At 36.0% G+C, this 124,525-nt stretch overlaps 22 protein-coding genes and 1 long non-coding RNA gene across 31 annotated transcripts; 16 read left to right on the top strand and 7 right to left on the bottom strand.

Annotated features, from left to right (window-relative positions):
- The first annotated feature begins 9,919 nt into the window (after positions 1 to 9,919).
- Positions 9,920 to 18,582, top strand: LOC117784345 (pro-resilin). Its single transcript, XM_034622055.1, has 4 exons — positions 9,920 to 10,019; positions 17,779 to 17,895; positions 18,024 to 18,110; positions 18,181 to 18,582. Exons 1-4 carry the CDS (start codon positions 9,990 to 9,992, stop codon positions 18,466 to 18,468), a joined length of 522 nt encoding a protein of 173 aa, XP_034477946.1. The 5' UTR covers positions 9,920 to 9,989; the 3' UTR covers positions 18,469 to 18,582.
- On the top strand, positions 12,618 to 13,386 carry LOC117784346. Its single transcript, XR_004617416.1, has 2 exons — positions 12,618 to 12,988; positions 13,046 to 13,386. It is a non-coding gene; the product is annotated as an uncharacterized LOC117784346 (long non-coding RNA).
- Positions 18,583 to 20,269: 1,687 nt separating the features above from the next.
- LOC117782837 (voltage-dependent calcium channel subunit alpha-2/delta-3) lies at positions 20,270 to 32,718 on the top strand. Its single transcript, XM_034619888.1, has 24 exons — positions 20,270 to 20,746; positions 20,810 to 20,891; positions 21,604 to 21,708; positions 21,774 to 22,050; positions 22,880 to 23,274; positions 23,485 to 23,934; positions 23,999 to 24,139; positions 24,213 to 24,296; positions 25,844 to 25,897; positions 27,344 to 27,424; positions 27,482 to 27,556; positions 27,620 to 27,727; positions 27,869 to 27,940; positions 27,996 to 28,198; positions 28,265 to 28,407; positions 28,624 to 28,680; positions 28,925 to 28,981; positions 29,459 to 29,558; positions 30,092 to 30,202; positions 30,258 to 30,376; positions 30,449 to 30,588; positions 30,661 to 30,912; positions 31,013 to 31,117; positions 31,207 to 32,718. Exons 1-24 carry the CDS (start codon positions 20,634 to 20,636, stop codon positions 31,297 to 31,299), a joined length of 3,417 nt encoding a protein of 1,138 aa, XP_034475779.1. The 5' UTR covers positions 20,270 to 20,633; the 3' UTR covers positions 31,300 to 32,718.
- A 523-nt stretch (positions 32,719 to 33,241) lies between these two features.
- Positions 33,242 to 36,264, top strand: LOC117782834 (prosaposin-like). The gene is made up of 5 exons (XM_034619883.1): positions 33,242 to 33,291; positions 33,617 to 34,873; positions 34,940 to 35,281; positions 35,364 to 35,687; positions 35,754 to 36,264. Exons 1-5 carry the CDS (start codon positions 33,246 to 33,248, stop codon positions 36,179 to 36,181), a joined length of 2,397 nt encoding a protein of 798 aa, XP_034475774.1. The 5' UTR covers positions 33,242 to 33,245; the 3' UTR covers positions 36,182 to 36,264.
- Positions 36,265 to 36,570: 306 nt separating this feature from the next.
- LOC117785693 (prosaposin-like) lies at positions 36,571 to 41,196 on the top strand. Of its 2 annotated transcripts, XM_034623876.1 has the most exons (7): positions 36,571 to 36,604; positions 36,954 to 37,011; positions 37,704 to 38,332; positions 39,278 to 39,619; positions 39,694 to 40,029; positions 40,093 to 40,416; positions 40,479 to 41,196. In XM_034623876.1, the coding sequence occupies exons 1-7, from the start codon at positions 36,586 to 36,588 to the stop codon at positions 40,907 to 40,909; spliced, it is 2,139 nt and encodes a 712-aa protein (XP_034479767.1). In that variant the 5' UTR covers positions 36,571 to 36,585; the 3' UTR covers positions 40,910 to 41,196. The 2 variants fall into 2 exon arrangements, with proteins under 2 accessions (XP_034479767.1, XP_034479768.1); XM_034623877.1 differs by lacking the exons at positions 36,571 to 36,604; positions 36,954 to 37,011; positions 37,704 to 38,332 and adding an exon at positions 38,767 to 38,932.
- Positions 41,194 to 46,798, bottom strand: LOC117785694 (pre-mRNA-splicing regulator female-lethal(2)D). 3 transcript variants are annotated; one of them, XM_034623879.1, is made up of 5 exons: positions 46,632 to 46,798; positions 43,755 to 44,062; positions 43,312 to 43,436; positions 42,597 to 42,930; positions 41,194 to 42,525 (listed from the first exon to the last, which is right to left on the bottom strand). In XM_034623879.1, exons 3-5 carry the CDS (start codon positions 43,354 to 43,356, stop codon positions 41,702 to 41,704), a joined length of 1,203 nt encoding a protein of 400 aa, XP_034479770.1. In that variant the 5' UTR covers positions 43,357 to 43,436; positions 43,755 to 44,062; positions 46,632 to 46,798; the 3' UTR covers positions 41,194 to 41,701. The 3 variants fall into 3 exon arrangements, with proteins under 3 accessions (XP_034479770.1, XP_034479771.1, XP_034479769.1); XM_034623880.1 differs by having other exon boundaries at positions 46,726 to 46,788; XM_034623878.1 differs by lacking the exon at positions 43,755 to 44,062 and having other exon boundaries at positions 45,861 to 46,798.
- Positions 46,799 to 46,939: 141 nt separating this feature from the next.
- Positions 46,940 to 47,795, top strand: LOC117784902 (NADH-quinone oxidoreductase subunit B 2-like). Its single transcript, XM_034622754.1, has 2 exons — positions 46,940 to 47,330; positions 47,385 to 47,795. The coding sequence occupies exons 1-2, from the start codon at positions 47,002 to 47,004 to the stop codon at positions 47,725 to 47,727; spliced, it is 672 nt and encodes a 223-aa protein (XP_034478645.1). The 5' UTR covers positions 46,940 to 47,001; the 3' UTR covers positions 47,728 to 47,795.
- A 326-nt stretch (positions 47,796 to 48,121) lies between these two features.
- On the top strand, positions 48,122 to 49,132 carry LOC117784145. The gene is made up of 2 exons (XM_034621800.1): positions 48,122 to 48,423; positions 48,480 to 49,132. Exons 1-2 carry the CDS (start codon positions 48,150 to 48,152, stop codon positions 48,695 to 48,697), a joined length of 492 nt encoding a protein of 163 aa, XP_034477691.1. The 5' UTR covers positions 48,122 to 48,149; the 3' UTR covers positions 48,698 to 49,132.
- Positions 49,133 to 49,372: 240 nt separating this feature from the next.
- LOC117784019 lies at positions 49,373 to 54,178 on the top strand. 4 transcript variants are annotated; one of them, XM_034621612.1, is made up of 4 exons: positions 49,373 to 49,592; positions 53,019 to 53,218; positions 53,343 to 53,510; positions 53,647 to 54,178. In XM_034621612.1, exons 2-4 carry the CDS (start codon positions 53,161 to 53,163, stop codon positions 53,883 to 53,885), a joined length of 465 nt encoding a protein of 154 aa, XP_034477503.1. In that variant the 5' UTR covers positions 49,373 to 49,592; positions 53,019 to 53,160; the 3' UTR covers positions 53,886 to 54,178. The 4 variants fall into 4 exon arrangements, with proteins under 4 accessions (XP_034477503.1, XP_034477504.1, XP_034477506.1 ...); XM_034621613.1 differs by lacking the exon at positions 49,373 to 49,592 and adding an exon at positions 49,773 to 50,141; XM_034621615.1 differs by lacking the exon at positions 49,373 to 49,592 and adding an exon at positions 51,165 to 51,244.
- Positions 54,179 to 55,896: 1,718 nt separating this feature from the next.
- LOC117784018 (ervatamin-B) lies at positions 55,897 to 57,528 on the bottom strand. The gene is made up of 2 exons (XM_034621611.1): positions 57,420 to 57,528; positions 55,897 to 57,345 (listed from the first exon to the last, which is right to left on the bottom strand). The coding sequence occupies exons 1-2, from the start codon at positions 57,507 to 57,509 to the stop codon at positions 56,428 to 56,430; spliced, it is 1,008 nt and encodes a 335-aa protein (XP_034477502.1). The 5' UTR covers positions 57,510 to 57,528; the 3' UTR covers positions 55,897 to 56,427.
- A 2,942-nt stretch (positions 57,529 to 60,470) lies between these two features.
- Positions 60,471 to 61,631, top strand: LOC117782833 (cathepsin L1). The gene is made up of 2 exons (XM_034619882.1): positions 60,471 to 60,790; positions 60,847 to 61,631. The coding sequence occupies exons 1-2, from the start codon at positions 60,471 to 60,473 to the stop codon at positions 61,574 to 61,576; spliced, it is 1,050 nt and encodes a 349-aa protein (XP_034475773.1). The 3' UTR covers positions 61,577 to 61,631.
- Positions 61,632 to 62,403: 772 nt separating this feature from the next.
- On the bottom strand, positions 62,404 to 64,502 carry LOC117784017 (scoloptoxin SSD14-like). The gene is made up of 2 exons (XM_034621610.1): positions 63,880 to 64,502; positions 62,404 to 63,371 (listed from the first exon to the last, which is right to left on the bottom strand). Exons 1-2 carry the CDS (start codon positions 64,485 to 64,487, stop codon positions 62,429 to 62,431), a joined length of 1,551 nt encoding a protein of 516 aa, XP_034477501.1. The 5' UTR covers positions 64,488 to 64,502; the 3' UTR covers positions 62,404 to 62,428.
- Positions 64,503 to 72,002: 7,500 nt separating this feature from the next.
- LOC117783987 lies at positions 72,003 to 73,334 on the top strand. 2 transcript variants are annotated; one of them, XM_034621573.1, is made up of 5 exons: positions 72,003 to 72,166; positions 72,233 to 72,256; positions 72,414 to 72,494; positions 72,554 to 72,613; positions 73,141 to 73,334. In XM_034621573.1, the coding sequence occupies exons 1-5, from the start codon at positions 72,068 to 72,070 to the stop codon at positions 73,213 to 73,215; spliced, it is 339 nt and encodes a 112-aa protein (XP_034477464.1). In that variant the 5' UTR covers positions 72,003 to 72,067; the 3' UTR covers positions 73,216 to 73,334. The 2 variants fall into 2 exon arrangements, with proteins under 2 accessions (XP_034477464.1, XP_034477465.1); XM_034621574.1 differs by lacking the exon at positions 73,141 to 73,334 and adding an exon at positions 72,738 to 72,921.
- Positions 73,335 to 73,528: 194 nt separating this feature from the next.
- Positions 73,529 to 73,950, top strand: LOC117784983. Its single transcript, XM_034622850.1, has one exon. The coding sequence runs from the start codon at positions 73,530 to 73,532 to the stop codon at positions 73,872 to 73,874; it is 345 nt and encodes a 114-aa protein (XP_034478741.1). The 5' UTR covers position 73,529; the 3' UTR covers positions 73,875 to 73,950.
- A 558-nt stretch (positions 73,951 to 74,508) lies between these two features.
- LOC117784254 (bleomycin hydrolase) lies at positions 74,509 to 76,337 on the bottom strand. The gene is made up of 2 exons (XM_034621943.1): positions 75,651 to 76,337; positions 74,509 to 75,591 (listed from the first exon to the last, which is right to left on the bottom strand). The coding sequence occupies exons 1-2, from the start codon at positions 76,224 to 76,226 to the stop codon at positions 74,686 to 74,688; spliced, it is 1,482 nt and encodes a 493-aa protein (XP_034477834.1). The 5' UTR covers positions 76,227 to 76,337; the 3' UTR covers positions 74,509 to 74,685.
- Positions 76,338 to 77,697: 1,360 nt separating this feature from the next.
- On the top strand, positions 77,698 to 78,676 carry LOC117784948 (keratin, type I cytoskeletal 9). Its single transcript, XM_034622805.1, has one exon. It carries the CDS (start codon positions 77,739 to 77,741, stop codon positions 78,471 to 78,473), a length of 735 nt encoding a protein of 244 aa, XP_034478696.1. The 5' UTR covers positions 77,698 to 77,738; the 3' UTR covers positions 78,474 to 78,676.
- A 1,792-nt stretch (positions 78,677 to 80,468) lies between these two features.
- Positions 80,469 to 80,914, top strand: LOC117784053. The gene is made up of 2 exons (XM_034621651.1): positions 80,469 to 80,639; positions 80,724 to 80,914. Exons 1-2 carry the CDS (start codon positions 80,534 to 80,536, stop codon positions 80,861 to 80,863), a joined length of 246 nt encoding a protein of 81 aa, XP_034477542.1. The 5' UTR covers positions 80,469 to 80,533; the 3' UTR covers positions 80,864 to 80,914.
- Positions 80,915 to 81,618: 704 nt separating this feature from the next.
- LOC117783605 lies at positions 81,619 to 83,222 on the top strand. The gene is made up of 2 exons (XM_034621065.1): positions 81,619 to 81,830; positions 81,894 to 83,222. The coding sequence occupies exons 1-2, from the start codon at positions 81,767 to 81,769 to the stop codon at positions 83,096 to 83,098; spliced, it is 1,269 nt and encodes a 422-aa protein (XP_034476956.1). The 5' UTR covers positions 81,619 to 81,766; the 3' UTR covers positions 83,099 to 83,222.
- A 4,995-nt stretch (positions 83,223 to 88,217) lies between these two features.
- LOC117785448 lies at positions 88,218 to 88,969 on the top strand. Its single transcript, XM_034623453.1, has 2 exons — positions 88,218 to 88,480; positions 88,579 to 88,969. Exons 1-2 carry the CDS (start codon positions 88,243 to 88,245, stop codon positions 88,956 to 88,958), a joined length of 618 nt encoding a protein of 205 aa, XP_034479344.1. The 5' UTR covers positions 88,218 to 88,242; the 3' UTR covers positions 88,959 to 88,969.
- A 2,473-nt stretch (positions 88,970 to 91,442) lies between these two features.
- Positions 91,443 to 92,155, bottom strand: LOC117785449 (gram-negative bacteria-binding protein 3). The gene has a single exon (XM_034623454.1). The coding sequence runs from the start codon at positions 92,136 to 92,138 to the stop codon at positions 91,650 to 91,652; it is 489 nt and encodes a 162-aa protein (XP_034479345.1). The 5' UTR covers positions 92,139 to 92,155; the 3' UTR covers positions 91,443 to 91,649.
- A 15,608-nt stretch (positions 92,156 to 107,763) lies between these two features.
- LOC117784613 (protein transport protein Sec61 subunit gamma) lies at positions 107,764 to 108,824 on the top strand. Its single transcript, XM_034622402.1, has 2 exons — positions 107,764 to 107,868; positions 107,953 to 108,824. The coding sequence occupies exons 1-2, from the start codon at positions 107,816 to 107,818 to the stop codon at positions 108,221 to 108,223; spliced, it is 324 nt and encodes a 107-aa protein (XP_034478293.1). The 5' UTR covers positions 107,764 to 107,815; the 3' UTR covers positions 108,224 to 108,824.
- Positions 108,825 to 117,243: 8,419 nt separating this feature from the next.
- LOC117783421 (general odorant-binding protein 57c-like) lies at positions 117,244 to 117,815 on the bottom strand. Its single transcript, XM_034620822.1, has 2 exons — positions 117,745 to 117,815; positions 117,244 to 117,682 (listed from the first exon to the last, which is right to left on the bottom strand). The coding sequence occupies exons 1-2, from the start codon at positions 117,808 to 117,810 to the stop codon at positions 117,314 to 117,316; spliced, it is 435 nt and encodes a 144-aa protein (XP_034476713.1). The 5' UTR covers positions 117,811 to 117,815; the 3' UTR covers positions 117,244 to 117,313.
- Positions 117,816 to 118,615: 800 nt separating this feature from the next.
- On the bottom strand, positions 118,616 to 120,208 carry LOC117783420 (general odorant-binding protein 57b-like). 2 transcript variants are annotated; one of them, XM_034620820.1, is made up of 3 exons: positions 120,128 to 120,208; positions 119,118 to 119,246; positions 118,616 to 119,052 (listed from the first exon to the last, which is right to left on the bottom strand). In XM_034620820.1, exons 1-3 carry the CDS (start codon positions 120,191 to 120,193, stop codon positions 118,699 to 118,701), a joined length of 549 nt encoding a protein of 182 aa, XP_034476711.1. In that variant the 5' UTR covers positions 120,194 to 120,208; the 3' UTR covers positions 118,616 to 118,698. The 2 variants fall into 2 exon arrangements, with proteins under 2 accessions (XP_034476711.1, XP_034476712.1); XM_034620821.1 differs by lacking the exons at positions 118,616 to 119,052; positions 119,118 to 119,246 and adding an exon at positions 119,308 to 120,066 and having other exon boundaries at positions 120,128 to 120,203.
- Between the last annotated feature and the right edge of the window lie 4,317 nt (positions 120,209 to 124,525).

Here is a 124,525-nt window from a genome sequence, read left to right as displayed (position 1 = left end):
GGAAGAGGCACGTACAGTTTCCCATACTTGTGTTCCTTTATTAAATTATTATCTCATATGGAAAAAACAAAGCACACTGATGCAATTAATACAAAACCAACAATGCTGTGAAGGTTCTATTTGTTGCAATAAATAAATCAATTAACAATTATTTTAAAGAGTGTAAACAAGTTTATTAGCAAACATTGAAATAGTTAATCATTCTGTATTCAATATACATATATTCGAAATGTTGCAAGCGGCACTTTTTAAATACGATGCAAACGATAGGCCAAAGGGAAGGGATCATTGCATCCGGTAGCTATTTGACAAATCGAACAACTTTCAATGGAGAGGAGACTAGGAAAACCTTCAAATGGCAGATGCGTTTCAATTGCATCCATAATTAAATTTATATGTTTCGTATTTAATTGCTCAATGCCTTCTTGGTAGTGTTATTGTGCGTTAAATGCGTGTGTCAAAAATATAAAATAAATGTATAAAAAATATGCAAGCCTTGCCACTGACCTTAAAGTTTTCCGTCTGATTTTATTTAGTTTTTAATTAATTTTTTACGAGAGTCGTTTTACACATTTGTGAAAATAAAAGCGATTATTGAAAGCATTCCTGTTAAATGATCGTGCATTAATTACTATACTAAAAAAACGGCAATCAAAAAATAGATATCATCAATAGGCTTTGTATTGATATTTGATAAGGGTGGGAAAGAAATCTAAATTCTCTAAAAAAAAAATAAATTCTGTCAATCAAGAATATAATAAATACTGTGTGCAGTAACTTACGAAAGAAAGTGAAAAATAAAACCTTCAATTCAATTTAAAGCAAATTCCTAAGCGGTTTGCCATTCGAGACGAACATCATCCATCATGAATGAAGTGAATGAAGGCTATAAAGAGGCACTTGGTTGGCAGAGTCAAGGTATCCGACACTCGACATTTACCGCTTGATTGTACATGCATGCCTCAGTTTGATTTTTAATTAATTTCTGCTTGAAAATCAGATCGGAATCGAAATCAAAATTAAACGTTTTTTATGCCGAATCATTGAGGTGGCTTAGCTGTTCCGGTACCAAGCCTTTGGCATAGCTTTCAAATTTGATATCCTCAAAATCTATACAAAATATTTAGAGAATTGTAGTCATAGTCATGGAATCGCGCAATTGGAATCCCAATCACAATCACATGTGGCTTTGTTGCTACCATTTAAAGTTCAATGTTGGCAACAATTGTAGAAACAAATTTGTGTGCCTGTATTAACAGATTTGCTCGTCGTTCGCTGTTCGCTGTTCTCTTGGCTTGTTTCTGTCGCTGCCAATTTGCTACTTTACGACTGCATTCAAAGTCAACGGCTACAACATCCGCACCTTTAAGTCGTTGCCATTGCCAATGTGGAGTCTTTGGCATTTTTTCTTCGTTTGTTTTTATTTTCCATTTTTTTTTTTTTTGCTTTTTAATTTGTTGTATTTTTTAATGTTTTGAGTTATTTATTTTTTAGGTTTTATGGTGCTTCAAGTTGCGGCACTCATTAGCCAATTTAGGTGGCATACAGTGCAACTGTAAAGCATGAAAACGCGTCGAAAGGCCAACTAAACCATCATTGTTATTTAAGAGGACCAGTACCAATTATTTTTTGGTCAAATGCAAAGCTTAACAAAATGTTTATGATTCACATAAAAATATTTAGAATTCATAAAGGTTCACTACCAAGTTTTTATTTTATGATAACTTACATTAATGTAAGAGTACTTGCTTTTCTGAAATTCAGCTGAATTTTTTTTGTCTAAATCTTACATTTCATCGTTATTCGTTATATATACATTTGACTGTATTTATATTTAATTGCATAAGTCATTTCAACAGATTTAGAACAAAAATGCGAGATAAACTCATAAATAAAGATATCTCTGCCGTTTTTTACTATCTCAGAAGAGCTAATGACTGCGCTTCTCATATGGCGGCCGAGTGATTGACATTAATTGCCAGGTCAGACTGAAACTGAAATCAACATCGAAATATTACAGAGATCGCAACAACTGCAACAATCAAGTTTGAGTGCAACGGATTGTTATGCAATGGTATTTCATAAATAATTAAGCAATTTTCGGCTTAATTAAATATTTATTAAGAGTGCAACAGAAATACTTGTGAAGGTTGATCCAAAAACAAAAGAAAAACCAACCATGAGAACCCAGTGCATTATAACTACACACGGTAGTATGGTTATTATATTTATATAAAAACAGCACATCAGACGTGGTAAATAATGTCGGTGGAAATAAAAAAATATTCAACGCCTACAAGTCTGGTACTTAAAAAAAACTCTCAGACCATGCCAATTTTTATGGGCTTTCGGCGTGGCATATGAAAATAATAAGAAGTGAGAACTTTGAAGTCTGTGAGCATTCTCGCTTGACAACAACATATCCTGCATTTTGTTCTGAACAGATCTGAGACGTGTTTGCCCATAACCATTTATACCAGGGAATAACACCGTAACCGGTATCGGAACCGTTAACCGAAACTAACCGTTTAATTTTTAGTACCGGAACTAAAACCGTAACCGAAATTAATTATCTTACAAGTACCGAAAAGCGAAACGCTCGTACCGGTATGGTTGTGATAAAGTGGCTAGGTCGAAGAGTTGACCAACTTCCAACTGTCATAACTTGATTGAAACTGATCTGATTTTGATGCGGAATGCCATTTTGATCATTGTTTGGCTTCTAAATTCATTCTGTATTTAAATTTTGTTCATTTAGAAAAATTTATTATTTTCGACCAAGATTCGATTTGGATGCTAAGGGGGGACCCTTTGAAATTTTGAAAATTCAAATTTTTAAATCTCAAGTTGTCACTTTTAATCAACTCCTTATATCGTAATTAGTATAAAACAACACTTTAAAATTAATTCTGAGACCTTTCATTTTTTTGTAAAAAATCATGTGAAATTGAACAAAAATTTGGACTTGTAAAGGGCTAAATCCGCAGTCTGACCAACTTCAAACTGTCATAACTTGATCAAAACTGCACCGATATTCAAGCGGAATGTCAATTTGATCATGGTTTGGCCTCTTTATTCATTCTGTATTCAAATTTTGTTCATTTAGAAAAATTTATTATTTTCGACCAAGATTCGATTTGGATGCTAAGGGGGGACCCTTTGAAATTTTGAAAATTCAAATTTTTAAATCTCAAGTTGTCACTTTTAATCAACTCCTTATATCGTAATTAGTATAAAACAACACTTTAAACTTGATTCTGAGACCTTTCATTTTCTTGTAAAAAATCATGTCAAAATTAAGAAGTATTTTGACTTGTAAAGTTGCTAAGTCAGAGGCTTGAACAACTTTGAACTGGCATAACTTTGGCAAAACTTTACCGATTTTCAAGCGGAATGTCAATTTGATCATGGTTTGGCCTCTATATTCATTCTGTATTCAAATTTTGTTCATTTAGAAAAATTTATTATTTTTGACCAAGATTCGATTTGGATGCTAAGGGGGGACCCTTTGAAATTTTGAAAATTCAAATTTTTAAATCTCAAGTTGTCACTTTTAATCAACTCCTTATATCGTAATTAGTATAAAACAACACTTTAAAATTAATTCTGAGACCTTCCATTTTTTTGTAAAAAATCATGTGAAATTGAACAAAAATTTGGACTTGTAAAGTGGCTAAATCCGCAGTCTGACCAACTTCAAACTGTCATAACTTGATCAAAACTGAACCGATATTCAAGCGGAATGTCAATTTGATCATGGTTTGGCCTCTTTATTCATTCTGTATTCAAATTTTGTTCATTTAGAAAAATTTATTATTTTCGACCAAGATTCGATTTGGATGCTAAGGGGGGACCCTTTGAAATTTTGAAAATTCAAATTTTTAAATCTCAAGTTGTCACTTTTAATCAACTCCTTATATCGTAATTAGTATAAAACAACACTTTAAACTTGATTCTGAGACCTTCCATTTTTTTGTAAAAAATCATGTGAAATTGAACAAAAATTTGGACTTGTAAAGTGGCTAAATCCGCAGTCTGACCAACTTCAAACTGTCATAACTTGATCAAAACTGAACCGATATTCAAGCGGAATGTCATTTTGGTCTTGATTTGGCCTCTTAATTCATTTTGCATTCAAATTTCATTAAATTCTTAGAAAAAAATATTTTTTTCTAGATTCTACTAGATATTGATTTCGATGCTAAGGGTCCCCCCTTTGAAATTTCGAAAATTCAAAATTTTAAATCTCAAGTTTTCACTTTTAATCAACTCCTTATATCGTAATTAGTATAAAACAACACTTTAAAATTAATTCTGAGACCTTTCATTTTCTTGAAAAAAATCATGTCAAAATTAAGAAGTATTTTGACTTGTAAAGTTGCTAAGTCAGAGGCTTGAGAAGTTTCGAACTGTCATAACTTGAACAAAACTGATCCGATTTTCAAGCGGAATGCTATTTTGATCATGGTTTGGTATCTAAATTTATTCTGCATTAAAATTTTGTTGAATTCGTTTAAAAAAAAATGTTATTCCTCTGGATCAAGCTATTTACTTTAATGTCACAAATATTATAAAACGACACCTTAACATCTAAAAAAGTTTAAAAATTTATTTATTTATTATTATTATTTGTTTTACCGTTGCGTTTTTTTACTGAGACCGAAACCGAAAGAAGAAAACTGAAATATAACCTTTTACCGAAATAGTTGTTTCGGAACGTACCAGAACCGCAACCGTAACTAGATTTTTTTCGGTTTGATCCTTTAATTTATGCCAAACTTGAAAAATCTAGTATAGTCTCTGTGATCGACTCTTCAGTATATCTGCCACGGATATTTACGCAAAGTTTTAATATCCCTTACTCGCATAATCGATGGGTAGAGGGTATAAAAAGTTTTGGCTGCGATAATAAAATCACATTTAAGTTTGACGATAAGTTGTGACCATTAGCCACTGAGTTTGGCGTGCTGTCATTGCAAGTTAAATGCTTTAGATTTTCTATTTCCTTTTACTTATTTTAGCCAGCTCTTTTGCCAAGTTATGGAGCTAACTGTGGCCCTGAGCACAAATGCTATCGATAAGCCGATGCGCTGGGAGTCATCGCGATGTGGGCATGGCAATTGGTTTGAAAACTTTGTTGGAGGCTTGTCATTGTCTGTTTTTGATATATGGGTGCAGATGGGCCTTTCTAAATGATCGTTTTTTAAGTTATGTCATTAGACATGAGAGTCTAGGCTAAAACAACACAAATGGAGATCTATTTTAATTAAAGAAGTAATATTACTTCACAAAATAGAACTTTTATTTATGATACGTTTAAATTCTATTTGCATAGTGATTGCCTTCTCATGAAACGCTTTAAGTTGTTATTCAGAATGGGATGACTTCATGTGCCACTGACAACAACATCAAGATCAACAGGAGCATCACAAAGTATCTATGCAACTGCTGAATAAACAACGTAAACAAGTCAACGCAGGTTACGGCTCAATCACTCAAGACCGGTACGACTATTCGCAATCGCATTTAGTAACAGCAGGAGAATGTCGTGATTCGCTTTAGGTTGCTAAATAAAAACAAACAAGGATAAATGATGTGAAAGGCAGCAGTCGCCGCCTTCATCGTGGTAAAAAACAGAGAGCAATCACAGGAACAACAGGACGAAGGGAAACTCTGAGAAAGACGCGCATCAAAGCTTCAGACTCCGGATCCTGGAGTCGGTCGTCCTCTCGGAGTCGCGTATGTGCGTTAAATTGATTAAATGTGAAATTGGAATATGCAAATGCAAATGCAGTCGACACTCTAAGGGATGCAGGGCGTGGCTGCTTACTGGGCGGTGCTAAAATGTGATTTATGTTAGGTGCAAAGTTTTTCAACAACTTTTGGGTGCAATGAACAGAAGTGCAGCGACTCAAGACGATGCCAGGGACGACAATGAAAACGGAAGCTAAAAATGAAGCAAGCTAAAAATGTGTGAAAAAATCGATTAATTTGACTGAAGAAAAGAACAGCGAACGAAAATTTCCATAAGATGTGCTAAATCAACTACTCAATTCTTGAAACATTATCGACTTTGAGCTCATCTCTTTAATGTCGTTAATGTCAGTAAAACAAACCCACAATCTACAACGACTCTCCATCTCTCTTCTTCTTCTCATCAATAAGAATCTATTCCTACCTTTAAACTGTTAAGACATTATTAGAATTTCCCAGTATTAGTGAATGCTTTTTGCTACTTGTTTCTAGCATAAGACCCAAAACAGCATTTAACCCATTTGTAAAAGGCAATCTGCCACTCCCCACGAAAATATGCAAATCACCTGGCGCATCTGGACGACGACCTCTACCGCTTTGATTTCAACCACTTCTCACACCAAACACCATAGCAGCTAACCAAAACCCAAAACCAAAGCCGCAACCACCAGCACCGACTATAGCAACAACAATGGTAGGAGTAACTATCGCTTTTGGCAATAAACGCGTCAATTACATAGCTGGCTATTCTAATTCACTCATTTTTAACCGAAATAGGTGCGCCCGCATCTATGTGGATTTTATTCGGGGCTTCTTTTCCATCCCCAGCAACAAATACAGCAACAACAACAACAACAGTCAACAGGTGATTCGCCTAAATGTTGCACGAAATGCGCAAAAACAAAGTCGCGGAAAATCGAAAATGTTGCTGTATTAAAATATGTCTACAGTATTCTACTACCAGATACCCAAAACTTACATTCAATATAAGAATACATTTAAGTAATTTGATAATTTCTATAACACTAATATCTACTTACATATTTATATCATTTTATCCTTTCAGATTAACATTTTATTTATATTTCTTTAAATTTTTCATTCAAAAATTCAATTTAAGCTTATTTAGTTTTTTGACCGTTTTTTACGTTGAATAAATAAACAAATCTAAAAAAAAAATAAGCTTTCCTTATCGCCAGAAAAAGTAAGCTAAATATAAGATAATGTACGATAAATATCTTTAATATTATGACAAATCTACTCGATTAATTGTTGATACAGGGTATAAAACATTTTTAAATGCTTCAGTGACTGGTGACCGAATGCAGAATTTTTGTCTATTCTTTTAAATGTTAATTTGTGCAACACCGCAACGATTCAATAACCAATAATAACAACAGCACCAACAACAATAAGGAACGTCAAATTTAAAATGTCATCAGCAACATATTTTTGCCAATTTTTTTAGCAATATTTTTTTCGTAGCACATCTGCTCTGTTTGGACTGTTTTAGCTATTTTGTTGGCTTCCGTTTTAGCCTTAAGTACGTCACGTTATTAATTACGGAACGTCGCGACGTTCGTATTGTACACTTAAAGTTGATGCTAAGTTTTTTGGGACTTTGCCATTGTTCCCACACCACCCATATTCGAATTTTGAATGGCGTTGACTTCGTCAACATCATGGCACTTGACAAATGATGGGATTTGAAAAACTGCAACAGCAGCGCAACGTTGTCAGCGGCGCTTCCAAAGTTTCGGGTAACAAAAGTTGCCCAAGTGCGAATGGATGTCAAGTTTGTACTTAGTTTTGTATCGAAAATGTTGATTGTTAACCGCACTTATATAAAATACCATTTGCTCTAATTACATTTTAAATAATCTTTTCGTAATCGCAGCTTCCACAAAATGCACTCCACCAACTTCAAGTGATGCTCCAAGAAATTTCGTTACTTAGGCACTTGGGTCGGCACGGGTTGGATTCGGGCATTGGCAATCGTCTTAGGACTGTTCGAGTCTGGTCGGGTTGAGTGTGTAATTTACAATTTACTTTGCCAACGGGTATTATGTTGTTATGACAGTTTGACAGTCAGCTAGTTTTCATGTACAATACCAAAAGACTCAAGTACCACGGAAATCAAAGAAGCCCAAGCTATAAATATATTATGTGCCAGCTTTCATGTTTTGTTTCTTATTATACCCTTTATGCATTGATAAAAAAAATAAATATTATACATGCATTACTTTTTTACATAATTATTTCTGATTACAGGTCTTCAGCATGATATCTGATGATACAATTGCTGATCAAGTTTATTGAAAATGGTTCATATATTTTATAACTAAGCATGGTGAAGGTATACGCTCTTCGGCTAGGCAAAGTCAGCTTTAATTAATAATTATTTTGAAATCTCGGCGAAGCACACACTCTCGCTTCATAAGTGGGCAATAAAATTATAACAGCCACAAAAATCAGTAATCAAAAATAGATTGCTTTTAATTGTTATTTAATCTTTGCTTGTCTTTGGTACATCAAATTCGTTTAGGTTTATTTTATTTGTATCTTTTGGTTTCGTTTTTTGCCCAACATTCCAAGGTTAATTGGTATTTGAAGAAGTTGCTTTTTTGAATACGTACATATGTTTTACTTACGCACCTGAACTTTTGACATAAGGAAGCGCAGGTCTTTGATTTTGAGAAGATTGCGGAACACAACTGTTTGCTACATGATGCATCAACCCTCTAGAGTCTAGACGATGCGAGAAAACTGTGTTCCAAGCAATAGATAAGTTATGATTTTTAGCATGAACCTCACGTCATAGATTGAATTTTGGCATCAACCATAGGACACATGCCAGATGCGGGGAGGAGTACGTGAAAATCTATACGTGCACACGTCCACAGATTGTGCAATTTTCACTCACCAGGTTTTGTCACGTTTCGGTTGAAACTTGTTGGGGCTCTCAATGTTCTCGGGATCTGCAGCTTTCTCAAAGGGCAGGCCGCCCAACACAACAAACAAACTATGACCAAGCGCTCATCTGACATTCACAATGACATTTTCGAGAGGGGGAGGGAAGGAAGAGATGCGGTTGCAGTTGCAAGAGGGCGCTCGAGGGCCAGAATTGAAAGGCAGGCATCATAAAATTTAAATATCAAATTTTGTGCATTTAATGAAGTCATTGCGGGCGTTTTTACAAGTCTCGGCAGCAGATGAAGCCAACGGCAATAGCTAATATCTAAGTAAAAACATTTAACAAAATAATATATATATATATATGTACAAGCAACTTGTTATACATCCGCCAAGCTACAACTCGCTCCAATGATCATCGTGGGCTCATTTATCAACTCGTCATTTGATTATCATCATCATCAGTATCATCATCATCATCATCATCATCATCATCATCAGTATCAACAATTGTTTCTGCTGCTGTTGCTGTTGCTGTTGATGATCTGCAACATTTTTCACGTCAACAGTCATCGCTTTGCTCTCAGTGCTGAGCAGCAAAGAGCTTAATGCTCTCAGTCTCAATTACTGTTGAGTCATTCTTAAAGAGACGGATAGAGAGAGAGAGAGACAAAGAGAGCGAGAGAGAGACAGAGAGATACTTAGGTATTGCTGCCACTAAGAAGATGATCTAGAAGTTCGACTCTATGAACCTGCCTCAATTGTTGTTGTTGTTGGCGTTGTACAGCTCTTTCGTTACTTTTCAATGCAGTTGGCAACGCGATCTCGCTGCTGACGCTCTGCCTCTGCCTCTGCCACTGCCACTGCCGCTGCCGCTGTCGACGAGAGCATCGCTGGCTGCTGCGACTGCGCGTTGATTATAAAAAGCAAGCGCATCTCCATTGTCTAACCTAATTCAAAACGTGTACTTTTGCGCGGTACTTGTGCTCTCTGGCATAATAATAAACAATTGCACATTACAATAGACAGTCAAAACAATTGGTTCAATTGAAAGTGAGAGGCGTTCAGTGCTCTAAAAGGACACTTCAAGTGCGTGTACGTACAAATGTGTGTAATAAAAGTGATTAAGAATAATATATGAATAATTCAGTAAAATTATAATTAACAAGTTTCGTAATTGAAAGTGAATTCAAAAAATATAAGAATAAGAATTATTTTACTAATTATCACAATTTATTTACTATCAATTTAGCGCCAATCTACGAATAAAATAAATTCAAAGTGGAACTAATTCAACGCCATTTAAATAAAAATTCAACAAAATGATGTCGTTCAAATCGTTTGTATTGCTTGTAAGTATTAAGGAAAAGTATAAAAACACTCAATATCATAATAAAATAAAAAAGTATTCTAATAAAGGATATGAACTTAAACCAGAATCATATAAAAGTAAAAAGTTAACTTACAATATTCTGCATGAATAAAAATGGCATAATTCATTTATTGAGTATTATTATCATTTTCAAGTTGATTTATAATAGATGCTGCAACTGGCGAATGTTCGCTCAGATTTTGACCAGAAATCCTAAGCCTACATAAATCAGCAGCAAACAAATCATTTAAGCTTTCTGACCCTCCTCTTGCAAAGGCAAATTACGAGTAAAACAAAAGCCCGCACAAAGGACAACAAGTTAAGCTTGTTATATGTCAAATTTGTTTATAAGGATGCATAGAGCACATGTCCTGGCCATGGCAATTCTGGAGCTGATGGACACGCTCTGTGAACTTTGCTCTATGCTGTCATTTTTCTTCCGGGCAATGGCAGCTTAGCTGAATTTTTAGCAAGCGGTTTTCCTTTTCCAGTTATGCATGTATGTGTAAGTACGAGTATACTCGTATGCGTATGTGTGTGTTTGGGTGAATTGCCGTTTATGACATGTCAGACATTGTAGCTGCTTCAAAACATGAAATAGATTGTATCTGCTTATGGTATACAACGAAAGATTCATAAACATGACGTAGCCTTCGACTGACTGACGTACTTGACTATTTACAGATGATCCAGAATATACCTTATAAGTTCAGATATATTATAGACACCATTTGTCCAAATTTAACATACTCGATATGCTATGTGTACAGGGTATAAAAAGCAAGAGGGTTGACAAACCACTTAACCACCCAACAGCCAAAACTACTCGAGTCTCTGGCAAATACACAATTTGGCAACACTTGGCGTCAATGGTAACAAAAACAATTACATAACTTTCATATCGAAAACCTTCCTGCGTGTTAGTCAGTCAGTCAGTCAGTATGCCTGAAGTTCCAATTCGAACAAATTGCAAATAATCAAAGACACTTAAGAGATGTGTGTAATATATCCAGAAGTGAGTGTGTACGTTGAAAAGGCATACTTAAGTAAACTCCCACCCAAACACACAAGATATGGCCACATCTGGCAACAGCTGCTCTTCAAGTACACCTAAATCAGTAGCAGAAAAAAAACCTAAGTCACTTCACAGTGTATCCAGGAAATAAATAGGATGTAATCATTTTTTTTGGACTAGTTCTCGTTTAGACAAACACAAATTTCCTATTTTATATGCGCGTATGACAGCTGCGACTGATTTTATATGATGTGTGAATGTGTGCAAGTATTTGGTAACGAATATGATACCAGAGTGGGATAGAAGTATTTATTTTTATAGTTTCTTAATTATAAAAGTGTTATTTAAAGTAATAATTCTTGTAATTAGTTTTTTCAGTGTTCAAACAGATTGCACTATAACTTTCACTTATTCCATTTAAAGTCACAGCATAATCCCTTTAAGATTGAAAAGAGAATATACGGTTTGGAGACAGGGAAGTATGTTGCAAATAAAGCAGACTTAACTGCCAGAGGTGCCAGGGGAATAAAAAGGGCGTGCTAAATTGTTGGTGCGACACTCGGATACTATGTATACCGTCGACTGTCTGCTCTGTTTGTGTGTTTTTTAATGTCTGGTCTGCCAAGTAGATAACCAGCAAAGGTGGTGGAGACTGGAGACTGGAGACTGAAGTGGGGGGAGTCTAGGTAGTCGCTTGCCAGACGCGTGTAATTTGCCGCTTGTAACTTTTTGACTTTTTACTGTTCTCTTTTCTGGTTGCCTTTTTTTCAAACCTTGCTCGACACGCCCAAAAGTAGACTATGAGCGGCGATGAGTACTAACCTTTACAGTTGACTTGAACAAAAAGGCATGCAAAAACCAGATCATACAATATGGCAGGTCTCCCGCCGGCAGGCAATCGTTAGACAGGCAGAGAACCAAATGGTTGAATTGCCTGCCGAACATGTTAAACATGTTCATTTTTGTCTATCGTCTGTCGTCTGTCGTCTGTGGTGTATGGGCAACACAATGATGCAGAAAAAGCCACAGCCATAGTTTTGTAATGGAGGGCATACTCGAATTAATATCCCAGCTACCAGTTCAGCTGCTCATTTTCGCACGAGAAGAAAAACGCGAAAATGATGGACGTCAAACGCATCCGCAGCTCGAAGCTCGCAGCTCGGCACGCTTTTGAATTTCAAATGACAGAGATAAAATATGCATCGTTTGATATTTGGCTGATGATTTTGTTGATGGAGCCGCCATCGTTGCCATAAAGCCAATGGCTGCTTGACTGCCGAGAATCTCTGTAATTTTCCAATGCAATGAAAAGCAGCCAGGCGGCAGACACATAGGCCAATGCTGGCTTTGATTACGACTGATTCAGATTCGAATTCTGGCCAGAGTCAACCCACAGGCTGATGACGATTGAAGTGTGAACGATTGCCCAATTGTACGCCTGATGATTGTCAGGTATTTGAATACCCTCACAAACAGGCTGGCTTGATTTTTCAATCAAAGCTGAACACTAACAAAAATCAAGAAAATACTCAAAATTCGTTTTCAATACAAGTTTGATTTTAATTTAGGTAATTAACTAGATTTCGCTATCTGCTTCATTAGTTGCATTCTCATTGCCACCAACAATGTGCTAACAATAATAATAATAACAAAAATGCAGACATGAAAACATTCTGCGGTTTGACGGCAGACATAAGAAAATATGCACAAAAATATTTCGGACGTTCGCGTTGTCTTCTCAAGATACTACGATAGGATAGCAGCTGCAATTGTTTGGCTGGTTTCATTGTCTTTGGCAATGTTTATAATAAAGAAAAAAAAGGAAAAAAAAACAAAAAACAAAAACAATGGTAGTTAATTCTACAAAATGGGCTCTGCGGTATTGGCTTTTTCTACGAGTATGCAGCAGCTTTAGCGAAACCATCTGGGTCTAGGTATGTGCGGTAATTTAATTAAATCGAAACATCAGCTGATTGCAAAACCTAACATAGAAGCTGTCTTGCAACATGTTCCACTACGAACATCACCCAGAACGACAGCGGCAACGGCGGTCGTTGTGGCTAATTTCCTAACGTTCAACGGGGCGTATGCACAATGAGGGCCGCCCCAGTAAGGACCTCCCTCAAAAGGCATTTTTAATTGCATAGTTGGCCGTAAGTGTTGCTTTGTATTTGATTCTGCAGCATCCCTAAGCCTGGCCAACAGCTGTGCGGATAATCTTACTAAGAATATTCAGAAAATGTGAAAAGCATTCAAGTAGAGAAATTCTTCTTAATGGTCTTGTTTCAAATGCAATTGCGCGTAATAATAAACACAGAACTTATAAATTATATTTTTGCATTTACCATTTACAACAATCTTAAATAGTATTGTAGTTGAATATCCTTTGAATCTGTTTTAGAACAGGATACAGGGTGTATCCGAATTAAGCACCCCTTAAAGAGATCTCAGTGCTGTTTGAACAAGTTTTGTTAACCCAATAATTGGCAAATTGCCATCTGCTTGCAACTACTTGAGATATTTGCAACACCTGATGCGAGTATAATATATAATTTGCAAGATATTTTTTTTATTATTCCTCTTACTAGTAATTTGAATGCGCTGCCGCTCATTTTGGACTTTTTTTTCCATTGTTTTTGTTTTGGCAATTTGAAAAAAGGTTAATATCTGTGTAAGATCGCTGGCGGCGTAAATTTTATGAGCGGTTTTATGTCGCGTTTACGGACATGGCTTATGGCCAGTAAATTCAGGTTAAATAGGGTTAATGTGGTGCATAAATTATTAAATAATAAATATACGAGAATTTAAGCTATGATAAAGACACAATACAATAAAGAATAGAAATATAAAGTGGCCAGAGTCCTCGACTAGGGGATACTCTATTTTCAAGACTACTAATAATAATATTTTACTAAAACTTGGAATGTGTAAAAAATTTAATTTTAATGACAGTTTGATTAAACTGTAACAGAAACCAACACGCCATTGTTGATAATATGCTTAACTGAATGAAAACTAAAGACTTTGACAGCAAACTTCAGAGAATAAAAAACAAAATGCTCGACTGGAATATACTCTGTACGCTAGATCAAAATTACGCTCATAGTTTTAAGACTGTAATCAAATACACTACAGATAATATTTAAGATATCCTAAATGTATATAAAATAAAATTTAATAATTATAACTAAAGTAAGTATCTGGACGCTCAACAAAAATGGTAAGAATAACTTCTCCGTCTATCTGTTACAGATGTTACAGATTTGATTACCTTTACAATGAGCACAGGTTACAAAAACAAAACACAATATAAGACAGTCTAAGTCATTTTCCATTGCACATACTCACAAGGAGAGGCCGTTGCGGTTTTTTTTGTTGCCATTCACATGGCCCATTAACTTTTATTTTGGCAAATTTGCATTTCAATGCCCCAAAGTGGGGAAACAAAAACACTGCAGCATGCAACATGCGATGAAAAGGTCAGCAAAATGTTTGTTATTTTATCGAGCGAGCGGCATCGTGTGTTGCAAGTTGCAAGTTGGAAGTTGCAAGTTGCAAGTGTATGACGTAGCGGTTGTACCAATGCTTATACGCTATCTCGCATCAATATAGAGGAGTTTTGCTCTGCGTTTGCACCAAAAACAAAAACATACTTTGGTAACTTGCTTAATTGCTGGGAACGCTGCAAATTCCATAAATATACAACAACGACAACGACAACAACAACAACAACGCATGCATCTACATATTTATAGAAACAACAGATAGACCAAGAGATAGGCCTGGCCTAGAGCTCGTTAAGCGCAACATTGGCAACGTAGGCGTTGCAGAATGTTGTCTTGGGTGCCGCTCAGCAATGAGGCAAGAGCGAGCTAGACACATACTTGCAACTCAGCTCTGGCTTACATTTTAATAATATGTACCTAATAAGAGATCGATGAAAAACTATTGTAAATACAATATACTTAGTTTCATGGAAAATGTCATGAGAAACAATCGCTGTTTAACTACCGGAATTTAACTCACTTAAGTCACCTGGTCAATTAAATTAATTATTTTAAATGCACGTTCTGTACATCCCTCCCGGCTAACGTGGCAAAAGGCACTTTTATAAAGACATTTTATTGCTTAAAATTTAATTGTCAACATAAATCTAGCCAACTCCAACAATTCCGAATCCCGCTGCTTAAACACATTCATACTCGAAGTCCAAGTAGTTAATACTAAGAGTAACCGCGCATAAATCAATTTTCCAGCCAACTTGACATTTAGCTTTAGATGCACTCAATATGCAATTGTCATAAACGTTTGCTTTTTGTCTTTTTTTTCTTATTCATCTAAACGAACATATACGAGTACGAGTATTATAGAGTTTTTGTATCGTGCCTAGAACTCGGTCGTGATCAAAAGTGGATGCAGGCAAGATACTTAGTTCAGATGAGCACTAGCTCAAATGTTTTATGCTTTTTACTTATAAAGATTTCATCCAAAAACCAAACATGGAATTGAATTTGGACTTTGGTATTTATGAATATGTTGTACAACATTTAAATTGTAGCATAACTTTTTCAAAACTGAATTGATTGCAAAACGCATTAATGTTTTCATCTAAGTAATTTTATTTCTTTGGAAAAATTATATATATTTTTGGTAGTTTTAATTTTTCTGTTTTCACTTTTATTCGGAGGTATAAAAAACACAACTAAAATCCATGAAGTGGCAATGCTACCGAATGTGTCTCACCCACTACCCACCTGTAATTATTTTTAACTATTTTCATTGATTGTTTCTCTTATTTTTTTTTGCTGCTCAACCTTCAACTTGACGCGCTGCTGACATGAAACACGAGAGTTGCTGCAATTGTTGTCAGCGTCACGCATTTAAATAATTATGCTTAAGCGCACAATGTAAAATAAGCTAACAAAATTTACTTCCGCTGATTGGGCTGATTAATAATGGAAATGTTTATTACAATACCTGTACCTCTTGATTTTATTAAATTTATTTTTATAATTTACATATTGCTTATAAATATGATTAATAACTCGATACAGACAATAGTTACAAATTATTAAATTTATACTGGTAATAATTTAATTAAAATTATTTATTATTTTGAAATGTTCATGCGTCGATCTGCATGCATAAATATTAAACACAATTATTGAAGATATTTTAAATAAGTATCTCGTACCACAGTGCGAGTCGAGTAACAACTCAATTCTCCCCTTTAACTTATTTCTCTAAAGCCAAACAATAACGGAGTCTACGAGATTTTCCATGCAATTTGTTGTTTTTTGGCATGCAGTTTAAAGCAAGGCTTGATCCATCTGAATATGTATGTATGTACTCGTATATCTCTATCGTTTGTTGCACCATTACCTTTTGGCTGTCGTCGAAGTGCGGTAATTTGTTAGCCGCTCTTTGACAATGCATTTTATTTAATTTACACCCAAATTAATTTATTTTATTTCGTCTTTTTTTTTGTTATTTTATTTAAGCTTAGGCAAAGGCAGACAATTTCTGGTACCGCTTTTCGACTGGCGGTAATTGCGTTAGTTAACATGCCAAATTGCTGCTGACATGCTTATGGTGTTTATCGAGTTTTCGGTTTGTTTTTCCTATTTTCTTGATGTTTGGGCCGCTTGAAGGTTGGGACCACCCTCATGGCTAATGTTCAAGTAATTACAGAAACTCGCACAGTTAAATGACTTAAATTTATAAGTCAAGTAACTCAGTTGTAATCTTGATGAAAATAAAAAAATGCTTTAAATCAATATAAATGTTAAATTTAAGGTCAATATTTATTTATTTTTATTTTATTAAATTGAATTAATCATGCTGAAACGCATAAACATATTTCGCTCTGTAAAATTCGCTGATAGACTCTGTTAAATATTTGCACCTGGCGCCCAAGCTCGAATCTCTCGAGAAGCACGCGTCGCATGCTCAATTAACAAATCAGCAATCAATTTGAGGCGTTTTGTAGCTGACTCTGCCATTGGCAATAGCTAATGATCATTAGCTTCAAATTTATGTATAATACAACATTATTTTCTATATTGCATTAGAATGTTATATGTAAAAACTGTACAGATACAACTTTTCGTTGTTGCAGATGAGAACACTTCCGCAATCCGCAAATTGCATTTATCAAATGCAAATTGAAAACAAACGACAGGCAGCTAATGAGAAGCCTGCTGACAGGTATAAGCTCACATCTGGTCACCGGTTAGCTGACCAACTTAGTCAAGTTGATGGACATTTGACTGAGTTGCATATGTCAATTAGCCATGTTTGGAGCAATCAAAAAACCAACAAAAAAAAAAATAACGATGACACTTTCAGTTAGTTGCCGCTATAAATATTAAGTCCGTAAGTCCGCCTTAATTGTCAGCTAACCTCCGCCATTTCTTGCCCTTTAGTCCAAGTGGCTTTCAGTTTTGGGGCCCATTCCAAATACGAGTAAATTGCAGCAAGTCATCGTCAACTTTATTTTTGTACACCTGCCCCAGAGCAACGGCTGCTGTTGTTGCCGCCGCTTCTGCTGAATGTCAGTTGCGATCTTATCTCAGCTTCTATTTCTATTTGCGACCGTTCACTTTAGTTTTTTTTCTTGAATTAATTTAACCTTTTTTAGCGCGTCTATTTTAAAAGTTAGAAATGCCAAGTTTTGTTTGTTTTTGCTTGTACTAAATATTTGTGGTATCTTGATATATTGCAGAGTTTATCACTTGCTGCCATCACCGCATATGTGTACGCCCAGGTTGCGCCGGGCTCAAATGCGTATTTACCGCCCACCAAGAATGGATATGATTATCCGGAACCTAATAAACCATTCGTAAGTAACTAGTCCCACTTCAATCTTTAAAAAGAAAAAAAGAATAATGATAACAATCAGATTGAATCGATATTAGTATAATAAATTAGGTATATATTCTACACATTATGGTTTTTTTATTCTTACAGCAACCCGGCCCACCAGGTAGAACCCCCGGAAATGGTCCTCGCCCCCCACCATCTCCTCCACGCAACATTCCCGGCCAACCTGGTGATGTAAGTACTTGCCAGAGACACCATTAAGATCGATCCCAGTCTCAGCTTACCTTTTATTTGTATCCAACAGGATCACGTACATGTGCCCGGCATGCCGTTCGACTTTGAGTACGCTGTTCAGGACCCAGAGACGGCCAACGACTATGCACACAAGGCGTCCAGTGATGGCGATGTGGTAACCGGCGAGTATCGTGTACAGCTTCCCGACGGACGCACTCAGGTTGTACGCTACACGGCCGACTGGAAGACTGGCTACCATGCGGACGTCAGCTACGAGGGCGAGGCTCAGTTCCCACAAGGACCCGCTGCTGGAGGTCGCGGTGGTGGCGGCGGTGGTTCAGCTGGCTACAAGTACTAAAGATAAATACTCGCATCGCGTTTTGAGTATGTGTGATGTCATTTTTTGTTGTGAATTCCATTTAAAATGTCTAAAATTAATGGTATACCAGTAAAAATTATTGATAAATTTGTACTTTTCAATTACTCTTTGATGTAAAGTCCCTAATTAGTGGTACGCAGCGATTGTTTTACAGGATATCGATGTATCGACCATCCACGTATTTTTGATACGATGAATCGATGCTTCTGTTGCTTCCGATATTTGCTATAAAAAGCATAATCGTTTTTTAAATTTTTGATGCTTTAATAATTTATCTGAATATGGTTATTATATAAAAATGGAGAAAAGAAAAAAGCAGATTTAGCAAATATTTATGAACAGCCGATAGGTTTGACATCGATGACGATTTAGAAAGCTAAAGAGCTTCGGCATCGATGTTTCCACTTTAATTTACATTCCTGCTATTTTATGGAGCCAAAAAGCTCAGTCAGGTTCGAGCACATGAACCATTTTGAAAAGCTAAAATGTGCGTCAAGTTAATTTCAAAGTCACCTTTCTAATGAGACCATTTAAAAAAAAGTTATCAGAACGTTTTTAAAATATTTTGGAAAGAACGCAGCTACCTCAGTGAAAAGCTCATACAAAATGACTGCCAAAATATATGCCTTGTTCTCAAACCTTAATATCTTTTCTCAAGAAGAACGGCTAACAAATTATAGCTACAAGTTTGGAGAAGCTTTTTCAATTTAATTTAAAGAAAGTTATCAGACAGTTTTATAGAAAATAAATAAAGTGTAAATTAACCCCAAAAAGCTCATGAGCAAGTCTTATTAACGTGAGCTGAGCTACTACGCAACAGAAAGCTGGCTGATATGGCGCGGATAATATGCGTATGTCTATAGCAGAAGGCTGACTGCTAAATAATTTCGTTGCTAACTTTTTACTTTTTTTTAATTTGTAAGTCATGGCCCCAGATGCACGTTATGTGGGAAGATAGGCACCAATTTTACTAACATTTTGCTGTAATTTTCATCAATTTCTATTAGACAGTTTTTGAGAAATATGCATTTTTGTATATTTTCCATTTAAGCTGAAATCACATACATTAAACAACGTGGCAGCATTGTGTATGTACATATGTTAATAAAGGCTGCCTGATTGATGCACATTGTCATGGTATTTTCACTTTTTATGAATGAAAATTACCAAATATCCACAAAATTTTTACATCAATGTTATTAATAATACAATATATTTATGTTAAGCAGGCATTTTCTAAGTAAATAGCATAATGTGTTTTGGCGCGTTGCAGCCATATGTTGATGTGGGCTGCCAACCTGATGACTTTCGCAAATAAGCTTTGATATAAAACTAGGTGGCAGCCCACATTAACATATGGCGGCAATGCTTCAAAATACATTATGCTATGAACCAAGTTCCTATTTTCGCTGCGGGCGAACCGTTGCTAACTTGACGCACATAAAGCTAAATTTAGAGCTTATAGTCGCTAGAGTTGCAGCCCTTGTAAGGCAATCGCCTGTCAAATGCTCCCTGTAGAACAACAGCTGACGCTCAGCTGTAAGCAGCCGTCACATCTGGAAAACGTCAACAAGGGCAATGCGCAGCTGCCAGAGCAGGTAAACAAACACTTGTGGAGCTTTCTCGGATGTAAACAAAGCAACTGCGCGGGCGTCTCATATGTCAACGCAGGCGCAGAACAATGCGAGAACAGTGCAGTGTACGTCAAATGCGTGTGCATAGTAGTTGTCTCGATTGCTCGCATAAGGAGCAGGCGGTGAAATCATCGCTGACACAGAAACGTCAGTGAAACTTGATGCCAGCCATCAGCCAAAAACAGTATACAGAGAAAAGTTTTTCCAGGCCTCCAGAATTTTCACACAAAACGAAACGTGCAACGGTACCGACACTCAAAAGAAACGCATTTAAAACTTGAAAAATTTCGAAAAATTCGTAGAAAATGTTCGGAGTCTAAGAAAACTGTAAAAAATTGGTGTAAAAGTGCGAAATGATTGTGTGTTTGGCGTGAACGACAGGCAAAAGTCGTAGCCTAATAAGGTAACGATATGTCCAAGTGTGTGATTGTGCAGAAAATTGGTCTACAATTAAATTAGGCCGGATCATATTTATGTCGTGGTCCAGATCAACGCTGGCAGTACAGCATTATGGCCAGACCAGTTTGGGCCTGGAGGCGTCTCTGCCTGAGTCTTCTATTTGTGTTCATCTACTGTGCGCCTGGCGTCAATCTACTGCCTGGCGGATATATCAACTACAATCTGTGAGTGCCACACTCAGGATGTAACGAATCATTAATTTTGATCTTTTCCCAACCAAATCACAGCGTGCACTCATGGGCGGACAAGCTGGGCTTGGAGCTCTTTACACTGGGCGATTTTATCACCAGGCGCAAGGAGGTGCAAGAAGTAAGTTACCTTATTGATTTTTCCCACTACCCTCTCTATGCTTCTTGTTGACGTTTCGCGACGTCGACGTCGACGTCAGCGTTGACGCCGACTGCGATAGCGTTAGGAGCAGCAGCCGTCGTTGTATTTGGGTTAAAAACTGACTGAGTAGCCAATTTTATATGTATATAGAAGAATGTTTGAAGCACCCGGCTTTGCTCACAACATCTCCATTCACTCAGACCCCTGCTGGTCAATCGTGTCATTGTCTCTTTTATGAGGTCAGTAGCTGCTGCTGCGTTGGATTTTTAATGAAATTACAAGTCAGACGCCAAGATAATTGAGACATAAATATGTATTGAGACATGTATGTAAGAAATAATCTTATTTCATCTTCGGGTCTATTATGAGTCTCTTTCTTCTTCAGCTAGTATTAGTCATCAGAGTAAAAGCAGATGTTTTAAAGCTTGCATTTAATTTAATTATAGACTCGACTAAAAATATTTAAATCTATAATCCTTAGGAACTTAAAAACAAAATACAAAATTATAAAACCTAATACTCTTGCAGAAGTCATAATTTTTATGATTTTATTAGGGACTTAAACAAATATCGGTTCTTCTACGTTTTGAAACGAGTATTTCGGTAATAGGTTTTTTTGGCCTTGTTTTTTCGATTCCGGTATTTTATTTGTAAAGTGTAAGCGGATAATAATAATAATAAATATTTACAGAGCTTTAAAGAAGCCAAAGTGGTGACGCGACAAGGTGGGACACTTGTCGAAATTATGGCCAAGGAAGTAGAAATGATGATGGACCTCAAAGTGAGCGCCGTGCGTGTAAGTAAAACTTCAAACCCTCCAATTACATTTCCATATTTATCAATTGCTTATCTTTTACACAGCGAATTATGGATACCGCCGAGAACACAGCTCTGACACATCAAAATGATATGGCTGATAAGATGTTTTCATACTACAATGCCAAAGAGATGGCGGAACCGGGTGAACCGACACCACCACCTCCCACAACACCACCGGATATGGATGATCAGATTGGCGAGCCCCTCATTTATGTTCCGCCCAAGGTGTTGGTTCTGGAACCTAGACCAGAATTTCATAATGCGTCGGTCAACTTCAGCGTCAGTTCAGTTCACGTGCCAGTGAATGTGTATGATCGAGGTTTGAAAAATGATTTCAATACAACAACTACTTATCATTCTCTTTCTCTCTATATCTCTGTATACTGTAACTGTTTCTCTCTTTGTTAAGCACACTACGAATCTGTGACTTCTATGTAAAAGCTTCAATACACGAGCACACACAGCGTTATCAGAATATGTCTCTGTCTAGCTTAGTAGTCTTAATAATCTGCATCGATCATTGCATATTAATTAGTTACCGAGTTACAGTTACTTGTCATATTACAATTGTTAACGTTTGTCGTGTGTTGAGCCTTCATTTTAATTTTGCAATTTTCAACCGCTTGCTACAACCGCATACATATTCCATTAAGCAACGCAACGCAGTATTCAGCGAACAAAATCTTTATTTAATAGTCGAAAATCCTTAAGTGCAATCTATGAAAATCTATAAATTTTACTTGGCCACATCGTAGTTACTGCGTTGCCAATTATTACTGGAAATGTATGCATAGCCCTGTGAATGATTTTTTCAAAACACGGAATGCTTTGCCAAAAACCGTACAACACCCAACTAAGCCACGTTAACACTTGATCAACACGCCCACCACATTGCCTAAGAAGCACACACACTCTTACACAAAAATTGCACTGCCTTGTGCTCTGTTTGAAACGCCTCACAAAATATCAAAAACCTTTCTCAGTGACACTTAAGTCTAGGTCTTAATTTGCATCCCCCAAAAAGAGAGAGAGAAAACTAATGAGATAAAAATTTTCCCGTTTCTTTGACATATTGACCAATGACAACAACACTGATTTGCTGACAATACACGACGAAATATAAACATGAACAACACAAAAATACACAGCATCGGATGTTATAAAGGCGATTCAATGGTCGGAGAATTTGGATCAAATATTTCGTGATAATTACAAAAACGATCCAAGTTTATCGTGGCAATTTTTTGGCAGTTCGACAGGCTTTATGCGTCAATTCCCTGCATCGAAATGGAAGAAGGACGTGCCGGTTGATCTATATGATTGCCGTTTACGCTCTTGGTACATGGAGGCAGCGACAAGCCCAAAGGATATTGTTATCCTAATGGATACATCTGGTTCTATGTTGGGACAGAGGCTAGATATCGCAAAGCATGTTGTCAATACCATACTCGATACGTTAGGTACAAATGACTTTGTGAACATCTTAACCTTTGATAAGGAAGTCAAGCCGATTGTCGGATGTTTCGAGGACACACTGATTCAAGTATATACCATATTATTTGATTATCATTTCAATTAAATACATCAATTAAAATTATTCTAATTTTTCCCCCTCAAAAAAAAACAAAACAAAACAAAAATAATTTATATATAAAACAAATGCGGAAAAACACACACAAAATCCCCCAAAATCGAAAAAAAAAAAAAAACAAATTGGAAAACAATTCGTTACGCAACTTCGAAATTCATCCAGGCAAATCTGGGCAACATACGTGAACTGAAAGAAGGGATTGAATCGATTAAACCCACATCGATTGCCAATTATACCGCCGCACTCACAAGAGCTTTCGAAATGCTGGAAGAGACGAAGATTAGTTCGCGCGGAGCGCAATGCAATCAGGCTATTATGATAATCGGTGATGGGGCACCTGAAACTAATCAAGAGGTCTTCCAGTTATACAATTGGCGTGATCCGCCCTATAGGCCGGTGCGTGTGTTCACCTATTTGATTGGCAAAGAGGTGGCGAATTGGGATGATATACGGTGGATGGCATGCGAGAATCAGGGCTATTATGTGCATCTTAGTGATACAGCTGAGGTACGCGAAATGGTATTAAATTATATACCGGTAATGGCTAGACCACTGGTATTGGGTAGGCATCATCATCCGGTCATATGGACACAGGTTTATGCAGACCTTGAGGTGGGTAATTCTCTAGGATCACCATAACCATAACAAATGTCTACAATCGTATAATGCCATCTAGGAAACAAAACTCTCCGATCATTTGTGGGACATCAAACAATGCGAGGAACAGAAGGCTGATGTCCTTGAATTCAGACGAGTTCATTTCGACATGTTGCAAGCTAGCGAAATGCATAAACGCGAATATCGACGTATGAAGGAGGTCAGTTGAAATTTTTTAATAACATACATATTTTTTTTAAAAGTTATTGTATATGATTTGTTTTTCTTTATAGACCTGGAATCAACCAGTAGACTCGAATGTCTATCAATTTATGACTACAGTATCTATGCCAATTTACGATCGACGCGAAAATGCGGTAAGTCAGTTCCATAGAAACATACGTGCCCGGGCACGAGACATTTTCAAAATCAAATATCAAAAGTTAGCACTGCCAAATTCCTAGCGAAAATCTTATAATCGACATTCTGACGTCGCACCGCAGACAACGTTGCGTTCATTATGCTCCCTCACCATCAAAACTATCAATAACAAATATATATTTATCAAAACTAAAAAAAAAAAAAAAATTACAGTACCCAGACAAACAAATTGCAATCTAAATAAATACTCACTATGTAATACAACTATATTAATATTTTATGCGTTATATATATATAACACACAACAACAACAACTACTACTATCAAAACTATACACAACTATACCACAGAATATCACCGAAGAAGTTTTAATAAATGAAGCACTCTGGGAATTGCAAACACGTGAGGTACAAACTATAATGCCAAATTCTAACAAAGCTACAAAATTCAAATGAAAATTTGAGTAAAAGTATTTAATGCTCTTAAGCAAAAGTTTTATATACGCCAATAAATCGCATATATCGTATTGAATTCAATATCTTATCTTAAATATACTTATATGTATATCAATTTATATATATATATTTGTATAAGACTAAAGTAAACAATTTGTTATACTTTGCGCTACATTACATGCATACCTATTCCATATTTAACCGATATACTTATGTAACCAACTATACCTACTCGTATATAACTCTAGCTAACATGGTCTAGGACCATGCTATTTTATTAGCTACTTTTTTTGACATTATAGTTGACCACGTACTCGTACTAGGTACAATCAACAATATATATAAAATAAATAAAATGCCAAAAGAAAAACATATAAAAATTCAATAATTCAATTCGATTTGTAAAGTATTATATACTACATAATAATTATATATAGCATACATATATAATTTTCTTACTATATTCGTATACGTACCATTTAATATAGATATGCCTAGTTACTTACCGTAAAAGTATATAGAAAATTTTATCTAGCATTTTGTGTAGATCAATTAAACATTTGTTGTTTTACGTAAGAAACATAAAAACATAGCAAAAAATAATTATTGAGCTAATACGCGTTATGTGAAGCATACACTCGTATTAATGTACAATTGATTAAATACCCAATAGAAATCTCCTATTTAATGTTAGGGTACCGTACTCGTTAATGTTTAGAAAGTATTCGTACAATGAATTAAAAAATTGAAATCTTAAGCTAGTGCTGAGGCCATATAGAGCACATGAAACAACAACAAGGACAACACAACAAATATATGAACCTAAATACACAATTTACACGTATACTTGAAACCGCAACAAGTACACTGAATTAGGAACCGATGATTAAGTTTTTATACCCTTCATAAGATCTGCCCAATGGACGGTAATTATCTTTAAGGCAGGCACCTTAGTTTCAGCTTAGTTTAATGTACACATTATGCCCCATGCCAAACTTGCTTGCTACTACGCCCCTAGGTGTGGAACACCTAAGTTGCTTAAGATTTTAGACATTTATTTATTAAAAAATACCACTACAAATTCACAGCTCATTAATCTAACGACCGATATAAATCCGGCTGCGAAAATAAACCTTCAAGTTGTGAGTAAATTGATTATAAATCTAAGCAACAACAACTGCAACCAAAAAAAACAAAAAAAAAAAAAAACGAAATTATAATCTAATTACATTTAACAAACAATTTAAAATTCAAACTTTTATTTGTTTCGATCAACGTCTGTGCCGCATGTAAAAATTTGTTCAAAAAAAAAAAAAAAAGAAAATAATAATATTGACTTGTTTCGCTTTCAAGTTAAGCACCTCCTGACGTTTTTCATTTTCTCACTTCATTCACACCCACTTCAATTATAATTGTACTTATTTATTATCGCTGCACTTAGGTTTTTTGGTTTCACTTCTTTTTGAGCCACTGTCCGACAACTGCTTGATATTCTTCAATATGTACATTTAATCCTGCGATGTAGCTTCTTCCAATCGCTACTAATGGGCACCCAATGTATGATTTTCTTAGGTAACTGCAAATACCCTACTAGCTATACTTACAATTCACATACTCGTATCTGCAACTGGTAACACTCACTCCCTCTTAAATGATTAATTAAATTATTGTACCAAATAAAAACAAATTGCCTTTCATCAATATTTCTCAGCTAGTTTTCACTGCGTTCTCGTTATGCTCACAAACCACACACACCCTACACTTAACAGTCACTGTGTGAAGGGTATAAAAACTGTGCTAAAAGATACAACACCAACTACTTAAGTACAAAATACACATATACGATACAAACCAGTCAAACCCCAAAACTGTACTTTCAAAGTGCGCTGATCAATAATTTTTTATTCAATCTTATTTGGCTATTTCAGCTACCTCCACACTCTGTAATTAGCTTTTTTACCTTTTAAGTTAATTTCTTGAATTATAACAAAATTGTAAATGTAACTTTTACCTAAATTTGTAAATTTGCCTATTTTTGCTTATTTTTGATTTGTTCCCTTTGTTAACACTGCGCTACTCCGGTAACACAGTCACTTTACGCTCTCATACGCTCTTAGTACTACTCTGCTAGCCATTTAATTAGCCTAAAACTGTCGAAATGAAAAACCAAAAAGCATAAAACTAATTTAAAAAAAATTATATTTGCTAAAATTATTTAATAAAATGCAATTGAAATCAGCTCTTTTTACTGTATTTGTAAGTTCTTGCGTAGTAAAAACAAATGCTTCTCATACTCGTTTTTGCATTTATACATTTTCTGGTTTTTTTTATTCAATTTCTTTTATTGCCATTAAGTGTAAACCAAATGAATATATTGTTTTGTACTAGCAATGCCATGTCAACTTAAAAATAAATTCATTTTCAGTATTCAGTAACATGCCAACAAATAAATTTATCTGTACTCGTACTTGTATTTGTATTTGTGCTAAAAACTAAAATACATATCAATTCAAACTTGTGTATTGTTCTGATCACTCCCATCAAATTCAACTTGTTAAATCTATCTTAAAATCTTTGCTTGTGAACAGACAAAAATTGCCAATATACTGGGCGTGGCTGGCACCGATGTACCCATAAATGAAATTAAAAAATTGCTATCGCCGTTTATGGTAAGTTGTAAAATAATACTTCTGAAATTGTCCATATATAATTTAATGCTTTCACAGCTTGGCGTAAACGGCTATGCGTTTATAGTAACCAACAATGGTTATGTACTATTCCATCCAGATTTTCGTCCAATTGTATGTATTTTCGTGTAAGATATATCATTCTGTATATTAAAAATGTTATTTCCCATTGCACAGTTCCAAGGATATATATTAAAACCAGCTTACAATAGCGTTGACATGGTTGAAGTGGAGCTACTAGATGACGATCGAATCGCCAGAAGCTTTAATCCAGTACTATTGACGGTAGGCTTTGTTAAATAATCATATTATTTATAGTTGTGGTTTTTTTTTAACTTCTTGGAACCTTAAGCAAACCAAATCCCATCTCAAAATCATATTATTTATTTTATTACACAATACGTGAAATTACTGACTCGTTACTAGATACGTGATTCTATAATCAATCAGTCGACTGGCAGCAAATGGATGCTGGTTAAAAATCATTTCGATGAAATGGTAAGTCATATATAATGTATAAACCTTTTGTATGCTAATTTCTAACTATCTTTAGAAACGTGTGGCTCGCGTTAAGCGCCAGTACTTCTGGACTGCTATTAAGAATACCCCATTCACACTAGTTATTACATACCCAGAGCGGTATGGAGTTAGTCGAATGGAACCACGCACCGAACAGGACATACATCGCACATATATTACGGGCAAAAATATACGCAGCTTCTTTGATGGCAAACGCTGGAAAATCCATCCAGATTGGTAGGTTTTGAAATTAATTATACAATTAAAATCGATTTTAAATAACGTTTTTTATACGTTTTTCAGGCTATTTTGCAAGCAAACCAATAAGACATTCAGAACTCCAGAAACTGAACTTTTATATTTTGTAGACCGAATGTCTGAGCCTGGTTGGCATTGGCCATCGAGTCGAAGCGCGATGCCCCCGGAACATGCGGCGGCCATTTTTTGTAAGTAGCCCCAAATCTAGTTTGGCGAACTGCAAAAGATTTTTGTTTTGAATATGCTTTAATGAGCAATTGCCGCCCTTTGCCGATTTTCAACTAAGTTATGCATATTGTGTTTGATGTTCTGTTTATGCTCGATAAAAAATACTTAAATTGTTAAAGCAAAGAAACTGCAAAAGAAACTTTCGTAACGATTTCAATAACCATGCAAATTCACAGCTAACAACGCATCAACTGGCCGTCATTCATCAATTAATGAAAAAGAAAGATATCATTGTGAGTAACGAAAAAAAAAAACAAAAGCCAAGTCAAGTTGTAACATCCAACCTTTGCACACAAGTCCTAAGTGCACATATATATCAGTAGCACCTCTAAAAAAATATTTCAGTCATGCACTTTGCACTTGCACCCACATTTTTGTTGTAAAAATGCTTTGAAGAGCAATTAATATTTATATAAATAGAAATGTATAAAGAAAATGATAAAAACTGCAAAAGAAACTTTATTTGCAAATTCACAGCTATCAACGCATCAACTGGCCGTCATTCATCAATCAATGAAAAAGAAAGATACTATTGTGAGTAACGAAAAAACAAAAAGTCAAGTCAAGTCGTAACATCCAAACTTCCCACACAAGTACTAAGTGCACATATATCAGTAGCACCACTAAATATATATATATGAGTCCTGCACTTTTCACTTGCACCCACATTCCGTTTATAAGAAGATGAGTTGGGCATAACAGATTGAATTTGACAAAACAATATTATCTTAAAAGTATTAATTTTACTTTATTGACAAACTTTACGATGTGTGTGTTTTTTCGAGTGTGTTGCCAACAGTTAGCTGCCGAATTTGCACAAAATATTAGAAAAACAAATGAATTGCATGAGAAAATAAAGAATTTTAATTTTATTTAATTCAAGCTTGGTGCAACCGAAAGAAAAAATGTTTAAGTTAGTAAATCTGAAAATCTGCTTATTTGTGCTATTTTCGTTATAAAACAATTTAATTTATAAGCCAACTCTAATGCGCAACTTCTTTGAAATTACAGGTGATCGTCAGTTAATGCAATCACTTGTTTTTGATGCCCGAGTCACCAAATGGTTCTCGAATAACATCAGCTTCAATGCCAGAGACAAAGATGATAACAGGTAAGTCTGAACTGTAACCTGAATGTACGGTATTTACTCGTATAATCCGAGACGCAGGGCTAGACTTGACATAAAGCACAGTCAACGTCATGCCGGCGTATACTTAACTCAAATCTCAAACAGAGGCAGCACATATTAACAATTATAATTTGTGTGTACGCCTTTCTTTTTCTCACTTTTATTTGCATATTCTTATTATTCCGATTTTTCGTGTATTGTTGTTGTTGTTTGTCTATTTCATAATAACTTTATGCACCCACAAATGAATACTGAATACTGCAATCTTGAACTCTTAAACCACATAACATAATGCCTTTCATATTGTCTAAATCAAAATACAATACAATATACCCTATCTAGCGTTAGCGCATCAAGCCCAATAGCCGTATTAATGGGTTTGCTGCCAAGGTAAACAGAAAACTCGTCAAATCTACTTTCTTTTATTCACTTAACGTTCATATATACTTCCATGTATATGTTTTTCCCATAGATATCGTAATATATGCTAATATTCGAAATTTCTGTTCCAACAGACATGAATTTAAACAGCGATTTGGCATCACTGTCGCCTTTCTGGCCACACACAGTGGTTTGACCCGCTGGCATGAGTTCCACACGAATATGGCGGAACAACCGGGAGTGGGGTAAGCTACAATTTAGCAATCATTGTTCTCAGTATTACAACACTTGCGATTTCAGTGAGAGCTTCGGTCAGAATAATAAGCGTGCCATTGACGAGATTTGGTATAAACGTGCCGTGGATCAATATTTTGTTCATAAGGAAAGCTTTGTCTACTCTGTGCCCTTCGATGCCGGCGGTGAGTTAAGATTGCTTAACAAATATTCATTAAATATACTGATTTATTCTATATATATATATATTTATGCAGAGGGCGGCCAGGAGATTATTGTGACTGCCAGTAATGCCATATTTCATAACGAGAGCTCCAAATCAGCACCAGCTGCCGTTGTTGGATTCCAGTTTCAGCACTCGGCCCTCTACAAACTGTTTCACAATATTACGGGCAATGTACATGCATTTACCTAATCTGTTCACAATAATTTAAATTACTTTGCTAATTTTGTTATTAAATCGTAATAGGCTTGTGCTGTGGATGACAAGGACTGCTATATTTTGGATAATAATGGATTTGTGATCATATCGACACGAGTACACGAAACCGGCCGATTTTTTGGTGAAATCAATGGTGCGATTATGATGCGCTTGGTGGAGGAGGAGGTGTACAAACGTGTCATTGTTTATGACTATCAGGCGGTATGCTTTGAACCGAAAACCGATGTGAATGCCTCCAATATAAGTACAGCTGGTTGTGATCATATCGCACTCAAACACGTAAATGACTTTAAGAACCACCGGCACATCTGCGAATTATGACGTCTGCGCGACACGCATGAGGCGTTGATCAGGCCATGCATAATCGATGTATGTCATGTCACTTGAATACCATCTGGCGGTCAATGAGACTTTCTCCTGCTTTAAGCATGCTCGGGAATTTAATCGAGTGCGCCCTCAGAGCTGTATCAGTCGCCATGCAAACGTGAGTCATTCTTATACTCTCTCATGCTCTACTACAACTCTTCTACTAACTTCTCAATATATCTCTTCATCTATTTTTCTCTCGTATAGGAGAGCCACATCAAGTTGTGCGGAAAGGGTTGCACGATCTATGCGAATCTCATGCTCTTGCTGCTCAGCCATGTGTTGAGTCGCTTGCTTTAACGGCGGTCCCATTATCTTTAGCTAATTTTAGGCAATATAAATATATATTGATACTGTTTTTGTATTATATGGTAGTTGAAAAAGGAGAACGATTTTTTACTATACTCATTAACGCTTAAGCGCTGTTCATTTTTTTCCACAATTTGTTCAAAATTAGCGATAAGATGAAGCATGTACTTATGTAACTACCAAATAATTTGTTTCAAGGCGTGTGTTGTGTTTTATGTTAACTATATAATGTAACAGTGTGTGTGTTGCCTATGATGACCCAGGTATTGCGCTTTATACTTAGTAGAAATTTAAATACATAAAGTTAAATATCTACAAGTATATATGTAAATTTATTATTATGCTAATAACCTACAAATCCAACAACGGCCTTAATCAACTCATTAAAAAAATTGTAAATGCCGAACGCTGTTAAATAGGCAATAACTGCACACACTGTTCATACCAACTACTGCCCATGTTAAGTGTGTGTATGAGTGTGAGAGTGTCTGTGTGCATGAGTGTTGTTGTGTGTGTGTGTGTTGTAACCTAATTTAAGATTGCCACATTTGTATGTAACACTTAGCTAATTATTATGTTAAAGAAACACCTATCGGTAAAGCGAACCATAATGAACCATTTAATACACATACATTAAGTGTACTCAAACCAGGTATATTGAATATGTATGTTTAAGTAGCTTTTGTATATTTGCTTAGCTTAGCCAACTAAAGATACAACTAATATACATAATTTAATAAAAAAAAAACTAAAAAAATAAACTAAAAGGCGCTTCAAGAGTTCTGCTTGAAAAGGCATCAAAAAAAAAAATACTTTTATAAACATTCGTTATAACTAGCGTTAATGCCTAAAACCATTTATATCATGAGCAAAATCCTAAAGATACCAAAATTTATTGTTTATATAAGGCATATATACAAAAATAATTATAATAATAATACTAATTGAAATCTAGCATAACCCACAAGTACCTATTATAAAACTTTTTATTAAATACTTCTAACTATCTTGATACGAGCTACGAGCCAAAGAACTGAGCAGAAGCAGCAGCATCTAGAAAATTTAGATTATATATAAAAAAAAAATTAAATAATTTAATTAACTAGTTGAAATTTACCGAATAATAAGCAATATTCATAAAAATCAATTTTTAAAGCATTAAGACAAACTCAAATACCAGCTTTACACTTATTAATACACACCCAGAACGGTTTTGCTCCCGATTTGAATATAAAGCTTTAGATCGCAAAATTAAAGTCTCTTATTTTTTTATAGGATTGGAGTACCTACCTTACCTACATTGTTCAATGACTCATCAATTTGTTATTTAATATTTACTCTAAGCATAATTTCTTTATTATTTGTCTGTATACAAGAAACTCAATAAAATTGTCCCATTTCGTATTTTAATTAAGTTGTATCTATTTAACATAATATTAGTTGTAAGCCAAAAATGGGGTATGTACGAGATTCACGCCATATTTTCTCAATTTCGCAATGATAATTAATAGCAACTGGTTCTGTACCATGTTGTAAAAAGTTGGAGTATTTAAGACTTGCTTTCGTCCTTTTCGTTGTAAAGTTAAGAACCTTTACAGGCATCTGAAAGTCCGATATTTAACAATTTTCAGTTAATAATAAAACTTGACTTTAAAACAATTATTAATATGTTTACTAATATTCATTTTATATTTTCAAATAAGGGTACTTATATATGTACTTATCTAGAAACAATTAGTTGAAAATAGTTGTCAGATTAAAAGTTAAATTTAAATAGCTTATAACAAACTATAAAATTCTTAACCACAATCCCGTATTAATGGTAAAATATATTAACACTATCACGGCCTGTTCAATCACGATGGCCAGTATTTAAGGTCCGCAAAAACATTATTTAGTCTCAGTCTGTTTTCAAATCTCAAGGAAATATTAACAAAATGGGGATCGCATTCCCCTTACTCTTTGTGGCAGTGTTTATTTGCTGTAAGTAAGCGGCCTTAAAAAAGTTACAATTACAATGTTCGGTCGAGCCATTAACTGTTATCGGGCAGGTTTTTCGAAATTTTCCTGATTTTTAATGTCCAAAAAATATATAAACATATTTCTTACATTAAAAAACAAAGTCTTTAATTTGACTTTTTTTTGATTATTTTATATATCAGAGATTGGCACTCTCAAATAATGATATATAATGAAATATCAACTCAGAAAATACTTTACAAATAAATTTTAGGTTTAAAAAATCATATAAAAAAAAGTCTAAATAGATGAATTGTACTCAAATTTTTTATTACGTTGGAAATACTAGGCCATGCTATTTACCCAGCTTATTCTGGAGTTCCTAACGATGTGAAGAAAAATGTCGAATCAATTGTCGTTCAGCCTGATCAGTTGTCCTGCAGCACTTGTAACTTGCTTTCGCTGATAATGAAGGAGAAGTTCGAGTCAGTCAAACGGGAGGATATGGTTGAACGAATGCTCCATACGTGTTATAGTCTTGAGGTCTTGTCAGAGACTTGCGTCAATATAGTGTCCAACTACTTTGATGACATGTACGATCTTTTGAAGGAGCAACTCCAGTCGAATGACATCTGCGCTGCTTCTGGCATCTGTGCGGAGGATAACTTGGCGACAGAGCCGGAGGAGCTGAAATCTCAAAGAAAACATGATGAATTTCACTATGCTGAGTGCAAACAGATTGCGAAACATCTGCATGAGACTCTTATAAGAAACGCCACAGAAGCCCAGTTCAAGAAAATGTTGATGGGTGTTTGCACATTGACTAGTAACTTTAAATCTGAATGCCTCAAAGTTGTGGATCAATATTCGCATGTGATTTATGGTATGCTGAAGAACGACTTGAATGCTGACAGTGTTTGCTTGCTCATCGGAGTGTGCCATAAGAAAAGAGAACTAGATGTGGATTTCACAAATAATGGTAATGAACTACAGACTTTAGTGACCGACGAGGATCCACAGATGCCGCAATGTTTACTGTGTAAGACCGCATTTAGAATTGCAAAAAAAATAATATCAAAGCACGCAAGCAACGATCAGGTAAAAGATGCTATGAATCGTGCCTGCAACAAGTTGGGAAAAGTTTCGAAAAAGTGTCACGACTTTGTGAACAAGCACGGCAATGGGATTATTCGATTTGTGAGAAATCCTAGAGTAATATGTTCAATGCTAGGCATGTGTTTTCCCATTGGCCAAGAGACAAAAGAATACGAAATAGCTGACTCAAAAAGCCAAGTCTTACCTAATAATATCAAATATAACGAGGATGTACAGTTGATAGCGGATGCACTGACAAAGGATTCAGAAAACTGTTTTCTCTGCAAAAAAGTTATAAAGACCTTGCAGAACTTGGTTAAGCACCATCATGATATCAATAATGCTTTGAAAAACGTATGTCATATGCTAAAGGAACAGAGCCAAAAGGATAAATGTCGGAATATGGTAGAGAAACACTCAGATCTGATAGTCGATTTGGTATCAAAGAATGTAGCCCATCAGCAAATTTGCAGAACCCTAAGCATGTGTCTATTGTTCGAAGAAGAAAATGGTAAGCAGCCAACTATATAGACTATAGACTTAATCTCATCACTTCTCTATGTTTTTTCAATTCAAGATGTTGAGTTGGAAGAGCTAGTGCCTAAATTAAACAACGAACAATTTGAGCTGGAGACGCCTCAGCCTGTTATTCAAGAGTACACAAAAGGCGTACCCAAGTGTAGCATTTGCAAAGTAGCGATGAAGGCTTTGAAAGCGATGATACACCATGGAGGCAAAGATGAAATTAAAAGGGCTCTGAGCCACGTTTGTCATAAGGTAGGAAAGCTGCATCATGTTTGCGAGAAAATGGTAAGTAAACATTCGGATCAGATTGTCGATCTCATCACAAAGAATACACCCCCTAAAATGATATGCAAGATGATCGGTATGTGCCACCAGTCTGCTTCACAAGAAGAATGTAAGTTTTATTTAGCACATACATATAGTATATGTTATTTAAGATTTTTTTTTAAAAGTTTCCATTTCCATTTCGTCAGCAGCTGAAATCGATGAGACACTGTGGGAGGAACAGAATAATCAGATATCAGATATTGATGTGGAGATTACAGCCTCGCCCAAATGCTTCCTATGCAAGAAGGTTATTAAGGCTTTGCAACATATGGTACAGCATCATGGAGATAAGGGTAGTATAGAAAGGGCTATGCAAAAAGTCTGTTCCAAGTTGGGAAAATTGTCAAAAAGGTGTGATCGAATGGTTCAGAGGTACGGGAATAAGATCATTGATCTGATGGTGAAACATGTAGCAGTCCAGCGCATTTGCAATATGATTGGCGTGTGTAAAAAATCCATTTCTATAGAGGACTGTAAGTTTTAAGTACATAAAACCACAAGTAATTTAATAATAATTAAGAGTATTTTCTATTTGTAAGTTGAAGTCAATGAGACCGTGCCCTTGAAAGTATACGTCAGCGACAAAGTTGTAGTGAGCACGCAATCGAATAATCAACATGATGGACTTACTGACCCTAAAGAAGGGCCCATCTGCATAATCTGTGAGCTGCTGATAGCCAGGCTTAAGGCAACAGTGGATACCGAAGCCAAACGGGATAAAGTCTTGCACAGCATCCTCTACACCTGCTCAAACCTGCCTAAATTTATTCGCGAGCCATGTCACTTCATTGTCCATGGCTATGGTGAAGTCGTCTTAAATTTGATAATGATGGTAAAGCCACATGAGATGTGCCACATTCTGCAGACAATTAATAATCAGACTACCAGCGATGGTCCTATATTCTTACAGGACTTTGAAAAAGAGTTAGATGCATTTCTAAATACGAATTGTGCTCTTTTTACTTAATAAACTTTTATTCCATTCTTAGCTTATTAAATTAGCCTCATATCACTTTATTCTAAATGATGTATTTATATGGCATATTTATTTTGTTGCTCTTATAAAACTTTTTTAATAAATATGATTTAACTTTTAAACTAAAATAGCTTTGTTACTTATTTATTATTAATATTTGTATAAGAGCTACAATGGAAAGATATTTTTAAATGATTAATAACAATCTATAAATGTTTAACCACAATCCCCTATGAATGGTGAAATACATGCACCCGGTCAATCAGAATCACCAGTATATAAGCTAGACAGAAACATAATAAAGTCGCAGTTTATTTTCAAATCTCAAGATATATTGTGTTGTGAATTTTGAACAAGTTAAAAAAAAAATGCGAGCCGCTTGCCCTTACGTTATTATGGCAGTGCTAATTTTTAGTAAGAAAATATTCCAAAATTCAATTTTTGAGTTGATCGAAAAGAACAAATAAACTTTAAAATTTGAAATATACAGTTAAAAATTGAAAATTAAATGCAGTCATGCTAAATTGACATATAAAGTAATGCCTTTGAATGCGAGGAGAACATTTTATAAGCCTTGAGAATGCTGGAATTAATAGTAATTATCTCCGGGACGAAGTTAGAGGCATTATTTTATAGTTACATTTCTAATGCAAATCCAAATTACAACAAACTGACTGATTTTGAGAAGCTCTCGTTTGAAATTCAGTTTGGATATAAACTTGATGAATTATGTTCTAAATATTAATTACATTTAAAATACTAGGCACTGCTGTTTCCTCAACAAATTCTAATTTTCCTGGTGAAAGCGATAACAATCTCAGGTAAGATACAATCACAATTTCACAATTCTTTTTATTAAAAAATACGAATGTAGTAAGAAAATTGTATGTGGATTGAAATCAAGAGTAAATCAAGAAATGCTGAGCTATTAAAAATTCAGATTGTTTTTATGGATTACTTATAAACATCGATAAAATTCTAGTTGTTTATAATAACTGCCTTGAAATGATTCATTTGTGTTTTACAAAGCTGTTAAACCACAGCCACAACTTGCAATGTTGCATATCTTGAGTCATACATACGAATTTGCGGTTAAGCCCGCAACTTTTTTGTAAATTGGCGTACATAAGTTTATAATCGCAAAAGCGTTTCGTTAAATCATCAAACCATGGACCACTAATTTAATGTGAAAAATTTCGCATAGTTGCACTCAAAAAGCTTGTTTCAAATTTCAATTAGCCAAGTTACTCAAAATATACAAATTTAAGCTAATAGCATTAAACTCCTTTATCTATGGCGGACATGCTGTCTTATTTGTAGACTTGTAGATATATACGTTCGTTTTTGAAAAACTTAGTTAAATTACATTTAGGGTCATCGTTTTAAAGATATAATGACAATTATTGATATAGTATTTTTTCCTTTAAATGGGACTATCCGTAGCTAAAATCAACTCATGCTGACTCATTCCCATCTGGAATTATATTAAAATCATAAATTTTCTGATTTTTAGCAACCAGGATGAGCTGGATGGCAATCTAAGCGCTGAAGATGTGGAGAATAATGTCGAGACAGTTGTCGTTCAGCCTGATCAGCTGTCCTGCAGCACTTGTAACTTGCTTTCGCTGATAATGAAGGAGCAGTTCGAGTCAGTCAAACGGGAGGATATGGTTGAACGAATGCTCGATACGTGTTATAGTCTTGATGTCTTGTCAGAGACTTGCGTCAATATAGTGTCCAACTACTTTGATGACATGTACGATCTTGTGAAGGAGCAGCTCCAGTCGAATGACATCTGCGCTGCTTCTGGCATCTGTGCGGAGGATAACTTGGCGACAGAGTCGGAGGAAATGACAGTTCAAAGCAAACATGATGAATTTTACTGTGTTGAGTGCAAACAGATTGTGAAACATCTGCATGAGACTCTTATAAGAAACGCCACAGAAGCCCAGTTCAAGAAAATGTTGATGGGTGTTTGCACATTGACTAGTAACTTTAAATCTGAATGCGTCAAAGTTGTGGATCAATATTCTCATGTTATGTATAGTATGCTGAAGAACGACTTGAATGCTGACAGTGTTTGCTTGCTCATCGGAGTGTGCCATAAGAAAAGAGAACTAGATGTGGATTTCACAAATAATGGTAATGAACTACAGACTTTAGTGTCCGCTCCTTGTTCAATGTGCAAGGCCGCATTTAGAGCTATAAAAAAGTATATAACAAAACGCATAAGCAAAGAGGAGCAGAAGAAGGTGATATATAACGTCTGCGACAAATTTGGAAAAATTTCAAAGAAGTGTCACAAATTCGTGGACGATCACGGTGATAAGATAATGGAATTTGTGAGGAGTCCTAAAGTATTTTGTTCAATACTTACTTTGTGCCTTCCTATTGGCCAAGAGACACTAGAATACGAACCAAAAAGCCAAGTCTTAGCATATAATATTGATTATAGCGAAGACGTTCAGTTGATAGCGAAGGCACTGACAAAGGATTCAGAAAACTGTATTCTATGCAAAGAAGTTATAAAGTCCTTGCAGAACTTGGTTAAGCACCATCATGATATCAATAATGTTTTGAAAAATATATGTCATATTCTAAAGGAACAGAGCCAAAAGGATAAATGTCAGAATATGGTAGAGAAACACTCAGATCTGATAGTCGATTTAGTATCAAAGAATGTAGCCCATCAGCAAATTTGCAGAACCCTAAGCATGTGTCTATTGTTCGAAGAAGAAAATGGTAAGCAGCCAACTATATCACTGCGGGCGGCAGTTCGCGCTAGTGCCGAAAGCAGCACGAAGGGTGCGAAAGGCGACTAGCAATATATACAGCTCATATGCTACGACTGTCCGATCAGATCGAGTTATATACCGATCGAAAGGTTTAGTCCTAACTTACAAAATGGCATACTAATACTTCCAACTCAACTTACCAACTCACCTGGTTCTTGAGATAAGGGGGTGTAAGTGGGTAAAATTTGGGGGCATCTAGACTTTCGTCACCAGACTTTTAACTCGTGTAGAGGTATTTTTTAGTAGACTATAGACTTAATCTCATCACTTTTCTATGTTTCTCCAATTAAAGATGCTGAGTTGGAAGAGATACAGCCTGAATTTAACAACGATAGATTCGAGCTGGAGATGCCTCAGCCTGTTATTCAAGAGTACCCGAAATACGAGCACAACTGTTACATTTGCTTAAGAGCAATGAGGATTTTGAATAAGATTGTACGCAGAGGAAACAAAGATGAAATCAAAGAAGCTCTGGGTCACGTTTGCCAGAAGCTACGAAAAGATCATCAGGGTTGCGAGGAAATGGTAAAAAATCATTCCGAACAGATTATCGAGCTAGTCTCAAATCATACACGCGTTGGATTGATTTGCGTGACGATCGGTATGTGCCACAAGCGTGCTTCACAAGAGAATTGTAAGTATTAGGTAGCGCGTATATATATCTTTAAGATAAATTTTCAGCATTTTCTGTTTCCATTTCATAATAAGTTGATATCGATGAGACCCTGTCGAAGGAGCTGGATAATGAAGTCGAAGTCGAGTTCAGATTGTCTCTTAATGTCGACTTTGAAGGCGCTCCCAAATGTAGCATTTGCAAAGAAGCGATGAAGGCTTTGAAATCGATGATACACCATGGAGGCAAAGATGAAATCAAAAGGGCTCTGAGCCACGTTTGTCATAGGGTAGGAAAGCTGCATCATGTTTGCGAGGAAATGGTAAATAAACATTCCGATCAGATTGTCGATCTCATCACAAAGCATACACCCCCTTACTTGATATGCTATAAGATCGGTATGTGCCACAAGCGTGCTTCAGAAGAGGATTGTAAGTAACAGACATTTGAAAACTCTATATATATATTAAAAAAAGTTTCTATTTTACTACCAGTTGAAATCGAAGAGACCCTGTTAGAGGAACAAGATAATCAGCTTGCCGTTGACATGTTGCTCACATCCTCGGTCAAATGCTCTCTATGCAAGAGGATTTTAAAGGCTTTGGAAAAAAAGATAAAGAAATTTGATGATAGGAGTGGTATACAAAGGGCTTTAGAAAAAATCTGTTCCAAGTTGGGTGGAGCATTGTCGAAAAAGTGCGATAAAATGGTTAAGAAGCACGGAAATCATATTATCGATTTACTGGTCAATGGAGTAGCAAACAAGAAAATATGCAGTTCAATTGGCTTTTGTAAAAAACCCAAATTTCTAGAGTATTGTGAGTATTAATTGCAAAAAACAAATAAAGAATTTTAATTAACAGCTTATTTAATTCGATAGTTGCAATCGATGAAATGGCGCCCGAGGAAGAATTTTCTGATTTGAAAGCCGTCTGCTCATTTTGGAAAGAATTCACCAGCGGTAAAATTGCGGATCAACTTGAGGGACCAACGGATCCTGAGGGGGGGCCTTTCTGCCTGATATGTGAGCTCATGGTAGCCAGGATTAAGGAGATAGTGGATACCAAAGCCAAACGGAATAATATTGTGCGCGGCTTCATGAACGTTTGCGATCACCTGCCTAACTTTATTGGCGAACCATGCCACTACATTGTCCACGGTTATTTTCCGGGCGCTTTAGATCTGATCAGTAAGGTATCGCCGCATGAGGTGTGCCACTTTCTGACGGACAGCGATGGTCTTGGAATCTTACAGGAATTTGACGAAACCTTCAATGAATTTCTAGACACAAATTGTGCTCTTTCTACTTAATAAATTTTTATTCCAGTTCCCATTTTTAAAATTGTCCTCCTGGCCATCTGTAAAACGTATACTGTATAACAAATGTATCACTTATATATCACTCTATTCTATTCTATGTATCTCTATATATCTTTATTGTTATTAATTTTGAATATATATACAATACTACAATTCTACACACATATTGGCTGATTCATTAAAAGTAGAGAAGTATGAAAACTATCCCATATATCTGTATGTAGAAAGATTGGTGCAATAATTACAGCACAATAAAACTAACAAGTTGATAACTTAAATTTTTTTACGCTTAACAATTTATTTTAACATAAGTTGTAATAATTGATACAACTTTCTTGTATTACAAAAATGACTTAAACTAATAATTAAACGATAATTTAGCTACACGTCGGCTAGGACTCGACTTTATTAGCTTTTCAAGTTCCATTTAAAATAAATGTATCAATTGTAGTAATCTGATAAAGGTTAATGTTATTTCCTGTTAAGATTACGAAGTGTTAAATTTTTTTTAAAATGGTATACTACATATTTATATTATAGTCTATATATGTCGCATGCATGGGCATAAACAAAACTATAATCGTATTGTACAATACAAATGTGTAAAAAGAAAAATATATTTTTATTATATATATAATAAACAGCAAGTCTCTCTTGAATCTCAATTCACAAAGTAAACGTCAAAAATTAACGATTAGTATTATGCATATGTCAAATGAAAAAATATTTAAACGTCTGATACCATAAAAACATATTAGCACGCTTTTTTAAAAGTCTGCTGGCTCAGTAGTCAACGCCACTTGCACCATTCTGTTGCATGCGAACGGATCGACGTCGCGTCAGAATGCGTGCTGGGGCCACAGTTGTTGGTGCCACATCCTCTGCCACAATCGTTGCCGCCTGATCCAGAATATGTGTCGTAACTGAAGTAGCTGCAGTTGCCTCCTCGCTGGCCATGCTAGCCACCGCATTGTCAAGGCCAAGCGGCGTCGCTGTCACAAGGCCCAGATTCTGCTCATCCTCCAGTTGAGAGTTGCGTCGTGTGACAATTCCACGTAGCTTGGACTTTTTGGGCGGCAGAATACGTGGCGCACTGATTTCCCGCATTGTCGGCACCACCGACGCCTCCGGAACGCATATAGCAGCTGCACTTTCCTCCTCGTAGTTGCGTTTTCGTGCCAATCGCGCAGCAGCTGCACTTTTGCTGCCATTGCAGTTGCTGCCTTCGTCGGGAACTATAAGCTCAGGGGTTGCAGTCGGTTGATCGTTGTTGATGCCGTTGTAGTAGTCAGCAGCTCTTGTTGTTGTCTCCAGACATGCATTCTCATCAATTGACTCCAGTTTGCTACTGATAATGGCTTGCTGGAACTGGTTGCTGTTACTGCTACTGATACTTTGGCCATTTGTCACCACAGTCGTTGTCGGCGCCGCATTGTCGATGGTTTCCTTTGGACTGTTAGAGGAGCTCGCTTGCCGCAGCTGTGAATTTTCCTTCTCTAGCGTCTGAATCCGATCGCGTGTTGTCTTTAACTCTTGTTGTAGAAATAAAATAGTGCTCTGCATGCCCTCCACATCTTCATCCAGCTCCTGTAAAAAGTCATCTAACTCTGTAAATATAAAAAACAATATTTTGAATTATTGTAAGGTACTGCAAATGTATTAATATTTAATTGCATACCTGATTGCGATTTTTTAACTTCCTCACTGAAGCTCTTTTGCATGGCCAGTTCAGACTCCAGTTTCGCCAAGCGTCCATTTGAAGTCATTTTACCCAGCTCTTCGTTCTCTTGGTATAACAAACGACACTTGGCCATCAGGCGCTTTCCCGTATTTGAATCTGGCGTAAACTTCCAGGCAGAGAGCTCATTTTGTGTCTCTTCAAGCTTTGACTTGGTGGCCTTTAGTTCCTTTTTGAGACGTTCAAACAGTAAATTGACAGCCGGATCAAGAAGTGCAGTGCGAAGGGCCAAAGCTGTAGGAGCCTGCTGTGCCTTGTATTCGGCAATTTGACTCTGTTGAGGTAATCAAATAATTTAAGATAATACATACTTCTTGTAATCTTTAAGTTTAATATTCCTAATTATATATAACTGGTCAACTTTTTAGCAAAGTACCCAATGAAAAACTAACACACCTACAGTTTTTAATATTTACCGTTTTTAGTAATTAGCTTTATCTATTATTATTATTATCTATCATACTAATTAAACGCAGATCGGCAATAATAGATGTTTTAATTTGTAATGAAATACAAGCTCCTAAAAGTATGTAAGAGGTGTTCCTATAGTCTGGGTCTCGACTAGTTCTTAATTTTTATTTAAATGTTAATTAATACTTTTTAAAAACTATCAATTGAACGGGGACTTGAGAAAATGAAGTTTCTCAAAGCTTACCACATAATCCTGAAACTCTTGTTCCTTGTTGGCCAGACGTCGCATGAGGATCTTCTCTCTCCGCTGAGCGTCGGCGCATTGCAATCCCAGACGCGTTTGCTCCACCTTGAGATTTTCAATTTCATCTGTATGGAGTGACGACCATGTCGGAGGAGTAAGGAGTAAATCAAGAGAGAGAAAGAGTATTAATGTACGGTCCAGTTATAGGACAAACAAAACAAAGGGCAAGATCAGTTATCGATTGATCGATCGATCGTATCGTATTGTGAAGAGTAAAAAGCATCAAATATACAAGTTCTTAAAGGTCAAAAAAAGTTGCACAACTTTTGTGTGATCTAAATATTGGTTGTAGTTGTTGTTCAAACGTAGATACATATTTTGTTTGTTTTTTTTTTCTGTTTGATTATAATTTGTTTTTTAATGAACTTAATACGAATTCATACCAATGCGTTGCAATCATTCGTGTTAGTTCGTGACATTTTTGTACGTTGTGGTTGTTGTTGTTGCGATCTTGGTGTTGTTGTTGTTGCTGCTGTTGTCATTGCCATCTCTCTCTCTCTCTCTCTCGCTCTCTCTGTGTCGGATTTGTTGTTGTCACGAACGTTGCACTCGCACACGTTATTTACTTGCATTTATCTTTGCTTCTTGCTTCTCTTGATTTTTTTGCCTCAACATTTACTCAACACTGGCTTGCACTTTGACAGAATTTGCATTTTCTTTGCTTTTCTTTTTTATATTTTGCTTGCTTACACTGTGAAAACAACAAACGATTTGAAATTTTTGTGACAAAACTGAAAAATATTTAGAAAAACACTTGCAAAAAACTCGACGCGCGCACTTTGCTTTCAAATAAAAGCTCATACAACATCATCAAACATTATTTGGCATTTTCGAACACTCTTTCTCGCTCTCTTACGCTCTCTTATAAGCTCCAATAACCAAAGTTCATCGACTTACTTTCTTCTTATTTATTTATATAAGTATGTTTATTTTTTTATTATACATGTTTACGTATTTATTTCGGCAATTTGCCACATTTAACTTGGTAATTACGTTTTAATTTTTTGTTACTTATAAACCGAGTGTCGTCAAGGTGTGTGTGTGTGTTTAGATTTAAATGTACATTTTATGAGCAACATTTGACCTATATCGTAATTATAATTTAGGTATTTAACCTATTCAAATGACATTACCATATTTTTCTTGAGATAATATAATTAAATTTATAGGTAAATGAATCTAAAATTAATACAGAAAAATCCAATTCACAGACACATACGAGCACGGAATAATTTAGCGCGCAATTTGTTTCGGTTTAAATGTATTTACATATATATTTATTTATTATTGTGATCATTATTATTGTGATCATTATTATTGTGATTATTATTATTGGACTTTAAGTTCATTTTGGGCCATAATTTGCATTTAAATTAAACACTGGCAAAGTTCTTGGCTTTTCTTTTATTTGAATAACACATATACTGGTTAATATTATATTAATATGATTTGATTACCATTTTATATATATTTTTTTAGACTTAAATTATACATTATTATTTGGCACTCGCTTTAACGTTCTTCTATGTGATTATATATTTATTTTGGTACTTTGTGGACGCGTAAACAAAAGAGAATGTGTGGGGGGGAGGGGAGAGATAAAAACAGAATGAGAAAGGGGCTCAGTTACGAATGTGGGCACGTAGACAACTTGAGAAACGTTAACGTTAACGTTAACAACGAACGTTGGCAACGAATGTGGCCAAAACGCAAACTGTACACACGGCTGAAACTCTCAACACGAAGGCGAAGACGAAGATGATGACGACGATAGATAAACGAAGTAGACACCGAAACGAAGTAGAGAAATTGGATTTGCACTTGTTACACTTTTCATATTTATTCAGTTTATTTGCAATATATATATATTTATTTATATATATTTAATTATTTTATTTGTATTTGATTATTTCAATTGTTCTTTGCACAACACTTTTCAACATTGGAATGATTTGATCTTTGATCTGATTTATTTTTATTATTATTATATATTTATTTATTTAGTTCATTTGGCACTCACATTTCTGTTGAACACTTTTCAAATATTATTTTTTGTAGGAAAAAATAGCTTAACATCTAAACAAAACGCCAAATTCGAAATGTTTTAACGAGTGTTCGCTTCAATTCGAGTTCAAATTCGAGTTCGATCTTTTCGAAACCAATAACAATAACAAGGCACACGTGGAGTTCTTTTTAGTGTTTTTCATAACTCATATTTGCACAAAAACTCAAACGTAGGCTGTAAAAACCCTAAAGACATTACTATATCTTCTGAAACAATATCTGAGATTGTTGTCAAATAACCAACATCATAAAATGTAAATTAAAAAAAAAAAATAGAAACTAAGGAAATTATAAGATTTACACAAATGTACACTGATATTTGTTTGTTGTTGTGGTGGATTTTGTTTGCAGGTATATACTATATATAGTATGTTTATATAATATGTTTTGCATGTTTTCTTTCTTTATTAATAATAATTTTATACCTTCGAGCAATCGTCGTTGTTCGGCTGCGGCGGCAGCTTCGGCAACAGCGGCTTCGTGTTGTTGTTGTTGTTCTTGTTGTTGTTGTTGTTGTTGTTGTTGTTGGTGATGGTGGTGTCGATGCTGTGGCTGTTGCTGAAGTTGCTGTTGTTGTTGTTGCTCCTGTGTTTGTTGTGCTTGCGATGAAGTCGAATGATGATGATGATGGTGATGATGATGATGTTGCTGCTGTTGTTGTTGTTGAAGCTCCTCAGAGACGGACGGTGTTGGCGATGCGGGGCCAGAGGGGCCACTACCAGTGTTACCCCCAGCACCACCTGCACCTGCACCGCCAACAACACCACTCCCACCCCCACCAACACCACCACCCCCGCTGCCACTGCTGCTAATCATATGCAAATTGTGATCATATTTTGTAGACATTTTATCGTAACTGTTCATCAAGGGTCTCTGATCGTCCATAGTCATTGCAGCGACACTCATAACTCAATACAAATCTCTCAATTGTCCTTCTTTTCTTTTGTTGCCTGCGTCGATTTTTACATGGGCATGTACACACTGGAAAAACACACTCTCCTCTCTCTATCACTATCTCTAACCACTGGCAGTGGAGCGCCTTTTTCTCTTTCACACGCACGCAGTATTTGTATTTGGGTTGCCTGCTCGCTCACCAATACCAATGTAAAACGTTGCTGTAGACGACGCGAGACAAGCGAAAATTTTTTTATTATTTAGCTGCTACTTTTCAGTTGCAGATTTCTCCTACTTCTTACGTATTTACAGCGATGAATTAATAATAACTTGCTGGATTGTCCATTTATTTGCACTTTTTCAACATTTTTATGTGGTTATAAGCACTTTAATTACGTTTATTTAGTAATTTTGCGTGGAAACCGTCGATGTCGCCAGTTGCAAGAAAACGTATGAACAGCGCTGCCAGACATTTAGCAGCCAAATTCAATATGGTGGACGACATAATACCAAAACGAAACGGTAACTCTAATTCACGACGAGCCACAAATGTTAACAGCTGGTCACTCGCAACTGCACTTGTTGTTTACGTTTTTCAAAGAAGAAGAATGTTTTAGTCAGCCCTGGTTCATTTTGCAAATTACATAAAAGAATACGACAAAAAACGACAAAATGTTGCGACAAATTGCTGGACCAACATACGCAAAGTTATTAAATGCAACCAGAAATACAGCGAACGCGTACAGCGCGAATACCGCAATTGGCGGCTCGCTGAGCAGTTTCTTGGTACGGCAGCAGCAAACGATGCCCGTCGTGGATCCCAGCAATACTCTACCAAAGAAAGGCTACTCCCCCTTTGGCACCAAGCAGGCCAGCATGGCCGAGTGGTCGCTGGCCAGATTGGACGATCTGCTCAATTGGGGACGCAAGGGTTCCATTTGGCCACTGACATTCGGTCTGGCGTGTTGCGCCGTGGAAATGATGCACATTGCAGCACCAAGGTAACACTTGTCAATAATAATAATATGTATGAAATTAATCGTTATATATTTCAGATACGATATGGATCGTTATGGCGTCGTGTTTCGAGCATCTCCACGTCAGGCGGACGTTATTATCGTGGCTGGTACGCTGACCAACAAAATGGCGCCCGCTCTGCGTAAAGTGTACGATCAGATGCCTGAACCACGTTGGGTCATCTCAATGGGAAGCTGTGCCAACGGAGGTGGCTATTACCACTACTCGTACTCGGTGGTACGTGGCTGCGACCGCATTATCCCCGTCGACATCTACGTACCCGGCTGTCCACCCACAGCGGAAGCACTCATGTACGGCGTACTGCAGCTCCAAAAAAAGGTGAAGCGCATGAAGACTCTTCAGATGTGGTACAGGAAGTAGATCTACCTTCTCTAATATTAAATGAAAGCGAAAAGTGTTAAATAAATATTGCTTAAAAATGTAGCTAATACGAAAATGCGTTTTCTTTAAGAGATCGCATTAATTCTCAATTTCAATATTTTAAGCCAAGGCTCGTTAGGCTTAAAAGATTTGTACCCAAACAGCTGCATGTAAGGTTGCCACACAGTAAAAAAAAGATCGAAAGCAGCAAATGGCGCGCAATTTAATTTTTTATAGTTTTTTTTATTAATATTTTGGCAACAAATTAACAATTTAATGAAAGTTTTTAATTTGAACTTATACAAAATAAAGGTGAATTTTTTGGGCTTAAATCCGCAAGCCAAGCCTGCCAGCCCGTTTTCTGTTGCGACCTGAATATTTAATCAAGTTGGCAGCACTGCAACACTGTAAACAGATGTGCGATGGCCGATTTACCTGAAAATCTACAAGTGATTAAACTGGAACCTCCAGGAACGCCGGAGAAGTCCAACATCAAGGAACGCCTAAATCTGCACGTGAAGCGACGCTTGCAGCAGGAGATACCAGAGACGCCACACAACGACATTGCCACAGCCACAACTAACAAACGTTGCAAGGCAACTTCTTTGCCACAATCCAAAGAAGTCCAAAAATCTCGGAAGCCTTATCAGAAGCGAGTCGAAAAAGTTAAGACTGATAGCAGCAAGTGCAAAAAAGGTGAGTGCATCGGCAATAAATGTAATTCAAACTATCACAAACGCAAATATCTGCAGCACAATCAACGTGTGCCGCAGCGGATCTGGAGACATTCGAAGAATCAGCGGATCATGAGGCCTCGCCCGAAACTTCAGACTCGAAGAATTTAAGCCGAGATCGCTATAAAAATGCTGATATACTGAACATCGTGTTAAGCAGAAAGAAGCGAGCACTAATGCATAATCCGCAGGTGCAATTATTCTGGTCTCAAATTATGTCGGCACTCAACGACTAAATTATGTTTCATGATGATTTACTGTAGCACTCTACGTATTCCATGCGTATTCCTTGCAGAGCGTATTATAAATTTGTCGGAATATGTTGCTATGTCGCAAAAGTCTGGATCGGATACTACATCCATATATGTAATGGGAACGCTCACCCAAAAATCCACTTTTACGAGTAGTATGAAAAACTGTTAATTCTTGAGATATTTATAAATAATCTCACATATTGTGTATTGTCTTATACATCCCGATCAAATTTCATTACAATCTGCCTTATATGTCATATAGCATCCTTAGAAACGATCGGGGAGAAATTATCATTGATTTGAAAATCTTTGTTGTTTTTTTAAGATTGCTTGAATAATTATATTGCAATAATATGAATTTGATATTGTGTTATACACCCTGTTAAATGAATAATTTTATCTGGGATCAAATTTATTGGTTAGATTTTTACTTTATCAATAAAAATTAATAATTATTTTTGATTAAAAAAAAAAATACAAAATTATTAGTTAATATTTATATTAACTGTCTTTAAAGACTTATTAAAATGTGTTCTCTTTTTTCTACGCTATAAAATTCGTCCCAATCAGATAATAAACAAGTTCATCCCGTCTTAAAATTTTATTCCCTGATTTTTAGGCTATGAAAATTAAATATTTCAAAATTTAAATTTTGTTTAATTTAAATGTTACCATACTAAAATGCTTTACTCTATTGTGCGCACGCTCAGACAATTTGCACCTCTTAAATCTTGCCGGCCGTTGCTGTGGTTGCTTCTACCCGTTGACGGCTTTTCTGACAGATGCAAAATTTGCAGAGCCGCTCAGAAAGAAAATTTACGTTTTTGGGGTTGCAACGTTTTGTGTCGCGTAATCGGAGATTTTGTGTGCCTGAAATGTAAAGAATAACATATAATAATAATAAATAGAGAATTTCAAGTGCTTCCCGTAGTTGATATTTAATTAGAGACACTTGAATTAACTAATTTGAATAAACACAAACTGTTATAAATATCTCATTTATCCATGTTAGATAATGCCGTTTAAAGTTCGTGTGGACTTTGCTATCGATTAAACTACTTTTTTTTTTTTGCCATGTCCTGTAGGTCGCGCTCACTCTGTCTCTTCCCACTCTCTGGTTCTCTTTGTGTACTTTTCGCCACTGTGACGGAGGCTCTCTTTCGTTATTAACCCGCTGCGTTTTGACTTTGTGCTTCGTCCTTGCCTTGTGCACGGATTTGCGCTCAAAGTAAACTCACCCACAACAGACCCACCCACTGAGCCGTCCTTCGATGCTTTTCGCTTTCGTTCGTTCGTTCGTTCCACTTGGAATCAGCTTCAATAGGTCTTTCTCTGCAAACGCTCGTTCATTCAACGGTCCTTTCAATTGAAAGAAATTCGCAACGACGCCAAGTTGTCAGACTCGAAAAATATTTTCTCCTCTTATGTAAATATACAAAAGACAAAAAATGGTTTATTAAAAGGTCTTTATTTCAATACTTATATAAATTACAAATTGATCTAATATGCGCTATATTATATAATTGTGCAAAGCCCTGTGGGACTAAAAGTTACACGAAAAAAGTGAAAAGTGATTACAAAACAGTTTTAGTACAGTAAAAGTACAATGGAAAAAATTAAGTTTAAATAATTTAAAGCACTTGAACACATGTATAAATTTGATTGAAACAAAATATATGTACATAAATATTTATATAAGTGATGCTTTAGCATACTTTATACAATAATTGAATGTGCTTAAAATATAAATGGAATACAGTAATAATATATAACACTAAAAAAGCTTTAAATTAAATATAAATGTTTAAAATATTAATCGAAAGCAGTAATAATAGAGAACAATTAAGAGAACTTAAATTATATAAAAAAATGTTTTTTAAAATATACTTTAGTTTAGCCTGTTATACAACATAATTGCTAATATCGCCAATTCGCTTTCCCTTTCAACAACCTATCCCAACCCAGTCACAATAATAACAATAATAACTACTGCCACTGTTTTGCATGTCCTTAGCCACCAGGTTTACCCGACCTACCTACTTTTTAATAGCTAAATCGATATTTCCCGTATAACAAGAACAAAAAAAAAAACTAAAACCTTCGCTGGCATTTGCTTTTGCTCTATGTTAAAGCCTATTTCCAAGACAGCACATTTGGCTCATTCGACGCCATTTTCATCATTTGGCCCAAATGTGGAATTCAGTTCAGTACAAAATCCAAATGATCATTTTTGAATGTGAAGATTTTTTGTCATTAAATTTCAGTATTTTTGTATCGAACACGCGATGTTTATCGATAAGCTCGGCAAAAAACAGCAATTATCACCTTAACCAGCTGTTTTCTTCAATTAAAACGGAAGGCATTAAATTTGCGCCAATTATAGTATCACAATAAATATTAAAATGTTGTTATTGTCTGCTTTTTATAATTTGTGCACAGAAACCGATCAGCTGATTTGCTTTGGGTGTCTTAACAGTTTCACAATTGGTCGTGGAAGGTCACATTCAAATGTGTGCAAATGTGGCAAATGTGAGTGGTCGTGTAAATAGCCTGTAAATCGTGTGTGTTACTATTACTATTACATAAGCCACTTTAGAAGTTGGCTTTTGAAACAAGGAAAAGAAAAGCGAGGAAAACAAGACATTTCTCCATAGGAAATGCCAAAAGTTTGTAAACGGAGACACATGGCATGGATAGCTAGCATGGATAACTGAACTAGGTCAGTTATTGAATTTTCCCAGTCCGAGAAACGCAGTGTTACGTCTTTCGCCCACACACAGTGTTGCATGCATCGGGCATACATTTAAATTAAATGAATCGAAAAATAAAAGACACATCGATGAAAATAATATAAATATAAATGTGGTATATATATAAAAAAAAAGAACATCGTTTTGCTTATCAGTCAATTGTGTATATATAATTGACACTCGACATGATAAACATGTCAAAGAGCCATAGAAACAACAGCACAAATAATACAAGTATCTCAAATAAGTAGCACAATGATGTGATTGACAGCCTGACATGACAACGGCCCCTTGGCTACCTTATTGATTGTTTCTTCCGCACCTCCTTCAGCAAATGTAGCCTTTTGTACGGAAGACCCAAATCCTAACTGAGCACCACTCGAATTCAGATAGTATCGAATTGAATTGAGTGACTTGCCACACGCTCAAGTAATGCAACAAAGTGCATGCAAAATGTGCTTCCTATGGATTCCGTAGGTGCATTGCGCTTTTGTAGGTTCAGTTTAATGTGGTATGTTAAAAGCACTTTCGCCCCCTTTTTGAAACCACACACTTTAAGCTGTAGTTGGATAATTTGCCAGGGGTTTCTCAATTATATAAATGTCGAAATAAATAAAGAAACAATTTTAACATTTTATATAAACTGTTGCTAGTTTATAAATAAACTCGTTGGCAAATAAAAACATTTTTGCTATAACAATTTACTACTCTCCGATATAAAATTATCAGTTTCTACCGTGATATAATTATAAAATGAATCAATGAAGCAAGACACATTGATATTAACTGCTTCAGTTATTCTTACGAAGTCCCTCCTTGGTTGAAGGTGTAAGCTCGTCTATTAACCAGGTTCCACTATCTCATGCTCCCCAACAATATTATACAATGTATGTACAACTGCTGCTCAGTGGGAAAATCAATTTCGAGCAATTGGCTGCCACAGTGTGGATGACACATAGTAAACAAACAGTACAGAAAAGCAAAAGTATTTGTACCAACAGCAGCAGCAATCATTGCAATCCAATTAAGTGGCCAACATAAAGCGGCCGTTAGGCTTGTGCCGATTTTTGAGCTGTGGACTATGAGTCAAACATTGAGTGAAAATGACGAGTACAACACACACACACTCTGACATTTATGATCCACATATTTGTGGACCTTCAATTGGGTCGTGAGCTAACCCTCTTTTCAACCCACTCTTGCTCTCAGTTGTGCCAACAACTTTCTCTCTTTTCCCCTTTCTCTCTCTCTCTCTCTCTCTTTCCCTCTCTCTGCATTTAAGCTTCCTTTGCTTTGCATCTGCAGTTTGCCCTCATTGGAATCTCTGTTTTTGTATTTGGTTTTCACTCTTTATAACTGCTAGATAATCGCTTAAATTTACTTTTGGGTAAAAGCTCTTAAAGTTAAAATTAAGATTGATCTTAAATTTTTAAAATAATTTATTTAATTCCCCGCTAAAAACTATAAACTGTTTTGTAAAGTTTATTATCAAAATGCTATACATTCAATAATTCAATTAAATTAATTGCATATTTGTCTTTACATTTTTTCAGCATGATAATTTAACACAACAGCAAAATATACAAAAAATATTTAAACTTAAAAGAGCATTCAGTGACATTTAAATATTTATAAACCACTGCAAGCCAAGTGCATTGTGCATACAAGAACAACAACAAACGGAAAAGCTTAAAAATGTCGCCTTTTATGGAAAAAGTGTTGCTGTTGTTAGGCGTGCTGTGCTGCATACAAGGTAAGCGGCAAAGTTTACGCAATAAAAGAAACTTGGATTGTGTTTTGTAAGACTTGTAACCATGTCATTACATAGTTAATGTTATTTTGATTTGAAATAATAATAATTGACTTCCTGCTTACAGTATCCACTGCCCTGATGTGCTATGACTGCAACAGTGAGTTCGATCCCCGTTGTGGAGATCCATTCGAGCCGTACTCCATTGGTGAGGTGAACTGCAGCAAAAAGGAGCCATTGGAGCATCTCAAGAACAAATTCAAGCCCATACTGTGCCGCAAAACTGTGCAGAAGAGTAAGTTAATCCTCAAAAAATCCATATAATCTCTACTATTATTATTTATATTTTGTAGGTTAATTTACTTTAGTTCAACTTATTTATATTTCTAAGACGAATTCCTACACATTAACTAATAAAATGTATTTCTCAGTTTACGGCAAGACTCGCATCGTACGTGGCTGCGGATATATCCGTGATGAGCGTACCGATAAGGAATGCATACGGCGATCGGGCACCCACGATGTGTCTGCCACTTACTGCGCCTGCACCAAGGATTTGTGCAATGGAGCCATTATCGGTGCTACATCACAGAAACCGCTGATCCTTGCATTGGCCGCAGGATTATTGCTGTTCATGACAAGACAAAGCATAGGAGTTCAAAGCTCATAAATATACTCGTATTGTATTTGCTTTCTATTATTTTTATAATTTTTTTTCCATATTCTTTTCAAATCTAATGTTTTCTTTTTGACATTTAATTAGATTTTCTGAATATGGCAAAATACTTAGATAACCAGTTTAAGTTAATTAACTATAAATTTTTTCGTAAGCGTAAAAAGTGAGGATAATAATTATAATAAATAAAATACCACTTTTAATTTCGTGGGCTCATAAATTGAAAAATTTAGGAGTACCTAAAATAATAAAACTTACACAAACAAAATTTTGGGCGGCAAAATCAATGGTATTGTTTGTATTTTATAAGCTCATTTTAATTTTAAAAATATGTTTTTCCAAAAAAAAAAAGAAAATGAATAAACAAAAAACTGCCAGTAAACATCTCCGCCTAATAAAATATATTCATGTCCAACTAACAACAACAGGCTTAACACCATTTATATTATCCTTAATTGGAAGATGATAGTTATTTTTATTGTCCAGACAATGTTCCAAGAAAATTAAATGTTAAACACATTTCCATTGTTTTTAAAATATTTCATGTCAAGGAAAAAGTTAAAAGTGCAAATATATTTTCAACTACTAAAACGCGATATTTACAGAAATTTAACAGAACATCCCTGAAATGAAAATTTCAAACCAAAATCTTCATAAGAGATTTACTAATTATTTGAAATGAAATCGTTAATAGAAACTAGTATTTACAGTAACTAGGACTCAAAATCATCCGAAAAATCATGCAAAAATTAAATCAAGTAAAAAAGTTATATTTCAACTAAATGCGATAGCAAAAACATAGCATATATGTGTATAAAGAGCAGAAAACTTAAAAAAAATAAAAATAAAAAAAAAAATTCATTAATAGACTATAAAAGTATGATAAATTATATTTTGTCCACTTTAAGCTTCATACAACTAAACATAAAATCAAAACAAAAAAAGAAATAAGTAAAGAAAAAAATAGACAAGTAAATATGCCTAAAAAATCTTCCTAACAGCAAAATTTTTAATTACATCGTGTAGATAATGTTTGATGTTTATTTGATTTTAGTTTAGAAATTACATTTTGTGAAGCGCATTACATCTGCCTTTAGTAATCATTTAAGTGTCTTTGACAAGTTGATAGGCACAAATCAACAAATAAAAAACAAACAAACAAACACGTACACGGCTAATACGCAAGGAGGTACAGTCACCACAAAGCAGTGTAATCTCTACAAAAACACTAGCCAATGGATTGATTCAAAATCGAAACCAATAAATTTTAGCCCATTATTTTGTGTAGTCAACAAATTTTATTAAACATATTTTAAATCACTTAAAACACATACACACAAATGATATTTATTTAGTTAAATATTATTCTATTGAAAGTTTAAAAAACATTGTGAGAATATGTAGGTAAACTTAACTAATACAAAAATTATTGAAAATAAAAAGTAAATGGAAAAAGATATTGAATCATATTATATTTAGTTAAAAGATACTTAATTGAAAGAATAAAGAATAAACTGATAAAACGGTATAAATTCTACAACTCATTTTAAAATGCCTTGCCAACAGGCTAAATATTATTTAACACCAATAAATTACATTCCAAACGCATTCTTCACAATGAGACATAAATAGACATGGAGAACTAATAAACCAAAGAAAATAAATTACTTAAACAAATATATAAAATAAAAAAAATGGCATCGTGAATCATATCACTGAGCTTTGCTTTATGAGTAACGAGATTTTGGGGTAAAACTAAAAATAAACTACACAACATAAATGTTAATTCAAGTACACATAAAGCTAACTACAAAAACAAAAACGATTAAAGCTCTAATATTTTAACAAATAATTTAGTATAATATATGAAACTAACAACAAAGTTTGGTTGATCAGAAAATGAATAAAGAAATAACACATACATACATGATAGTCATAAAATTCGTTTCGAACGTAAAAAGAACACCAAAGAAAATGAAAACAACTAACACAGTAAAAATATGAATTGTTAAACAAAAGAACACACAGTTGCATAATATTTATTGAACAAAATAATACGTGTTTTGTCTGCGCTGGCTGAGTCGTGAAAATTATAATATATTATATTTGGTTTATGAGTTTCTATGCAAACCCAACCAATATATATTCAAAATGATAAATAAATTACAAATAAAATTGAAAATAAAATGCAAAACCAAAAAAAAAAAAAAAGAACAAATCCAACAACAATTTAAAAAAAAAATATGTGAACTTGTTAATTTTTAGCGTTTAAGTCTGTAAAGCTCCGCTTGTAGATGAAAAATCAATAAATAAACTAAATACAAAATTTAATATAAAGATGGAAAAAAGTTATAAACTTTCACAAACCAACAAAACTTGTTGCTACTTTCTCAACTAATGCAGTCATAAATGATGTAATCAATAAAACAAAAAACAAATGTTAACTTTGACTTAGTGTTACATATTTAAACTTCTAAGCTGAACTAAGGATACAAAAGATTTATTAACTTAGTTTAATGGATTCTTATAAAGAATTTCATCCTAGGGTATTTGGGAAAATTGCTCCCTTTGCAATGGGCTGCTTGTCACTACGCACTATTTTGATAAAGCCGTCTTCGCCCCACTGAGTACCAAACGAATTGAGACATAGCCAATAGTCTAACTTAGTAGCTGCATCATGGCCATAACCAACAACAACCAGAAACTGTGAGCTTGCAGCCCTGGCCCTTGCTGGTGGCACATAGACTCCACTGCTGTAGTGCATGAATCCAAATGTGGCCGGATTGTACTCTACAATCACGGGTATTGAGTTAGAAACGAAGCGCTTAACTGACTCATCATCGCCATCGCGTATCTTCGAATATGTAGCCAGCTTAACTCCGCCTGAAGGCAGCGCGGGTGGTGTACACATACCCTGTACGGAGTTTTCATGGGTCGGATATTCAATATCAGTTAGCAGTGTAGCGTCATCTACTTGGGTTAGATAGTCAAAAGCCTGTTGTGGCACCTGCGTTGTGCAACTGGTGCTCATGCCAACACAATCAATTAGATGCTGGGCAGAATATTCCATTGGTTCCTTATCACTTGGCAGAGCGTTCAATATCTGTAGGGCCTTGGCTGCAGCATAGGCCCAGCTGCCACTACACAAGGTGCCCTGATCCTGGGCGGTCACATTGATGCCATATTCGGCGAGGATGTCAATCTCATCGGCAATTGTATTTTCCGTTTCAATAGGTTTCTTATCGTTAGACTTTGCAGGATACACGGCCTGAGGTAAACGGGCCGCAAAAGTAATTAATCTAATATCCGAAAACTTATTGATTTTAACGCGATAGGTACTCGCTTTCCGATCTTCCAACGCGTTTTGCTGAGCAATCAATTTGGTGTGATAGTTGAAATAATAGTTGGCAGCATTTTGCTCCGTTGGGTTAGCATAATTCTTTTCAAATTCGTTCTAAAAAATATTAATTGCATTCAATATAATGTTGGTTTTTTTGTTTACCTTTCAAATTTTATGATTAAACATACCATGTACTCCTTGAAATCGTCCAAGTCTGATCCATGATTGAAAGCATATGCGCCTGTAAATAAAGCACAGCAGAGCCACAGCTTTAACATCTTGAAATTATAATAAATACTAGTTAACAATTGAGCATTACCTCCGCATTTATATAGCCGCATCCATCCACTTTCTTTATGATTAGACAAGCAAATAGAAGATAAAAGCCGCACCACGAACAGTGCAAATAGATTTCTACATACTCGTACTCATAAATGCGGCATTAAATTCACGACTATCGTTCTTTGGGCCCACGAATGCTTAATTCGCACTTACCTAATTATGATATACACGTATAGTACTCCTATACTGCCTATATGAGTATGGGGCTTGTCGTAGTATACCTCGACATATGGGCGTGCCTTGTTTACACGGCCCACTATCGTTGCGTTCTCATATGTCTGTTAATTTGAAATTTCCACTGGCCTAGTTGGATCTAAAGTCGCTCTCCAGGCACTGCATTGGTACTTGGTATTTGGCAGCAATTGTAGTCGTATTCCCAACCTCATAAACGTTAAGGCGGAATTGTAATTCCGTAGAAGTCTTTAAGTCTTGTGCAGACGCAGTAAAAATATTGTCAAAATATTTTGTAAAAGCCAAAAACATAATAAGAAAGCATCTACATATGTCAACTAATAGCTCAAGTTTATCAATTTGGTGTATCTTTAAGAAAGATCATCAAATTTGGTATATGTATCTCAAATAAGCAAGTTAAATCATTAATAAATTATAGTTAAAAAATTTAATTCAATAAATGTATATTTCCGATTTAAAAAAATTAAGAAATACATCGTAGCAATAATTTAAAATAGGTGTATAAGTCATCAAAATTGGTTGCATAAATTATAATGTTTCCTATGCTCAAAATGTTAGTCAATTAACATGTTGTGGACGATAGAGATAAAAGCATCACGAAGGTTTTGATTAAACTGACAATAGTTAGTGTTGTCAATGTGTAAGTTCAAAGGTCAGTTGATTTTTCAAATGCCCTTCCTTTATATGATTAATAAAAAACAGATTTTAAGTTTATATTTAAGTAATTCAAGCGGTTTCTTTCCTTAAGCTACAAAACTCTTCTCGTAGCTAATATGCTCTATTAACTTTAGCAATCAAAATGCTGAATGAATGATTAATTTGCATTTAAAGCGAAGAGCACAAATATATGAGGAATTCAAATATGAAAACATTTTCAAAGCTGAAGTTTATATGCCCAGCAAGTTTTTCATTCGATTCGTGGAGCGCTTAAGTAACGGCCTATAAAACCGAAGCGTCTATCGCCAGCGCGTCTTAAAGCGATCGCAGACTCCAAGACAACGGCATCTTTACCAAGTCTTCATAGGGGACAAAGGCAAAAGAAACATAGTTAACAAAGGTGATTAGTATTTGTAATAACCAAATGTGTGCAGTGTGAAAGCCTCAATAAACAAAATAAGTAACAGCTAAAATAAATAAATATATTAATAAATAAATATATACTTAATTAATCATGTAGTTTTTAATATAAATGATAATAATAATAATAGTAATTCTAAAATAAACATTTAATACTTATACGAGAGGTAACGAGAAACTAAAGAAAGTGAATCTTAATGAACGGTTATAAAATATGGTTTCGATAAAGAATACTTTCTTTGGATACGTGGGAAGTCAAAGAGAAGACAGTTTGTCAAAGTACAATTATAAAAATACCCCGTTTTTCAGCAAGAGGTATTTATAATGTCTATTGGAGATGCGACTCTTGGATTTACAGTGTCTTTGGTTATGTAAACATACACCTATATGTGAACAAGTTGTAATAATAATCATCATCACAATTATGGACCCTTCAAGCAAGTCAGCACTTTTAAATACGCGAGGGTCTCTCTCTCCATTTTCTATGCTTACGTAGCTGGGAGCCAGATCACCTTTCACCCGCATCCAAATCCAAGTGAATCCCCCATATGTGTGCAAATTGACTATGAAGATGATTTTAGAGCGCATTGAAAGAGAAATTGATTTGTGTTTGTTTTAATGACTTGGCTACGAAAATTTCACAAAACAAAGAAATGCATAACTATCAAATTTTGGACTCTTATGTTAATTTTGATCAATATGTTAATTAAAATCAAAATTCATTGGAAAACATAGTTACAAATTAATTACACTCATTAAAAACTCATTCAATCGATATTCGATAATAATATGCAATATTCAAAGCAACAGATGTAAACATTCATGGTCAAGTCGAACTTTGAATGCCTTTAATTTAAATTTTTAATAATATAAAATTTATTTGGAGGAGTTTATTCGTGTAACGAAGCTGACAAGTTGTGTAACTAAATTTTGTTGGCTAGGAGGATAAAAGTGTACAAAATAGAAGTGACAAAAAATTAAAAAAAATAGAGAAGTTTCTTTCTGAAAATTGTATATGCAAAACAGAAAAATCCGATGATTTTAGCAATCAAAAATAATTTTCAAGTGAAAATTAAAATAATATATTGATAATTTAAAACAAATCAAACAATTTTAAAGTCTATATTCGTCATTCATAAAGCAATTAAAGTTAAGTATCATACTATTTGTCAAATATATTGTATGTGAACAAGATCTTAAAATTAAATTTTTTTGATTATTGAAAATTTCCATCTGAATTAGAAAACGAGCAATTAACAATGATTTGTGACCAAATTAAATGCTAAAAAGTGATGTGCATATAGCTCAAGTTCAAATGCGTCAGATATCTTATCGCTAACGTGATAAAGCTATAATTCTTGGAATATATAAAAGCAGACAATTATTTTATTTCGAATGGTGTGTATGTGATAATGGTTTATATTATATATAGCACTGAATTATTGCATTATAGTGAGGGTGCACAGATAGATAAAGATAGAAATGAAATTAGACTTAAATTGAGAATATCTATCATCGAATTTGGCTCTCGTTTTATGACACAGTTTTGAAGCGTACTAAAAATGATGTTGTCACACTGTTTCCACAATGTCATCATTCACTTAATCTAACATTGTATCGCTTTATAGATGAGAAAATGCAAAGCGACGATATTGCAGTGGACATTGCTGTTCGCCTGCTTAAATGCCGTGTCATTGCAGACACTGCAAACATTCCCAAAACTCTGCGATGTGCGAGACTTCGATGACTTTTTGCACAAAACGGGAAAGGTGTATCCGGATGAAAGGGAGCGAGAGTTTCGCGAATCCATTTTTGCAGCCAAAAAGTCGTTGGTGGATCTAACAAACAGTCGAGTGGGCAGTTATCGTTTGAATCTAAATTCATTTGCTGACATGACTCGTAAAGAGATCTCAACGTTGCTCGGCTCCAAGATCTCATATCAGGGCGAGTAAGTAAATAATTCGAATAATTGTCAATGCAGAAAATTAACTCTTTATTTCGCAGAGAGTTTACAGCTCGTCACATTAACTTTGTGCCCGCGACAGTCACTGTGAGTGACAAACTGCCGGAAGCGTTTGACTGGCGGGAGAAGGGAGGAGTAACTGCAGCCGGCTTTCAGGGCGTTGGCTGTGGTTCATGTTGGTCTTTTTCCACGACGGGAGCGTTGGAGGGACATCTATTTCGTCGCACTGGTGTCTTGGTGCCTTTATCCCAACAGAATCTGGTAGATTGTGCCGATGACTATGGCAACATGGGTTGCGATGGTGGCTTCCAGGAGTATGGCTTTGAGTACATCCGGGATCATGGCATTACGCTGGCAAACAAGTATCCCTACGAGCAGTACGAAATGCAGTGCAAACAGAATGAAACTGTTGGAGTATATCCACGTGAGAGTATTGTGAAAATACGCGATTATGCCCGCATTGATCCGGGAGATGAGCAAAAGATGAAGCAAGTGATTGCCACCCTTGGACCATTGGCATGCTCCATGAATGCGGGCAGCATATCCTTTGAGCAATACGATGGCGGCATCTACGAGGACGAGGAGTGCAACCAGGATGAGGTCAACCATTCTGTTGTTGTTGTTGGATACGGCAGTGAAAATGGACGCGACTATTGGATCATCAAGAACTCATACTCCCAAAATTGGGGCGAGTCTGGATTCATGCGACTCCCTCGCAATGCTGGCAGCTTCTGTGGCATTGCCAGTGAGTGCAGTTATCCCATACTATAAGGAAATGCTGAGGCTCAGTCTCAGCAAAAATGTTATTAAAGTAATTGTTATTCACATGTATACGAATTTATATAGTTGTTACAATAATAGAAATCATAAAAATTATTTTTTTTAATATATACAGATGAAATCATTGCTTCAGGTTTTGATCTGCAGTTGAACTCAAATTTACCAACTTTAAGCATCTCCCAAACCAGAGCGAATAAATCGCGAATATATAATTACATTGCGTCTTATGAACGTATGCACACCAAAGCGGAGCGAATTCGTTTCGACGGCGAATTTGCAGCGTTTTTTTCCAGAACCGCGCATGCAGCGTTTTTTCCGCTTGCCGCCAAGAACGATAAAATTAGATTGCGCAGAAATTTGCTCATGTTCTGCGCTGATGACGTCACATGTGATGCATGTGTTGAATTTTTGCCTTGTTTACATGTTAAATTATTATATTTTGGCTTTTAATACAATATTATTATAATACTATAATACGAGAAGCAGTTTTTAACTTATAATCATTCACTTTTATTGAAAAATATTTATTAAAAATCATCACATGTGACGTTTATGCGTTTAGCTGTTTATGCGCAATGTCTTTTTTCATGGCTGTCATTTGACGAAGACATTTTTGCAAATAAAGAAACCGCGAATAAATTCGCCGCGGTGTGAACACACTTGCGATTTTGGCGCGGAAAACATCACGCGGTTTATTCGCGCCGCTGCCGCTGCGATTTATTCGCTCTGGTTTGGGAGATGCTTTATGAGGCAGCTAAGCCGTACTTAAAAAGAAATCATTTTATCATATAATATTCTTTATTTAACTGTGTTATCGTTATGTTCTTATTCAATATATGGCATCTAGCTGCGTTTTAAGACTATATTTGTGATGACGGTGCTGCCCCCACGACGTTGATCGAAAACGGGTTGCGGTATGCCATCCATATTCGCGATGGCTGTGACGGAGGTGTTGGCTGATGAAACCCACTTAAGTTTGTGGCCAATTTTCTGAAGGTATTCGGTTGTATGCCTGGGAACATTCGGTTCAACCACTATGTGCATCGGAGAGAGCTGATGATGCAGTCGTCCCTTGTTCACCGCACTCTCGATGGACTCCTGCAGCACAAAGTAGCGCAAAATGGTCTGAGCCACTGAGGTGGTGATCCTTGGGCCACCAGCAGCACCTACTATCAACTTGACATTGCCGTTGTTGTCGAGGACAATGCTCGGACAAAATGAGGACATAGGACGCTTGCCGGGCTTAATAAAATTAGATGGGCTGGGTGGAATATTATCAACACTGTTTTTTCCCGGCGTGGAGAAGTCATTCATCTGATCGTTGAGTATTATGCCAGTTCGACGGGAACGCACTTGTGCGCCGAAATAATTATTGATCGTACTCGTCACGGAGATGGCATCTCCATTCGGTGTAAGTACAGAAATCTGCGCCGTACCACGATCCTCTACATTGCTAAATTTTGCCCCATAGTAATTTAGATCCGTAAATGTGGCATTATCCAAAATTAGTTTTCGCACTTCCGCTGCAAATTCGGGATCAAGCAGATTTTTATAAGCCTTTTGAATCGAGGGCTCAAAATGTATATCCGCTAATTCGGAGCGAAGACCATAGGCATGTTTAAAGGTTTCGATCAATCGATGCCAATATAGTTCATGATCCGACGTATAAAGCGGCTTCATCACGTTCAGCATGAAGATCAACAAAGCTCCACTCGTGGGCAAGGGAGATGTATACAGATTGTATCCATTCGCTAAGACACTGTGCAGTGGCTCCTCCCAACGCACGCTAAGATCATTGAGTGTGAGAAAGACAGAGAGAAAAAGAGAGAGAGAGAAAGAAAGTAGATATTAGTGAAAATTAATAGTGGAACAAAAAAGTGAAATACTTTTTGCAGTGGGGAAACTAATAAGCTGCCCACTACTTAAGTGGAAAAGACTATAGTTAATTAATAGATTTCGACTATAAAATAACCGTTGCATGCTTTTAGGCTCCGAAATTTCTTTTAAAACGTTTCTAAATAAAGAGAATTATTATCAGTTAGAAACAAAGATGATCTCCATAGAAACATAGAAGTCTGTGTGCAAAAAATTTGATTGCGCTATCTCTGAAATTTATATATGAGATCTGTTCACACATACGGACATGGTTCGTCTGTTAAGAAGTCGGTGATGCCCACATTTATCTGTTACATACATTCAAACGAATACAGCATACAATCTTACTTATTGTTAAGTAACGGGTATAAAAAAGCCATTCCCAATAGGGACGTCAACTCGTTAGCTAGTCAACTTACTCATAATCCTGTAGATCCTTTTCGGTAATGATGCCACCCATTTCCTTGATATCTTCTACAAGCATACGTCCAATGCGTCCACTCCGATAGATTACCTCCGGGCCTTCCTTGGCGATAATTTCCAGGGTGTCGGCGAGTACGCGTCGGAACATAATTTCTCCTTCCTGGTAGATAGCTTGTGTGGCCGGATTGATAAAGATCTCGGACAAGGAGATCTCCTTCATAATGATTTCCTCAAATCGGACCAGGTTGCCAGCTAAGCTTTTGGACACCACAATTCCATTGCGACACAACTCAATTGTGGGCTCAAGCAACGTGTGCCAAGGTAATTTTCCGTATTTATCATGGAGTCGCCAACAACCGTAGATAAAACTGGGAACAGCAGCGAAGATAGCTCCCGTATCCGTCGTTTCGTTGACAAACATGTCACGTGTTGCCGCCGCCGGTGCCGTTTCACGTGAAATCAATGTCTCAATAATTCCCGTCTCCTTGGTGTAAATGGTGGCCACAAAGCCACCTCCGAGTCCATGATCCTGTGGCTTGACTACGCTCTCGCAAAGCATTGTGGCAATCATTGCATCGGCTGCGGATCCACCAATGGCCAACATTTGGCCGCCGATCTCAGCACAACCAACAGCATTGGAGACCACCGCCCCTCTTTGTGGCTCGGAGACTTTCCTCAAGCCAAAAATCAGTCCCAACACCACACAGACAATCGCCACCAGCAGAAGTATACAAAGAACGGCGTATTTCTTGGGCCAACTGTGGAGATAAGAAAACTTTTTAAAGCCGGAAATTTTTTTAAAACCTTATCTGTTAGTGACTGATCATTTTTTTTTTTAAATTCACTACCGATTTTACAAAGCTTTATAATTTCTTACAACTAATTTTTTTAATCATTTACACACTGTTCGAAAAATATCCTTATTGTGCCGTATCAAAAGTATTGAAAGAAGCACTATTTTAACACCTTCCAGGCAATCTCCAAATCTCTCCTTAAAATTTGATAACCTATTGCGTTGGCATTGAACTTTAAACAAGTTTTAAGACACGTTTTTTTTTAAGACAACTGTAGGATGAAAGAGCTTTTTTAAGCGGAAAATTTTTTTAAGACCCTATCTATAAATGGCTTGCACTACTGATCATTTTTTGAAAATTCACTACGGATTTTACAAAGCTTTACAATTTCTAAAAACTAATGATTTTGTATATTAATAATTCACACACTGTTTGAAAAATATGCTTTTTGTGCCGTATCAAAAGTATTGAAAGGAGCACTATTTTAACACCTTCAAGGCAATCTCCAAATCTCTATACTTACTACATTTTGGGAGTATCCTTAATTATCCTTAAAATTTAACTTTCAGATTATTATTAATATTTTATTTTCTTTAACTGCTAGCTATGTGAATGAAGCGCGTGTCAATTTGTTAATAAAGACATGCAATTATAGTTTCAGTTTCGGTAATCGAGCATGGCTTTGGATTGAGGAGATAAGACTCAAGGGCGTATACAGCATGAAAATTAGAGGGGGGCAGCAAGCTTTATTATAATAGGATGTACTTATGTGTGTTTTATAAGTTTGGTTTAAAAATTAACCTAATTTTTATTTACAAAATATTAATATTTTATTGACATAATTAAATTTGGTTTTCAAGTGATCGCATGTTTCTTAAATCAAATAAAATAAAATACTTTTTTTTTAATTTGAATTTTGAAAACGAAAATATCACAGAAATAAAAATCATTTTCATATTTAACTAGACAGACAATCTTTAGTCGACACCCCGTGTATAGGAATACCCGTTACTTACCTATAAATTGCTTTGATTTCAGTTCTATATAAATAATACTTAACAATTTGCTATAAAGTTTATATTTTTGAAGAATCTATGGTGGCGGGGTAGCTGCTCCCCCTGTCCAGTCATTCGTACCCCCTTGATTAGATTTATGTATTAGATGAGCGCAAGTTCGTGGTATTCAAGAACATACTTTAAAAATTTGATAACCTGTTGCGTTGCCATTGAACTTTGACCATGTTTAAAGACTCGGCTTTTTTTTATTGCAGCGTTGGCTGGCTAGTAACCAAGCAGTCTTGCCTCGGCAAACCAGCGAAAACCGGAAGAGATTAAGAAGAGATTAATCATAAGTGCGATTTACAAAAGTCTTGAAGTATCCTCGAAATGTGATTGATTAAAATGTAAAGCAATCCAATCGACCGGATTGAAATGTGATCTTCAGAATGATTTGCTTAAAGACGTTTTCGTTTTATTTTTAACATTTATTATCTTATTTTTTAAAAAATAATCTGTAGATTTTAAAGTTTAATATCTTAAAAGACGCTTAATTTATGGAATTCAGTTAACTTATTAGCAAAATAAAATTTTACTTCAAACTAAACAAAACAATCTAAAATACAAAATTTCCCGATCAAGCAACTTGTTCTAATTTAATCAAATTGAAAATTTGGCTGCACCCAAAAAAATTCATTTAATTTCGAATTTTTCTTAATATTGGAGATAGAATTTGTTAAATTTTTGTAGAAATTTGTCGATGTTTTCATACTTTTTCTGAATTAAATTTTTAGCTTCTTTCCCCTGTGGGAGACGAACTTCAAACCTTCATAAAAATGTTTTTATTGTATGTTTTTCAACCAGAAACAGATTTTTATTTATCTATCTAAAAAGTTGGCAACAGTGCAACATTATTTTATTTATTAACAGAGTCATGTTGACTTAACATAGCCTTATCTGTATATCGCCCGACCACCACACTGAGAACCGTTTGGACAACCGTTTGGACCTAAAAATTGTCTTTGGCGCGAAATTTAAGTAAAAATTTAATTTGTTAAATATATTTAAATATTTATTGGCATGCTTAAGCTGTTTAATCTTCCAGAGATAAAAAGCCAAAATGTTTTCATGCGTTGTGTTCGTTGCAACACGAATACTATTGGTAGAATTAACAGTGCTAAAAGCGACATCTGTTGGGAATCATAAGCATAAGTCGTGAACTAAAATTGTTTAACCTGTTTATAAAGCCATCTGTTGGTTAAGTTATTTCGTGCACTTTAGCGCTAGGAAGAAATACAAAAATGGAAAGTTCTGTTGTCATTTTATAATGATAGAGAGTGCGTTTTGAATAAATAATGCGTTATGTGAAATAATTTAAATGTTGATAAAATTCTAGCTGCGAGTAACACCGTTTTAGCCTTAATTTTTTTCTATTCATGTCATAACAAAATTTTGTTGTCGAGGCAAAAGATAAATCGGGTAACTTAAACCTTTTCTTTTCGTCTTAAATAGGAAATTATATAAATTCAAATACAAATACAAAATACGCCAATAATGAGGATAGTAATTATTATAGACTTCAGAACACAATACTCTATAATCTTCCCATAGTTGTCAATTAATTAAGGGTACAGTAATTATAAATTTAAATTATAAAACAATACTTGATGTCATAAATTATATTCATTGAAGAAATACAAATTAATAAGAATTTCGATGTGTACAAAATCTGATAGGGAGTGTTCCGTGTGTAATGCAATTAAATCAACTGATTTTAAAGCACATAAAGAAAATGGTTTAATGAAAATGCATTTATTATTCGCTTGGTTCCGAGCTGTATGATGAATTTAATTATTTTTATTAATAAAATTTGCAATGCATTTTTATGCGCTTTTAAACGCTGTAATTAATCATAAATACAGCGCAATACATAATGGGCGGGAACAGAATGAAACGCAGAATGGTCAACGGAGCTGATGCATCAATTTGGCCAATATAATTTCCTTTATGGAAGCAGTCGGTCACATGCTCAGTGCATCAGTGGAAATCCATCACACCACCAGGGGGAGTAGAAAGTTACCAAGCATTCTCAAGGCAAATTGATGAAGTTTTAGCTGCGGCAACTGTACTACGTGACGTGTGCGTTGCCAGACAGACGCAATGGGCCACGCCCACTGACACAGCAAACGCCCATGTTTAGTTTTCTTTTATGGTATTTCTTTCTATCTCTTTTTTTGGTTTGTCAGTCTTTGGACTCTTTGTGCGGCCGTTCGTTAAGTTTTTTGGTTGTAAGCAACAACAAAGCAAATGCAATTACAACGCAACGTGAGCAAATTTTTTGCACTCACTGTGCTCTGCATTCGACAGATGGCTCAAATTAGTCTGGCAAATGATTTTTTTTTACAAGGCTTCCTAGTCTGCAACTTGCAGTGCTTTTATAATTTTTTTACTTTTGTGCATTGCGTAGTTGTTGTTACCGTTAAACACTTCATTGCAGCCTGGTTTTTTTTTACGCCAATTGCCAAAAGTGCAACAAATGTTGTGAGTTCAAGCAGGTGTAAAATGCTAGACGTTAAAATACCCTAAACCTGGTTTCAGACAATATATTATAATGCAGCACTTTAAGCTAAAAATTATGTTTATTGATAATAATAAACTTAGTGATAAAAAAATTTCGAAGAACTTTTATAATTTGTATTTATTATTTCACGAAATTTTTTAAGCAGTTTAAAAACTATACATTTTACGTTCTTTAAATTACAGGGTAAGTAAAAAATATAAGCAATATATTTTGGCTACCAGAAGTCTGAATGCACTTGCTTTAATTTCAACTCTTTAATTATGTACTCTAATCAATTAAAATTTAGTATAAATAAGATTTAGAATAGTTTTCTTGTTACTTTTCCTAATGTTCAACTGAATAATATTAAGCTTTTTTGCAGCAAAAACAAATAATCAGGGATATAGGTCTTCTCTATCAGTTAGCAGGTGTTTCAAATTCGTTGAATATCTTATAATATTTTTTGGTTAGGGTATAAAAGGCTGCTATACACGTTCAGGCGCTTAATGCATGACACGTTTCGCTTTTGGGGCGTGCCCCAGCAGCTGGCTGCATATTTTTTACACAGTTTGTTGGGGCATAGCAAGTGTCATAAATATTCTTTGGTGCTGCTTTATTTCTTGCCACGACGACGATGGAAACGACGAGCAGTTTATCAATAATGCAAAACATTCGAGCAAGGGGTATTTACACCCGAGTCAGCAGAGAGGCCGCCATTCAAGCGGTATAAGTTGCTTCGGCTACGATTCCTTGGCGTACACCCGACCCTTCCAACCACTTTCCATTACCATTGCCATTCTCATTCCAATTTCCCAAGCGACAGTAGCAGCATCGGCATCAGCATCCGAATCAGAATCAGAATCAGAAACAGAATCATCATCAGCTTGAACATCAGGAGCCGTTGCATTTTGTGTGCATGTTTGTCGATTTGACTACGATTGCGGAAACGTATACAGTTCGTTGATCATTATCCGGTTCGTGAGGCTTTCTATGCAATCCGTTTCCTAGACACGTGATGTTGTTGCCATCGCCAGAGAGTGAGAGAGAAGTCTTACTTATTACAGTTACCATTTTGAGTGGGTATTTAGTAGTGACATCGAAAATACATTTCGATTGCCGGACACCAAGAGTGCGAGTATTAATAGAATATTGAGTATTCCCTGGTTTATGTTCAACCTTATGCTAAAGAGCTGATAATTTCTCGTCTGGCTGACTGGCAGCCACTTTACCAATTGGCTATAATACTTAAATGCTACTCCATAGGCTACTAATGGAGCGTGTTGTAATTACATTTCGTAGATTTCTCTATCCATTATTAAATCGAGGGCTTAAGTGATTTTAAATGCATTTCAAATGCAATCAAATGTTGTTCAACTAAAGAACATTGAATAAAATTGAGCTATTTAAATTTGCCAAGAACATGTCGCATTAGAAAACAGTTGATAAATGAAAAGGTCAGATTAAGTATAATAGAGTTGTATAATGGCTGAAATTGGAAGTGTAAATTATGTAATCTATTCTTCTTTAGTTAAATTAGCTATGTAAATTTATTTATTTTATATTTCTTATATTTTTAAGTATATTTAGTATATATTTATACAAGTAGCTAATTTTTAATTTGAATATTTTAATTATTTTTTTTACTTTAAATCTAAGATATTAAAAAAATAAATGTATCAGATATGATTAATCGATAATTAACAAATCTTATATCTTCAGTTTTTGTTTTCTAATTAATCAAAAAAGTATTATTTAAACCAACATAAATGTCTTGTACGCATATCATGGAATTTTATTGAAAAATTTTAGTTAAAATCTGCCAGATCGGCATTCACAGCTAAAAACTGGCACACTTGAGAAAAGTGGAGAATGACGGATGACAGGCGATGGAATCGTATATAAGAAGAAGCGCGCTGAAAATCAAATTAGAGCAAATGCGAGGCACTTGAAGGAAATGTGCACTGCAAGTCACAGGAAACAGGAAAAAGCGGAGGCTGGCGAAATCAAATAACAAAATTTTATTCAATTCAAACTGAGGTAAAAGGTAAATGTGCAGGTAAAACGCTAAGCGTTGATTTATTGATTTTTAAGCAGCGTCTTTGAAATGTTCCATCTGTCTTTGGTAAAATTAAATAAAGCCATTTCAATGCTTTGAGCCTTTTCTTCTATGTCTGCAATTGTGCAACACCGTTTTATTTTGTAAGCCGATATATAAAATCTAAAATAATGTACGAACATGGCATAAACTGAAACAATGTCAATTCAGACACTTAGACACACCAAATTTTATTTACAACAAATTTACTTTTTGCCCGCTTAACGTTCTCTTCGTATTTTAAGGTTACATTTTATTTATATTTATATTTTATTTTATTTTATTTTATGCTTTATTTTTTGTCGTTGCTGCTGTTTGTTTGTTGTTTGCGTTTGGCGTTGAGTAGCGGAAATAGTAAAAGTTTTCTAATGAGAAAAGTTTACACACAGAGACAGCAACGAAGCCTGAAGGAGTAAAAGAGTAAGTAGGAGAAAGGAAGAAAAAGAGTGTGTGTGTGTGTGTGAGAGAGAGAGAGAGAAATAAAGGGCGCTTCTAAGATGCAGCAGCAGTAAGCAACCCGTACAGAGAGGAACCGCTGGAGCCACTGGGTAACATCATCGTTGTCCACGTTGAAGACGAATTTAATCATTTGCCTTTGCTGTTGCTTCGTTGTTGTTGGTGATGATGTTGTTGTTGTTGTTGCTGTGTGCGCGAGTGTGCACATCAAAAACTAAACACGTCAAAGTAAGCAACGGAAATGAGAAAAAAAGTGCGTTTATTTATTTTCTACTCCTTTCAACAATTTAATTTTTTTGTCGCCTGCACCTCTATTTCACTTGTCTCACAACAGAAATAGAGAAAGAGGGATCTCACAAGTAAGAGAGAGATAGGGAGGTGGGGAGTGAGAAAAGTACGACATCAAAGCGTGTAATAATTTGAAAATTATGCAAATTGTGGAGGTGGAACATGAACGCATTGTGGCGTGTTTAGTGCCGGAAATTATGGAGTATAGCGTGAAACGAGCATTTACTTAAAAACATTTTCCAAGTGTCAAGGTTACGGTTCAGCGCACAGTATAATAGTCAAAATTGATGGATTTACCTACGAATTGCATGTTATTATATTAAACATGATTTGAAATTAAAAAAAATAGTCTAGACTGGGTTGTACACAGTTTCATTGATTTTCAATGAGATAAGTAGAATTTGTTAGAAAAAAATAATTCTAAATATCAGTAATTAAAAGTTTACGTTGCCAAAATATGTTTTTTCTTATGTTGATAAATAGTATCAAATTGAAATTGATCAATCAGCTACTTATTACAAATAAACAAGTACACTGTTAAGCAAAGCTTACTTTCTTAAAATTTTTTTGAGCAATTGCTGTAATATTTTGCAAAGTAATTAAGGAATTCAAACATGCGAAGCCCTTTTTAAAGGTCGCATGCATACAATAACATGCGTTTAAGCAGTCTTTTGACACGCCACCCTTTTCATGTTAACGTGTGTATCTGCAAGATACATCTAGCGTTATGTCAACAATAACTAAAATTTAATAAACAATTTAAATGTTGCCCCTGTGCGATATATATCGACAATTATTCGGTATGCTGGCATTTTACGAGATTTTGGATAACATTTAACAAGCCAATTAAATGTACAATTCCCATTGGGGCAAGTTGTATATAAGAAGCTTTACAGCTGCATTAGATACCAGTTAACGAGAACACCCAGTTTCTCTCTCTCTCTCTCTCTCTCTCTCTTGCTTTTGGACTGCTAAACAGGACGTGATATCCAGAAAATGAAGCTATTTTGCATTGTTTTGGTCATTTACGTGTTGACTTTGACACTATGCGGTGTGGACGGACGTGGCGGTGGTGGAACTAGCCGTGGCTTGGAGGTAAGCCAAAATGTTTAGCCAAATCTTCTAAAAATCTCCTAAAATTCGATCAACTTTGCATTACAGGAGCCAATTAGAACCTACCTCAGAGTAAGTCTTATAGTTGTGTTATTATTAATATGAAATCTTTAATCAAGACACAATTGCCACAAGACTCGTCGTTCATTAAACATATTAGAAGAGACTAGAGCTTTTCAGGGTTATAAGCTATTAATGACCGGATTTGTTCAATGCCTACTTATTCTAGGCACGGCGCCATGCCACCGACGGAGCAGCTCCAGCAGGATCATTCGCCAACGAGAAACCACCACCACCTCCACAATTCAGAGTATGTTTTTGAATTATAAATTATTTAATAGATGCTACAGTACTAATTCAAATTGACAGACGCGTCGTAATGTCAAGAACATGAGCAATAATCCAGAGGATGGGGCTCCACATTTGCGAGTATGTATCGATATCTGATTTTGAAAGCCTTTTAAACATCTCATAGTATTGCATTGCATAAATCATTTTCATCGAGATTGTTATTAGTTCTCATTTCCAATGATCGATTGTCTCGCACTTACAGCAAAGACGACAAATGCCCTCTCAATTACCTACACCAGACGATATTCCACGTCCTCCCATGTTAAACAATTTTTAAATGTTGTACTAATAGGAGAAGGATTCTTGTGCATGTTAGGGGAACCACGTAAAAACAAATAGAAAAAATCATAAGAACGAATAATAAAACTAAACAGCATTCCAAAAAATTATTTGAAAGATTTTGTTAACTTATTCCAAGTCAAGGGACTTTCCACGGAAGTTTATCATATGCTTTTCAAGCAAAAACACGTTGTTCCCAATCATGTGCTCATATGCATTTCAATTTCCAGAAATATGGATTGTGATTTTTCCTATCCCACAACAGGATCAAAGTGCTATCATCATATTAGTAATTCCCATTCCTTTTCTCTATTTTAAAACCACAGCCACGACGCCAGTTGCCACCACCACCTGAAGGATTTCCACCACCGCCTCAGTTTATGTCACCAAAACAATATTAAGGATACGGTATTATCCACATACATACATATATTATATAAATACTAAGGCGCTTGTCTGGGTTAAGGGAATCACATTGGATATTACGAAGAATTAAACTTGTTTAAAGCATTCCAAAAACGAATTTACAAAATAGTTTTTACTGCTTACCTAGTCGTAAATCATTTCCCAGTATTTGGTAATCTGCACTAATCCTTTGCAGCTGCAGCATCAGGTAGATCCAACAGGATACTACCTGATATTCTTAGCGATTTTGAGTATTTAAGAGCCTGCTAAGTGAACCGTTTATTCAGTTGCTAATCAATATCCGACCAGAATGAAGTACATCGCACTTTTTTTGCTCAGCAGTGTTGCAGTTGGCCTAGTCATGGCCTTTCCTGATAACCATAATGCAGTTGCTGATTTGTCAGATGGTGGCGTGTATGTTAATGCAATTTCCAACAGTGGAGCGGCAGATGCCTCTGCAGCATCGGAAACTACTCGGCTACGTGAGCCTCGTCATCTTCTGAAGAAGCTGTTTTCTCCACCAGAGGTGGTGGTGCAACCCATAGTGGTTCAACCACAACAACCTTACTACACCGGCTATAATCCTTATGCTGGAGCTGGACGAGGCTATGGTGGTTATGGAGGATTTGCATATAACAGACCCATAGGCTATTGATACTACGCACATTAAAGTTGTTTTCAGAATTTAATATAAAAATTTTACAAATAAAATGCCATTTTAAAGCTAAAAACTTTGTTGTTTTTCTTTACATTATGCAAAGTCAAATTCCTTAGCGTAAATCCCTTAAGTCCAAAACAGTCGTCGACTTTTCCTCAATGGTCGCATTTCCCCGCCTTTCACTCTCTCTCTCCTAATGCTTAATTAGACATGCTAGGCACGTAAGTCTAATTCCCAAAAACTTGGCGAAGGTCGCGCAACGAAGCAAGCAACCGAAGTTTTTAATTCACTTTGAAAGGTGAACAACGCTCGAAGTGAACAAAAATATTAGGAACTAGTTCCGTTTGTGAAAAGTCTCAAAATAATGATTAAGTATTTGTCAAAATAGTCCTAAATAAAAATGGTAGCTGAGAAAGGATTATTTCAATTTATTAATTTAATTTAGTCAAAAAGTCAAGAAAGCTATATAGTCAAATTATATTTTTAAAATTGTACTATATGGTATTACAATTCAATGGTATTACATAGGAATTCAATTATTTGATTAATTTATTAATTTAATTTAGTTAAAAAGTCAAGAAAGCTATATAGTCAAATTATATTTTTAAAATTGTACTATATGGTATTACAATTCAATGGTATTACATAGGAATTCAATTATTTGATTAATTTGGCAACGTGAAATGTGTGCTACGATAATTTTAAAATTATAAGTATCTTATGATTCGTTTGTGATTGTTAAATATATTTTTGATCTTGAATTTAACTTGGACATTGAAATGCCATCACCTGGGGCACTCACAACTCATCAAGAGAGCAGTGCGCCCATGGGATCCCAAATGGGCAGTTCAACTCTGGGTTGAGTTTTAGCCGCATGCAACACGCCTGGTGGCACAAAGCGTGAATCGATAACTATCTCAAAGGCATATTCCCGCAGCCAATCGACGTTCAGTGCGGTTCTGTTGCCTTTGGCCGTCTTGCGCTTGACTGACTCAGTTTGAGTTTCAGCCTCACTGCCAACATCACCGTCAGCCATGGCTGTCAATTGAAAACTGCTGTGGGATTGTGTTTTCTTGACACTTTCTGTTGCTTTCGCAATTGTGCGAAATTGCAACGGTTGCTGCAGTGCATCCAAGGTAACCTCAGTCAGCAGTAATGCAGTATTACGACGCGTTCCTTTGTAGACCAGACGCTGGGCTTTATTCAGTTCCATTCCCAAGGGCATGCCAAATACCTGCTCAAAGTTGTGCATATCCAGGCTGAGTATTTCGGATTTGCCATTAAATATTGTGTGCAGATCACAGGCGAGCCAAACGGCCGAGCCAGCGGAAAGGGATGATACCATGATCTCTAGCAGCACATCCATGGGTTGATTGTTGTAGCTTTGCTGCAGTCCATCAATCATATTGGAGCTGTAGGCTATGCGATAGTTTCTATGATAGCTGGAGCTGAGGCGCGGATCGTGGCCCAAACAGATTTGGGCATCAAGACTATAGAACGGTGCCACCAAACGCTGATAAAAGCTCATTGGTGTGAAACTCTTGACGTTATCTTCATTTTTAAAGTTCCATTTGAACTGCAACGGCGGTGTTCCCAAGCAAATGTTGATTATCTTGTACAACTCCTCCATCATCAGCATATGCATTGAGGGCAAGTTACTGGCATCGCCATCGAAGGTAAACTGAGCGTGCAACTGGCTGCTAAACTCGTGCAGCTGGAATACAAAAGATGATTTAGTAGTTATCCAACTGGGATCTGGTTAACTGCACTTACTTTACTTCTGAGCATCTTGTTAAGATGAAGTGTACGGGATGACGACCAGCTGGCTAGATAGCACATCTTTGGCATAATCCCATACTTTTGGACGAGATTCACAAACATTTGCCAGTTGCCGCCGTCAGGCACTGTGTGCTTCATCAGATACTGAAAGGTGCGTCCATCCAGTGGCTCACATTGTGCCAGTAGTTCGATTACCGAGTTAAGAACATAATTGCAACGCTCCAGCTTGTGCCAATAGATCAAATATGCGACAGACAGTTCGCAATCCTTTTTCATGGCCAGACGCAACAGATCAAGACCGGTGCATAGCCAATTTGGACCATCAACTGTTGCCTTAATCGCATTGTCCAACTCATGGCGTACTTTGCCAGGAATAGCCACTGTCTTTGCATCCTGACGCAAACAGGCTTTGATTGGATCACTCGCAGTACAAACGTTCTGTGCCAGACGATTTAGGGGCAAGGAATAGAACTGAGAACGCCATGAAGCGAATTGAGAATTGTCGAGTGTAAGACTTGCGGCATTTTTCGGTGATTCATTAATTTGGTTGTGCTGAAAAAGCTTTGACATTCGGGAATATTAAAATTAGATCAACCTACACAAATACTTTTTATTCAGCAGAACAGTGTGACCGATAGTGTTTCTGATTTAAACAAGCATACAACCAGGGCTGCAAGCAATATTCGAAATTCCATTTATCGAAACATATTATAATTGTCCGATAACATCAAAGTTTTACAAGCGGAAATACATTCACCCATTTATTTCAAGACTGTCATAGTTCCAAAAACAATATTTCGGAAAAAATGATGCAGAAATAACGAAATATCACGTTTTATTTTGCTTAAAAATTTCCAGTGCATAACAGTCTTGAAGTAAATAAGGCATATGTAATTAAGCTTTTAAAAAAAGGCATTACAATTTAAGTATTATATACATATATAGTAAAGACTCAACTGTTGAGCATAAATATATGGTGAATTTTTCTTAAGATCTCTCTCTGATTTCCTAGGTTTGTTGTAAGATTAACTTTATTAATTTTCTGATTAGGTGGATGAAAAATGGCAATGGTAGAGAATCAGCCAGCTCTATATCGCCAGAGTTTTTCATCTCTAAATCTTTATAGCCAATGCCAGTAGTTTGCCCTGCAAATGTAGAGTTTTTAGCATTAAATTAAAGTATTAACAGTTAAATATTAGACCGAGAATTAATAGAGTTCGCAATGTTCCCATGTTGCGTATTACAATGACTGAATAGAGCGTTAAGCTCTTTATTTATATTAATAATTCCAGCATATAGATGTAATATAATTTTTGTGCAACTAACACTGCGCACGAGATTGAAAAATTTCCGTTGCTGATAGGCAAGTCAGAGATCAAAGAAGCTTACAATTAATTTTAACTGGCAAATTAATAACATAATAACAATTGTATAATAACATTATACAAATACATAACTTTTTTTTTTGGGTGTTCAATCATATTTTGTATTAAAGACAGCTCTGAAAGTAAATGAGCTGAGAGAGTCAAAGCGCTAGTATCATCAATACGTACAAAGCTTTTACGCAAGCATTAAAAATTGAAAAGCTTTTACCCATAAATCACGCTTACCTCGTCAATGACAATGGGCATGTTCAGCTAAAAAAATATTACTGATTTGCAATCGATACACAATACAATATAATTATATAATTAAATATACTATATTTGTAATCCATGAAAATTAATCAAAATTAAGGTACACTGCAATTATAAATATCTTTTGATTCTCACATCATATACTGCGAAAAAAAGTTGATCAAATTTAATAAAAAATTATATTAAAAATCGATTCTGATTACTGAAAAATTCAAATGTACAGAAATTTTTGATTCATGCATTAAGCAGAAAATGAATCTTGTTTAGCTGTATTGTGTGATACTAAATCGACGAAAATTGCGGAACATTGCTGAACATGTTCAAGGTCTATTGCCCGAAGTCAAAGTTTGTTTGTATAATAATTTTTGTTGATATGCAAAAACTACAATTTGAAATTCATTTGTTTAGATGAGTCTCAGTCAGTCTAAATTTGTAACGCGTTGAGATGACACATATATGGGGCTTGATGCTGTTGATTATCGCCTTAACTCAGGCGGAAAATTACAGAGTACCCAGTGGAAATTTCGATGGACCAGGCATCAGTGGTAGACCCTTTGGATTAATAAGTGGAAGAGGTAGCGGAGGACCTTTCATAACGAATGACGATCAGGAAGATATCATATCTGGAGGTCAAAGTAGCGGACCTTTTGGAAACCAGGCTGGCAATGGTTTGGTAAACAGAGGATCCAGTGGAGGACCCTTTGGAGCGGGAAATAATGGCTTAATAAGTGGAAGAGGGAATGGAGGACCTTTTAAAACAATTGAAGATCAGGAAGGTATAATATCTGGGGGCCAAGGTAGCGGACCTTTTGGAAACCAGGCTTTGGTTATCGGAAGAACCAGTGGAGGACCCTTTCGAGCGAAAAATAATGGCTTAATAAGTAGAAGAGGGAATGGAGGACCTTTTAAAACAATTGAAGATCAGGAAGGTGTAATATCTGGCGGCCAAAGTAGCGGACCTTTTGGAAACCAGGCTGACAATGGATTGGTTAACGGAGGAACCAGTGGAGGACCCTTTGGATCGCGAATTAAAGGATTTAAGGGTGGAAGGGGCCGCGGAGGACAATTTAAAACTACTACGGAGGGCATTATATCTGGAGGACAAAGCAGTGGACCTTTTGAAAACCGGGTAGGCGATGGCTTGGTAAACGGTGGAACCAGTGGAGGACCCTTTGGCTAGGATTCAGACGGATTAACACTCGGTAGCACCAGTGAAAGGCCCATTGGCCTTTTTTGAAATCAGAAACGAACTCCCAACACCAAATGACAATCTAAAGGTTATTTTAAATTAAAGCTGCGGACTTTTGAGTATATGAACTTTAAGGTCCAAGAGTGGAGGGTATTATACTTAATAAATATTGTTAAAAATGTTAAATAACTTAACATTTGTATGTTTTTTGAACTTAGATTTAATAAAATTGATTCTGTATATCTTTGTGTGTTTTTGTTGCATTTTAGTAGTCAAATACAGCTGCAGTAGAAACGTTGTCTGCTACTAAAAAAATCGCATAAAAAACATTGCCCGATGCGAAATTGCAGTCAAAGTAGTACAATATGAAATAGTCTACTCTACATTTCTCCCCACCTAATATTCTGTGCTTGTGCAGTCAGGCGTTGATAGAGACATTGCCGAGAGACAATGTGAGAGAACAAGACAGAGTGAGCGCATCATGGCATCTCACTCTCTGTTATCTGTGCCGCACATTTCTAGCTCTACTTTGCGGCTATTGTTGCTATTGCTGATGTAGTTGTTGTTGTTATATTTAGCAGCGCAGACGCAATTTATATAAAGTTTAATTGATTGGAAAATCAAATTGATTCGATTCGATTCGATTTGAACACAACAAAAGCATCGCATAGTGCATCGCTACATTCCCACCCGACTAGACCGGTTCCAGACCCAGACCCAGTCTTTATCCCATCCAGGTTGGCCAAACACAGACACATGGAACAGTTAGTCGCAGTCCATATATTTGCCACTGTGAATGCAGCTGCGTCCTTTTAATGGGTCTACGTCTATGAATTAATGTTTGGCTTTTGATCATTGTTTTGGCTTTGCTTTCGATTCATTCTTGTTCTGGTTTCACGCGACCACGTAGCATCAATAAGTCGCCATTTGTGGATAGAAACAAAGAAACAAAAATATATTTATGTATATACTTATATCACGGAACAGTATTCACTTGTTCGTTATTTATGTTATTGAACATTAGGACCTTTTAATCTTAAGAGTGATACTTATATGATCTCAGTTCTTCAACTGCATGCTCTTTACATGCATACATATTCTTTAATCTCTTACAGAAACAATTGAGATTAAGAATTTTGAGTTTTCGAAAAACACCAGGGCTGAGCCTTTGCATAAATTCCGGTTATATTCCCTGCTTTTTGACAAAATTAATATATATGTTACACAGCACTGTTTTAAGTACGGCGTCTAAAATCCGAATCGCTAGTAAGCGCTACTTTTGTATTCAATTATTATCAAGTGTGAGTATGTAAAGCACCACATACATACATACATACATAAACATAATACACGCTATTTCGGTCTATCTCTCATTGTTATTGTTTGTAGCTCTCGCGACTCCAAACAGGTTTTGTATTGAGCGTAGTTCTCTTGTGCTCAATCCCTCAGCTATTGACTGGCATTATGCATGGAAAGCCCCAAGAGATTTAGAACGAGAGTGAATCTCTTTGGGTATTCCAACGCGCAATACCTGTTTAATTTTTGGTGTTCAACTTTCTTCACATCAATAACAATGACAATCTCAAAGCGTAAACTTTAATTGTAGCAAAAGAGGAGAGTGAAAAAAGGAGAAGAGGGACTGTTGTAGTTGCTATTAGCTAGTTTTTGATGTAAGGTTATTGAAAGCCCCAAGTCGATATGAAAACTATTTACCTCTACCTATTTATGTAGCTAGAAATTGAAAATAATTAGCAACATTGCACAGGCACACTGCAAAACTTTTTAATTGCTTCAAATTAGAGTGGAAAGAGCGTGAGTGATATAGAGCAAGAGAGTGTGAGAGCAAGAGAGCGTTGCTCTCTAACTTTGTTCAACATCAACCTGGCAAAGTACTCAACAAAACTGGTGGTACAACGAAGAGAGGGAGGCAGGGAGATAAGCAAGCAAACACACACATTATGCATACGCTGACTCTATGCTGCCCCAAGCGATTGTCTGGCACCTCACATTGCCTGTGGTCGTCAGCTCTGGACATACTCGTATGTATATAAATGCGCGTTACTGTTAAAGGCTCGTTCATTTCACTCTTTGCCTTGACCATGGGCCGTTGTCTTCACTTAATTTTCTTGTTTTTGCTGCTTGTCGCGCTGCTCAGCGGTAAGTCATTGGCCGTAGTTGCAAATCCAATATACATTATATGCACGTATGTGTGAATATATACAATAAATTATTATATTTTAGCTGTTCACGGCATGCCGTCGCCGCTTAATTGGGGACCCGCATCGAACAGAGGGCCTGGCGGCGGACCTGGCTGGAATGGTGGAGACACAACCGACAATATTATTCTGCATTCTGGTAAAACTGGCAAATGGCGCTACTAATTGACATTTGGCCTGATCAAAGGCTTATTAATGAAGACGCTTCAATTTAAAGAACAAAGAAATAAACAGAAATCTAAATAAATAAATATTATAAAAGAAACTAATTATCATTCAATGGAGAGATATGGTTATCAATATTTTATCAGCTTTGTTAGCGTACTTATTACATTATTATTATAGGCTGATAAGTTCCTCAGATGGGCAATCACTTTGTGTATTTCCCATCTTAGTGATAAACTCTTAACCCAAGTACATACTAAGAATCTCTTATTGACTTCGGTATATGTACATATATGTAAGTGTATACTTAATGGAATGGATTTCCCATCTTGTGCTCGTCAACATGAGTACTCTCTTAGAAACAGTGAAGTCAGCACAAAGAGGAATTATGGCATATATAATTTAAATATATAAAAAATTGAAATTATGTATATAACTTTGTTTAATTTGTCACCTATTCAGCTAAGTTTAATAAACTAAGCGTTAATTAAATTCCCGCTTCACTCTCAATTATATGTCAATTAGTGTTTTGGGCTATATGTTATGAATTTAAGTTGACAGTTTTGTGATGTGCATTGATGCGATTTAATTCACAGCTGAGTAACGCCCAACGCCCATTGAGTATTACCTTAATTTGTTTTTGCCATTCGCAAAACGTGAGTCAAAACAAGCGTCAGTTTGGAGACGAGCTCAGTGCGATCGAGAATCGCAAGTCGTGTAGAAGCAATATTGTCGTTATCTTCATTGGCTTTTCCCCGAGAGGTTGTACTGCTGACCTCTCTGCTGTATCTATATAGCCACAGTTAATATACATAATAATAAAGTACATATTATACTCGATCGATCGCAACTATAAAAGCGGGATCATAGCTCTGAATACAGACAGTCACCCCATTGATCAATATGGATACGGGTCGCATACTTATAATGTTCGGGCTAATTGCCGTCGCCGGGTGCTTGGTCAGCGGTAAGTCTGATAACGCCCTTAAATTGTGTACTAGTTTTAAAGCAAACATTTTCTTATTTGCAGCACAAGAAGCTGTGACCGAAAATCCCGGAACTTATGTGGACCGCACCAACGGTGTGGCAACATCGATACCCGGGACAAGGGACCCGAAGGATGCAGGACCACACAAAACAAAGGTCATCGTCAATGGCCAAATTGTAACCAGTTACCAATTTCCAGCTGCTTATGGCAGTATATTGCTATTCAATAACGGCGGAGAAGGAAGTTCCCAGTTGTTCGGCGATTATGAAACCTCTGTCGTCAACGGCGGTCTTCAGCTGCAAACTAGGGGCAAGAAGTACAATTTCCCAGCAAAAGAAACCAGTGTGAAGAGTCAGGAGAAGGTCGACATCGATGGCAAAGAGGCTACACTGGAATATGATAATGGCAACATCGTCATCGAGCTGACTGATGGCACCTTATTTGCCAAAACTGAGGGAGGTCTTTTCAGTGGCAATCGCCAGTCCTATGTGAACCGTGCACAGATCAAGGAGGCCGCTCTCAGGGAAGCATCCCTGGGACATAATCAAGTGCGCCCTCATGCCGTTCCCAACTATGTGTATAACCAAAGAGGCAATACTTTCCTGCAAAATGAAGCTGGGAGCATCTACACCCGTCCCGATGGCAAAACAGTGTTGGTTGGAGCCAATGGTCAGACGATTGTAACTGATAGGGATTCGAGCAGCGATGAGGATAAGGATGATAATGATGATCATTTTCATTCGGGATCAAATATTATCATCAATGGCCAATCTATAGGCGGTGGATCATTTTCAACTGGTCAAGGCGGCGTAATGCTATTCAATGACGGCGGTGAAGGGAGCACCCAGTTCTTTGGCAATTACCAAATCAATATCGTCAATGGTGGCATCCAGTTGAGATCTGGCGGCAAGGTGTACAATTTCCCGGCAAAGGATCCCAGTGTGAAGAGTCAGGAGAAGATCGATATTAACGGTAATGAGGCTACACTGGAATATGATAATGGCAACATCGTCATCGAGCTGGCTGATGGAACTGTATTTGCCAAAACTGAGGATGGTCTTTTCAGTGGCAATCGTCAATCGTATGAGAACCGTGCACAGATCAAGGAGAACGCTCTTAGAGAAGCAGCTCTGACGCAACAACGTGTGCAACAAGAGGTTGCAAATATACAGAGTCGTATTCAGGCTGAAATGAGAGAGCTTGATGCAAATCTACAGCGTACTCTGGGCAATATTGGTTTCTACTAGTATTTTGCATACCTGTAATATGTGAGTAGCTATGCATAAATGTACTACTTACCTACATATACTTATATTTTTATTAACGAACAAGCACGAATAAAGCTTATCATTACGTTGATTTATTCAATGAGTACTCGAACTTATTTGCATTGCTCACAGCTCAACGCGTTGCCGATGACGTCATCGCACGATGAACACTAAATAAGACGCCATTTAACAGCACAATAGACACACTCGTTCTTTTCAAGAGCTATTTACTGCACAAATGTGTAGCGTTGAAGCCAAAAGGGTCAGAGAGATTGACTAAGAGATACTGTGTACATTGTACACACACCTTTATTTTAGGGAGTGGCAACTCTAAAATAAATTTACCAAACCTTGTATTGAGAAAAATTAGTTTATATTGTATTTTCTTTGGCTGAACTATATTATTTAAAATTTAAAGCCATATGTAGAGCTTCTTTATCTTTCAGCTGACGATAAAGTTTGTATTTGTTTACATTCAACGTTTGACAGAATATAAATCAATTAATTAATAAATGACAATTTCTTTTTAAGCTTTCTTGAATTATTCAAAATCACATATTTATGTAAGGTAAATCTACATCTTTTGTTCATACCTGCAGGGTATACGAGTACACCAATGGAAAATATTGCATGCGAAACTTATATATGACCCACTACTGTCAATACCGTCTAATTAATTTGAACTCTGCTTTTTAAGAATTCGCTTTCATCAGTTGGCATCTGAATTCGCTGTCTATATGTACGAGTACATTTGTCGTTTTGTAATACCATGACTGAGTAATACATATTATGCGCATTTTTTTTACTCAGCATGAAAAATGAGAACCATACAGTATGTCCTGCAATGCGTCCTACATTTTGCACTTAGACTAATTTCAAAGTGCCATATATCAGTTGAGCTGAGGGCAGAAAGAGGCTAACCCTACAAACATTCGCCAATCCGCGCGAGCTACGCAAATTCCACAAGTGACAGCCAGCTGGTGGCATTGCTATTGCCATGCCAGTGCCACCTGTAGACGAACCAGCCATCCATTCAGACGGGTTGTAATCAGTGCTGCCATTTTGGTGGGCTTACCACTAGATTGAGTGTGTTTTTCCCGTTGAGTGTGAAATATAATAACCGGGGAAAACCGAAACTAACCGTTTAATTCTTAGTACCGGAACTGAAACCCGATACGCTGGTACCGGTACGGTTGTGATAAAGTTGCTAGGTCAAAGAGTTGACAAAGTTGCTAGATCAGTGGCTTGAGCAACTTCGAACTGTCATAACTTTGGCAAAACTTTACCGATTTTCAAGCGGAATGTCATTTTGTTCATGATTTGACCTCTTAATTCATCCTGTATTCAAATTTTGTTCGTTTAGAAAATTTAATTATTTTCGACCAAGATTCGATTTGGATGGTAAGGGGGGACCCTTTGAAATTTTGAAAATTCAAAATTTTAAAACTGAAGTTTTCACTTCTAATTAACTCCTTATATCGTAATAAGTATAAAACAACACTTAAAATTTAATTCTGAGGGCTTTCATTTTCTTGTAATAAATCATGTAAAAATTAAGAAATATTTTGACTTGTAAAGTTGCTAGATCAGAGGCTTGAGCAACTTCGAACTGTCATAACTTTGGCAAAACCCAACCGATTTTCGAGCGGAATGTCATTTTGATAATGGTTTGGCCTCTTAATTCATTCTGTATTCAAATTTTGTTCATTTAAAAAAATTAATTATTTTCGACGAAAATTGGATTTGGATGGTAAGGGGGGACCCTTTGAAATTTCGAAAATTCAAAATTTTAAATCACAAGTTGTCACTTTTAATCAACTCCTTATATCATAATTAGCATAAAACAACACTTTAAATTTGATTCTGAGACCTTTCATTTTTTTGTAAAAAATCATGTCAAAATTAAGAAAAATTTTGACATGTAAAGTAGCTAGGTCAGAGGCTTGAGCAACTTCGAACTGTCATAACTTTGTCAAAACTTTACCGATTTTCAAGCGGAATGTCATTTTGATCATGGTTTGGCCTCTTTATTCATTCTGTATTCAAATTTTGTTCATTTAAAAAAATTAATTATTTTCGACCAAAATTCGATTTGGATGGTAAGGGGGGACCCTTTGAAATTTCGAAAATTCAAAATTTTAAATCTCAAGTTGTCACTTTTAATCAACTCCTTATATCATAATTAGCATAAAACAACACTTTAAATTTGATTCTGAGACCTTTCATTTTTTTGTAAAAAATCATGTCAAAATTAAGAAAAATTTTGACATGTAAAGTAGCTAGGTCAGAGGCTTGAGCAACTTCGAACTGTCATAACTTTGTCAAAACTTTACCGATTTTCAAGCGGAATGTCATTTTGATCATGGTTTGGCCTCTTTATTCATTCTGTATTTAAATTTTGTTCATTTAAAAAAATTAATTATTTTCGACCAAAATTCGATTTGGATGGTAAGGGGGGACCCTTTGAAATTTCGAAAATTCAAAATTTTAAATCTCAAGTTGTCACTTTTAATCAACTCCTTATATCATAATTAGCATAAAACAACACTTTAAATTTGATTCTGAGACCTTTCATTTTTTTGTAAAAATCATGTCAAAATTAAAAAATTTTGACATGTAAAGTTGCTAGATCAGAGGCTTGAGCAACTTCGAACTGTCATAACTTTGGCAAAACTTTACCGATTTTCAAGCGGAATGTCATTATGATCATGGTTTAAGCTCTTTATTCATTCTGTATTCAAATTTTGTTCATTTAAAAAAATTAATTATTTTCGACCAAAATTCGATTTGGATGGTAAGGGGGGACCCTTTGAAATTTCGAAAATTCAAAATTTTAAAACTGAAGTTTTCACTTTTAATTAACTCCTTATATCGTAATTAGTATAAAACAACACTTAAAATTTAATTCTGAGGGCTTTCATTTTCTTGTAAAAAATCATGTAAAAATTAAGAAATATTTTGACTTGTAAAGTTGCTAGATCAGAGGCTTGAGCAACTTCGAACTGTCATAACTTTGGCAAAACCCAACCGATTTTCGAGCGGAATGTCATTTTGTTCATGATTTGACCTCTTAATTCATCCTGTATTCAAATTTTATTCGTTTAGAAAATTTAATTATTTTCGACCAAGATTCGATTTGGATGGTAAGGGGGGACCCTTTGAAATTTTTAAAATTCAAAATTTTAAATCACAAGTTGTCACTTTTAATCAACTCCTTATATCATAATTAGCATAAAACAACACTTAAAATTTAATTCTGAGACCTTTCATTTTTTTGTAAAAAATCATGTCAAAATTAAGAAAATTTTGACATGTAAAGTAACTAGGTCAGAGGCTTGAGCAACTTCGAACTGTCATAACTTTGTCAAAACTTTACCGATTTTCAAGCGGAATGTCATTTTGATCATGGTTTGGCCTCTTTATTCATTCTGTATTCAAATTTTGTTCATTTAAAAAAATTAATTATTTTCGACCAAAATTCGATTTGGATGGTAAGGGGGGACCCTTTGAAATTTCGAAAATTCAAAATTTTAAATCTCAAGTTGTCACTTTTAATCAACTCCTTATATCATAATTAGCATAAAACAACACTTTAAATTTGATTCTGAGACCTTTCATTTTTTTGTAAAAAATCATGTCAAAATTAAGAAAAATTTTGACATGTAAAGTTGCTAGATCAGAGGCTTGAGCAACTTCGAACTGTCATAACTTTGGCAAAACTTTACCGATTTTCAAGCGGAATGTCATTATGATCATGGTTTAAGCTCTTTATTCACTCTGTATTCAAATTTTGTTCAGTTAAAAAAATTAATTATTTTCGACCAAAATTCGATTTGGATGGTAAGGGGGGACCCTTTGAAATTTCGAAAATTCAAAATTTTAAATCTCAAGTTGTCACTTTTAATCAACTCCTTATATCATAATTAGCATAAAACAACACTTTAAATTTGATTCTGAGACCTTTCATTTTTTTGTAAAAAATCATGTCAAAATTAAGAAAAATTTTGACATGTAAAGTAGCTAGGTCAGAGGCTTGAGCAACTTCGAACTGTCATAACTTTGTTAAAACCCAACCGATTTTCAAGCGAAATGTCATTTTGATCATGGTTTGGCCTCTAAATTCATTCTGTATTCAAGTTTTGTTCATTTAGAAAATTATTTATCTTTCGACTATCGAAGCCATGGTTCTATGTTGAAATTTTGAAAATTCAAAATTTGTAATGTCAAGTTTTTACTTTTAATCAACTCCTTATATCGTAATTAGTATAAAACGATACTTTAAACTTCATTCTGATTTAAAATAAAAGATATTAAATATACATATTGCACTAAATGGTTGTACTGGTATCTTTAATTAGAAGCTACGGAAATTGGAAGCTTGGCACTCTAAGATGTGATAGACTATGACAATATTTTCAATTTTATTAACTTAATGTTTGAATGAAAAATAACAAAAAAAAAGTATTACATTTTATTTAAATAAGTTTGGTGCGTGTTAACTGGTTGTCTAGTGGTTTTTTAGTGTTTGCTTTCGAATATGTTGGTGGTTTTCTCGGAAACCAAAGGGCAACACTGAATGTAGCCCCTTGGAAAGCGCCGTGTGTGACAAATGTGCGTCAAGTTACTGGCAACTTATTTCACATTTTGCACCCCACAGTGGCACCGCTTGCAACTTAAATTTAACTTGAGCAAAATATTTAGCTTGTCGGAATCTTTATAATTAATTTACCACTTTTCAGACTCACGATTTTTTGTAGCAGTGGATTACGGTTTACCTGCACTTTCTTTGAATAGTTAAAGCTTCGTTAAGGCGCTTTACATTTGACCTTTTGTAATTTTATTTAATTTAATGTAAATGTTTTAATTACATTATATTATATGTAATAATACTCAGTCATATTGCCAATTCTTCAATTGAAGTGTGTTATTGAAAGTTTTATATTATCTCTGAGTTCTCGGTACATGGTTAAGTCTTACATAAGATTAAAAAGCAATAACATGGAATATCAGATGCGGTAAAGCGTTAATTATCTAATTACTAGAATCTCGTTATGCAAATCACAACCATAATATTTGAATAGTTTCCAAGTTTCCACATTAGTTGTTATCTGTGTAACGTCAGGATGAAACGTATTTGTATCTTGTTACTGTTGATATCTGTGTCAATAAGGGCAGATCCTCAGTCATACCTTCCTGGCGAGAATATAAGACAAGTAGTAATTACGGGCAATTTAGCCTTTTGGCAGTTGATGAAAAAAGAAACTGGGGACAGGTTATCAACAATTTTATCAAAATATCAACCTCAACGTGAAAGTGATCAAGATATTATTGACGACATAAGCAAAGGCAAAATCTCTGTAGGTAATTTTACTATGTATTGTTGTATCGAGGACTGTCAAAGTTTCGAGCTAAAAGGAGACAAATTATCTTTAAAATAACAACAATTATAATTTTTTCAGATCGCATAATACTGGATCAACTCACTGATTTACCGTCACAAAATTTTGGATCTGAAGTTTTCTTCCCATCTCCTCAATTGAATGAAAATTATGGTAGCTTTATTCATGAAATTAGAATAACTCAGGATCTAGGAGAAGGAGATCTTGAAAATCAAGAAAATAATGGAACCTTACCGTTCAAAATTTTTGTACTTAATGATGGTCAAAGAGGTAGCGAAGATAAGGAAGATAGTGGTAATGATGGAAGCTTTATACCAGGAAATACAGAAAATCCTAATAATCAAGAAAACAATGATAAAACACCCGATGGACTTATAATCGATAGTAATAGTGGAGGGCCGTTTACTAATTATTTTCGAAGTCCCACAAAATCTGAGTAAAAGTTATTGAATGTTTCTAACAGTTAAAATGAGTTATGATTGTTAAGATCAGTAAAACCTCACATTTGTTTCTTTGATAGATATTTCTGAAGAGAATTCATTAAAATTTTGATTTTAACGAAATTATTTTTTTTTATTCCAAAATTATTTAAGGAAAGTAAAAATGAAATTTAATCTTTATCGTATTGCAGGGCAATCAGAAAAATTAAGCTGCATATTTAATGATTCAGTTGCTTGCAACAACTTGATGCCATAATTTGTGACAGTTTTTTTTTTCTTTTATCCGGCACATAAAGTTGTCACAAGTTATTTTAACGCCTTGCCACGTGTAAAAGTAAGAGCGTGAGTAAAAGTCTCTGTATGTGTGTTAAATGAAGCATGAGTGTATCCGTTACATTATGGGCGATTAATGTACATGTGTGTGTGTGTGTGTGTGTGTGTATCTATGTGAGTGTCAGCTGACATAAACTTGCTGCTTGCACTGCAATTTGCAATTCTCACACATTGCGCGAAATGAGAAAATGAGAGCGGTTCGCAAATGTTGCTGACAGCGCCGCTTAGTTGCCCTATTTTATATACACACATATACACATACACACACACACACACTTAGGCTTATATGCATATGGTCACACTTACATAAGAATGAGCCACAAACAGCCGTTGCCTGTGTATGAAAAATTTCATCAGTTTTACCTTTTGGCCGACATGCTTAATTTGCAACAAATGAGCTGTGACTAATGCACAAATGTTTAAATAAATAGATATACATTTTGGAATTTAAGACTTATGTCCTGAATACTTTGCTACTGCTTTTAGTTAATAGATTTAATAGTTAATAGTTTGTCTCAAATAGAGTCATTGGTCATTTTAGTTAAAATATTCAAAATGACCTTTATGAACAAGCCACCCTCAGACCGTTTGTATTAAAATCAATTGTAGTGTCAGTGATCTCATCAATTTTTCTGTTTTATTGCAGCATCTTTGTAAATATAATTATCATTAAAAGCCATTTAATAATTTACTAGCAAGCAACACAGTCCTCATATCAAAATAAGGTAGCTTTTATTAATACAATAATTTGCTATAGAGTGTTAGTTGTCGGATCGCTGTGTCGAGTAGCCCTGTATTTCTTGTTGCTTGTATTGCTGTAAAAAGAAGCTCTGTCTATACTCAACTAAAACAACTAAAAGCGGTCAAAAAGAGGGGTCAAAACGAAAGCTGGATAAGCTGCACTTGACTCTAAATAAAAACCAGGTGTGACTTCTAATGGAGAACAGCAGCTGGACAGTTCAATTTATGTATATAATTATTAGCTTGTTATTTAACCAACTAAAAAAATATTCAGGTAATTCTAAATATATTTTTATTATTAAATTTTACAATAATTAAATAAAATCAATAATAACAAACACCAAAAACTCATAAGGCAGCATCCATGCAACAATGACATTCAGTTATCAGCACCTATAAAAACTTCTAAGCACTTGTGTTGATAAAAGCTCCATGGATTTCTGACTTTTGTTGTGCTTTAACTAGCCAAGAAAAAAGTTTTATCAGCATTTGTTTGCCTCAAGTGAAAGTTAAATGGTCGTAAAGCAAGTTGTTGGTGTTTCTGTTTTTTTTTTTTAGTTTTGTACTGTTGTTTACTTCTTTACTTGGTACTAAAGGCCGTAGCACGATTCAACTATCGAAAGTACCTAAGTAAAGAGTTTTATGGATTCTATTTTTTCTTTGTTTCCCTTTTTTGTACCCTGTATTTATATGCTGAACAAGGGTGGTAAAAGTTAGAACAAGCTATTTTATACCCTTTTAAATCAGCATATTCAATACTTTCGTTTTCTAAAAGTTGTATTACATTTAGAGTTGTTTACTAAAAATTTCGAGAGCTTATAGGTTTTATGATATCTTTAAACAAGGTATCTTCTTGTCTGTCATTCACTCAAATCGAAGCCTTATTTGTTTTAGTGTGTTTCTTTGCACTTTGAATGCAATTCGGTAATTTTGAAGCAGACATTACTCGCACAGCATTTCACACGCAAGCGGAGAGAACTTTTCAAAATGATTTATACCGCCCGGATACTTACTTGGGTATCTGTGACAAAGTGCTCCTTTGATTTATTGCACTTTGGAAAACAATGCAACGAGCTATGAGTTTGACATGTGCACAGTCCAAAATTGTTGTTGCCACTCAAATGTTTAATACGGAAAACTGTTTTTCCCAACAATGATGAAAGGAGCAGAACATAAACTATCGACATGAATTCTATGAATTTTCAAAATATTCTTTTGTTAAATGAAACAAAACTGGGTTAAAGAAAACTGAATTTATCAACAAAACATTCCTGCCAAATATTTACAGAAATCCGGGTTAGGTGTTATCTTAATGACTCGCAGATTGTTGTATAATATAATAAAACTATATGAAAAATGTAATTGTTGCAACTAATAGAGAATTGACGACTATGCCTAGATAAACAATTATTTCTTGGAATTTCGGTTTGCTTATTTGCATTGTATTTATTTTATAATTAATTCAGAGAAAAGACCAATTAGCAATAATAGTTTGTAGCTTGAATTTAAACAATAAACAGCTTTGAGAACAAAATTAAAAGTTTGTCTATGCAATTTGATTTGCTAGAATGCAGTAATTTGCTAAGCAACTTCCGGTTGGGCATTTTCAAATACATATTACAAAACAAAAATATTTATTGTGGGATTACCATTTATAATGATAGATTGTTTTGTTCCATTTTGGGTGCGCAGATCAATGCGATGGCTATTGAGATCTTCTTGGGGCACATTGAGATGGCTATTGAGATCTTCTTGGGGCACATTGTAATGCTGATTGTAGTCATGATAGTCGAGCCCATTGTATCTGACAGTTGTCCAATAGTAGAGCACGTCACCTGGTTGCAGTTTCTGCTGTCGATTGTGATATGTCCAGCGTCCGTTACGTGACTGGACGATATCCGTGGCCCAGGTCTGATCACTGAGATCATCCATTTCCTGGTTGACTTTGCCATGAAAGGCAAACAGCGTGATGCCAGGCTCGTCAGGAATGGAAACCTCAAAGCCCTTAGGCGTGTTCACCTTGACTGTGGCCTTTGGCACATTGTAGGCGTGGCTGCTGCCTGCAAAAACCAGGCAAACGATAAACGCGGCCAAGTGCAACTGCATAAGTTGAGACGTTGGTTCCTTCATTGCAACTGAATCCATCTGAGTGTGACGTTATTGCTTTTCTAGCTTATCTCGGCGGGGGTTTCAGGGCTTTGGCTTGTTTGCATCATGGGAAAGCTGTGTTTTTCCCACTGCAATCGCAACTCAGACAGTTGATTGCTTGGGGCTCTGGTGGCGGCGAATTGCGCGCCAGCCAAAAAGTATGCAACACACAAGCCATTTAAATAACTTGCACAAATACTTGCATAGCAATATTCTGTATGTCTGTTTTGCCACATTTCTTTCTACTGTTGCGGCAAGAGCTTAAAGCTTTAACTTGTTCAGCTCTCATAAGGCATTCAGTCAAGCCCTGGTCCTTGGTCCCTGGCCAGCGTCATGTGTGCGGTTTGTATGTCGGTCCTTGGGCCGTTCTTTGTGTCAGTTTCGAGTTCTCAGCTCTCGGTTCTCAGTTCTCGGTTCTCAGTTACTGGCATTGCCACAACAATCTATGGCATTGTTGCAGTCTCTTCTCTGGCATCCCAAGCATAGCGCACAAGAAGCGGCAAGACAACTGCGGCAGATACTTAAATAGTTACTGTTGTTAATGCTGTCAGGACCCAAAGAATGTTGGGTATGCGCACATACACACACACACGAGCAAGTATAAATGCATACACCTCTGTGTAATGCCACAATTGTCTGTTAAGCAGTTGACTTGTGAAACGCATTTAACGACCTGACAACTTCCAGTTTACTTGACAAAATAATAAACACAGTTTTGTTAATGACACGACGAGTGGCTTGTTTTCGTAACAGCATTTCATTAATGTAACAAGTGAATTTAATTAAACTTCACAAAGTTCTGGGCCAGCCAACTAGTTTAAATTTGTATTTAATTTGGCTAAAAATCATAATAAATAAATCTTATTTTGAATTAATTAATTTTTAGACCATATTACGTAAAGTCTTCTGTATTTTAGTCAATAAGAATAAGGAATAGTTTTTCTATCGGCTAAATATTTAATTAAAGCATTTTTTTAGTTAAATTCATACTAAAAATAAGTTAATTTTTTTTCGTGTGCATTTATTGGTCAAATATTTAATTACAACATTTATTTAGTTAAATTTCATACTTAAAATAAGTTAATTTTTTATTTAGTACATTTATAAGAATTCAGTTTGTTCCCTTCAATGCTTAGTCTTCTCTTTTATTTTAAGTTGCAAGCGGCTTCAATAACTTGAAATTTCAATCAACGATTCCATTTATCAATTCGACTTAAATAATCATTTTAGCCTCAATTGCCGGAAAATAGTTAAAGTGCTTTGTCAGCGGCCCAACCAGATGCTAGTTAATTTTTAATTGCTGTGCAGTTTGTCAAAACAGAATGTGGCCCTAATGTGTGCTCCATTCAATTGACCCAGTACGAGTACGAATTTGGCAATAAAAGCAAAAGGGGTGCATTATAGGCAATCGAATGAGTGGGGTGGGGGGGTTATCCCCAAAGCCCGGCACACTCAAAACAAAGTCAAACCGCAGCAAACCGAAACTAAATAGCTAACCATTTATAGAGGCGATCCATCTATCTATTCATTCGCTCATCCATCGTCAACTCAAACTCTGTCAATTTCTCTGGGTTGACCCGCATTGTTGGCCATCTATCTCGATGGCTGCAGCGCCCAAAAGGGAGCTATGTTTTGCGCTTTGCGCTGATTTATAAGCTGCATGCCACTGACCACTTGATTGTCGCTTCGCCAATCTGTACGAGTAAGTGCATGTGTGTGTTTGTGTGTATCTGTGTAATTTATTTACGTTAACACGCGCTGGGCAGAGCCCAAAACTATGCCACATCCAAAGCATAGACGAGCGCCATTTTCATTTATTTTAAATGGCATAGAAAATTGCAAAAATCGGACCAACTTGATCCGATGTCCCGTTTCGGATTCTCTGTCCATTGGCTTTGTGCGCACAACCGGAAATTTGTGTAGTTAGTGCTGACCAGCTCGGCTTTTTTTGGAAGTGGACTCTTCAGTTTGAGCCCGGCATTAAATTCTAAACCGGCCCAGACTGATTACCATGAAATTACATTGTTTCGCACTTAAAATGCGGCATTGACAACACATTGTACCATGTTGTTCAGTGTAAATGTGGCTTCTGCCTGGGTTTGAGTACATTTCCTTCTCCAGTTCAGGCTTAATTAAGTGGCCTGTTTCACCATCAGCTCACCGTTCACCACATTGAATTTAATTGCTCGCATTTATTGTTAATTGATTTTATTTTTTAACAGTTTACCATTTTTGTTTTTTCTTTGAAACTCTGCTATGTGGCAGGTGAATTAAGTTTCAATTGGGCTCGTTTTAATTCGTTTAGGTATTTGCCTAAATTGAATGAAAATTGATTATAATTTAATCTAATTTGCAAATGTGCGTCCGCTTTAAAATAACTAACAACAAATGCTAACTTTGTCATTATAGATTATTTAAAAAATAACCAAATTATTTGTTTTATTTAGGTCAAATATGTGTGTAGAAAGTAGTTTAAGCTATTGCTGTGATAAATATGTAATTATTAAACATTTTCAGGTGCACTAATTAAATGAAATATTTACCAATTGAGAAAAAATAAATACTTTGAGTAATTGGAAATTTTATTTTACAAATAAGCAAAAAAAAAAATATTCGAAAAGCTGTTAAAATTAAATTTTAATTGAAAAATATCGTTTTAGATAATTAATATTTAATATATTTTACAAGTAAATACTATATTAAGAAATTAATCAGTTAATGAATTATTTTTGTATTAGAATGAACTACATAAAGTAGACCAATAAATGTAGTATGTTTATATTTTAATTAAATAAACTTAAATCAATTAAATAACATCTTTGTTTGACAAAGATTAGCAAATAAAGTTCTGTCCTTTTAATGCAATTGACTTTATCTATAATAATGCCTCTTCCATTTTCTACTGCATAATCAATTTTCCGTTGCATGGCAGAGCAAATAGCTTGGCTATCTTTGACTTGCCATTCTCACAGACAGCTGGCAATAAGCTAAGCAAAGAGCCATCCAATCAATCCCAGTCCATAACCACAATGAAAGCCCGTATCCAATAGTCGTACCTAAAATAACCACTTCACATGTAGCTGGGCTGCATAGACTTGGTCTTGGTTTATATATAGTAGGTACACAGTCAGGAGAACAGTTGCTCAAACATGGTGACTGCCGCTCAATAAACGTATTCCCATTTCCCGCCCCACAGCCTTATTACACACTTCTAGATGCACAAATGAGTAGATATATTTATATATGTACACACGTGTATACGGGGCTGGTACACGCTTCCACTCAATGACAGCGACAGCGCACATATTTAAAGAGCAAACGTTTATCTAAGTTGTACCGTTGCGGTTTCCGTTGACATTCAAATGCGGAAGCACCTGTCGCCCAGTGCCGACATCGACACACAGACCGCCACAGACAGCAAGCCATGAGTCCATGAGACCATGAGACCAAGGACCAAGGACTCGAGACGACTACAACTAAGCCAGCAGCAGCCACTTCCGATTTCACACGCAGCCAGAGTAGCAGATACTTTGAGTTCGGGGACTTAGGCTGAGACCTTATTGCGTGGGGCGTTACAAAAGTTTCACTCACTTTAACAGCTTCATTTCGAGCTCATCGAACAGCCCTCGCATGTGAGTCTTGTGTATGGTGCGTGCGATTTGTCTTGGCTGTCTCTGTGTCGCATTGCCGGATACACACTTCGCCTGGCATGCACGACAAGTTTCTTGAGCAACTCTTGTGCCCACACCCGCCACACCCGTCACACCTGCCACGCCCACTACCCCCTTGAAGCACAGGCTCCTTGCGCAGTTTGTGTAGTAGTAACTTTTGAGTTTTCAAGTATCTGCGTCGTGGTTGTCATCAAGTTTAAATGGTTTCGCTTACACCTTGAGCATGTCATTGAACAAATTAATTACTTGACATGATTACAACAGACTGCCAAAGTGTGGGGTTAAATTCCAGCATAAGTTGCTACTGCTACTGCTACTGCTGCTGCTGCTCATTAAAATGCCGCATATTGTTGCCATCATGGGCAACTCCGTCATTAAGACTATCATTGTTCTGGCCCCCCAAAAAGGCTTCACCCGCATCGCATTTGCGATTGCCTGAGCACATTATTAATGCGCTTCTGACGCGTTTTTGGTCAATGTGTGTGTGTGTGTCTATGTGAGGTGTATGTGTGAGTTATGTGAGCACCAAGCTATACCGTTGCTGGGGCGTATGGGGGGGAGGGGCGTTAACACAAATACAATGCAGCTAAATGGCCATACATTGCTCTCCACTCACTTGGCTTGCTTTTGCTACAGTTCCTGTTGCTCTTCTTGTTGTTGTTGTTGCTGTTGCTGTTGCTGTTGCTGTTTTCCTGAGCTGCAACCGGAAATTGGAAAAGCGTTGGCTTATACCACACCGTGTGACGAGCGGGGCAAATGGCGGGCACAGTGGTTGCCTAGCCACTTTATGCATGCACCGTTCATAAAGTGCGCTCGCCATTTTCCACTGGCCAAAAAGACTTTAGCATTGTTGTAACCAAAGGCACGGCTCGGCACTGCATAGATGCGCCATGTTATGGACTGTCCGAGCCATCGAGTGTGAGTTAATGACTACGTCTGTGTGTGTGTGTCCCTATGTGTGTGTGTGTGTGGGACACTCTCGATATGCTGCACATGCTTCTTGGCAAAGCTGCTAATGGCCACTGTTAAGCTTTCAATGTTGGAGTGTGCAAATTCGGCAAATACAAATGTACATATGTACCATATGTATATGTATATGTATGTACCAAAGAATGGTTAATGGGTTTGTAGAGCGTTTCCTCTCGTTTACGTGTAGTTGAAATAAACGATAATACTTTCATTGTGTGCATTCCATTAACTCGAATTGAACTCTGCCAACTGGTCGTAAACATGAAATCCACTGAAATATAAACATAGATATTGAATATATTCTTGATAATGAGGAAAGCAAATATCGGTTTTTTCATTGGAGCAGAAAATTTAACCCACGCTCATATATATAAAGGCACCTAACTTTTATGACCTACTACATTTTTTACTATTATTTTCATCTGGACAAATATTTAATTCATTTAAGCAGTTTATTCCTTGTATGTTATAATTCATTACTGGAAATTCCTTTTCTTTTCCCAATCCTTGCAGCAAATGTTGGGTCATTTATAATTTTTGCTTACCCCAGATCTAATTTTAATTTTTTTCTTTAGAGTTCATAATATATATTTAATTTTATTTGTATTTGTTATCTTTAACTTAATTTTTGTACATGGTAATTTTTTCTTTGCCGACTGCTTTTAGTCGTGCATAAATAAATAAATAAATAATCTTTGATCTAAGAACATTCTTCACCTCATTCTGTTCAGGTGATTAGCTTAAAGGCTTTATATCCATAACAACGAATAATAAATACATTTTTTAAATTGCTTCAAGTCAGAAAACATATTATTGCAATCGTTTTGTTTATATGCGGTATACAATTTACCAAATTATCATTCCAAATGAAATATTTACGAAATGCAGCCAAAAAGTATGCTACGAAAAGGTTAAATTTTAAACTTATATGCTCAATGTAAGCCAAATCAGTCAATTTGATTTCTGCGCCAGTTAAGCATAATATATCCAATAACCACAGACAAATACACACGCATACACAGAGAGAAATGACGGAACATGTGTTGGTTTGTGTGTTTACATGCATGTACATAGATTACACACTCAAACCTCAGTTGGCTTTTCATTTGGTTATTTTACAAATACGTAATTTTGTTTAGCGTAATTGCGGCTGCAATTGAAACCGGCACTTGATTGGAGAGCACAATAGCACAACTCATAGACACAACTCACATAAAATATATGTACATTGTACATATAAGCAAAAGAGAATGCCAATCATACATACACTTACATACATAGTCAATTAAATGTTGCAAATTTGATATTTACGTTTTAATGAAGGCTTTTATGTTTTGTGTTGTCGGTAAGCTGCCGTCTCATATCAAATGGTACAATTCTCGATTGCATATAAAATGAGATTTTGGCTTGCAATTATCGCAGTGGCCTAAAGCCAGTTCTGGCCAGGGCCAACTTAATGGCCAACCAACTGCAGCTGATGTCAGAATCAGCGCCAAAGGCAAAGTTCGTTGACTTTTTTTCAATAAAGCTGCAATGTAAACAATCAGCGTACAACACGGAAAGCACACACACACATGCACACACCAGACAGACACACACACAGAAGACAAGTTAATAAAAGCTCGCGACACGAAAGGCGGACACAAAAGTGACTTATTCAGTTGGAAAGGGTTTATATTGGTCAAAAGTGATAAATTTGTTTAAAGAACGGCAGCTGTTGTCGTGATTCTGTAAGCAAATATACACTTAAGTCTATTATCAAGCACGATTAAAACCATAGCCAATTCAAAATATGAAATGTGAAAAGTTTTACAACTGTCGATAGTTCGAAATGTTCAGTTTCGATCGTATCACCACCAAAAAATAGGACAAATATACATATATCGTTTTCTAATTGCTTTCTCTATCGAATTCTGTATGTTAAGTTAAGACAAAAAAAAAAACTAGAAGACTTTCCACTCCTGATGTGCTTAGCTGACAATCCGCTTTCCGGTCTAACCATGTGTATGTTTTTTTTCTTCATTTTATGTAGCGCCACCTATTGGTCATTCGTTTGACAGCTCACTTAATTAAATTCCGTTGGACACCTTCTTGAACGTTGGCATTTGGCTATTGCCATTTTATTTTGCAATTGCCTTTTGCTAGCTTTTAACTTTTTGAGGCTATCCACAGGCTGCTTAGCTGCTTCAACTGTCGATTTCGCTCTCTTCTTTCCTTCTTCCACAGTATCTTTCTGTCATTCGCATTCTATCTGTGTCTGCATCTCTCTGGTTTAACAGCAAACTCGTTTCATTGGTAATTTACGCTTCACATGGTCAACGTGTGATAAAAATGCCTCTCTTGCTGCTATTGTTGTTGCTTTTTGTACTTGGTTTTTGCTGACATTTTCTTCGCATTCCGATTTTTGTTTGGTTTGTTTTCTTTGGTTACGAAAGTTGAAACATAGGTGGCGCTGTGTACTGGACTAAGCTGCTTAGCTGCTGGGTCTATGCGGTTACCCCTTAGTCCCTGTATGCGCTCAGCATTGACATTGATTGGTGTTTGTGTCAGGGGATTTATTTATCTTTTAAAAGTATTTATTGCTTCACATTAAAGTTGCGCGAATACAAAAAAAGTGAATTGAGCCTCCTCTTAAAGCACCAGCATTCGCAGATGAAACTGTACACAAAACACTCATTTTGCACGCACTTTGACCCAATCCTAATGCAAAATGTTATAGAGTATCACTATTTTTGGCCTACGACTATCATACATCTTCACTTTTCATTTGCTTAGCCCTCTCAGCATCCTGGTCATTTGACACTTTCACTTTACGAGCCATACAATTTATTTCACTTTTATCTTACATCAAGACATATTGATTTTTCTCTTTGTCCCCACGAAAAGAGAAAAATCTCCCAGCGTATTGACGATTATTTGGCCAAAAGAAAAAGAAAAGTCTTGAGCCTCAATTTGGGATTAGCCTAAATGGTAACTTCATGAGGTTTTTTTTGTCTACCCGAACATTTGATGTGCCCCTCACAAATACTAATCAAAGTTGATTGATTACATGAACTCCTGATGCAACTTTGCTCCTTAGAATTTGCAGCACAGACTTTTTAATAAATTTTTTTTACAAATTAAACTTGTCATTTGATTGTGATGGAGGTGAAAAATTGTTGAATGAGTTATTTAAATTAATTTTAGAGTAAGGTAAAGGCGATTAATTTACGAACTTTTGATAGAGATTGTCCAGCACACGCTGCGTATACTTAATTAACTCGTCTCGTCGAATAGATGAAAAGCTGTTCTACTTGTTATATTCATTCTTATTCATGATTTAGTTTATTTGTCATGCTTCGAATGTAAACTCAATAAAAATCTCTGCACACAACTCGTAAAATCGGATTTGAGTTTTAAGTACCAAATACATTTGGTAATGTGTAACTCCGGGTTTAGAAACACATTTGGGCCAAAGTGAAAGTCAATTTGCATGCAAATCTCGGCCAAGTTGGTCTCAAGTAAAGTAAAATCAACTAAATCATGTTGAAGTGCATGTCTAAACAATAAAAGCCACATTAAAATGAAATTCAATAAAACAAGAAGCGGCCAACTGAAGACGGAAGCGCACTTGACCTGAAAACTCATTGCAATCAAAATAGGAAGCTGCTGCTGATGAACATGATGATGATGATGATGATGTTGCAGATAGGCCAAACGGCTGTGCAACATGAACAGGCAGCTTTAGATTGGGCAACTTACTAGGGAGAGGGAGTTGGACTCTGAGTGACAAACTAATTTCATTACCAGCAGCTGGCACAAACACTGCTGCCGCCAGTGAAATCCGGTCATAATGCTTGTAATAATAATCAACAGCATGAGCTTGGACACTGAACGAATGGAACGACTGATACGAATGAAACGAATGGACCGAACGTATCCACAGATGATAAGTAGCATGGACTCATGCAGCGAGTGGAGTGGAGTGAAGCAATTGGCATGGCAAAAATAGAACAATTACACTAAAAATAAAAACAAAAGCCAGATAAGTGGGCCACATCGGAGACACGACACACATACACATAAAGTGGGCGGAGTGCTGGTGTGCTGGGCGTGGCAAGCTGTGTGTAATATGTGCACAAATTGAAAATAAAGTTTTGTAACAAAATGTCGCACCGGAAATGAAACTCACAGCATGTAGCCGGGAGCAATGTGTAGCCAAGCGTATAAACTGGGTATAGAAACAGCCACAGTCGCAGTCAGAGTTACAGAGACACAGCAGCAATAGGGGCGTGGCAGTGCACAGCATTGTTTGCCACTATCACAACGAACAGGAGCAGCACTAGGAGCAGTGGCAAGAGCAGGAGCAGGGGGAACAGTTGAGTAACTGGAGACGGGGCGCCTTAGTCTAGGTGCAGTCTGCGCCAGTTGAGCCTTGCCATAATAAAAGATGACATTTTATAGCAGTCACAGCCAAGTCAGAACATGCCAGCAATAGCAAACGGTTAGACGTTCTGGTTGTTGCTGTTGCTTTTGTCGTCGTCGTGGTTTGGGGTATCGGGTTTTGGCCTAAAGAGCAGCCTGCTCTGGCGGAAGGCCGTAGAGACACAGCTGCTGCACAAAAGTACATAAACCTAGAAATGTCATGTTTATTTTCATTTCATAAGGAAATTGTCTGTCTATAGTTTCGGCTTTCCAAAGCAGGCAGCCATTCAACCAGACAGCCGCTGGAGTCGACTTCCCAGCCTGCTGCAGGCACCTTTAACAGTTGGCTAATAAGCACGCCCGGCAAGGAAGGCATTAAGCCTGCCTATATCTGGTTTGATAATGCGTCCGGAGCACGTGGTACTGCACATTATTTTTTATGATCACCTTAAGCTCGACAACTTTAGAGATTTATAGCCTTACCGAAATTTATTGCACATAATTAGCAGATTGCAATTGTCAACGGACACATATTCACATACACATTTGAGAGGTAAAAGTATGTACGACATCATTATAATTGCATTCAGAGAGATTCACTTCTACGTATATAAAAATATCTATTAATATTTGCATGGAAATTTTTTTTGTATTTGTTTGTATTGCAAAACTTTAAAACTTAAATGACTATAACATTTGGCTGACATAGAAACAATAAATAGGAAAATAAGTAATTTTAGTTATCATAAACAAAGTTAAAGATTTCCTCAAAAATACATTCGGATTTCAAGCCAAATTTCATTTAGTTGATTCATATTTATTTTATTAAATTATAATTTACAATTAAAGTATAGCGTTTACTCTGCCTTTCAGTGCAGGCATCCTTTATGGATTAGCTTGATGAGCATCAGGCAAAAATGATCTATTAAATATTTTAAGAGCGACGCCATTTCTACCACTTCAAAGTACTCAATGTGCTACTTAGTAGCAACACTTCAGCCAGGCTGGCAAACAATCAGCCCGTTCGACAACTCGACACCCGCATAACCCCGTGCCTAGACTCTGCCAAATAACCACTCATCTAATCACATCGTTATCATCATTAACAATTTGACACTGTCATTGCCGAACAATGGCATCGGCTGGCGACAGTTGCCTCATCGGTGGCTCTACGTTCTGTGTCCTGTATCCTGCATCCAAAGGCTGCGGCTCTGACCGTTCTGGCTAACCGTTTAATCATTTTGTCACGCGTTGGCCAAACACCAAACAAAAACGCGACCCGGCGACCTGTCGTGTGCTCACAAAGGTGATGAGAATGAAAATGGGTTGTCATGGGGTTAACTCGCTGCCTGGTTGTCTGGTTAACTGGAACCAGACAGGCTGCCAGGTTGCCAAGCTGTTAAATTTTAGCATATGCCATAAAGGCTTAGCCATGATTTATATATATATATATAAATATATGTGTAATATGTGTATATGTATCTGGGTTATTGGCCAACGCTTCATATTCCTGGCGAGACTTTAGTAATAAAACGAATTAAGGTCGCTGTCGACTAAAGCCAAAACAAAACAAATTCGAAACTAAACGATTTACGAAGCGGCGACAAGGACAAGTTGACTGGCATAAGGCACTACTATCTACCAGGGATTCAACGCGAATTAACATTACTCACTCTCCCTGGTACGACTTTGCCCATATATCTTCATTCCTAGTTTGTCAATGAAGCCGTGATGCGATGCGACTCTAACTGCGACTGGTATGCTGCTCAGCTGTGCGCAAATTTACTTGTGTATAAATATTTATATATTGAAATGCAATGCGAATCGATGATCAGCGCCAGAAGACGGCAGCTAAAGCAACAGAAAAGTCATACCCGTTCCCCACTACAAATCCGACTCCGACTCCGACTCCGATTCCGCTTTCTTCTCATTCCCGCTGCCATTTCAATACAAAGTTTCACAGACTTCAGGCCAATGTGCCGCCATGCAATCGAGCTGCACGAAATTGAATTTACTGCAAGTTGCTGCCGCTTAGCTTGTCTATTGCTGCGAGGGTAGCTCAAAAAGTATTGTGAACTTTATTAACCTTTTAATTGATTTTTGAATCAAAATTACACTGTTAATATGAAAGGTTTAAAATTACGTTTTTTGTCTCAAAATACACGGATATCTCGTCAAGCCAACAGTAGTTGAAAATTGATAAAACATCTTAAATATTTTTGAATGTCTGATTAAACTTATTTTAAATTTCTAATTTCTAAATTTCTAATTAATATAATATATAGGTAAAATATCAAGTTTTTGCATAGTGATTTCAGGTAAAATTACATATTTTCCATTATTTTTGCATAACTGAACTTAACGTAAGTAATAAATGTTGCAAAGCCTAATTTTTCAAGATTAGAATAGCTTTGAAACACAGTTCTATACAATGAAGAAAAATAAATTGTAAATTCTTCAAAAATTCAAAATAAATTCAGATATTCGCTATAATTTTCCAGACAATTATTTTCTACTTAGGCCTATTCATTGAACAGCCCTCGCTTATGATGTGCTACAGCTGTGAGGCAGCATCGGCATCAGCTTCAGTTTCAGCTTCTCTTGTTGTTATTTGTCGAAATTCAGCATGCGAAAATGCGATTTGAGCTCATCGCTCGCTGTTTGTGTCACTGTCTCGAATTCTATCGCCGTCTCTATCCAAGTATCTGCATCTGCAACAGAAACTGCATCTGTGTATGTGCAGCTATTTCTATCCGAGTTCGAACTGGAACTGGCTGTGTGTTGTTGTTGTTGTTGTCGTTGTCGGTTGTCTTGCATTGCATTTTGGGAGCTTTAGCTGTGACAAATCTTTATGCAATGTTGCATGTCGTCTGATTTTGCCATGATGACATGCTGATGGCATAAGCAGGGACAGCGAACGGAAACACAGGCCTTCCCTGGCCCCTCCCTGTCTATGTGTCCGCCCCCATGTCGACATATCTCCGTATCTCAGTCTCTCAATGATTTGCTCACTGAAGTGTTAAGCACAAAAATTGGTAATGGCAATGGCTGGCAATAGCTGTAGAAGTTGTTGTTGTTTCTTTTTGGCAATCATTGCACAGGTTTTTCGTGGTTTGATTTTGAAGTGCATCGAAGCTTGGACAACACTGCAGCTTTTTATTTACCCCCCACTACACAGTTACTAAAGTTAGTAGTAAAAACTAGATACTTACAATCTGTAGAATTACCACATTTAGAATGATTTGTATTCAGATTGTAAAGTGCTATTTTTATTCTGAGATAATGCAAATGTTGGCCATTTTATATCTTTTTTAACAATAATATCCAGAAGAACGTAATTTTTTACTTAAAGCAAAGATACCTGCTCTAAAACAAAAGAACTTTAGTGTTCCATGAACCTTGTTATTTCGCTTCTCTCTCTAAAGGGACAATTGCATACTTTTAGGCTGAGCTAATTGTAGCACAAGCCAAGGCGCAAGCACGCACCAACTGCAACTTTTTGTGGCACTTGGGCCATTTTCCATGTACTCGAAACTTTGGCAATAAAATTTGTTTCAAATTGCTTTTGAAAAAGCTTTGCCACCGAATACGAACTGAGATAGAGAGACAAAGGGCGAGAGAGGGAGAGAGAGAGAGGGGGAGAGAGGGAGAGAGGGAGAGAGAGAGAGCGGGAGAACCTATAGAAATTGGATAATTGGAAGCTCCAGCTAGCTACTTTATAGTTTGAAGTTGTCAACGGGAAACTGGTTTCAGGCCGGAGGACAACAACCAACCAACCAGCCAACCAGGACACCAGGGTATCGAAGCCAAGTGCACCCCGGGGGGCATTCGGGCCTGGTAAATAAATATCTAATATATTGAGAGCGGTCGCGCAAAAGTTAATTACATTGTGTTAACGGGCCGACTAATTTTGTAATTCTGTTTCTGAATCATTTAACCATGAAATTGGTTGGCCAACCACGCCCAAATGCCCAAGACGCCCAAGACGCCCAAAACGTCAACGCCTTTGATTTTAGTCAAATGATAATAGTCCGCCAACGCATTAGCCTCAGCATTTACAGTTCGAGGCTTGTTTCATGATGAGTTTACAGTTCAAATGTGAAAATTAGTCTTTCAACTGGTCGGTAGATTTCGAGGACCTGAGGCTTCCTTCAGCACCACCACAGTGGGCGCTGGAGTTGGAGTTGGAGTTGGAGTTGCCTGTCCCACTTGACAGCTGGCACAAAATTTATATAGAAACTTTCTGGTGGGAACATTTTGAATATTCGGATTATATGTATTACATATTATTATTTTTAATTTCTGCGGCTTTTACACATAAATTAATGCAATTATATGTGCCGCAGGTCCTGGAATTGTAGGTGGGGCTCAGCTGCGTGTGCGCCTGATTAATTTCCACTGTCTTTTGATGTTACCAGCTGGCCCCAGCGGCATTGTGGCAAATGGCATTAGCGCGCAAATAAATTTAATTAAATCATTTTCGTTAAATTGTGTTGTTAATATTTTGTGTCTATTACTCTCTCTCTTTCTCTCCTAATCGCTGTGTGCTTGCAACTGGTAAGCTGGTTGAAAATTTTGTGAGCTGCTTTAATGGAGAGCTTTAAACAGGAATTTAAAATAAATACCTAAGCTAATTCAGAGTAGGGCAAGTTTTGGTTCAGCAATTCTGACTATTATTTAATATATTTAAAATGAATTAAATCAAAACTATTGCTTATTGATATTAAAAAAATTCCACATTAGCAAAAACAATTTCTTTTTAGTAAAAATTCGAAAGATATGATAAAATAAATGTTTACTGTTTGTCAACTAATTTATATATTAATTAGAACTGTAGGGACCAAACATTTTGGTCCTTGAAAAATAACTTATTTCGGTTATGATACTATGATTAAATTAGTTTCGGTTATCAGTTCTAGTAAACTCCAAAATTCAAAAGAAATGTTTACCTCATCTGGCATTTTCTACATAGCGAGTCAACTAGTAAGACAATACATTTTTTGTAATTATGTGCTGAGACTTTGTCATTCCTCAAAGCCTAAAATGCGAAAGCTGCAACAACTGCACGGCCTTTCAAAATGTTTCTGACTGCGGCCAACAGTGCGTATGCGTAATACACAAAACAACTGCAGCTACAGTTGTTGCCATTGCTTGCCACTGTGATTGTGTGTATTCGTGAGAGTGTGTGCGTGTGTGAGTGTGCGTGCTTTATTTGAATTTACTGCCAAGCAGCCGCACTGTTGAGCCTTGGCTACGACGCACTGGCCATAACCTATAGGAGCACGACTCGGCCACAAGCACGCCCACAATTCACGCCCATTTGCTCATTCCCTGGGCTCACATTGTGCCAGTGTTTGGCGTTTGCCTCCGTTGAATAATAAATTGTATTTTGCGGCATTTAAAAGCAATTTTTTAACATTTTTCAATCTCAATGGCGACGATGAAATCCCAACACAAGTGTGTATGTACGAGTATGTACGAGTATGTACGAGTATGTATGTATGTATTCGTGTACATGTGAATGGTGCGTACAGCTCATGCAGATGATGCCGATTGAGCCGATGGTGGCACAGCGGCAGACTATGTTGCACGCATAACGAGTACGAGTATCGTTGTTGCAATCCCAGCCGGTTTATGCACCACAGCTTTGTCTAGCAATTTTGCAGTGAGTTGTCCTGGGAGCACAAGCGAGCCAAGGATGTCAAACAGGAGTTCTTGTTGCATGCAGCAGCAGCAACACTTGCAACATTTTCGGCAACGAGGCTGCCGGCGGTACATGAATCTCTCTCTCTCTCCCACTGTATCTCTCTTTGGTTAAGCTTCGAGTGAAGACAGCAACGAATCGGCAGCAAAACAAATTGCTGCATTTAAGACCTCTGTCCGATTGTCCCGTTCCCATCCCCTCTTGCGTTCTCTACATGTCTTGTCTTGTTTTATCTGTGCGTGTGCAGCGCCAGCAAATTGTTGAAAATTCTGTGGGTGGCAGGCAGTTTAACATAAAGTTTGATTAAGTGTGTAATCTTGGTAGCAATCGCCCTTCCAAACTTCACCACAAATGATTGTGCATTGTTCGACATGTAGTTGGGAATTGCTTTAGGTTAAGATAGCTGCAACAACTAGACCAAATTGTAATTTATATAATTGCATTACAAACTTGCAAGCAAAGAAAATTAATTTAATTATATGTAAATTTTAATTCAAATTATAATTATTGATTAAATACTACGTAACAGAGATTAAAAAATATAATTTATAAGCGATATTTGTTATTTTAATTCCCATTTCCTTGACAAATCAATTCTGAGCAGCAAATCACGTTCTGCATTGCAGTTGTCACTTGAAGTTCTGGAAAAGGTAGCTTGTGCAACACATTTGGTGTACTTGCCGCGTGCAACGGAAATAGTAAAACTTTTATAATGAGAAAAGTTAAAAAGAATACAAATATAAAAAAAAAGAAAGCGAGCGTCGACAGATTTGAGTTCCATCATAACAGGCGGGGCGCTGTTAATACCGACAAACAAATCCAGAGTAGGCATTGCTTTGTATCTAGCTCAAAAGTCAACAGAGTCGACAGTAACTACTGAAGTTTAAATGGATCAGCGTTTGTTACGACGTCGCCGAGCAAGGAAAAGACATAAAAAGGGGTAAGCTATTCACTCACTATGATAAAATGATGCTCGTGAAGAGTAACAGTCTCATCTAACAGAATGCTTTTATCTCATCTACAGCTTCAGCAAATTGCTGCAGGATTTCCGGCTTAATTCCCATTACACGGCTAGTTATAGACGGCTGGCATACGATCAGCTGAAGTTTGTAATTTTACCGCTGTTAGCCTTCTTCAAGTATTCGACCAGAGTATTCAAGCGTTGCACGAATTCAGATCGGCATGAATTTCGATGCTTCGTGTTCGCTATTGTTGTGGGTCTTTTTATAATAGGATTTCTGGGCTTTATTATAAAGCTGCTGCACATACCCATCACTAATATTATTATGGGCTAACCTGGGGGTCAAATAGGCAACAACACGCAGACAAAAATAAAGTTTCAATTCAATTGGCAGCAAACAAAGACGTCGCATTCTGGCTCTTGGCCAACCAGGCGAGCTACAAATACTCGCCAAAACCTTGGCCAACTCGCATGCCAACGGCAAAGCTGTGCAATAACAAAGCCAGGCTACAAGCTGCAGCTGCCATTGTTGACCTACCACGACACTGACACCGACCCCAACCCCTATCCCATTTCCTATCCCGATCTCGATCCCGTTTCCAGCCGCTTAACAAAGCTCTGGCCCATTGCAAGTGTTGACAAGAAAATTTCGACGCACACTTGGCGAAAAACAGTTGCCGTTGCCAAACCAACAACTGTCGGATGTGTGTAAATGTAATCAAATCAGCAACTCGGCCAACTCCACACAGCACTTCCACTTGAAGTAACCAGCATTGCCAACTGGCATTAAGAGTAACTGAATTGCCAACGGAATTGAGCTAAGCGAAAGGTGAAAAGGTGCATAGACTAGATGAAACTTCTTATATGTATTCCTTTGAATATTAACTAGAATAGAATACAATAAAATGAAACAGTATCTAACCTTTTAGATATTATTAAGCAGTCTTTCTTATTTAAAATTCTTTGAATATTTATTAAAATTGATATGATAAAAATAGTTAAATATTATATATGTATATTCTGTATTTCAGAAATTCCTCGTTATTAAAAAAAAACCACTCATTTGTTGTATTGATAACATAAATAAGAAAATCGGATCAAAATTGATATTTTCACATGTATTCATTTATTTATAGATTATTTTGTGAAACTTATTTGAATATCCAATGTTTAAATCAATAGAAAGAATTTAGTTTTTTTTTTGTTTTTTTTTTTTTTGACTGAATTAGTTGCCATATGTGTTTTCCAATTTCCAGCTACACAGCTGACTTGCAGATCAGAGCGCGGTCCGTGATGTCTGTATGTCCTTCAGCAAGTTGCATGCGCAGTGTCGCATATGTCTCCATTTGCTGCTGTTATGTTTTATTGATGAGTTTTCCAAACCAAAATTGATGATGCCTCGGAAGCGGCAACATTGTCCTTCTGCTTTCCCTATTCTCACGACATCGATGCGGTGCCAGTCAACGTCGTTATTTGGTTATCCTTGTTGCTGCTTCTGCTGTTGCCGCTGGCAAATGGCGAAAATTTATTCAAAACTTTTGCTGTCACTATCGCGGTCTCTGAGTCGCCTTATGTTTTAAAGCAATTTTTATGCAACAGGCGAGAAAGCAGCTCAGAAATGCAACTTAACAGCGAGCGTGTTGTGCCACAAGAAAGCACCTGAGATACAGCACACAACCATATTTACACACACACACAAGTTTCAGTCCCAGAATGCACTAAAAAGCCGAAGCCACTTCGAGGTTATGAAGTCACTTAAGCAAAGGGAAAACGTGCCAGCCCCGCGGGCATAGGGCAAAGGGTAAACGAAAAAAGAATGAAGTAAACTAAGCAACAGAAAGGTAATATAGTCAAAGAGGAAACCAAAGACAGACGAAGTCGCCCTTATGCCGTATGCCGTTTGTTCGCCCGGCCAGCAATTGAGTTACTTATCTTACACTTTTCTAAACCTCACACCGCAGTACAAAACACATTTTTTCAACCCAGTTGTCAGGCATTCTGCAAACTTATTGTACCCTACCAAAAGGCATTACTAAATGTGGGCTACTCTCATTGAAACTGAATAAAAAATAGGTCCTTTCAGTACTTTCAAATTCTAATGAAAACCTTTTAGAAATTCAATTGCTTGATGTAAAATGAAAACTATATATATTTCTTTGTCAATATAAATTAATCGATCGCTTAATGAAACCGAATTAGGCGTAATACACGTCTTTTTTTCATCATTAATCATTACTTAAAATATTAGGTGGTTTTTATTAAAAATTGTGTTATATAAATCTGTAAAGTTGATTCGTACGTAAAATTAGAAAAATGTCTGTATCAATTTAGTTTATTTATTTCACTCCAACTAAATTTATTATTGACATTATTTAAAAAACAAAATAGTTGTGAGGAGTTCAAGTTCCAAATCCTTACGTTTTAAGAAAGTAGTAGATGGTAATATTTCAAACTTGAATACTTTATTCAATAAGTAGTTTCTTCATTAAAATAATACATGTTAGTAGGGCATCTTCGATTCGTTGGTTGAAGAAAACGCGTTCATTTCTCGATATTTGAGTTCTTCTTTTGGTGCGCTTTAATTAAAAGAGAAGTGCGGCCATTAATTTGCAACTACAAATTACACTCAATAAAACATGGCTGGCACACTGATTTTTCGGCACACACAAAAGCACACTCAAAATTTGCCAGCAAACGCCATAGTGTATGGTGAGTGTATGGTGTGTGTGTATGTGTGTCTGACTGGCAATCAATTTGCACTTTGACTACAATTACTGATTTTCGACACTTCAAAGGATTTTATAAATTGCCATTTGGCCACCCCATAAAAACCAACCACACCCGTTCCCTTCAAAACTGATTCCCAATGCTGCTTCTACTCCTGCTGCTCTGACTTTGGCAATTTGTTTTGGCCTTTTACGTTGCCAGTTTTCGCACATGTGTTTTAGCTCTTGTTGCTTTTTCCATTTCCATTTCCATTTCTTTTTTTTTCTTTTTGTTTTTGATTGCGCCTGCCGAGTACAACTTTAATTAAGTCAACGTGCGAGTTCTCTAGAAAGTTAAAAACGGGCTTCAACTGGAAGACATGGTGCATTGTATATGATTGCGGAATATGTACTCGTAAATTGGCAGCAAATTTGCCAGTTGATTGTTGAGCAGAAAAACAGTGACATGACAAAGCTCTTAGTTCTCTAAGTGATTTTTGTTTTAAGCTTCAACTTGCTTTCAAATATTCTTAATCAAAAAATATATATATTTATTTCATCAATAAATCCATTCTAAATATCTAAAGGATAACCTTCATGCGAGGTATTTCTAATGAATATGTTAGTGATTTCAATAATTTATTATTTGGTGTGGCTGCCAGTGAATTTAAGCCCCAATCAGTATCAATGATTATAGCACTTTAAACCAACAGCATGAAGTGTAAAACAGCTGTCTTTGTCACATCTAACTTAATATGCCTTTTGACAGTTGGGACAGACCAATGCTGACCAGCTGACCATCCTGGCAAGCTGGTCATATAATATGGCATGCTCGCATATTTAATAAAAACCAATAAACGTTAAAAGCCTTTGGGTGGGCAATGGCCATAAGCTACCTGCCAGTCAGGAGCTGGCCAGCAGGAATGGGCAGCTGGTAGGAATCGGCAGGACTGAACGCCCGATTAAATGCATTTAAATGTGTTTTCATCATAATTATGCATATGCAAACATGACTCGACCAATTCGCCCAAGCTGCCCCTCTCGATAGCGTCGTTGGTTTTCCGGGAGCTTAAGTGCTTTAATGGCTTTAATTATGTTGCATGCAATTATTGTCGATGGCACACAATGGTGGCGGCTCCCACGGTGGACGCCAGTTCTCTGCAAATGCATCGAAAAATTATTTAATTAATAAGTAAAAAGCAAATGGATAAATCCACAGCACGTTTGAGGGGAGGGCGGGTAGATCGGAAGATGTTCAGGGGAAATAGCAGCATCTGCGCTGTGTTGCTTATGAGCATAAAATTCAATCGCTAAATTATGCAAATATGCCGCAACTGCGACAATCTGTGATGGTGACCCAATATGCACAACGATACGTATACGCAACGTGGCCGTTACCGCTCCTTCTGCTACTGCCGACTCCATTGCATAAACAAGTATGTGAGATTCAGACAGTCGCTTATATCCTTGTCTGTGGGTAAAGAGGATGACGCGGTGCGACGCGACGTCGAGTTCATCGATGACGATTTTGCTGCAATTCCGTTGCCTAGTTTTTTGGCGTTCAGCAGAGCACAAAAAAAAGTAAAGGAGATGACAACTGTCAGAGAGTATGAGGCCAACGTGTGGGCTCCGTTTTGGTTTCGGCAATGGTTTCATATTTTTTCCCCTTTGCTTTTTGTACGTCAACCGCCGCCTTTCCACCGCTTTTTGCGGCTTTTCTTTATGTATGTTTGCCACCTTTCTGTGTCAGTTAGTTGCCTGGCAATGGATCGGCATCCGGATCAGGTTTGCGGAATGGGTTACAATTTTATTTCGGCGACGTGACAAACGCAATCAGCGTCAGTCACATGTGTAAAAATGTTTTCCGCTTTATGCGTACTCTGTGCGTGCTCTGATGTCTTGGTTTGATGCACAAACACCACCAGAATGAAGAACCATAGAGCTTGGCATGGAAATTACTACATATGTATTTATGTGTTTGAGCGGATTTTGCCCAATACTTGTATATTGACGTACTCCTTTGTGGTACAGCTACACTTTGATTTGCACAAAAAACACTATTCAGATTTCAGTTGTCAGCATATATATAATATACCATTTTTACAAACAAAATCAGAGAATAAATTGGTTTTAATCTTGAAAAAAAAATCAAAAATTTAAATTTTATGTTGAATTGACTACGTATAACATTAAAAAATCAGCCTTAATAACTTTACCACCCACCTATCAACTACACAGCTCTACTTGACAGTCACAGATATTAATTTTTGTTTGTTTTAAATTAAAGATATCGAGCTTGTTTTAATAATCGTTGTGTGATTATTGACAATATATCGATATCACGATGAGCGATTATCACAAAAATTACGGTTAGTTTTAAGTGTTGCCATTTTAACTATTATTATGTTTTTAGTTTGCTAAATTAAGCACTTTTATATTGCAAAAGATAAACAAAATGTTTGAAATGCTATTATATAAAGACCAAGCAATTTTAGCAAATGCTTTATCTACTTTTGGCACTTAATTGATTATTTGATAATAATTGAACTAGTGGAACCATTATTGTGAACTTGATTCGTTCTTTTACACAGTATTATTTGCTGATTGATTCAAAAAATGCCTCGGAGAAAAAGTTATACATTTGTGTATAGACAATTTACAAACAGAAGGTGTAGGAAAATTAAAAAAAGTGACTTTTCAAACATTATTTTAATTTAAATTTAACCTTTTTTTATTTTATTTTATTCATCATTCCAGCATGCATTTATTTCTCTGAAGAACTGTATAACTTGTGTGGCTATGGAACTTTACTGAGTGAGTCTCTATTTCACAATAACACACACTTGCATACAAACTAACCTTAATAAGACTTCTAAAAATCAGAATCAGAAATGTCAAGAAAATTGCATTTTTAAATTTTTATAAAAATTAAGAGTTTAAAAATTACTTGAATGTAGTCAAAAATCAGCAGATAAATTCAATTTGAATGAAATATCCAGAATATTTAGATTTTTTGCACCAGTGAGTCGAAATCCAAGAAATAAACGTTCAATTTGGGAATTGAGGAAATATTCTTGTTATGTGCTTCAAAATGTTGCTACTTTTATTTGTGACTCAATCAAACATTTAAATGCAACCTTATATATACACTGTTGTGTATGTTTATTTATGCATGTATGTGTTGAGGATGTGAGAATTATCTGCTATTTTGGTATAAAATGTTTGCCAATTGGCAATGGCAATTGAATAGTGTAAAGTGGGGAATGAAAATTCAATTGCTATGTCGAAATACACGTATTTATTAAATTGTCGACTAAAAATTATGTATGCAATTTAATTGAAATTATTCATGTGAGAAGATTTTTCAAATATTTACGTACAGTCCAGTCCGAACATGCTTGTGGCTAATTTTTGGCATTTTTGTTTGCCATCTCAAAACAAAAGTTAAAATTTAATTAAACCTATGCAGACGTATTTATCTTTGTCTTTGGTTTTTGTTTTATTATTTACATTTTGTGTCATTTTTACGCGTGAACTTTGTTTTGGGGTCTAACGCCTTTTGTCTCTTATAGTTTTTATAATTCTCATTTTCTCAATCTCTCTGTGTGTTCTATGTGTGCTCTGGGTTTTTGGATTTTTCATAAATGTTGCACGGAGCGCACTTCCTGTTTCCTGTGGCCGCATTTTGATGATGAAAATAAACGGAAACACAGATTTTTGGGTGACCAAGCTCAAAGTTTAAACTTTGAAGTTGCCTCTGCCAGCTACGGAAGATGGCGAAATTGTGCTCCAAGCACTTTTGCCAAAAAAAAACTCTCAACAAAAAACCTACTTTTGGTCATGTTCTAGCATAGTTTTTTGGCTCAAGAAATTCGAGTGAAAATTATTTTGAAAACTAAAAATTGAGCAGTAAAGTGATTTGGTGTCATACACTTTGTCAGGTGCCAGGCAGTTGACATTCTATTAACTCCTACATATTTGAGGTGCATGCAACAGGCTAGGGAAATGTTGCATTGGTTGCCTGCTTACCGAGTACATGGACATTATGCAAATGCTCAGGCTTCCACTTTCTTTGGCCAACCTACATGGATGGAGCAGTCGTGCCTTAACACCTGGTTGCCAGGAACAAACTGCAGGTGGCTACGGCATGGATATCCCGTAGCACATTCAATTACCCACATTTCCATTAACTGTCACCTCAGCACTGCAATTTTTCACACAACTTAAATATTTATAAGGTTTATTAATGCGCATGTGAGCAACGACGCGACGTGGAGGGGGAATAAAGGAAAACAATTATAATTATTTATTATAGCAAAAAGTGCGACAGTTTCTGTACTGTCTGCAAGCCTTTGTCTTGTTGCATCTCTGTGTGTGTGTGGGTATGTGGGTGTGTGTGTGTGTGTGTGTGCAAATGTTGCCAGTTGTTGCAGAGCGGCAAACGAAAGCGAAACGAAACTGTCGCGGGAATAGCAATAAATCATTTATGCACCAGCCTTGCACTTACACAGAAAGAGAGAGAGAGAGAGAGAAAGAGAGAGAGAGACAGAGCTGCGTTGCTGTGTATAAAGTAGCATAAATCAACTTACACACCCACTCACCCAAACACACACACACACACAGGCACACACACACAGAGACGTGCCTGCAGTCATATGCAGAACTTGCGCGAGTTTCCCCCATGGAAAAACGCAGCAGAAAAACTGCAAACTTACGCGTTTCGCTTCGCCGCCTTGTCGAGCTGCTCACCCCCCCTTTCTCCTCTGGACCTTACCTTGCTTTGTGAGTGGATGTCAGTACCTCATGTGTCCTTTGATAAGCACCCTTGAGCAACAGCAACAGCAGCATCAGCAGAGCATCGAAGCATCGAAGCATTTGAGCTGCATCTGTGGCATAAGCAAAGACGCTTTTCGATTTCGTCGCAAAAGTTTTTCTCCATCTTTTTTGTTGAGACTTACCGAGTTCTTTATTGGCAGTTGTTGAAGTGTGTAGAGTAGTGTAAACTTGTTGGTCTAATTTCATTTCTTTGCCGCGGCGGAAATGCAACTCCAATCTAATAAGTCTTAAATTTGTGATTGAAATATACATCGATAGTAAAGAATATTTTAACAACAGTAAAGTCAGATCTTAAAACTTATCTATGTATATAGTTATTTTGATAATATTAATGGCTTATTTTGTTTCAGATGAAATATATATTTGATATAGTTGAAATGTTTCTAATATTTTGTATATTATGAAAATGTTTGAAAATTTAACAAAGTTATTTAATATAGTTATTTTAATAAGATTAATGGTTTTTTTGTTGCAGATAAAATATACATTTCAGATTGTTGAATTGTTTCTAATATTTTGTATATTATGAAAATGTTTGGAAATTTAACAAAGTGTTGAAAGCTTTCTTTTGCATTCATAACATTGTTTTTTGCATTAAAAATATATTTAATAAATTTATTTAAGCTTGTTTATGACATGAATATATATATATAAATATATTATATATATTTATTTTAGCTTGTTTATGACATGCACAAGCTGCAATTATCATTTGCCGTATCTTGATGGCTTTGGGCTGTAAACCTTTATTTGTGTGCTTATTTAACTTCCGTCGATTTACAAAATTATAATTGCTCCATTCCCAAAGCCATCTCCTACCGGCTACAACCGAAAAAAAAAACAGGTCTTAGCCGCACATCGTCATGGTTTAAAGCGTTGCATAGAGGAGTCGTGTCGCGTTTACAATGCGCTTCCGCCTCATTGTTGTTTTGCATGTTGACATGGCTGGAGAAACGTGGCAGTCGTGGCCACGTTACTCATACGACGCGTGGGCGGGCGTGTTGACAATACACAAGCATATTTTTCTTTTTTGCCGCTAATGTGGCACACCCCCCTACTCAGACAAACATACATATATGTACAGTTAGCAATACACGAGTGTATGCAATGCGCGTAAAGTTGAAATGACAATCGAAAGCCAGGCCAACAATGGCAGCCAGAAGCAAAGCCGGAGCCAGTCAAGTGTGTGGGTGTTGCAGCGGCTGTTGCTGTTGCTGTTGCTGTACGCCTTTTCTTTTCTCTTCACATACACAAGAGCAACAACAAGCGTTACAACAATGCAACGTGACAACTTCCGTTGCATTCGCTGCTGGCATAAAGAAAAACAGCGTAAAACTGTAACGGAATTGCATTGTGAAAAGCAAAATGTTTTTTCCTGACACACGGCAAACAACAACAACAGCAACAACATTGTCATTCATTTTGAAGACAGAAGGCCTGCAGGCTGATAGCTGCAATCATCTATTATTATTATTAATAGTATATATACATAGGTATGACATGTTTTACTCGTATCTAACTGTCGCCCGTTAAATGCATACATTGTTATCGCAAATCAATTAAAGCTGCACGCCAATACAAATGCAACATTTTGATTCATACGCCCCGTGGTGCGCAACTCAATTTCATTTAATTATGCAAATCAGCCAAGTGCGGTATACTTATTAATTAATTGCATTCTATAGTTGCCACTTTTTTAACACACTTAAATTAAATTTATGAGTTTTAGAATGAGACAAAGGACTAAGTGAAAGATATCGAGTATATTTGTTAAAAATTGATCGCTGAGTGTATTAAACCAACAATTCCAGGATAAAGTTCAATATATATATATTTCCCAAAAAAATGCTGTTTGTTGTTTTATTACAAATTGTTTCAGATTTTCACTCAGATTCGTTGTTAAATTCGGTCAAATCAAGATTGTCTGGTAAACAAAACAGAAATGAAAATGCATATTCACACATATCTGTCATGTGATCATTCTCTTTTTTGCACTCTACGAATGCGGCCCGATCCTTTTCACTAAGTTTGCCATGGTTTTCAACGAGTTCAATGTCTATATATCCGCTGGAGTCGACCACATCCAAATCCTCAGCCAGACAATGTAAAAAGCACTTATACTTCCTTTCAATATTATCCTCATCCTCCTCTAAGCTAGTACTGTTCATGAAATCGACATAATCCATTTGCGTAATGTTGTTGGCCGCCATACAATTGTCAACCGCTTGAGCCATATCGTCCTCAGAGTAACTCTAAAATTTTTAAATAAACTCTGAGTCTTTTCATTATTCTAACTTTTAGGCAAAATACTTACTTGAACTAGGACAAAGAGAAGAGCAAAGAAGATCGCAGAAGCCACACTGTTGAAAGTACTATTCATTGTAAAAAATGTTGTTCTGTTAAACAGAAATAATATAACTAAATAAAAAAATTTTCAATCGGTTCTTATATACGAGTAGCGAGTATTGCAGGTTTTTCATAATTAACTAGTTTCGATTAAAATATTTAATAATTGGAATACATATTAATTACGTTATCATACCAATAATTGACATGCCTTTTTCATTATTTTTAATATATTTTATAGTATTCATAGACAGTTTATCTACAGTATCTGGATCGTGTCATTTGCGTGTCTAATATGGCTTTCGTTTGCTTTGGAGTTTGTTATTGAATAACCAATTGAATGACGAACAATTTATTTTTTTAAAACAATAATAATAGCGTCAATAATTCTATTTGTTTATTACTACACATTTAAGTATTTGTATATTCATCCCCATCTTGCAGATCACTAATATCTTCATCAGCTGCCTCCACTGTGGCATTTATTAGCTGTAGATCAGTGAAACCCACTATTAATTCTGTTATAAGAGTTGTACATTTAAGTTTAATTGAAGGGTTCATTTCAATTTATTAATTTTTGATGAAAGAAAATATACTATATTTATTTTGATTGTACATTTGATTTGCTCGTTTGTTTAACTGGGTGCAATTATAGTTATAGTTGTAATAACATTGAATCATTTCGTTGCTCCGACTTTATATATCAAAAGAGCCAAGGAGAATACAGGTAAACCTCAACACACAGGCTTTCAGAATTAAAATAATCTTTTTTTATTACAACTTTATGTTTAAATACTCTAATAAAGTTATATAATTTTTATATAAACTAAATTGTAAAGTCATTGTCATTGTTCATTGCTTTATTAAGATTTAAGATAATTTAGAGTTGGTACATTTGTCTTATTCAATTTGTTCCATATTCTCACTTGGATTCGTTGTTGAATTCGGTCGTATCCAGATTTACAGATAAACAATTGACATATTTATAGGCATAGTTACACATATCTGAGATGTGCTGATTCTGTTCTGTGCACTCTGAGAATGCAGCCCGATTCTTTTCACTAAGTTTGCCATGTTGTTCAACAAGTTCTACATCTACGTATCCGCTGGAGTCGACTATATGCATTTCCTGTCCCAAACAATATACAAAACACTTATACTTCCGATCAACAGTGTCTTCAGTTTTGTTCAGGATTTCGACATACTCCTCTCGGTCAATGTTGTTGGCAGTCATACACTTGTCCACCGCTTGAGCCATATCGTCCTCAGAGTAACTCTATTATGTTCAAAATCATTTTTTTAATTCTAAAAATATTTTTCTATTTTGAGCAATAGACTTACCTGAACAAGGACTAAAAGAAGGCCAAAGAAGATACCAGAAGCTATGCTGTTTAATATAGTCGCCATAATGCAAATTGCAGCTGGGATGAACAGAACTGATTTAATAAATCCCAAGCGGTTCTTATATACCTGTTAGTGCACGTTTTCGTAATTATTTAATTTTTGTAAGTGTATAAAAGTAATTGAAAAATATATTAAACACGTTATCAAGCCTGTAATCGACATGACTTTTTAATTTTTATTAATATATTTTATAGTATCCATAGATATTTTAACTATCGTATCTGTGTCTGTTGAAATTATAGAAATGTGTCATTCGCGTGTTTAATTTGGATTTAGTTTACTTCAGTTAAAACATTAAATCAACTTATGAAGCTGATGTGATTTAATAACTATGGTAATTGAATAGCTAATAAGTAAAATTGTTGGCTTAGCGCTTCTACTTTTCTGCACATTTTTAACTGTTTTCAACATAGAGCGTATCTAAGAATATTAATAAAATAATAATGAATTTTATATATTAATCACTGCCCAGCGTGGTGGCCGTATAATCATAATCATCCGGCAGCTCATCTATATCTTCATCCTCATCATAATCAATCACAGGATGATTGGCCAGGTAGGCGCACATAACCAGTTTAAAGCTGTAGGCGCACTGTTCATTAGGTGCACCTGCCATGCACTTGATGATAGCCTGGGCTGCCTCCTGTGTAGCATTTATTAGTTGCAGGTCCAAGCGACCCTCTTGGTTCAACCATTTTTGAGGTTGCCGTTGCAGTTGACAGTCAATGCTGCACTTGTATTTGAGTTCAACTTTATCGTTAAGCAAGTTCGCTTTATTCTCAAAGGACTCAAACTTTTCATACTCTTCGTGTGTCAGATTATTAGCATTTAGACAGTCCACAAATTCATCATAGCTTTCGTCAAAGAAGTCAAATGGATGACGGCACTGCATTGATATGGTATCTTTTAAGTTCTATCTTATTATTACACATTTCACCAGCACTTACTATAACCAAGTTCAACAATGGCAAAAGCAGCAGCGCTGAACACAAAAATGTCTGTTGTTTACTCATTATTGTGTTGCAAACTGAATCGATTTCTAGTAATTCATTTGATTTTTATAGATCAGTAGTTACAGTGAAATAGTCAAACCAGTTTGTCGCAATTATTCTCGAAATTAATATCTCGTAACTTAGTTACAGTATTTATTTTAATGTTGCGTACTTTATTATTTATACAGAAATGAGGAGTGTATTAATTTTCTATATTCAAAGATTGTGTATTAAAGATTTTGATAGTCAGTTTATGGCATCAAAAAATGTTCCTACATATAAATCAATTTGTGGGTAAATCTAGCTGCAACCGGTTACAACTATTAATATACAGTATACAGCATATAATTATAATTATTATAAGAATTGCGACGCTCATTGAACCCAGTTAGTTTGAATATGAAAAGTCAGCTACTTAGAAATTCCAACTAGTTACATTTATTGGAATTTCCAGTTGATTAGTGAACATACGATCTTATATAAAAACTGATGAATAATTATAAATTTTTCTTGAAAGCTTATCAGATCTGAATTAAAGTTATGTACAAATTATGTACTTTCTAGCAACAGGCTAAAGTCAAGTATTTTTATTGAAGTTCAAATATGCCTGTAAACCTATTACCAAGAGGAAAACCTGCGAAAATAACAACAAATGCAAAGAAAAGGGGAGCCAAAAGCTCACGTAAATTTCATTTTATACGCAGTGAAATTCACATAACATTTCCTGTCAACATATTTTGCCACACTTTGCTGCAAAAATGAAGCGACAATGCAGTAGCAGCAGCAAGGCCATTACGCCGCACCGTCACACACACACACACACACACACACACATACACACTCACACACACAACGACAAATTGGGCTGACAGCATCGGATGGGGCATTTCTAACTACGAGTATGCGACCTCAACACCAGTTACTTACACTAACAACAATAGCAACACCAATTCGAAAAGCAACATCAACACCATCACCAAACACCGCACCAGAAACTCGCTACAACAAATGAAAATTCCAAGAATATTCGCATTCGCAGTGAGTTTTGGCTTTTGCGGCTGCCAGTCGCTGTTTACTTGGCTTCCTCGGTTATTTACGGCCTGCAAATTTTTTTGCTTTTCTATTTGCTTCTCCATTTTTTTTTCTCTCATTGTTCGTTTCCTGGCATTTTGCCAAAAGGGAAATATGTGTTGTGAAAATTGCACATTTTTATAGCCATCGCTAGGTGCTAAACTACGTCCATGAGCCGAGCTCCAATCCATTCCATCCCATCCTTCCGATCTCATTGCATGTTTCTCTCCGCTGCTTAATTGCGCCACTGTTTTTTTTCCATCAATTTTTGATTTATAATGAAAATTACAGAATTTTCATAGCCCCGCCCTTTAATTGGCCAAACATCGCGTTTTGTATAATTTGATTATGGTCCTTCGCTTTGGCCATGTCAGTCGTGCCAGTCGCTAATTAGGCCTATGAAACTCAGACGCGAATAGCTCGTTTGGCTTGCTGCATAATTTATTTTTCATATGCAACATCATCGTACAATTGCCAAACGCAGGCTATGCAAACAAACAAGTAATCTAGAATAAGCTTACCAAATTCGGAATGCTCTTTATTTTAGAACATGTTTTTCGTGTGATCATTCTCAATTTTACTTAGTAAATAGTGTTATCGTACAGAAAGCCAATTCTTATCCATTTTGATATCCCCGAAAGTATGCTATATTTATTTTGATTGAATATCAGTATCAGATTTGGGTGCCACAGTGTTGGTATATGATATTTCTAAATTTATTTTATTTAATCTCTGAGTGTTATCTTTCATTCAATTTATTAATTAATATTTATATATTTATTTCTTGAATTTTTATTTAATAAAATTAAGTGACATGTTGTACAAGTATTTGAAATATCTCAGTAAATGGCAGATACCCTTTGTATAATAAAACAATGAATAATTTTTAGCTATTCAAATATGAATAAATGTATACGCAGCAAACTCAACATATAAATAGTCAAATTACGCCCAACCCGATTGTACAAAGATTTTAAAGTAAATATATATTTGTATAAACTAATTTGTACTGATTGTTGATTGAAATATTTACTGCGGCTTCTGAGAACCCATAAAATATAAAATAATTCCAAATGATGATGATATACAAATTTGTGCCAGCATCAATTTTAAAGCAAAATATTTAAATAGAATCTAAAACTTAAACGTATTTTGTTGCATGTGCTGACTAAATAATCCATTGTCTGTTAGAACATGCGTTGGAAAGAACGATCTCATAATTCATAGACAATATATTGAGAGTTTCATGGGGAGCTGAAAACTTCTGCAGTCAGTTACTTGAAGGTTAAGCAACACAAACAATGTGGCCTCCTGACAGCTCCTGCCATTTATTAAACATGTCAGTGAGCAACGAGACAACAGAGGGTCGAGGGAGTCAAAGTGGAGGACTGATTCGGAGTTGGAGTTGGAGGAGCTGCTCTAGCAGCTTGTCGCTTGGATGCCACCTATGCGATTTTGTACTCTATCACAGGACTACAAAACTTGCTATGAGCTGAATAAAAGTAATGTGTAAAACTTTGGATGCTTTGCGTAATAAAAATAAATAGCACGCGACTTCTACATGCATGGCACGTATTTTGCATGCACTTTGATGTCACACCCCATCCCGCAATCACCGCCCACAAAATATATATACATATGCATACATTGTTGGCACGTGCGTGCACACAAAGGAATGTCTAAAGACATTTGGGATATGCATAAGGACTGCAGCTGTAACCAAGGATGTAATGCATTCTGCCCAAAAACGATTGTTAAGCGAGCAGCCAGACAAAAGCAAAGCTGTTGCACAATGAAACTAATTAATTGCTCAAATAGCGCAGTCAACGTCAGTTGCCAGACTTTCAATGGTTTGATTTTTTTTCTTGAACAATGGCTTCACAGATCAATTAGCAGTTTATAGTTGCTAATTAGTGTAGTTTCTTTTTTGGGATCAGCCCAAACGACGACTCATCAGGACACCACGATGCCAAGTTTATTGAAATAACTGTGAAATTATAGTGCAACATTGTGTTGACTCGTCAACATCTCAGCAACTCGACACACTGTCCCAGGAAACTGCTCCTCTCCCAGCTGATACATCTAGTTCGTAATTGCAAAAATTTTAATTAAATGTTAAGTGTTGGCTTCTTCTTTAAGCGGTCATAACTGCAAATGGTCACGTGGCAGAGCTTTAAGTTCCTGGCATGTCAAATGGGATATGAGCTTGCCAGCCGATTGGGGAGTGGCATTCCGCCCATAGAAACAATGTCCGGGTTGGACCATGGCCATTTTTAACTTTTCACACGATTTGCACGCCTCGCTGCATTTTAAGACAGTTTTTCTATGTTTAAATATACCCCAGCGGGGTAACCCAACTATGAGATGCAGTTTGTTGAAGTAAAGCAAGTATTAATTGTATTATTCCTATTAATATAAAAGGAACTTTGTCTAGATCTTTTGAATAATTTTTTATTAAATAATTAAATTTAAGAATAACGTATACATACTTTATTCATGTTCTTTTTTTTGAATAAATAAAGTTTTTAATTAAATTAAGCGGATTCATTTAGAGTATACAAATTTCGATACTTTGCAGACAGCTATTCTTTTTGGCCCTATTATATTTTGGCTTGCAACTATACAGCTTAAAGTTTGAGCTCAGCGAATGGTTGCGAATAGTTTTAGTTTAGTTGTTTCTTTTTTGTTTTTAGTTTTTTTTTTTGTTAGTTAGTTTTGTTGTTTTAGAATGTGTCGGTGCCTGGGCCGTTAACTAAAAATAAACCGAGTGTTAAACGTGGCTTACACGTTGGTCATTTTTATTGCCAGAGTGTTCCGTCAGCTGTGAATAATCGCATTAGTTGCGAAATTAAAAATTACAAAATAGAATAGATAAATCCGCCCACGGCTGGCCGGAGGTAAGCCTTTTGTTACCAAAAGGCAAAACTATTAACTGCCCGTGCTGCTTTTTTGGGCCAGATTCTAGTTTCACATAATTTATATTAAAAAGTATTGCCCCTGTTTGTTAATGTGTGTGTGTCCAGTCTCCTATTTGTAAAGATTTACTGCTAATTGAATTACTAAGAAGGGTTCTGTACGGCAGGCTTTGTAGACGTGAAAATTAGTTAAGCTGATTTCCAAACTTAATGTGCTGGAAGTTAACTAACTGGAAGTTTGTGTAAGCCTGTCTTATGGAAAAGCTGTTGGCCAGAGGAAGGTACCTCATCTGATCAGAATATTTTAAATTGGGTAAATTTGTTATGCCCATCAGAGATTTATAAGGATTTTGCTTCGTTTGCATTA

Source organism: Drosophila innubila (genome assembly GCF_004354385.1).
Source record: "Drosophila innubila isolate TH190305 chromosome 2R unlocalized genomic scaffold, UK_Dinn_1.0 1_C_2R, whole genome shotgun sequence".
In the NCBI taxonomy this organism is placed as follows: domain Eukaryota; kingdom Metazoa; phylum Arthropoda; class Insecta; order Diptera; family Drosophilidae; genus Drosophila; species Drosophila innubila.
The sequence above is the reverse complement of the archived record's forward strand: the minus strand, read 5'-3'. Positions and strand labels throughout refer to the sequence as shown.

Coding starts and splice junctions, on each gene's coding strand:
- LOC117784345 (XM_034622055.1), top strand. CDS start 9,990: ATGATGTCGTTCAAATCGTTTGTATTGCTT. Junction 17,896..18,023: donor CGGAACCTAATAAACCATTC/GTAAGTAACTAG, acceptor TTATTCTTACAG/CAACCCGGCCCACCAGGTAG. Junction 18,111..18,180: donor TTCCCGGCCAACCTGGTGAT/GTAAGTACTTGC, acceptor TGTATCCAACAG/GATCACGTACATGTGCCCGG.
- LOC117782837 (XM_034619888.1), top strand. CDS start 20,634: ATGGCCAGACCAGTTTGGGCCTGGAGGCGTCTCTGCCTGAGTCTTCTA. Junction 27,557..27,619: donor ATCCAGATTTTCGTCCAATT/GTATGTATTTTC, acceptor CCCATTGCACAG/TTCCAAGGATATATATTAAA. Junction 28,982..29,458: donor TGAAAAAGAAAGATACTATT/GTGAGTAACGAA, acceptor TTGAAATTACAG/GTGATCGTCAGTTAATGCAA.
- LOC117782834 (XM_034619883.1), top strand. CDS start 33,246: ATGGGGATCGCATTCCCCTTACTCTTTGTGGCAGTGTTTATTTGCT. Junction 35,282..35,363: donor GTCTGCTTCACAAGAAGAAT/GTAAGTTTTATT, acceptor TTTCGTCAGCAG/CTGAAATCGATGAGACACTG. Junction 35,688..35,753: donor ATCCATTTCTATAGAGGACT/GTAAGTTTTAAG, acceptor TCTATTTGTAAG/TTGAAGTCAATGAGACCGTG.
- LOC117785693 (XM_034623876.1), top strand. Junction 37,012..37,703: donor GAAAGCGATAACAATCTCAG/GTAAGATACAAT, acceptor TCTGATTTTTAG/CAACCAGGATGAGCTGGATG. Junction 38,333..39,277: donor TGTGGATTTCACAAATAATG/GTAATGAACTAC, acceptor CTCCAATTAAAG/ATGCTGAGTTGGAAGAGATA.
- LOC117785694 (XM_034623878.1), bottom strand. CDS start 46,341: ATGAGTGTCGCTGCAATGACTATGGACGATCAGAGACCCTTGATGAAC. Junction 43,437..45,860: donor ACAACGACGATTGCTCGAAG/GTATAAAATTAT, acceptor CACTCCATACAG/ATGAAATTGAAAATCTCAAG. Junction 42,931..43,311: donor AAGAGTTTCAGGATTATGTG/GTAAGCTTTGAG, acceptor TTACCTCAACAG/AGTCAAATTGCCGAATACAA.
- LOC117784902 (XM_034622754.1), top strand. CDS start 47,002: ATGTTGCGACAAATTGCTGGACCAACATACGCAAAGTTATTAAATGCA. Junction 47,331..47,384: donor ATGCACATTGCAGCACCAAG/GTAACACTTGTC, acceptor TATATATTTCAG/ATACGATATGGATCGTTATG.
- LOC117784145 (XM_034621800.1), top strand. CDS start 48,150: ATGGCCGATTTACCTGAAAATCTACAAGTGATTAAACTGGAACCTCCA. Junction 48,424..48,479: donor TAGCAGCAAGTGCAAAAAAG/GTGAGTGCATCG, acceptor AAATATCTGCAG/CACAATCAACGTGTGCCGCA.
- LOC117784019 (XM_034621612.1), top strand. CDS start 53,161: ATGTCGCCTTTTATGGAAAAAGTGTTGCTGTTGTTAGGCGTGCTGTGC. Junction 53,219..53,342: donor CGTGCTGTGCTGCATACAAG/GTAAGCGGCAAA, acceptor TCCTGCTTACAG/TATCCACTGCCCTGATGTGC. Junction 53,511..53,646: donor CCGCAAAACTGTGCAGAAGA/GTAAGTTAATCC, acceptor TGTATTTCTCAG/TTTACGGCAAGACTCGCATC.
- LOC117784018 (XM_034621611.1), bottom strand. CDS start 57,509: ATGTTAAAGCTGTGGCTCTGCTGTGCTTTATTTACAGGCGCATATGCT. Junction 57,346..57,419: donor ACGATTTCAAGGAGTACATG/GTATGTTTAATC, acceptor AATATTTTTTAG/AACGAATTTGAAAAGAATTA.
- LOC117782833 (XM_034619882.1), top strand. CDS start 60,471: ATGAGAAAATGCAAAGCGACGATATTGCAGTGGACATTGCTGTTCGCC. Junction 60,791..60,846: donor AAGATCTCATATCAGGGCGA/GTAAGTAAATAA, acceptor TTTATTTCGCAG/AGAGTTTACAGCTCGTCACA.
- LOC117784017 (XM_034621610.1), bottom strand. CDS start 64,487: ATGTTGGCCATTGGTGGATCCGCAGCCGATGCAATGATTGCCACAATG. Junction 63,372..63,879: donor AAGGATCTACAGGATTATGA/GTAAGTTGACTA, acceptor CAATGATCTTAG/CGTGCGTTGGGAGGAGCCAC.
- LOC117783987 (XM_034621573.1), top strand. CDS start 72,068: ATGAAGCTATTTTGCATTGTTTTGGTCATTTACGTGTTGACTTTGACA. Junction 72,167..72,232: donor GAACTAGCCGTGGCTTGGAG/GTAAGCCAAAAT, acceptor TTTGCATTACAG/GAGCCAATTAGAACCTACCT. Junction 72,257..72,413: donor CAATTAGAACCTACCTCAGA/GTAAGTCTTATA, acceptor TACTTATTCTAG/GCACGGCGCCATGCCACCGA.
- LOC117784983 (XM_034622850.1), top strand. CDS start 73,530: ATGAAGTACATCGCACTTTTTTTGCTCAGCAGTGTTGCAGTTGGCCTA.
- LOC117784254 (XM_034621943.1), bottom strand. CDS start 76,226: ATGTCAAAGCTTTTTCAGCACAACCAAATTAATGAATCACCGAAAAAT. Junction 75,592..75,650: donor ACAAGATGCTCAGAAGTAAA/GTAAGTGCAGTT, acceptor TTTGTATTCCAG/CTGCACGAGTTTAGCAGCCA.
- LOC117784948 (XM_034622805.1), top strand. CDS start 77,739: ATGACACATATATGGGGCTTGATGCTGTTGATTATCGCCTTAACTCAG.
- LOC117784053 (XM_034621651.1), top strand. CDS start 80,534: ATGCGCGTTACTGTTAAAGGCTCGTTCATTTCACTCTTTGCCTTGACC. Junction 80,640..80,723: donor GCTTGTCGCGCTGCTCAGCG/GTAAGTCATTGG, acceptor ATTATATTTTAG/CTGTTCACGGCATGCCGTCG.
- LOC117783605 (XM_034621065.1), top strand. CDS start 81,767: ATGGATACGGGTCGCATACTTATAATGTTCGGGCTAATTGCCGTCGCC. Junction 81,831..81,893: donor CGCCGGGTGCTTGGTCAGCG/GTAAGTCTGATA, acceptor TCTTATTTGCAG/CACAAGAAGCTGTGACCGAA.
- LOC117785448 (XM_034623453.1), top strand. CDS start 88,243: ATGAAACGTATTTGTATCTTGTTACTGTTGATATCTGTGTCAATAAGG. Junction 88,481..88,578: donor CAAAGGCAAAATCTCTGTAG/GTAATTTTACTA, acceptor TAATTTTTTCAG/ATCGCATAATACTGGATCAA.
- LOC117785449 (XM_034623454.1), bottom strand. CDS start 92,138: ATGCAGTTGCACTTGGCCGCGTTTATCGTTTGCCTGGTTTTTGCAGGC.
- LOC117784613 (XM_034622402.1), top strand. CDS start 107,816: ATGGATCAGCGTTTGTTACGACGTCGCCGAGCAAGGAAAAGACATAAA. Junction 107,869..107,952: donor AGGAAAAGACATAAAAAGGG/GTAAGCTATTCA, acceptor TCTCATCTACAG/CTTCAGCAAATTGCTGCAGG.
- LOC117783421 (XM_034620822.1), bottom strand. CDS start 117,810: ATGAATAGTACTTTCAACAGTGTGGCTTCTGCGATCTTCTTTGCTCTT. Junction 117,683..117,744: donor TTCTCTTTGTCCTAGTTCAA/GTAAGTATTTTG, acceptor TAAAAATTTTAG/AGTTACTCTGAGGACGATAT.
- LOC117783420 (XM_034620820.1), bottom strand. CDS start 120,193: ATGAGTAAACAACAGACATTTTTGTGTTCAGCGCTGCTGCTTTTGCCA. Junction 119,247..120,127: donor CATTGTTGAACTTGGTTATA/GTAAGTGCTGGT, acceptor GTGCACTAACAG/GTATATAAGAACCGCTTGGG. Junction 119,053..119,117: donor TTCTTTTAGTCCTTGTTCAG/GTAAGTCTATTG, acceptor TGAACATAATAG/AGTTACTCTGAGGACGATAT.